Source organism: Zeugodacus cucurbitae, chromosome 2 (genome assembly GCF_028554725.1).
Source record: "Zeugodacus cucurbitae isolate PBARC_wt_2022May chromosome 2, idZeuCucr1.2, whole genome shotgun sequence".
Classification (NCBI taxonomy): Eukaryota; Metazoa; Arthropoda; class Insecta; order Diptera; family Tephritidae; genus Zeugodacus; species Zeugodacus cucurbitae.
The window spans coordinates 18,121-134,694 of NC_071667.1; the positions used below are offsets into that span (position 1 = coordinate 18,121).

The 116,574-nt window shown below is 35.5% G+C and overlaps 6 protein-coding genes and 1 long non-coding RNA gene across 18 annotated transcripts; 6 read left to right on the top strand and 1 right to left on the bottom strand.

Moving 5' to 3' along the window:
• The first annotated feature begins 26,755 nt into the window (after positions 1-26,755).
• On the top strand, positions 26,756-30,823 carry LOC105208446 (uncharacterized). The gene is given in 9 exon segments (XM_054233463.1): positions 26,756-27,168; positions 27,241-27,413; positions 27,490-28,221; positions 28,325-28,466; positions 28,468-28,519; positions 28,521-28,869; positions 28,871-29,428; positions 29,488-29,965; positions 30,027-30,823. Coding segments are annotated over 9 exon segments (2,712 nt in total). The 5' UTR covers positions 26,756-27,128; the 3' UTR covers positions 30,215-30,823.
• A 6,150-nt stretch (positions 30,824-36,973) lies between these two features.
• Positions 36,974-41,864, top strand: LOC105208445 (glycogen [starch] synthase). Its single transcript, XM_011178302.3, has 8 exons — positions 36,974-37,368; positions 39,002-39,428; positions 39,491-39,564; positions 39,838-40,310; positions 40,374-40,776; positions 40,838-41,302; positions 41,366-41,501; positions 41,564-41,864. Exons 2-8 carry the CDS (start codon positions 39,002-39,004, stop codon positions 41,653-41,655), a joined length of 2,070 nt encoding a protein of 689 aa, XP_011176604.1. The 5' UTR covers positions 36,974-37,368; the 3' UTR covers positions 41,656-41,864.
• Positions 41,865-43,551: 1,687 nt separating this feature from the next.
• Positions 43,552-60,169, top strand: LOC105208444 (uncharacterized). 9 transcript variants are annotated; one of them, XM_054225704.1, is made up of 14 exons: positions 43,552-43,834; positions 44,609-44,894; positions 53,256-53,477; positions 53,784-54,310; positions 54,853-54,969; positions 55,030-55,210; positions 55,266-55,517; positions 55,659-55,775; positions 55,853-55,984; positions 56,052-56,311; positions 56,375-56,519; positions 56,631-56,780; positions 57,036-57,213; positions 57,265-60,169. In XM_054225704.1, exons 4-14 carry the CDS (start codon positions 53,934-53,936, stop codon positions 60,150-60,152), a joined length of 4,797 nt encoding a protein of 1,598 aa, XP_054081679.1. In that variant the 5' UTR covers positions 43,552-43,834; positions 44,609-44,894; positions 53,256-53,477; positions 53,784-53,933; the 3' UTR covers positions 60,153-60,169. The 9 variants fall into 9 exon arrangements, with proteins under 9 accessions (XP_054081679.1, XP_054081676.1, XP_054081680.1 ...); XM_054225701.1 differs by lacking the exon at positions 53,256-53,477 and having other exon boundaries at positions 44,609-45,125; positions 53,918-54,310; XM_054225705.1 differs by lacking the exon at positions 53,256-53,477 and having other exon boundaries at positions 44,609-44,966; positions 53,918-54,310.
• A 1,254-nt stretch (positions 60,170-61,423) lies between these two features.
• On the bottom strand, positions 61,424-65,379 carry LOC128919928 (uncharacterized). The gene is made up of 2 exons (XR_008470047.1): positions 64,957-65,379; positions 61,424-64,600 (listed from the first exon to the last, which is right to left on the bottom strand). It is a non-coding gene; the product is annotated as an uncharacterized LOC128919928 (long non-coding RNA).
• A 1,529-nt stretch (positions 65,380-66,908) lies between these two features.
• On the top strand, positions 66,909-77,101 carry LOC105208442 (protein fem-1 homolog CG6966). Its single transcript, XM_011178293.3, has 6 exons — positions 66,909-67,775; positions 74,462-74,819; positions 74,883-75,483; positions 75,532-75,785; positions 75,851-76,299; positions 76,354-77,101. The coding sequence occupies exons 1-6, from the start codon at positions 67,716-67,718 to the stop codon at positions 76,537-76,539; spliced, it is 1,908 nt and encodes a 635-aa protein (XP_011176595.2). The 5' UTR covers positions 66,909-67,715; the 3' UTR covers positions 76,540-77,101.
• Positions 77,102-77,303: 202 nt separating this feature from the next.
• Positions 77,304-78,487, top strand: LOC105208441 (zinc metalloproteinase nas-13). The gene has a single exon (XM_011178292.3). It carries the CDS (start codon positions 77,366-77,368, stop codon positions 78,245-78,247), a length of 882 nt encoding a protein of 293 aa, XP_011176594.2. The 5' UTR covers positions 77,304-77,365; the 3' UTR covers positions 78,248-78,487.
• Positions 78,488-80,734: 2,247 nt separating this feature from the next.
• Ntm_0 (Neurotrimin) lies at positions 80,735-96,747 on the top strand. Of its 4 annotated transcripts, none has more exons than XM_011178288.3 (8): positions 80,735-81,215; positions 82,613-82,751; positions 84,853-85,638; positions 85,877-86,355; positions 86,786-87,008; positions 88,417-88,544; positions 92,176-92,344; positions 92,615-96,747. In XM_011178288.3, the coding sequence occupies exons 3-8, from the start codon at positions 85,272-85,274 to the stop codon at positions 93,094-93,096; spliced, it is 1,848 nt and encodes a 615-aa protein (XP_011176590.2). In that variant the 5' UTR covers positions 80,735-81,215; positions 82,613-82,751; positions 84,853-85,271; the 3' UTR covers positions 93,097-96,747. The 4 variants fall into 4 exon arrangements, with proteins under 4 accessions (XP_011176590.2, XP_011176592.2, XP_028893601.2 ...); XM_011178290.3 differs by having other exon boundaries at positions 82,646-82,751; XM_029037768.2 differs by having other exon boundaries at positions 80,748-81,215; positions 92,637-93,049.
• The last annotated feature ends 19,827 nt before the right edge of the window (positions 96,748-116,574 follow it).

The following is a 116,574-nucleotide window of genomic DNA, read 5'->3' on the forward strand; positions in this document are numbered from 1 at the left end:
TGGCTACCATTAGAGCCATTTGTGGCGAACCTAGCTTCACCAGGAGCGTGACAATCATATGAGTACCATAAAAACCAAATTTTTCACTTTGACACGCTCCTGAGGAGCGGGTGCGTCCGGGTGGTGGCTCAAACGCTTTGGGCCACCTAGTAGGTTCCATTGGCTACCATTAGAGCCATTTGTGGCGAACCTAGCTTCACCAGGAGCGTGACAATCATATGAGTACCATAAAACCGATCTTTTCACTTTGACACGCTTGGACACGCTCCTGAGGAGCGGGTGCGTCCGGGTGGTGGCTCAAACGCTTTGGGCCACCTAGTAGGTTCCATTGGCTACCATTAGAGCCATTTGTGGCGAACCTAGCTTCACCAGGAGCGTGACAATCATATGAGTACCATAAAAACCAAATTTTTCACTTTGACACGCTCCTGAGGAGCGGGTGCGTCCGGGTGGTGGCTCAAACGCTTTGGGCCACCTAGTAGGTTCCATTGGCTACCATTAGAGCCATTTGTGGCGAACCTAGCTTCACCAGGAGCGTGACAATCATATGAGTACCATAAAACCGATCTTTTCACTTTGACACGCTTGGACACGCTCCTGAGGAGCGGGTGCGTCCGGGTGGTGGCTCAAACGCTTTGGGCCACCTAGTAGGTTCCATTGGCTACCATTAGAGCCATTTGTGGCGAACCTAGCTTCACCAGGAGCGTGACAATCATATGAGTACCATAAAAACCAAATTTTTCACTTTGACACGCTCCTGAGGAGCGGGTGCGTCCGGGTGGTGGCTCAAACGCTTTGGGCCACCTAGTAGGTTCCATTGGCTACCATTAGAGCCATTTGTGGCGAACCTAGCTTCACCAGGAGCGTGACAATCATATGAGTACCATAAAACCGATCTTTTCACTTTGACACGCTTGGACACGCTCCTGAGGAGCGGGTGCGTCCGGGTGGTGGCTCAAACGCTTTGGGCCACCTAGTAGGTTCCATTGGCTACCATTAGAGCCATTTGTGGCGAACCTAGCTTCACCAGGAGCGTGACAATCATATGAGTACCATAAAAACCAAATTTTTCACTTTGACACGCTCCTGAGGAGCGGGTGCGTCCGGGTGGTGGCTCAAACGCTTTGGGCCACCTAGTAGGTTCCATTGGCTACCATTAGAGCCATTTGTGGCGAACCTAGCTTCACCAGGAGCGTGACAATCATATGAGTACCATAAAACCGATCTTTTCACTTTGACACGCTTGGACACGCTCCTGAGGAGCGGGTGCGTCCGGGTGGTGGCTCAAACGCTTTGGGCCACCTAGTAGGTTCCATTGGCTACCATTAGAGCCATTTGTGGCGAACCTAGCTTCACCAGGAGCGTGACAATCATATGAGTACCATAAAAACCAAATTTTTCACTTTGACACGCTCCTGAGGAGCGGGTGCGTCCGGGTGGTGGCTCAAACGCTTTGGGCCACCTAGTAGGTTCCATTGGCTACCATTAGAGCCATTTGTGGCGAACCTAGCTTCACCAGGAGCGTGACAATCATATGAGTACCATAAAACCGATCTTTTCACTTTGACACGCTTGGACACGCTCCTGAGGAGCGGGTGCGTCCGGGTGGTGGCTCAAACGCTTTGGGCCACCTAGTAGGTTCCATTGGCTACCATTAGAGCCATTTGTGGCGAACCTAGCTTCACCAGGAGCGTGACAATCATATGAGTACCATAAAAACCAAATTTTTCACTTTGACACGCTCCTGAGGAGCGGGTGCGTCCGGGTGGTGGCTCAAACGCTTTGGGCCACCTAGTAGGTTCCATTGGCTACCATTAGAGCCATTTGTGGCGAACCTAGCTTCACCAGGAGCGTGACAATCATATGAGTACCATAAAACCGATCTTTTCACTTTGACACGCTTGGACACGCTCCTGAGGAGCGGGTGCGTCCGGGTGGTGGCTCAAACGCTTTGGGCCACCTAGTAGGTTCCATTGGCTACCATTAGAGCCATTTGTGGCGAACCTAGCTTCACCAGGAGCGTGACAATCATATGAGTACCATAAAAACCAAATTTTTCACTTTGACACGCTCCTGAGGAGCGGGTGCGTCCGGGTGGTGGCTCAAACGCTTTGGGCCACCTAGTAGGTTCCATTGGCTACCATTAGAGCCATTTGTGGCGAACCTAGCTTCACCAGGAGCGTGACAATCATATGAGTACCATAAAACCGATCTTTTCACTTTGACACGCTTGGACACGCTCCTGAGGAGCGGGTGCGTCCGGGTGGTGGCTCAAACGCTTTGGGCCACCTAGTAGGTTCCATTGGCTACCATTAGAGCCATTTGTGGCGAACCTAGCTTCACCAGGAGCGTGACAATCATATGAGTACCATAAAAACCAAATTTTTCACTTTGACACGCTCCTGAGGAGCGGGTGCGTCCGGGTGGTGGCTCAAACGCTTTGGGCCACCTAGTAGGTTCCATTGGCTACCATTAGAGCCATTTGTGGCGAACCTAGCTTCACCAGGAGCGTGACAATCATATGAGTACCATAAAACCGATCTTTTCACTTTGACACGCTTGGACACGCTCCTGAGGAGCGGGTGCGTCCGGGTGGTGGCTCAAACGCTTTGGGCCACCTAGTAGGTTCCATTGGCTACCATTAGAGCCATTTGTGGCGAACCTAGCTTCACCAGGAGCGTGACAATCATATGAGTACCATAAAAACCAAATTTTTCACTTTGACACGCTCCTGAGGAGCGGGTGCGTCCGGGTGGTGGCTCAAACGCTTTGGGCCACCTAGTAGGTTCCATTGGCTACCATTAGAGCCATTTGTGGCGAACCTAGCTTCACCAGGAGCGTGACAATCATATGAGTACCATAAAACCGATCTTTTCACTTTGACACGCTTGGACACGCTCCTGAGGAGCGGGTGCGTCCGGGTGGTGGCTCAAACGCTTTGGGCCACCTAGTAGGTTCCATTGGCTACCATTAGAGCCATTTGTGGCGAACCTAGCTTCACCAGGAGCGTGACAATCATATGAGTACCATAAAAACCAAATTTTTCACTTTGACACGCTCCTGAGGAGCGGGTGCGTCCGGGTGGTGGCTCAAACGCTTTGGGCCACCTAGTAGGTTCCATTGGCTACCATTAGAGCCATTTGTGGCGAACCTAGCTTCACCAGGAGCGTGACAATCATATGAGTACCATAAAACCGATCTTTTCACTTTGACACGCTTGGACACGCTCCTGAGGAGCGGGTGCGTCCGGGTGGTGGCTCAAACGCTTTGGGCCACCTAGTAGGTTCCATTGGCTACCATTAGAGCCATTTGTGGCGAACCTAGCTTCACCAGGAGCGTGACAATCATATGAGTACCATAAAAACCAAATTTTTCACTTTGACACGCTCCTGAGGAGCGGGTGCGTCCGGGTGGTGGCTCAAACGCTTTGGGCCACCTAGTAGGTTCCATTGGCTACCATTAGAGCCATTTGTGGCGAACCTAGCTTCACCAGGAGCGTGACAATCATATGAGTACCATAAAACCGATCTTTTCACTTTGACACGCTTGGACACGCTCCTGAGGAGCGGGTGCGTCCGGGTGGTGGCTCAAACGCTTTGGGCCACCTAGTAGGTTCCATTGGCTACCATTAGAGCCATTTGTGGCGAACCTAGCTTCACCAGGAGCGTGACAATCATATGAGTACCATAAAAACCAAATTTTTCACTTTGACACGCTCCTGAGGAGCGGGTGCGTCCGGGTGGTGGCTCAAACGCTTTGGGCCACCTAGTAGGTTCCATTGGCTACCATTAGAGCCATTTGTGGCGAACCTAGCTTCACCAGGAGCGTGACAATCATATGAGTACCATAAAACCGATCTTTTCACTTTGACACGCTTGGACACGCTCCTGAGGAGCGGGTGCGTCCGGGTGGTGGCTCAAACGCTTTGGGCCACCTAGTAGGTTCCATTGGCTACCATTAGAGCCATTTGTGGCGAACCTAGCTTCACCAGGAGCGTGACAATCATATGAGTACCATAAAAACCAAATTTTTCACTTTGACACGCTCCTGAGGAGCGGGTGCGTCCGGGTGGTGGCTCAAACGCTTTGGGCCACCTAGTAGGTTCCATTGGCTACCATTAGAGCCATTTGTGGCGAACCTAGCTTCACCAGGAGCGTGACAATCATATGAGTACCATAAAACCGATCTTTTCACTTTGACACGCTTGGACACGCTCCTGAGGAGCGGGTGCGTCCGGGTGGTGGCTCAAACGCTTTGGGCCACCTAGTAGGTTCCATTGGCTACCATTAGAGCCATTTGTGGCGAACCTAGCTTCACCAGGAGCGTGACAATCATATGAGTACCATAAAAACCAAATTTTTCACTTTGACACGCTCCTGAGGAGCGGGTGCGTCCGGGTGGTGGCTCAAACGCTTTGGGCCACCTAGTAGGTTCCATTGGCTACCATTAGAGCCATTTGTGGCGAACCTAGCTTCACCAGGAGCGTGACAATCATATGAGTACCATAAAACCGATCTTTTCACTTTGACACGCTTGGACACGCTCCTGAGGAGCGGGTGCGTCCGGGTGGTGGCTCAAACGCTTTGGGCCACCTAGTAGGTTCCATTGGCTACCATTAGAGCCATTTGTGGCGAACCTAGCTTCACCAGGAGCGTGACAATCATATGAGTACCATAAAAACCAAATTTTTCACTTTGACACGCTCCTGAGGAGCGGGTGCGTCCGGGTGGTGGCTCAAACGCTTTGGGCCACCTAGTAGGTTCCATTGGCTACCATTAGAGCCATTTGTGGCGAACCTAGCTTCACCAGGAGCGTGACAATCATATGAGTACCATAAAACCGATCTTTTCACTTTGACACGCTTGGACACGCTCCTGAGGAGCGGGTGCGTCCGGGTGGTGGCTCAAACGCTTTGGGCCACCTAGTAGGTTCCATTGGCTACCATTAGAGCCATTTGTGGCGAACCTAGCTTCACCAGGAGCGTGACAATCATATGAGTACCATAAAAACCAAATTTTTCACTTTGACACGCTCCTGAGGAGCGGGTGCGTCCGGGTGGTGGCTCAAACGCTTTGGGCCACCTAGTAGGTTCCATTGGCTACCATTAGAGCCATTTGTGGCGAACCTAGCTTCACCAGGAGCGTGACAATCATATGAGTACCATAAAACCGATCTTTTCACTTTGACACGCTTGGACACGCTCCTGAGGAGCGGGTGCGTCCGGGTGGTGGCTCAAACGCTTTGGGCCACCTAGTAGGTTCCATTGGCTACCATTAGAGCCATTTGTGGCGAACCTAGCTTCACCAGGAGCGTGACAATCATATGAGTACCATAAAAACCAAATTTTTCACTTTGACACGCTCCTGAGGAGCGGGTGCGTCCGGGTGGTGGCTCAAACGCTTTGGGCCACCTAGTAGGTTCCATTGGCTACCATTAGAGCCATTTGTGGCGAACCTAGCTTCACCAGGAGCGTGACAATCATATGAGTACCATAAAACCGATCTTTTCACTTTGACACGCTTGGACACGCTCCTGAGGAGCGGGTGCGTCCGGGTGGTGGCTCAAACGCTTTGGGCCACCTAGTAGGTTCCATTGGCTACCATTAGAGCCATTTGTGGCGAACCTAGCTTCACCAGGAGCGTGACAATCATATGAGTACCATAAAAACCAAATTTTTCACTTTGACACGCTCCTGAGGAGCGGGTGCGTCCGGGTGGTGGCTCAAACGCTTTGGGCCACCTAGTAGGTTCCATTGGCTACCATTAGAGCCATTTGTGGCGAACCTAGCTTCACCAGGAGCGTGACAATCATATGAGTACCATAAAACCGATCTTTTCACTTTGACACGCTTGGACACGCTCCTGAGGAGCGGGTGCGTCCGGGTGGTGGCTCAAACGCTTTGGGCCACCTAGTAGGTTCCATTGGCTACCATTAGAGCCATTTGTGGCGAACCTAGCTTCACCAGGAGCGTGACAATCATATGAGTACCATAAAAACCAAATTTTTCACTTTGACACGCTCCTGAGGAGCGGGTGCGTCCGGGTGGTGGCTCAAACGCTTTGGGCCACCTAGTAGGTTCCATTGGCTACCATTAGAGCCATTTGTGGCGAACCTAGCTTCACCAGGAGCGTGACAATCATATGAGTACCATAAAACCGATCTTTTCACTTTGACACGCTTGGACACGCTCCTGAGGAGCGGGTGCGTCCGGGTGGTGGCTCAAACGCTTTGGGCCACCTAGTAGGTTCCATTGGCTACCATTAGAGCCATTTGTGGCGAACCTAGCTTCACCAGGAGCGTGACAATCATATGAGTACCATAAAAACCAAATTTTTCACTTTGACACGCTCCTGAGGAGCGGGTGCGTCCGGGTGGTGGCTCAAACGCTTTGGGCCACCTAGTAGGTTCCATTGGCTACCATTAGAGCCATTTGTGGCGAACCTAGCTTCACCAGGAGCGTGACAATCATATGAGTACCATAAAACCGATCTTTTCACTTTGACACGCTTGGACACGCTCCTGAGGAGCGGGTGCGTCCGGGTGGTGGCTCAAACGCTTTGGGCCACCTAGTAGGTTCCATTGGCTACCATTAGAGCCATTTGTGGCGAACCTAGCTTCACCAGGAGCGTGACAATCATATGAGTACCATAAAAACCAAATTTTTCACTTTGACACGCTCCTGAGGAGCGGGTGCGTCCGGGTGGTGGCTCAAACGCTTTGGGCCACCTAGTAGGTTCCATTGGCTACCATTAGAGCCATTTGTGGCGAACCTAGCTTCACCAGGAGCGTGACAATCATATGAGTACCATAAAACCGATCTTTTCACTTTGACACGCTTGGACACGCTCCTGAGGAGCGGGTGCGTCCGGGTGGTGGCTCAAACGCTTTGGGCCACCTAGTAGGTTCCATTGGCTACCATTAGAGCCATTTGTGGCGAACCTAGCTTCACCAGGAGCGTGACAATCATATGAGTACCATAAAAACCAAATTTTTCACTTTGACACGCTCCTGAGGAGCGGGTGCGTCCGGGTGGTGGCTCAAACGCTTTGGGCCACCTAGTAGGTTCCATTGGCTACCATTAGAGCCATTTGTGGCGAACCTAGCTTCACCAGGAGCGTGACAATCATATGAGTACCATAAAACCGATCTTTTCACTTTGACACGCTTGGACACGCTCCTGAGGAGCGGGTGCGTCCGGGTGGTGGCTCAAACGCTTTGGGCCACCTAGTAGGTTCCATTGGCTACCATTAGAGCCATTTGTGGCGAACCTAGCTTCACCAGGAGCGTGACAATCATATGAGTACCATAAAAACCAAATTTTTCACTTTGACACGCTCCTGAGGAGCGGGTGCGTCCGGGTGGTGGCTCAAACGCTTTGGGCCACCTAGTAGGTTCCATTGGCTACCATTAGAGCCATTTGTGGCGAACCTAGCTTCACCAGGAGCGTGACAATCATATGAGTACCATAAAACCGATCTTTTCACTTTGACACGCTTGGACACGCTCCTGAGGAGCGGGTGCGTCCGGGTGGTGGCTCAAACGCTTTGGGCCACCTAGTAGGTTCCATTGGCTACCATTAGAGCCATTTGTGGCGAACCTAGCTTCACCAGGAGCGTGACAATCATATGAGTACCATAAAAACCAAATTTTTCACTTTGACACGCTCCTGAGGAGCGGGTGCGTCCGGGTGGTGGCTCAAACGCTTTGGGCCACCTAGTAGGTTCCATTGGCTACCATTAGAGCCATTTGTGGCGAACCTAGCTTCACCAGGAGCGTGACAATCATATGAGTACCATAAAACCGATCTTTTCACTTTGACACGCTTGGACACGCTCCTGAGGAGCGGGTGCGTCCGGGTGGTGGCTCAAACGCTTTGGGCCACCTAGTAGGTTCCATTGGCTACCATTAGAGCCATTTGTGGCGAACCTAGCTTCACCAGGAGCGTGACAATCATATGAGTACCATAAAAACCAAATTTTTCACTTTGACACGCTCCTGAGGAGCGGGTGCGTCCGGGTGGTGGCTCAAACGCTTTGGGCCACCTAGTAGGTTCCATTGGCTACCATTAGAGCCATTTGTGGCGAACCTAGCTTCACCAGGAGCGTGACAATCATATGAGTACCATAAAACCGATCTTTTCACTTTGACACGCTTGGACACGCTCCTGAGGAGCGGGTGCGTCCGGGTGGTGGCTCAAACGCTTTGGGCCACCTAGTAGGTTCCATTGGCTACCATTAGAGCCATTTGTGGCGAACCTAGCTTCACCAGGAGCGTGACAATCATATGAGTACCATAAAAACCAAATTTTTCACTTTGACACGCTCCTGAGGAGCGGGTGCGTCCGGGTGGTGGCTCAAACGCTTTGGGCCACCTAGTAGGTTCCATTGGCTACCATTAGAGCCATTTGTGGCGAACCTAGCTTCACCAGGAGCGTGACAATCATATGAGTACCATAAAACCGATCTTTTCACTTTGACACGCTTGGACACGCTCCTGAGGAGCGGGTGCGTCCGGGTGGTGGCTCAAACGCTTTGGGCCACCTAGTAGGTTCCATTGGCTACCATTAGAGCCATTTGTGGCGAACCTAGCTTCACCAGGAGCGTGACAATCATATGAGTACCATAAAAACCAAATTTTTCACTTTGACACGCTCCTGAGGAGCGGGTGCGTCCGGGTGGTGGCTCAAACGCTTTGGGCCACCTAGTAGGTTCCATTGGCTACCATTAGAGCCATTTGTGGCGAACCTAGCTTCACCAGGAGCGTGACAATCATATGAGTACCATAAAACCGATCTTTTCACTTTGACACGCTTGGACACGCTCCTGAGGAGCGGGTGCGTCCGGGTGGTGGCTCAAACGCTTTGGGCCACCTAGTAGGTTCCATTGGCTACCATTAGAGCCATTTGTGGCGAACCTAGCTTCACCAGGAGCGTGACAATCATATGAGTACCATAAAAACCAAATTTTTCACTTTGACACGCTCCTGAGGAGCGGGTGCGTCCGGGTGGTGGCTCAAACGCTTTGGGCCACCTAGTAGGTTCCATTGGCTACCATTAGAGCCATTTGTGGCGAACCTAGCTTCACCAGGAGCGTGACAATCATATGAGTACCATAAAACCGATCTTTTCACTTTGACACGCTTGGACACGCTCCTGAGGAGCGGGTGCGTCCGGGTGGTGGCTCAAACGCTTTGGGCCACCTAGTAGGTTCCATTGGCTACCATTAGAGCCATTTGTGGCGAACCTAGCTTCACCAGGAGCGTGACAATCATATGAGTACCATAAAAACCAAATTTTTCACTTTGACACGCTCCTGAGGAGCGGGTGCGTCCGGGTGGTGGCTCAAACGCTTTGGGCCACCTAGTAGGTTCCATTGGCTACCATTAGAGCCATTTGTGGCGAACCTAGCTTCACCAGGAGCGTGACAATCATATGAGTACCATAAAACCGATCTTTTCACTTTGACACGCTTGGACACGCTCCTGAGGAGCGGGTGCGTCCGGGTGGTGGCTCAAACGCTTTGGGCCACCTAGTAGGTTCCATTGGCTACCATTAGAGCCATTTGTGGCGAACCTAGCTTCACCAGGAGCGTGACAATCATATGAGTACCATAAAAACCAAATTTTTCACTTTGACACGCTCCTGAGGAGCGGGTGCGTCCGGGTGGTGGCTCAAACGCTTTGGGCCACCTAGTAGGTTCCATTGGCTACCATTAGAGCCATTTGTGGCGAACCTAGCTTCACCAGGAGCGTGACAATCATATGAGTACCATAAAACCGATCTTTTCACTTTGACACGCTTGGACACGCTCCTGAGGAGCGGGTGCGTCCGGGTGGTGGCTCAAACGCTTTGGGCCACCTAGTAGGTTCCATTGGCTACCATTAGAGCCATTTGTGGCGAACCTAGCTTCACCAGGAGCGTGACAATCATATGAGTACCATAAAAACCAAATTTTTCACTTTGACACGCTCCTGAGGAGCGGGTGCGTCCGGGTGGTGGCTCAAACGCTTTGGGCCACCTAGTAGGTTCCATTGGCTACCATTAGAGCCATTTGTGGCGAACCTAGCTTCACCAGGAGCGTGACAATCATATGAGTACCATAAAACCGATCTTTTCACTTTGACACGCTTGGACACGCTCCTGAGGAGCGGGTGCGTCCGGGTGGTGGCTCAAACGCTTTGGGCCACCTAGTAGGTTCCATTGGCTACCATTAGAGCCATTTGTGGCGAACCTAGCTTCACCAGGAGCGTGACAATCATATGAGTACCATAAAAACCAAATTTTTCACTTTGACACGCTCCTGAGGAGCGGGTGCGTCCGGGTGGTGGCTCAAACGCTTTGGGCCACCTAGTAGGTTCCATTGGCTACCATTAGAGCCATTTGTGGCGAACCTAGCTTCACCAGGAGCGTGACAATCATATGAGTACCATAAAACCGATCTTTTCACTTTGACACGCTTGGACACGCTCCTGAGGAGCGGGTGCGTCCGGGTGGTGGCTCAAACGCTTTGGGCCACCTAGTAGGTTCCATTGGCTACCATTAGAGCCATTTGTGGCGAACCTAGCTTCACCAGGAGCGTGACAATCATATGAGTACCATAAAAACCAAATTTTTCACTTTGACACGCTCCTGAGGAGCGGGTGCGTCCGGGTGGTGGCTCAAACGCTTTGGGCCACCTAGTAGGTTCCATTGGCTACCATTAGAGCCATTTGTGGCGAACCTAGCTTCACCAGGAGCGTGACAATCATATGAGTACCATAAAACCGATCTTTTCACTTTGACACGCTTGGACACGCTCCTGAGGAGCGGGTGCGTCCGGGTGGTGGCTCAAACGCTTTGGGCCACCTAGTAGGTTCCATTGGCTACCATTAGAGCCATTTGTGGCGAACCTAGCTTCACCAGGAGCGTGACAATCATATGAGTACCATAAAAACCAAATTTTTCACTTTGACACGCTCCTGAGGAGCGGGTGCGTCCGGGTGGTGGCTCAAACGCTTTGGGCCACCTAGTAGGTTCCATTGGCTACCATTAGAGCCATTTGTGGCGAACCTAGCTTCACCAGGAGCGTGACAATCATATGAGTACCATAAAACCGATCTTTTCACTTTGACACGCTTGGACACGCTCCTGAGGAGCGGGTGCGTCCGGGTGGTGGCTCAAACGCTTTGGGCCACCTAGTAGGTTCCATTGGCTACCATTAGAGCCATTTGTGGCGAACCTAGCTTCACCAGGAGCGTGACAATCATATGAGTACCATAAAAACCAAATTTTTCACTTTGACACGCTCCTGAGGAGCGGGTGCGTCCGGGTGGTGGCTCAAACGCTTTGGGCCACCTAGTAGGTTCCATTGGCTACCATTAGAGCCATTTGTGGCGAACCTAGCTTCACCAGGAGCGTGACAATCATATGAGTACCATAAAACCGATCTTTTCACTTTGACACGCTTGGACACGCTCCTGAGGAGCGGGTGCGTCCGGGTGGTGGCTCAAACGCTTTGGGCCACCTAGTAGGTTCCATTGGCTACCATTAGAGCCATTTGTGGCGAACCTAGCTTCACCAGGAGCGTGACAATCATATGAGTACCATAAAAACCAAATTTTTCACTTTGACACGCTCCTGAGGAGCGGGTGCGTCCGGGTGGTGGCTCAAACGCTTTGGGCCACCTAGTAGGTTCCATTGGCTACCATTAGAGCCATTTGTGGCGAACCTAGCTTCACCAGGAGCGTGACAATCATATGAGTACCATAAAACCGATCTTTTCACTTTGACACGCTTGGACACGCTCCTGAGGAGCGGGTGCGTCCGGGTGGTGGCTCAAACGCTTTGGGCCACCTAGTAGGTTCCATTGGCTACCATTAGAGCCATTTGTGGCGAACCTAGCTTCACCAGGAGCGTGACAATCATATGAGTACCATAAAAACCAAATTTTTCACTTTGACACGCTCCTGAGGAGCGGGTGCGTCCGGGTGGTGGCTCAAACGCTTTGGGCCACCTAGTAGGTTCCATTGGCTACCATTAGAGCCATTTGTGGCGAACCTAGCTTCACCAGGAGCGTGACAATCATATGAGTACCATAAAACCGATCTTTTCACTTTGACACGCTTGGACACGCTCCTGAGGAGCGGGTGCGTCCGGGTGGTGGCTCAAACGCTTTGGGCCACCTAGTAGGTTCCATTGGCTACCATTAGAGCCATTTGTGGCGAACCTAGCTTCACCAGGAGCGTGACAATCATATGAGTACCATAAAAACCAAATTTTTCACTTTGACACGCTCCTGAGGAGCGGGTGCGTCCGGGTGGTGGCTCAAACGCTTTGGGCCACCTAGTAGGTTCCATTGGCTACCATTAGAGCCATTTGTGGCGAACCTAGCTTCACCAGGAGCGTGACAATCATATGAGTACCATAAAACCGATCTTTTCACTTTGACACGCTTGGACACGCTCCTGAGGAGCGGGTGCGTCCGGGTGGTGGCTCAAACGCTTTGGGCCACCTAGTAGGTTCCATTGGCTACCATTAGAGCCATTTGTGGCGAACCTAGCTTCACCAGGAGCGTGACAATCATATGAGTACCATAAAAACCAAATTTTTCACTTTGACACGCTCCTGAGGAGCGGGTGCGTCCGGGTGGTGGCTCAAACGCTTTGGGCCACCTAGTAGGTTCCATTGGCTACCATTAGAGCCATTTGTGGCGAACCTAGCTTCACCAGGAGCGTGACAATCATATGAGTACCATAAAACCGATCTTTTCACTTTGACACGCTTGGACACGCTCCTGAGGAGCAGGTGCGTCCGGGTGGTGGCTCAAACGCTTTGGGCCACCTAGTAGGTTCCATTGGCTACCATTAGAGCCATTTGTGGCGAACCTAGCTTCACCAGGAGCGTGACAATCATATGAGTACCATAAAAACCAAATTTTTCACTTTGACACGCTCCTGAGGAGCGGGTGCGTCCGGGTGGTGGCTCAAACGCTTTGGGCCACCTAGTAGGTTCCATTGGCTACCATTAGAGCCATTTGTGGCGAACCTAGCTTCACCAGGAGCGTGACAATCATATGAGTACCATAAAACCGATCTTTTCACTTTGACACGCTTGGACACGCTCCTGAGGAGCGGGTGCGTCCGGGTGGTGGCTCAAACGCTTTGGGCCACCTAGTAGGTTCCATTGGCTACCATTAGAGCCATTTGTGGCGAACCTAGCTTCACCAGGAGCGTGACAATCATATGAGTACCATAAAAACCAAATTTTTCACTTTGACACGCTCCTGAGGAGCGGGTGCGTCCGGGTGGTGGCTCAAACGCTTTGGGCCACCTAGTAGGTTCCATTGGCTACCATTAGAGCCATTTGTGGCGAACCTAGCTTCACCAGGAGCGTGACAATCATATGAGTACCATAAAACCGATCTTTTCACTTTGACACGCTTGGACACGCTCCTGAGGAGCGGGTGCGTCCGGGTGGTGGCTCAAACGCTTTGGGCCACCTAGTAGGTTCCATTGGCTACCATTAGAGCCATTTGTGGCGAACCTAGCTTCACCAGGAGCGTGACAATCATATGAGTACCATAAAAACCAAATTTTTCACTTTGACACGCTCCTGAGGAGCGGGTGCGTCCGGGTGGTGGCTCAAACGCTTTGGGCCACCTAGTAGGTTCCATTGGCTACCATTAGAGCCATTTGTGGCGAACCTAGCTTCACCAGGAGCGTGACAATCATATGAGTACCATAAAACCGATCTTTTCACTTTGACACGCTTGGACACGCTCCTGAGGAGCGGGTGCGTCCGGGTGGTGGCTCAAACGCTTTGGGCCACCTAGTAGGTTCCATTGGCTACCATTAGAGCCATTTGTGGCGAACCTAGCTTCACCAGGAGCGTGACAATCATATGAGTACCATAAAAACCAAATTTTTCACTTTGACACGCTCCTGAGGAGCGGGTGCGTCCGGGTGGTGGCTCAAACGCTTTGGGCCACCTAGTAGGTTCCATTGGCTACCATTAGAGCCATTTGTGGCGAACCTAGCTTCACCAGGAGCGTGACAATCATATGAGTACCATAAAACCGATCTTTTCACTTTGACACGCTTGGACACGCTCCTGAGGAGCGGGTGCGTCCGGGTGGTGGCTCAAACGCTTTGGGCCACCTAGTAGGTTCCATTGGCTACCATTAGAGCCATTTGTGGCGAACCTAGCTTCACCAGGAGCGTGACAATCATATGAGTACCATAAAAACCAAATTTTTCACTTTGACACGCTCCTGAGGAGCGGGTGCGTCCGGGTGGTGGCTCAAACGCTTTGGGCCACCTAGTAGGTTCCATTGGCTACCATTAGAGCCATTTGTGGCGAACCTAGCTTCACCAGGAGCGTGACAATCATATGAGTACCATAAAACCGATCTTTTCACTTTGACACGCTTGGACACGCTCCTGAGGAGCGGGTGCGTCCGGGTGGTGGCTCAAACGCTTTGGGCCACCTAGTAGGTTCCATTGGCTACCATTAGAGCCATTTGTGGCGAACCTAGCTTCACCAGGAGCGTGACAATCATATGAGTACCATAAAAACCAAATTTTTCACTTTGACACGCTCCTGAGGAGCGGGTGCGTCCGGGTGGTGGCTCAAACGCTTTGGGCCACCTAGTAGGTTCCATTGGCTACCATTAGAGCCATTTGTGGCGAACCTAGCTTCACCAGGAGCGTGACAATCATATGAGTACCATAAAACCGATCTTTTCACTTTGACACGCTTGGACACGCTCCTGAGGAGCGGGTGCGTCCGGGTGGTGGCTCAAACGCTTTGGGCCACCTAGTAGGTTCCATTGGCTACCATTAGAGCCATTTGTGGCGAACCTAGCTTCACCAGGAGCGTGACAATCATATGAGTACCATAAAAACCAAATTTTTCACTTTGACACGCTCCTGAGGAGCGGGTGCGTCCGGGTGGTGGCTCAAACGCTTTGGGCCACCTAGTAGGTTCCATTGGCTACCATTAGAGCCATTTGTGGCGAACCTAGCTTCACCAGGAGCGTGACAATCATATGAGTACCATAAAACCGATCTTTTCACTTTGACACGCTTGGACACGCTCCTGAGGAGCGGGTGCGTCCGGGTGGTGGCTCAAACGCTTTGGGCCACCTAGTAGGTTCCATTGGCTACCATTAGAGCCATTTGTGGCGAACCTAGCTTCACCAGGAGCGTGACAATCATATGAGTACCATAAAAACCAAATTTTTCACTTTGACACGCTCCTGAGGAGCGGGTGCGTCCGGGTGGTGGCTCAAACGCTTTGGGCCACCTAGTAGGTTCCATTGGCTACCATTAGAGCCATTTGTGGCGAACCTAGCTTCACCAGGAGCGTGACAATCATATGAGTACCATAAAACCGATCTTTTCACTTTGACACGCTTGGACACGCTCCTGAGGAGCGGGTGCGTCCGGGTGGTGGCTCAAACGCTTTGGGCCACCTAGTAGGTTCCATTGGCTACCATTAGAGCCATTTGTGGCGAACCTAGCTTCACCAGGAGCGTGACAATCATATGAGTACCATAAAAACCAAATTTTTCACTTTGACACGCTCCTGAGGAGCGGGTGCGTCCGGGTGGTGGCTCAAACGCTTTGGGCCACCTAGTAGGTTCCATTGGCTACCATTAGAGCCATTTGTGGCGAACCTAGCTTCACCAGGAGCGTGACAATCATATGAGTACCATAAAACCGATCTTTTCACTTTGACACGCTTGGACACGCTCCTGAGGAGCGGGTGCGTCCGGGTGGTGGCTCAAACGCTTTGGGCCACCTAGTAGGTTCCATTGGCTACCATTAGAGCCATTTGTGGCGAACCTAGCTTCACCAGGAGCGTGACAATCATATGAGTACCATAAAAACCAAATTTTTCACTTTGACACGCTCCTGAGGAGCGGGTGCGTCCGGGTGGTGGCTCAAACGCTTTGGGCCACCTAGTAGGTTCCATTGGCTACCATTAGAGCCATTTGTGGCGAACCTAGCTTCACCAGGAGCGTGACAATCATATGAGTACCATAAAACCGATCTTTTCACTTTGACACGCTTGGACACGCTCCTGAGGAGCGGGTGCGTCCGGGTGGTGGCTCAAACGCTTTGGGCCACCTAGTAGGTTCCATTGGCTACCATTAGAGCCATTTGTGGCGAACCTAGCTTCACCAGGAGCGTGACAATCATATGAGTACCATAAAAACCAAATTTTTCACTTTGACACGCTCCTGAGGAGCGGGTGCGTCCGGGTGGTGGCTCAAACGCTTTGGGCCACCTAGTAGGTTCCATTGGCTACCATTAGAGCCATTTGTGGCGAACCTAGCTTCACCAGGAGCGTGACAATCATATGAGTACCATAAAACCGATCTTTTCACTTTGACACGCTTGGACACGCTCCTGAGGAGCGGGTGCGTCCGGGTGGTGGCTCAAACGCTTTGGGCCACCTAGTAGGTTCCATTGGCTACCATTAGAGCCATTTGTGGCGAACCTAGCTTCACCAGGAGCGTGACAATCATATGAGTACCATAAAAACCAAATTTTTCACTTTGACACGCTCCTGAGGAGCGGGTGCGTCCGGGTGGTGGCTCAAACGCTTTGGGCCACCTAGTAGGTTCCATTGGCTACCATTAGAGCCATTTGTGGCGAACCTAGCTTCACCAGGAGCGTGACAATCATATGAGTACCATAAAACCGATCTTTTCACTTTGACACGCTTGGACACGCTCCTGAGGAGCGGGTGCGTCCGGGTGGTGGCTCAAACGCTTTGGGCCACCTAGTAGGTTCCATTGGCTACCATTAGAGCCATTTGTGGCGAACCTAGCTTCACCAGGAGCGTGACAATCATATGAGTACCATAAAAACCAAATTTTTCACTTTGACACGCTCCTGAGGAGCGGGTGCGTCCGGGTGGTGGCTCAAACGCTTTGGGCCACCTAGTAGGTTCCATTGGCTACCATTAGAGCCATTTGTGGCGAACCTAGCTTCACCAGGAGCGTGACAATCATATGAGTACCATAAAACCGATCTTTTCACTTTGACACGCTTGGACACGCTCCTGAGGAGCGGGTGCGTCCGGGTGGTGGCTCAAACGCTTTGGGCCACCTAGTAGGTTCCATTGGCTACCATTAGAGCCATTTGTGGCGAACCTAGCTTCACCAGGAGCGTGACAATCATATGAGTACCATAAAAACCAAATTTTTCACTTTGACACGCTCCTGAGGAGCGGGTGCGTCCGGGTGGTGGCTCAAACGCTTTGGGCCACCTAGTAGGTTCCATTGGCTACCATTAGAGCCATTTGTGGCGAACCTAGCTTCACCAGGAGCGTGACAATCATATGAGTACCATAAAACCGATCTTTTCACTTTGACACGCTTGGACACGCTCCTGAGGAGCGGGTGCGTCCGGGTGGTGGCTCAAACGCTTTGGGCCACCTAGTAGGTTCCATTGGCTACCATTAGAGCCATTTGTGGCGAACCTAGCTTCACCAGGAGCGTGACAATCATATGAGTACCATAAAAACCAAATTTTTCACTTTGACACGCTCCTGAGGAGCGGGTGCGTCCGGGTGGTGGCTCAAACGCTTTGGGCCACCTAGTAGGTTCCATTGGCTACCATTAGAGCCATTTGTGGCGAACCTAGCTTCACCAGGAGCGTGACAATCATATGAGTACCATAAAACCGATCTTTTCACTTTGACACGCTTGGACACGCTCCTGAGGAGCGGGTGCGTCCGGGTGGTGGCTCAAACGCTTTGGGCCACCTAGTAGGTTCCATTGGCTACCATTAGAGCCATTTGTGGCGAACCTAGCTTCACCAGGAGCGTGACAATCATATGAGTACCATAAAAACCAAATTTTTCACTTTGACACGCTCCTGAGGAGCGGGTGCGTCCGGGTGGTGGCTCAAACGCTTTGGGCCACCTAGTAGGTTCCATTGGCTACCATTAGAGCCATTTGTGGCGAACCTAGCTTCACCAGGAGCGTGACAATCATATGAGTACCATAAAACCGATCTTTTCACTTTGACACGCTTGGACACGCTCCTGAGGAGCGGGTGCGTCCGGGTGGTGGCTCAAACGCTTTGGGCCACCTAGTAGGTTCCATTGGCTACCATTAGAGCCATTTGTGGCGAACCTAGCTTCACCAGGAGCGTGACAATCATATGAGTACCATAAAAACCAAATTTTTCACTTTGACACGCTCCTGAGGAGCGGGTGCGTCCGGGTGGTGGCTCAAACGCTTTGGGCCACCTAGTAGGTTCCATTGGCTACCATTAGAGCCATTTGTGGCGAACCTAGCTTCACCAGGAGCGTGACAATCATATGAGTACCATAAAACCGATCTTTTCACTTTGACACGCTTGGACACGCTCCTGAGGAGCGGGTGCGTCCGGGTGGTGGCTCAAACGCTTTGGGCCACCTAGTAGGTTCCATTGGCTACCATTAGAGCCATTTGTGGCGAACCTAGCTTCACCAGGAGCGTGACAATCATATGAGTACCATAAAAACCAAATTTTTCACTTTGACACGCTCCTGAGGAGCGGGTGCGTCCGGGTGGTGGCTCAAACGCTTTGGGCCACCTAGTAGGTTCCATTGGCTACCATTAGAGCCATTTGTGGCGAACCTAGCTTCACCAGGAGCGTGACAATCATATGAGTACCATAAAACCGATCTTTTCACTTTGACACGCTTGGACACGCTCCTGAGGAGCGGGTGCGTCCGGGTGGTGGCTCAAACGCTTTGGGCCACCTAGTAGGTTCCATTGGCTACCATTAGAGCCATTTGTGGCGAACCTAGCTTCACCAGGAGCGTGACAATCATATGAGTACCATAAAAACCAAATTTTTCACTTTGACACGCTCCTGAGGAGCGGGTGCGTCCGGGTGGTGGCTCAAACGCTTTGGGCCACCTAGTAGGTTCCATTGGCTACCATTAGAGCCATTTGTGGCGAACCTAGCTTCACCAGGAGCGTGACAATCATATGAGTACCATAAAACCGATCTTTTCACTTTGACACGCTTGGACACGCTCCTGAGGAGCGGGTGCGTCCGGGTGGTGGCTCAAACGCTTTGGGCCACCTAGTAGGTTCCATTGGCTACCATTAGAGCCATTTGTGGCGAACCTAGCTTCACCAGGAGCGTGACAATCATATGAGTACCATAAAAACCAAATTTTTCACTTTGACACGCTCCTGAGGAGCGGGTGCGTCCGGGTGGTGGCTCAAACGCTTTGGGCCACCTAGTAGGTTCCATTGGCTACCATTAGAGCCATTTGTGGCGAACCTAGCTTCACCAGGAGCGTGACAATCATATGAGTACCATAAAACCGATCTTTTCACTTTGACACGCTTGGACACGCTCCTGAGGAGCGGGTGCGTCCGGGTGGTGGCTCAAACGCTTTGGGCCACCTAGTAGGTTCCATTGGCTACCATTAGAGCCATTTGTGGCGAACCTAGCTTCACCAGGAGCGTGACAATCATATGAGTACCATAAAAACCAAATTTTTCACTTTGACACGCTCCTGAGGAGCGGGTGCGTCCGGGTGGTGGCTCAAACGCTTTGGGCCACCTAGTAGGTTCCATTGGCTACCATTAGAGCCATTTGTGGCGAACCTAGCTTCACCAGGAGCGTGACAATCATATGAGTACCATAAAACCGATCTTTTCACTTTGACACGCTTGGACACGCTCCTGAGGAGCGGGTGCGTCCGGGTGGTGGCTCAAACGCTTTGGGCCACCTAGTAGGTTCCATTGGCTACCATTAGAGCCATTTGTGGCGAACCTAGCTTCACCAGGAGCGTGACAATCATATGAGTACCATAAAAACCAAATTTTTCACTTTGACACGCTCCTGAGGAGCGGGTGCGTCCGGGTGGTGGCTCAAACGCTTTGGGCCACCTAGTAGGTTCCATTGGCTACCATTAGAGCCATTTGTGGCGAACCTAGCTTCACCAGGAGCGTGACAATCATATGAGTACCATAAAACCGATCTTTTCACTTTGACACGCTTGGACACGCTCCTGAGGAGCAGGTGCGTCCGGGTGGTGGCTCAAACGCTTTGGGCCACCTAGTAGGTTCCATTGGCTACCATTAGAGCCATTTGTGGCGAACCTAGCTTCACCAGGAGCGTGACAATCATATGAGTACCATAAAAACCAAATTTTTCACTTTGACACGCTCCTGAGGAGCGGGTGCGTCCGGGTGGTGGCTCAAACGCTTTGGGCCACCTAGTAGGTTCCATTGGCTACCATTAGAGCCATTTGTGGCGAACCTAGCTTCACCAGGAGCGTGACAATCATATGAGTACCATAAAACCGATCTTTTCACTTTGACACGCTTGGACACGCTCCTGAGGAGCGGGTGCGTCCGGGTGGTGGCTCAAACGCTTTGGGCCACCTAGTAGGTTCCATTGGCTACCATTAGAGCCATTTGTGGCGAACCTAGCTTCACCAGGAGCGTGACAATCATATGAGTACCATAAAAACCAAATTTTTCACTTTGACACGCTCCTGAGGAGCGGGTGCGTCCGGGTGGTGGCTCAAACGCTTTGGGCCACCTAGTAGGTTCCATTGGCTACCATTAGAGCCATTTGTGGCGAACCTAGCTTCACCAGGAGCGTGACAATCATATGAGTACCATAAAACCGATCTTTTCACTTTGACACGCTTGGACACGCTCCTGAGGAGCGGGTGCGTCCGGGTGGTGGCTCAAACGCTTTGGGCCACCTAGTAGGTTCCATTGGCTACCATTAGAGCCATTTGTGGCGAACCTAGCTTCACCAGGAGCGTGACAATCATATGAGTACCATAAAAACCAAATTTTTCACTTTGACACGCTCCTGAGGAGCGGGTGCGTCCGGGTGGTGGCTCAAACGCTTTGGGCCACCTAGTAGGTTCCATTGGCTACCATTAGAGCCATTTGTGGCGAACCTAGCTTCACCAGGAGCGTGACAATCATATGAGTACCATAAAACCGATCTTTTCACTTTGACACGCTTGGACACGCTCCTGAGGAGCGGGTGCGTCCGGGTGGTGGCTCAAACGCTTTGGGCCACCTAGTAGGTTCCATTGGCTACCATTAGAGCCATTTGTGGCGAACCTAGCTTCACCAGGAGCGTGACAATCATATGAGTACCATAAAAACCAAATTTTTCACTTTGACACGCTCCTGAGGAGCGGGTGCGTCCGGGTGGTGGCTCAAACGCTTTGGGCCACCTAGTAGGTTCCATTGGCTACCATTAGAGCCATTTGTGGCGAACCTAGCTTCACCAGGAGCGTGACAATCATATGAGTACCATAAAACCGATCTTTTCACTTTGACACGCTTGGACACGCTCCTGAGGAGCGGGTGCGTCCGGGTGGTGGCTCAAACGCTTTGGGCCACCTAGTAGGTTCCATTGGCTACCCAAAGCGTTTGACCCACCACCTAACCTAGGCTGTCTACTGCAGTTCTTCATTACTACTACTTTTCTGCAGTCCTTCTATAAAAACCTCCCCTTTACCCCCACCCACCTACTGTAGAGTTATTTTTATTATTAATGTTTATTTTTGTTTGTTAGTGTTATAGGTGTTTACTTACCTGTTCGTCCGTGCCTTAAAACTAATTTTTTAAGACTGCCTAATCCTGGATTCGAACTCGCTACCTTTAACCTATCAGTACTATGTCCTATCGTCTGAGCTAATCCAGGTAATGGTGGCGGCTGTTTGGAAACTCTTTAATATGTTACACTTCATATATTTTCTTTTACTTGTGGATGATTTGGTTTAAACCCTTGCTAAAGTGGGATGCGTTACAATTTTGACATATAGGGGGAAACGCAGATAGCAAAGACACAGTCTTGGGAGATATTTAAATGTTCTGGCAGTCAATGGTAAAGAACCTAGGAAAGATTTTGGAGTGGTGAGATCGACGGTTCGATCCCAAAGTGATAAGAATTTGAATCATTTTATTAAATGAAATAGACCATTTGTTTTTATTTTAATAAAAATATATTAATTTATTTTGTAGGGTGTTCAATATTTTTGTTATTTCCTATTTCATATATTTTCTGTTACTTGTAGATGATTTGGCTTAAAAGCCTGTGGAAGTGGGATAGAATTCGTGACAATGTTGACATATGGGGGAAACGCAGATAGCAAAGACACAGACATGGCAGATATTTAAATGTGCTGGCAGTCAATGGTAAAGAACCTAGGAAAGATTTTGGTGTGGTGAGATCGACGGTTCGTTTCTCACTGTGATAAAACTTTGATTCATTATGAATGTGAATTAGACAATTGGTTTTTATTTTTACACAAAGCGTTTGAGAGAACTTAGAACAATAGACACAAAGGGGAAAAGGGTGTTCTCACCTCAATTCTCCATGTGCTTACTTATTAAGATCTACATTTGCAATTTATGTTACATGATAAGATAGATAGTTTATACAAATTTATAAATTAACATAATTACTAATTAAAAATATATTTTGACCCAATTTTTATTAAAATTAATAAAAATATATGTTTATGATGAGCGTCGAACCTAGGAATTCGATAGATATGCAAAGTAGGAAAATATGTATGTGTGAATGTACACATGTATGATAATTCACTGAATAGATTTTGCGATAATTCGCCTATTAATGGTACGCAATTCTGAATGTCATATTATTACATGTATATATAGATAAGTAGTACATACTTACATACATATTCATAAATATTTTAAATTGATTTAATTTTCTTTCTTTTTTTCATTTAATCTTTTAATTATTTTTTGCTAATTTTTAATTAATATTAATATAATAAACCATTATTTTCATTACAAGCTTTTTAAGTTAACTTTTATACATATCTGATTAAAAAAGTTAGTCTTATTCTCTAATTATTTATATAAAATAAGTATATATATATGATACCATTATTGATTAATTGATTTGCCGTCGGCAAATGTTAAAACAACGAATAAACAATATTACTGAGCGTTTTTAGATCGATTTGATTAATATTCGGTTCACTTCAAGGGGAGATTTTAAGCAATAACATTACTCAGTCAAGTTAGTGTAAGTTGTTGTTGTAGTGGCACAAAATAATTCTCAAATAATGCTTCCAAGTTGACAGCCCGATATTAAATCCGGGAATATTCCGAAATTTTTCAAATGGCTGCACTATAACTCAAATAATTTAAAAACAGAATCAATACACACACGCAAAACTGAGACTTCCTGTTAAGAATATTTCAATCAAAGTGGACTAAATTCTTATTTGAATTTAGAAACGTAAGCAAATATTTTTAATCAACATTCGTACATTAGTACATTTACACACAGATAAATATTTAAACAAAAATGAATATGCAATCCGAGGCAATAAATTATTTTCCATAAAAACGATTAAGAACGGTCTCGACGATTCAAACCAAATGTCTAGGCTTTGTTCGGACTATTTAGTAGATGGTTTGTGCGAAGTTTGAACAAAATCGGTTGAGCGGTTCTTCATTTATCTATATTCATATTGCTGTTCGTTAGTATCGCTAAAACTCGACAACGGCTGAACCGATTTGTATAATTTTAGTCTTGAAATGTTCGTGGAGATCAAGAGAAGGTTTAAAGTCAGTGAGAAAAGTTAGAATAATTGCCGGGAAAATCCTAAGGACAACCCTTTCCTTTTTCCCATACAAACGCTTTCTAAATAGTATGTACATACATATATGTAAAAGATAATACGGCCTCAAAATGGCATTGCGTTGGCTCTCACTTCTACAGGAAAGAATTGGTAAACTTCTGCTAAGAATTGGAAATGGGCAAATTCCAGTTGATGCTTCCAAAGGTTTGATATCAATTCCACCTGCCATTTGTCAATTCACTTCATCGAAAGATGAACTCATCGCGAATGTTTATCCGAACATTGGCCAAAATTATCGTAACTACGATAGGTTGAGTGCACGCGCAATTTTAGCTATATTTTTACTACCGGAAAAGAAAACAAAAATTGAAAAAAATTTAGAAAAATCGCAAATATATATTTTCCACACAATATAAACTCCACTTTGTTTTCTTTTCAAAACAAATAACTTCGCGCAGAGCAACGTCTGCGGGGTCAGCTAGTTATTTATAAAGCGAAATGTCCGCTCAGGAGGTACGCAATGAAATCATACGCGTGAATATACCAATACATACTTATTAAAGAACTCACTGTTTTCGCTGATGATGATGCAAATTTGCGCAGCTACGAACAAATGGCTTGGTCCATCTTATATACGTAACCATCGCAATTTAAGCACCAACAGTCATGAGGTGCGGAGGCGCGTAGAAGGATTACAGGAAAAATTCGCTGTCGATAATAATTTGGAGTATGCTGAACATCTGGGCAGACTGCGATGAGATCATACAACATCCGCTCTATAAGGACCATTACGAAGGTGATATAGAATGGCCATTTTTGGATTTTCTAATATCACTTGCAAAAAATCCAACTGTTGCGTTATGTAGAAAGAAAGAAAAAAATTATAACCTCTTAATGGAGCATGTTGAACTTTTGCGTGAGAAAAGTGATGAAAATGATACCGAGTATTGGAAGAAGGTTCTAGAGGAAGATTTTATACTATTGGAACGCTCTTATAGGAGTTCTTCAGAATTGAGTGTTAATACATTGATTTAATATAAAATTCTTAGTATTTGTTTTGAGAATTATTTCTGATTTTTACTATTTCGCCTAAAGTACTGGTCGGATGCAACCATAGACGTGCTTATGGGGTTTTATGAGGATTCCGAAATTGGTTCGTTATCCCTACCTTCTCGTTCACACACACCAACACCACCCCCTGGAATGGAAAGTATGAAACCACATCAAAAAATAAATCCCTACACTCAGTTCGATAACACTTTGGTAGAGGAACGACTGCTAAATAGTGAAAAAACTCTTAGTGGGAGAAGGGTGTCAGAATAGTGCAGTCGACCATAGAAAGCATAAATATAAAAGCAAATTTTGCATTAGAATACCATAATTAGCATAAAGCTCTAGCAAGTTAACGGAAATGCGACCCACCCGAACCAGCTACTGAATATAGTATATTGCGTGAAATATTCTGGATGTTCCAAGTGCCGCAGACATGTAAATCATTTCAAGTGATTGACAAAAGCAGTTAAATTAGTAATTATATTTTTTTATTAGTAATTATATTAATTTATAAATTTGTATAAAATAACTTAAAATATAAAATAAATTGCAAATATAAATCAAAATAAACAAGCACATTGAGAATTGTCGTGAGAACACCCTTTTCTCCTTTGTGTCTACTGTCCTCAGTTCTATCACGCTGTGATGTATTTTTTTCAAAGTGACTAGTTTTCGATGTTCCCTTATAATTTAGCACACAAAAAGTTGCGAATTAACATTTGCTTCTTCTTATTATTATACGTTCCTTGTTGCTAGTAAAATAAATTGCGTGCATACATACATATATATATGAAAATATAAAAAAAACGAACAAAACGTTATCAATTTACACGTAACGAAAATAAAATGTTCATGCAATCATTGATTCCGTCGATAAACTGTTTTACCGCAAAGTGAGAACCTAAAATTGTTTTCTCGACCTTTATCGACAAATGCGACAAATTTGATAAAGTCTCTGTGCTTTTTGCTTTGTTCAAAAAAATTAAAACTGGCCTTTAACTATTGTGAAAAATATTTAATTCGCCTGAGGCTCTTTAAGAAAATTGCTATCTCGAGGGAGCAACTTTATATCGCTTATAATAAAACCTCCAAATGGTTTATTTTTTACAGGCCCATGATTCAATTTACAATTTTGACCCACTTAGCGGCATATATCAAATATATAACATGTATACGAATAATAATATATAGGTGATATACAAAAGCTGAAGAATTCAAAACATTTCCCTATCATAATACATATATTATTAATTTAAATGAATTCTGTTAAAAGGGAAGGGAAAGGGTATCTTCAGTCGGAATAAAATTGCATTAAACATCTGTTGAGAAAAAAAAATATTATTTATTCTAAATACAAATAATACAATAAACTTTGTTCTTCGATCCAAATTATTTTGTGATGAGTGCAATAAAAAAAATATTTTTTTATAATCAACATAACATCCCCTCAAGTTTATGCATGGTTTACAAATTATTTTGAATTGGATTTCTAATCTCATATAACTAGTAATGAGACCCCCGTATTTTTATGTACATACATATACAGTGGAACTTCTCTAACTCAAATCACCATAATCCATAAAAAACTTCGAGTTAGAGAGACTTCGAGCTACAGAAATTTTCATTAAAACATAAATTTTTCAAAAAGCTGTAAAATATAAATTTACCCACAGGTTTAGTTATTTACTTCGCAAAAAGTTTTATTTAAATACATTAAAACATGTATTCTGTAATTTTGTTTGTTGACTGGCTATCGACGTCTGTATCCCAGATTTTGTTGCATGATTTATGAAATCCATTAGAGTAATTCGATTTATGGAAACAAATTTGTATGAAATTTGATTTCTAAACGCTATTGCCAATTCAAAAGTACGAGTTATGGAGATCTTCGACTTATAGAAGTTCGAGTTATGGAAGTTCCACTGTATATACAGTGTCGGACAAAACTCATTGGACTAACTCGAGTCTCAGACATATTCCGTCATAACTTTTTACATGGATGCATTAGAAGAATATTTTTTTTTTAAGAAAGATCGCATATTCTATATTAAGAAACAATTCAATTTTATTTTTCAACTTTTATGTACAATTTTTAACTTATAAGTTATAAGACTCATGTCAACATTAATTTTTAGTATTTTCGTTTGGAATTAAAAAAATAATCAAATTTTCAAAATATCATACATATATTGAAATCATTTAAATATTTTAAATTATTTGTAGTATCATATACATTAGTTATCCGACAGGGTAGCTAAATACTTAGGCAAATACACCCAAATATCTACTTATGTAATGTATGTATATATGAACATACATATTTATGCACACTCAACAAAAGTAATATTTAATAGTTAATAAATAGATAGACTCACAGTATATTTTCAATATACTTTATGCAGTCATGTATAACTGACGTGTCTGTTGGAGCAAGTTGAAAATAAATTAGCATTTAAACGCATATAAAAATAAAAGTATCAAAATGTCAACTAATTTTTCAATTAATGGCAAAATTTACAATAGTAAGTACAATTAATGTAATAATGTCGAACACAATTTCAATTGTCAATTTATTTAATCATAAATTTACGCAGTTACCCTATCCAGTCTACCAGCGGATATAACTTTAAATACTTTTATTCGTGAACATGCGGGACTCACAGGTACAAAATATATGTGCCAAGAGGGCGGTTGCGGTGTATGTATTTGCGTTGTTACGGGAAAACATCCGATTACTGGAAATATACGAACATGGACTGTCAACTCTGTAAGTTGAAGTTAAATTATTATAATATTCATATCAACTATTTAGCGAATTAAAAGGTTCCTTATTACATTTAAAGTGTTTGACATTGCTGAATACGTGCAGAGATTGGGACATAACAACTACGGAAGGCATTGGTAATAAGAATGTTGGCTACCATCCGATTCAGACACGTTTGGCCAAAATGAATGGCACTCAATGTGGTTTCTGTTCGCCTGGATTCGTAATGAATATGTATGGTTTATTGAAATCTAAGGGTGGCAATGTTACTATGAAAGAGGTGGAAAACTCTTTCGGAGGCAACATTTGTCGCTGTACTGGATACCGACCTATATTAGACTCTATGAAGTCTTTTGCAGTCGATAGCACAATTGCAGTTCCTACAGAGTGTCAGGATATTGAAGACATCAATAATATAGTATGTACTAAGTCTTCAAACCTGTGCCAAGGTTCTTGTACCCGATCGTCAATAAAATATAAGGACGGTTGTCATTGGTCTTGGCCCAAGTCAATCGCTGAAGTCTTCTCATCTATCGAAAAATTACAAAATAACAAATATATATTGGTTGCTGGTAATACTGCTACTGGTGTTTTCCGACGTGATCCCTCTATTAACACATTTATCGATGTCAATGGTGTAGCTAAACTTAGACAACACAGTATTACTCCAAAAGCCATTACATTAGGCGGTAACTTAAGTTTAACAGATACAATGTCAATATTTGAGGAGGCAGCTAACATGAAAGGATATGAATATTGTGAGCAACTGTGGAAGCACTTTGATTTGATTGCAAATATACCAGTACGAAATGTGAGTACATCATTTTAACATTAAATATATTTATGACTGAAATTCTAATACACAATTATCGTTATGTTTATAAAATAATTAAAATATCAATATTTTTTTTCAGATGGGTACCTTAGCAGGTAATCTTATCATGAAGTACTATCATAAAGATTTTCCATCCGATGTATACATCGTATTTGAAGCACTAAATGCTCAAGTGGTACTTCAAGAAAATGCTGTGGAAGAAAAAACACTTATTAACATGCAAAGATATTCCAGGAAAAAACACAATTACTGGTGATGAACCAGTAATTGGAAAACGAAGAATTATTTGTAAGTGGTACAATTAAATATCACAATCAACCAATCGGATTAATAGTAGCAGAGTCAAATGCCACTGCTAACGTTTCAGCTGTTAGTTAGTTAGTAAAAATCACTTATGATTGCAAAGAAGTTGAAGTTTTACCCACTCTTCATGATGTTATCAACAGTGGCTGCTCTGATAGAATCAATCATACGGTTAAGTCACTTATAGAAAATCTAAATGTTGAAGAAAAATATGATGTACGTGGCTCGGGAAAATTGGATTTGGGCCTGCAATACCATTTTTTCTTGGAACCACATACCGCCGTAGTTATTCCTTTTGAAGGTGGATTGGAGGAAAAATTGCTATGAATTTACTGATAATTACAAATTAGATGGATTTATGATTATAACTGATTCACCCAGTAACACACCCTGCCGAGGGCCTGGTTCCGTCGAAGGAATTGCAATGATTGAAAACGTTATCGAACATATTTCTTTTGAAACAGGACTAGACCCAGTCGACGTACGTAAAGCTAATTTAATTCCTGGTCATAAAATGGATCAAATGATAGAACACTTTATACAATCAACTCATTACAAAATGCGAAAGCAGAAAGTTAAAACCTTTAATGAGAATAATCGCTGGCGAAAGAAAGGTCTGGGAATCACCATCATGGAGTACCACATTGGCTACTTTGGACAATTCCCTGCTACTTTAGCCATTTATCATCGTGATGGCACAGTAGTCATTTCACATGGTGGTATTGAAATGGGTCAAGGTATGAATACGAAAATTGAAGAATTAGCGTCTCTTCAATTAGGAATACCAGTGAATATGATTCGATTCGAAGGTAGTAATACTATTAATGGTGCTAATGGCATTGTGACGGGAGGATCTATTGGCAGCAAAACACTCTGCTATGTAAATACTTTCTGAGTAAAGCAATTGTATATTCTTAATCTCATATGTATATGTTTTTGGCGGTTCGCAAATGCTGCAATACAATTAATGAACGTTTAAAAAATGTACGGGAATCCCTTAAAAATCCGTCATGGTTAGAAATAATACAAACAGCTTACAATAAACACATTAGTTTGATTGTAAGCGAAGATTGTAAGGCCAACGACATGGATCCCTATACTGTTTGTGCTCTAGGTCTAGTTGAAGTGGAAGTCGACATACTTACCGGAAATTATCATCTTACTCGGGTGGATATTTTGGAAAATGCTGGTGAGAGTCTGAATCCAAATGTAGATATTGGACAAATTGAGGGAGCATTCATGATGGGTATCGGCTATTGGACTTCTGAAGAAATAGTTGTTGATAAAAATACTGGGGAACTGCAGACCAACTGTACATGGAACTATAAACCCCCCGGAGCTAAAGACATGCCAATAGATTTTCGCATTGAGATGTTAGCCGGCAGCCCAAACGTAGCTGGCTTTATGCGATCTAAGGGTATATTAATTGTTTATTTATACGTTGGCATATACTTTTAAAGATATATTTATAATTTTAGCAACTGGTGAGCCAGCAATTTGTTTGGGAATAGCTGTAGGTTTTGCTTTACAGGAGGCCTTACAGTCTTCCCGTTCGGATGCTGGTTTATCGAAAAAGTGGATACCGTTAACTGCGCCTATGACGCCAGAGCGAGTTTTGTTACATTCAGGTACCGATTACAGCATGTTGCATCTGAATTATACTTAATTGCACAAATTAATAAGAAATTCGATTGAATCATCACAACTCGTTGAACCTCAAAGAGGTTTACAAAATGTATCATATTAAAATAAAATTACCTACGGATATATAAGAACAAACTATTGAACAAATGTTTTTTAATATATTATAATGTTTATAGGCACATACATACATATGTAATTTAATGTAAATGTATTATCTATAATATAAAAATGAATCGCAAAATGTGGGAAAATTAGAAAAATTGCCTGAAAAAGTCTTAAATCCACAATTTTCTAATCACCCATACAAACAATCTGTGTCGTTAGTTTCGAAAAAAGTCGAGAAGGGCCAAACCGATCTGGCTAATTTTTGTTTTGAAATATTTATGGAGGGACAGGAAAGGATTAGAAAATAAGTATATATCGAAAAATTGTGAGGAAGATAACAAGAAGATGATTTTATTTGAATTGATAACAAAATTATAAAAAATAACACAAAACAAAAAATAATAATATTTTGAAAGTTGTCATTGTTGCTTTGTTAAAATATTTTTATCATTGTTCAATTGTACATTTTATACTCTCGCAATTTATTGATGTAATTTTATTACACACAATTTGAAATAAAGTCCAATAGAATAACGAAAATCAGCAAATATAGTACATGAGGGTTGAGGTAATTCCTGAACCGATTTCACTCATTTTCAACGCTCAGTTATAATGGGAATAGGGGCAACTTGGCACCTGTTAGTAGGCAGACAAACGGCACATTCGGCCTTGAAATTACTCCTAAATTGCAAATGAACGAAACACCAGACAAAAAGAAGATTTTCCAGATATTCAAGTCGCAGGAGGTACTGCACAGGACTTTAAAAGATTTACGCGGCAACGAAAATATTTTTCTTGAAGCAATGATTCTGTTGGCAGGTGATTTTCGCCAGACTATTCCTGGATCAACTGTTGCTGACGAACTAATCACATTCCTAAAATCATCTAATTTGTGGCGACACATAAAGAATCGCCAATCAACAAATAACATACGAGTGTTTTTCCAACAATATCATACTGCGATTGTAGAAGCAGTTGGAAATGGTAGGGTCGCAGTTGACACCTCGATGGATTAAAAACATTTCCAACAGATTTCTGTCACTTCATTGACTCGAAAGAGAAGTTTTCCTGACATGAAACCTCAATATGAGAACTATAAATGACTGATTGAATGACCTATATTGGTGGTAAAAAAAAAGAAATCGATGATCTTAATGCGACAATTTAGAATTTCGGTCCAAGAGAGTTGACACAACTACAAACCAGGATGACGTATTCAATTATCCCACAGACTATTTTAAATTGCTGGACTATCCCCACTCACTTGCAATTAAAAGTAGTGTGAGTTGACATCATGCTGCGTAACATAAATCAACATCAAACTTTGCAAAAGAACAAGACTGGCTGTGAAGAAGGTAATCAATATCGTCACCAAAGCCAAGATAAAGCCAACTATGAAATTTGGTCATTTGTTACTTTCTCCAATATACGATTAAAAAATCAAAGTTTTACTAATTATGATGATTTACTCTTAACACAGATCTACAATAATGTCTATCAATCATTTTAAAATTTATCGGCTATAAAGTTTTCGTCTTTATGCGTAAGAATTTTTTCTCTGCATTGAAAGATTTACTAATTTAATGTATACCTTAGCCACAAAAACGTGTGGCCGGGTCTGCGAGTATTAAAATAAAAATACCTATTGAACAAACGTTTTTTTAGATATTATAATATTTATAGGCACATGTATACATATGTTCTGAGGACCATAATTGCGTAAAATTGTCCTCTCGAAAACTCCTAGTGTCGTTTTATCTGATATTGACATCGTCCAAGCTTCTATACCATAAAGCAGGACGGGAATGATAAGCGACTTGTAGAGTTTGATTTTGGTTCGTCGAGAGAGGACTTTACTTTTCAATTGCCTACTCAGTCCAACGTAGCACCTGTTGGCAAGAGTGATTCTGCGCTGGATTTCGAGGCTGGTGTTGTTGATGCTGGTTCTCAGGTATACGAAATTATCTACGACTTCGAAGTTATGAAAAGTCAACAGTGACGTGGGAGCCAAGATGCGAATGCGCTGACTGTTTGTTTGATGACAGGAGATATTTCGTCTTGTCTTCATTTACCTAAAGACCCATTCTCTTCGCTTCCTTATCCAGGCGGGAAAAAACAGAACTAACGTCGCGCGATTTTTGATATTGATATCATCGTCGTACACTGATGCCACGCCCATTTTCCATTCTTTCTGCTCTTTCGTCTGTAAAATTTAGTGTTTCTGATGTTTTTCGTTAGTGAGCTAACGCACTTTTAGTAATTTTCAACCTAACCTTTGTATGGAAGGTGGGCGTTGTTATTATACGATTATATCAATTTTATAACTTCTTATCAATTTTCCCAAGAAACATGTGTAGCAAGTTTCGTCAAGATATCTCTATTTTCACTCGTCTCATCATTTTGATCTATATAATCCTATATCTAACTCGTTAAGTTTTATGACATACAAACAACCGTTATGTGAACAAAACTATAATAGTCTCTTAGAAACTTTTGTTGCGAGAGTATAAAAATAAAGAAAAACAAGTAAGGAAGGGCTAAGTTCGGTTCTGGCCGAACCTTTTATACTCTCGCAATTTATTTATTTAATATTATATAATACACAATTTGACCCACATATTCATCATATATATCGTATATAGTCCATTGAATGTTGGAAACCCTAATACTATGTTAGAAGCACCGAGGCCCCCATGTTCGATATATGGAGCCTTGAAAACCTCTGGTCCGATTTCGGCGATTGTTAGAAATGGGCTACACACTATAAATGCAAAGTTCTGTTCCGATATCTTCACTAGTGCTTATTATAAACCCAAACCCTCCTCCCGCCCAACCGACGCGTGGGGCGTAGTCCGCATACAAGCGGAATTTACCGAGTCTAGAAAGGCAAGAGATTTTTAAGCGTCCAGTTCTCAAACTGCTCGACTACAGAAAGAAACATTTCAACAGCTGAGATTTAAAAATTTATAAAAACAAAAAGTTAAAAATTTCTGAAGATTACTTATTAAGAGAAGACAAAATAGTTTTTTTGATGCTAAATATTGAGTCAGATGGATCAAATGTGCTGGAATGGGAATTAAAATCCTGACATATTCGGCGGAATGGTTCGTTTAACTCAAAATTTGTTCTAGAAATTTTTAGAAGTAATGGTCTAAACTGCCTAGCTGAACGCAATGGGACATTAAACTTAATATCAGACAAAAATAATGAACTGCAAACTAAAACATTCAGAAGTTTTACTATATTACGAATATTATACCTAGCATTTCTCTGCGACTAGTGAGTGTAGGAAGATTTATAAGTTTTAAACGACAAGTATACGGGGGAAGATTCAATCTTGAATCCCAATGTAAGTGGCCTAAAGCAAAAAGTAAAAATTGTTTTTGAACGGATTCTAGCTTATCAGAATGGGATTGGTAATTAGGATTCCATACCACAGAACCATACACCAATATAGGCCTTACCAATGTTGTAAAAAGAATTTTAGTAATATACGGATCACTAAATTCTTTAGACCAACGTTTAACAAAGCTAAGAGCACCTTTAGCTTTTAAGACTATTGAATTTACATGAGAATTAAAATTTAGTTTAGGGTCCATAGTAACTCCTAAATCAACAAAGCTAAAAACTTGCTCTAAACTGAAGTTATTTATTACATAGGGAGAAGGATCAATAGTTCTACGGGAAAAGCACACCGTTTAACATTTTTTAAGATTCAGTGGCATATCATTTTAGTGACACCAATTAACTAAATTATTTAAATCCGATTGTAACTCAGTCCTTTCGTTTTAGCTATCCCCCTATAGTTCTCAACAGATGATCTAACTCCACTTTTATGCAAAGGTATTATAAAAGAGTTTTTCCACATTGACGGAAAAATACCTTTTTTAAGAGTTAAGGGAAGATAGATATATTTGGCACAATTTTTAAGGAAGCTTGAGGGAATCAAATCATGGCCATATTTAAACGAATTTTTTAACGTAACTAAATAATTTAAGATATCTGTTTCAGAAATAATTGGTGTATTAATTACAGTACTCGGACATAACACTTGATGATATGGCACATTCATAGGGGAGCTTGAACAACAATTGGATTTGAAGAATTCTGCAAACATATTAGACATATTATAATTGTCACATGACATGGTTGATTTATATTTCATCGCGGACGGAAAATTAAATATCATACGTTTGGATTTAACGAAATCATAAAAAAAATTTCGGATTACGAATAATATTATTTTTTACTTTGATTATATAGTTTTTATAAAATTTTTTGTTAATTTCCGCAAACTGTCGACGCATTTATTTAAAATATTTTAAATAGTCAACAAGAGCTCCAGTTTTTTTATAAAGTTTAAAAGCTCGAGCTTTTTTATTTTTTTTAATTTACGTAGCTCATTCGCATACCACAAATTAGAGCTTTTTCTTTGGGTAATAAAACATTTCGGAACAAATCTTTCAAAAAGATTAAAAATTGTTTTATTAAAATGTGATACATTTAATTTAATATTACCACTGTAATCAGGCCAAGTCAATTTAGAAGTTCACAATTAATATTTTTGAAGTTAGCTTTCGCAAAGTTGAACCGAGACAAAAGTCCTGTTTATTGTAAACAAGTAAACAAGGCAGGGTGATAAGAGTCCTCTGGCAAAACTAAAGGATCATACCGGACCACAGAAAATGTTGAAGTATTATCTACATAAACCAAATCTAAGAATTTACCAAACTTGTTCGGAATTAAGTTAATTTGGTTAAGACCCATCTCAGACAATTCTTCCAAAAACTCATTAAAGCTTAAACGAGTGCAAAGAGGGGTAATGCAATCGTCAACAGATTTCCAAGATACACACGGTAAATTGAAATCGCCTAAAACAATTATGTAATCAGTATTCTTCGAATTCACGCACGAAAGCACCGGGTGGTATATAGGAAGTAGGCGTGGTTGTGAACCGATTTGGATGTTATGAACCGAATTTCATTGAAATTGGTCGAGAAATTTCGGAAATATGTTTTTGACCCATAAGTGGGCGGAACCACACCCATTTAAAATTTTGTATACCATTTGGAGTGCAGTTCTTCTGTACCTTCTTTATACTGAAATTTAAGATTTCTGGTGATTTTTTTACTGAATTAAAGCATTTTCAGAAGTTTTCAACATAACCTTTGTATGGAAGGTGGGCGTTGTTATCATCCGATTTATTGATGTATAAGGCAGTATCTAATAGAAACGACTCTAGAAAGTCTCCTTGATATGGCTTTGGTAGTTTACCAGACAAAAAACTTAGTAATGGGTGAGGGCACGCCCACTTCCCCAAAAAAATTGCATCCACACATGCCCCTTCATGGTACCAAATTTTCACCATTTTGTGGGCGTGGCAGTGGTCCGATTTTGCCCATCTTCGAAAGCAACCTTCCTATGGTGCCAAGAAACACGTTTGCCATCAATATATCTTAAATTTTTTTCCCAAGTTACAGCTCTCTTAGCAACTTTGTTGCGAGAGTATAAAAATTACTTGTTACCATGCAACACCACGTAAACTCCATTTTGAGAAGTTGAAGTGAAAATATAAAATTTAACAACCTGCCACCAAAGATTCTACCATACCCTTCATAAAATCGAATTTCTAACGTTGACTTCAAAAGTTAAAAACAACATCATATGCCTTTCCAAATTCACAATATTTCTCAGTGAAGTTATGTATGTATACATGTCCATATACTATGTACATGTGTATGTATGCGTATCATTAATATTGACTCTTGTGCGTCATAAAGAGAAATAAAGTACATATGTATGTTTATTAATTGGTATGTATTTCTTTGGTGAGATCTTACGAGATTATATGATTCTAATAATATGAATTTCGAAATTCGAAGTCTTGAAACCTAACTTCGAAAAGCGGAGAAATTGTTTCTTTTCATGTCTCACTCTTCCCCATTCATTTTCAATGAAAATTCTAGTAATTACGAAAATTAATCCTATAAAATTGAAGACATCTCAATGAAATTGGAACGGTCTAATGTTTTGAATTTAATACCCGAAGCAGAAAATAGTAATTCATTTGTAACATGCAACTCCAATCCAAAATAAATATTTTGTGAGCATTCAAATACAAAGATACATATAATGAGAACGTAAAACATTGTGTGCAGAGAACGTACGGTCTATCATTTCATGTTCTCTGATAAAAGAACTGCATACATACATATGTGGTCGACGTACACACTATATTTTCGAACATAGTAGGGTGCCTCTATTCGGACACTTCAAACAATACCCTGTTAATCATAATATTTACTTTTATTTCGACGTTTTGTCAAATAACGTTATATTTGTGTGCTCTGATTTTTATTTCTTCATAGAAAATGTTTCAGATTAAACGCTTACTCACAGCTATGTCCAAATAAGCTGTATGTCAAGTTGCTAATTCAGTTAATTTTAGTCAAAACGTTAATTCATTTAAGTTAAGTCGAATTATATCGCAAATATATGAATATAGTCAAAATATTAATGATGATAATCAATTCGAAGATTTTGGTCAAAAAATATAAATGACTGTGGCAACGCTATATCTGGCTCTCAACATGATATAGAGGTATCGTAATTATTTACAGCTCTTTGCAGATAATTGAAATAAAGAAATACCAAAGCAGCAAGTATTCAGGGTACCTTCGAATTCAGTTCTCTCAGTTTGTTTCTGCAAACTATTTAGAATACATGATAAGAATTGAAAAAGAAAAAAATTGTGTATCGTGATTCTAGTATACTAATGGAAAACTTTTTTTAATTTAGTCCCTTACTTATAACTCTTCTAATAAGAAATTGTATTGGAAGAGTGTAATTCTAAACAATTATTATTTGAAGCCAGTTTGACAGAACGTCCAGGCAGACGAATTTTTGAGTGAAGCAAGTTCTTGTTATTGACCTTTATTTGACATTTATAAATAAGAGCGGTAGCAGAACGTTTTGCAGAAAAGCTAGTTTGTCAGCCGTCTGCAGCCGACCATTTATTCATATTGGTGCGTACGCGAAGTTTAAGGCAGTCACTTTCCAACTATCAGCAAGGTAAGATTTTACTTTGGAAATATATTAACTATAAAATTAACGAGTGATATAAAAAGAAATAATTGTGTACATATATACTTAATTAAAATGTGTACTTGTGGTTTACACAATTATATTATTTTATATAAAATTCATATAGACGTATTTTCATTCCTAAATGTGATATATTTTAGTATTTTGTAACTAATGCAAGATATTTTCATAAAATATGATGTTTAATATTATGAAATACTAGTGAGATATCTTAAAGAAAATGTGTTTAATGAAACGTGCTTTGCAGAGCTTTGCTACTAAATATGGATGACAAGAAAAATAACTTCGTTCCAATTTGAAAGTTTACCTGAAGTAAAATTTAAGAATTTACAACACCTTACCTCATATGCAAACATATATAATCACTCAATTATCACTTCGAAGATTTTCTAATTTCTAAACTTTTATATAGGTAATCTAATTTTCCGGTCCGCACGAACTTACTATTAAATATTTCCGATATTCGAAGAGTGCACTGTTTTCAATAAATGGTATTAATATTCAGTTTGTTTTGGATATGTGGATATGTCTTTAAAGTGGTACAAGCGCTCCTTTTTTATGTTTATGCAATTCCAAGATTTGATGAATGGAGGGATATTTGACATATGTATGTATATCTCGTTAAGTTGTAGGAATTGCAAAAATAATTTAGTCGAAAAAAAACTCTTATAAACAAAGGAGATAAAGCAAAATAAAGATACGTAATTGGTTTTATATTAGGTACGTCTCACAAGGTGCCACATGCATTTTTAAATTAATGAAAATAGATGAAATAAATTTATTGATTATCAGTATTATAATGAGCGAACGCATTTAGTTCGTAATACATTATTTTGTGACGCGCTAAATCTAGACAGCAGCCCTACAACTATTCTAGCAGTAGTTTACCTTGTTATCTCTAATTTCGTTTCCATCGATAACATAATGACCTGTGCACCTATCGCAGCATTACGGTGTTATTCTGATTTCTATGCTGAAGGGCGTCACCACATTTATTCAACTGTTTGCATCGTTTCATATCCACTATTATTTATTCTGTTAGTATATATTTCAATTTAATTTATTCATATGTTTAAAAATATTTACAACCAAAGATAATATCTAAAATAAAATACTATTTTTGTACCACATACAGCTTTAAAAAATTTGTTAGTACGAATCAATCAAACCAATACAAAATGGCTAATTTAAATACATTAAGAACATTAAATGTAATATTTAAATATTGGAATGACAAATTGTCATGAAGAAATTGCGGAAATACGGCAACATGTAGAAGTTTAGATTTTTTAGTCAGTGCAGTGTATTTAATATATATTTATGTACATACATAGGAAAAAATATGACATAACTTATGTTGATTACAACTCAATATTAAACACAAACACATCTTATTATGCGATAAGAAGATGGAGTACGTCGATCCGCATTATTATAGCTAGCGACAAGTTCTCATTACATGTCAAATCCATTCAATAGTCAGTAATATTGTAGATCGGAACAAAATGTTGCGAAGACAACTTTCCTTTCGAATGGAGGATCAGGAAAGTTTAGAGAGTTCTGAAAATTTTCATATGAATTTATCGTTTTCCAATTCCAGATGAATCGGCGATTTTCTCGAGTAGAGTCCGGTGCGGACTTAAAAGATTTCTTTGACCGTGGTGACATTGCATCCAGAGAAAATCGATGGAATTTTGAAATAGCATGGGAGGTGGCTAATAAAGTTGGAGGTATCTACACAGTCATACGCTCCAAAGCATATGTCTCTACAGAAGAAATGGGTGAGCAGCTATGTCTCATGGGTCCTTACAAAGAGCATTGTGCACGCACAGAAATGGAGGATATAGAATTTCCACGCGGTAATCCACTGCTAGATGCAGTAAATACTATGAGAACGCGGGGTTATAAAATACATACAGGTCGTTGGTTGGTCGACGGTAACCCGCAACTCATATTATTTGATATCGGGTCAGGTGCATGGAAATTAGATCAATTCAAATCAGAGTTATGGGAAAAGTGTCATGTTGGTAAGAAGTTTATACGAATTAATAAATATCAATATTTTCATACATTTTAAAATAAAACTTAGGTGTACCACATTTAGATGTTGAGACAAACGATGCGATTATATTAGGCTTTATGATTGCTGAATTTCTTGAAGAGGTTGGTATATACATTTTAACTTGTTGCCTTAGTATAACAAGGTTTTAACTCACATTTGTGTTTAAGGTTTTCCTATAGTGATTTTTTCAAAGCCTTGCTGTAATTGTTAACATAATATGTAGTTAATTATAATGCTATAATATATGAATTGAGTTGTGGAATATGTTGGGGAAATTTTGTTTTAAAATTAATGTTAGATTAGAATTTTATTTTTAAGGCAAACGTAAACATATATTAAATAAATAATCAATGATTTGATTGCTATGTTTTTAGTTTCGAAATCGTGCTTTAGAATATTCTAGTAACCATGAACTACAAACCCCTAGAATAGTAGCACATTTTCATGAATGGCAAGCGGGTGTTGGCTTGATCGCGTTACGGACTCGACATGTAGAAATTGCTACAGTTTTCACAACACACGCTACACTCTTAGGCCGTTACCTGTGTGCTGGTAATACAGATTTCTATAACAATTTGGATAAGTTTGCAGTAGATGAAGAAGCGGGAAAACGACAAATTTACCACCGATATTGTATTGAAAGAGCCGCAACTCACTTATCTCATGTGTTTACGACAGTATCTGAAATTACGGGATATGAAGCAGAGCATTTACTGAAGCGAAAACCGGATATCATAACTCCGAATGGTCTGAATGTTAAAAAATTTTCCGCCATACACGAATTTCAAAATTTGCATGCAGTTGCGAAAGAAAAAATAAATGAATTCGTTCGGGGACATTTTTATGGGTATGTACATTTATTTCAATTGTTTCTGTACATAAAAAGTTTTAATTATTTATAAATTTATAGACATATGGATTTTGATTTAGATAAGACGCTTTATTTTTTTATTGCTGGACGCTATGAATTCGGAAATAAAGGGGCTGATATATTTATAGAATCGTTGGCTCGGCTCAATGCCATGCTAAAACACGAAAAGCCTGATACGACTGTTGTCGCGTTCCTCATTTTTCCGACCAAAGTAAATAATTTTAATGTTGATTCCCTACGTGGGCACGCAGTTATTAAACAATTGCGCGATACCATCAACAACGTGCAAAATTCTATTGGGAAACGTATGTTTGATTCTTGCGTAAAAGGCCATATTCCTAGCCCAGATGAACTTCTTACTAAGGATGATTTAGTTAAAATTAAGCGATGTATGTTCGCGATGCAGAGAGATTCAATGCCACCTGTAACAACGCACAATATAGTAAGATAGATATATCGTAAAAACATTACACTATACATTAATTTTATTCATTGCTATTTAGGTTGATGACTGGAATGATCCTGTTTTGAGCGCTATTCGCCGCTGTAATTTATTTAACTCGGTACATGATAGGGTGAAAATGGTTTTCCATCCAGAGTTTTTAACTTCTACAAACCCTCTTTTTGGCATTGATTATGAAGAATTTGTACGTGGCTGCCATTTAGGAGTATTTCCTTCGTACTATGAACCTTGGGGATACACTCCAGCAGAGTGTACAGTGATGGGTATCCCAAGTATAACTACAAACTTGTCTGGCTTTGGTTGTTTTATGAACGAGCATATTTGTGACCCGAAGTCATACGGTATATATATTGTTGATCGTCGATACATTGGATTAGAGAACAGTGTTCAACAACTTTCGGGATTTATGATGGAGTTTTCAAGATTAAATCGACGACAACGCATAATACAGAGAAATCGTACAGAACGTCTGAGTGATCTTTTAGATTGGAGAACCTTAGGAATTGTAAGTAAAAATAGTATTTAAGTAAAAAAATCCAATACAAAATTTTCTCTACTTTTTTGAAAGTATTACCGCCAAGCTAGAGTTAAGGCACTACAAGCAGTATACCCTGATTATGTGGATGAAGGATCACTGTACAGTTCACGCAGTACACTGAATTTTTCGCGGCCTTTTAGTGAACCACCAAGCCCTACTTCTTCCAGTAATTAGATAATATAATATGAAGAAATATTTAAAAACTTAATTGATTGACATTTTTCTCAGGACACACAACACCTGCTCCATCAGTACATGGCTCTGACGATGAAGATTCCGTAGATGATGAAAAAGAATTGAAGGAATTGGGAATTAAGTAAAAGCAATTTCAATTGTAGACTAACTTACATATATGGCAAATTCATATTAACAAATTTAGAAAGTTTTTAAATGCAGTTGATATTAATTTTTATGTATACAATAGAGACTTAAATTATGTTATAGTTTTAAGTAATTTCAATGGAAGCATACTCAACAATCCGTAAAACCTCATTAGCCACAATAAACATAAGCTGTGTTTGGAAATTAATGACGATCAAATTGTATTTGCTGCCTATTCTGAGCATTCATAAATCCGAATAGAGTTGGAAAGAAAATACAAATGTATATAGTTCTAAAATGCATTTTCCTATTAGGCATCACTTTTGATAGTGATAATTTTTTTAAGTCTATATATTTTTCTTCTTAAATTAGAAAACAAACTATGTATATCTTCATTTGACATGTATGTTGCCATTGATTTAACCCTTACTAAAGTGTATTCAACAAAGTGAACTAAGTATATGACATTTCATTTTTTTTTACCCGAATTTGACATGTTTGTTGCCATTGATTTAACCCTTACATTTATTCAAAAATTCAAATTTAAATTAATAAAAGAAAATGCCGAATACTTTCTGCTTATGCAAAACAACTCATGTAAGCAATTTACTAATGTTTTGTGCTCCAACTGACAAATTGCAAACAATTTTATCAATATATATTATATTGTTCAAGATAAAAAAGACGGGTTAATGTAAACAAATACATGAATTGTTTACTATTTTATTGTCAAAAACGGGTATGTCAAATACTTAGTTCACTTTGTTGAATACACTTTGGCCCTTACATTTATTCAAAAATTCAAATTTAGAAATTCAAAAGTAAACAAAATGCAAACCAAAATAATTAAATGAATAAAAGAAAATGCCGAATACTTTCTGCTTGTGCAAAACAACTCATAGAAGCAATTTACCAATGTTTTTTGCTCCAACTGACAAATTGCAACAAATTTTATCAATATACATATATTATATGGTTCAAGATAAAAAGACGGGTTAATGTATACAAATACATGAATTGTTTTCTATTTTATTGTCAAACAAGTTATGTCAAATACTTAGTTCACTTTGTTGAATACACTTTGGTGCAGACATACAAATTCAATTTTCGAACTGATTTTAATTTCATCCATTAATTTGTTAGGTTAAATTAGAGCCAATAATAATAGAAAACAGTATATGGCTTTTCGCTGGTATTTTATTTGCAGTTATATTTTTGACAGCCATTTCTTTGAGTCGACTTTGTCATTAAATAGTTTTAAAATAACTTTAAAAACAAGCGGTGTGTTTTTATTGTATGTTACACCTTTACGTGATATTTATCAACAACCGAACACTGTATACTACTGTGAAAATAATATAAATTAAAAATTCGAAAGGCAACTCGTAATAGAGTCTGTATTATTTGTATTTGTGTGATTTAAGTTTTAGTTTTATTATTTGTCACGAAAAAATCAAATTAATGTGGCAGATGTGTGTAAAAACATGTTGTTGTGTATATACATATATGAATGACAATAACGTGTGTCACGTGGTTATTTCATGTGTTTTTATGGGCTACGTCCATGGTCTGATTTACGAATGTTAAGTAGTAATACCAATTTTAGATGTTGGTTTTGTTAAGCCCGAGAGTCTCTCAATTGCTTCACTTTGATATGTTTCGTTTTTCTAGTCGTGACACTTGACACTACTTGAGCCTAGTATAACATCAACTCAGATTTCGTAAAGTTCACAGCACCATCATAACGCTTAGTGTCCTAAACACTCAGAAATGGAAATTCGAAAAAGGAAACATGGCATAGCTGATGCGCAAATCTTGCAGAAAAGAAGAAATTCCATTTAGTGAAGCTACTTTGTGATTAAATTAAATTTATTATTCTTATTTTATACAAATTGAGTTTTTGACAAATTTAAAATACGATTTTTATTTTCATTCATCTTTAAGTTCATAAATTCAAGTTTTTCGTTGAGCAGTTCCGAATAGGTGCCATGCAACAGCATCAGCGGCTTGCTTAATACAACCTGTTCGAAAAAGTAAAACTAGCATCCGCATCAGAAATGGAAATTCGAAAAAGGAAACATGGCATAGCTGATGCGCAAATCTGAAGCGAAGAAATAGTTGCAGAAAAGAAGAAATTCCATTTAGTGGAGCTACTTTACTGATTAAATTAAAAATTTGGTAATTTTTTTATTCTTATTTTATACAAATTGAGTTTAAAACACGATTTTTATTTTCACTCATCTTTAAGTTCATAAATTCAAGTTTTTCGACGAGCAGTTTCGAATAGGAGTCATGCAACAGCATCACAAACTGACGCAAACTGCCCAAAGTTGTCAGAATTTTTTGCATTACCGAAAAAGCGCAAAGCCATTTCAACCAAACTCACTGGAGTCGTTTCTTTTGGCCCCTTACTTATACAGTCCACCTCCCATACAAAGGTTATGTTGAAAACTACTAAAAATGCCTTAATTGAGTAAGGTCAAACACAAGAAACCTTAAATTTCATGGTAAATATCATGGTAAATATCATCGAAATCGGACCATAAGTCTTTAAGGCCCCATATCTTAAAGATTTATGGTCCGAATGCGAACCTCAGTGCTTCTAATAAATTTTTTACCGAAAATATAGATAAGTTTCTCAGAATATTTTTCTTCTAATAATATGTCTCCGTGCCAAAAATGAGAGAATTAGGGTTTTCAGACTTTCAATGGACTTTATGCCGAATATGTGTGTCAAATGGTGCGTTATTTTAACAAATTGAAAAAAATAAATTGAGAGAGTATAAAACGTTCGGTTACACCCGAACCTAGCCCTTCCTTGTCTTGTCATTACTAGGTTTGGAAACACCGATAATACCATAATTAAGACACAGAACCTTATTAATACAAAACGCTCATTTGATTAATGCTACATTTATTTATAAATAAAGTTTGATATGAAATCGTTTGCAGCGTTAGAAGAGATCACAACCTTAAAAGTATTCAATCCACCTAAAAGCTTAGATTGCGGAGCTTTCTTGTATAACCGGAGAAGTTAATGAATAAAAAGCTCATGCGTACATATACATTTTATTATATGTAATACATAGGAACCCATTCATTCTTTGGAGCATGTCCACAAAACCAAACACACCGCTAAATGCTTCAAAACGTTTGGAACCGTAAACAGTTTACACGCGAGAGTGGATTCGTGCGGACATAAGTCTCGGCAAACAACAGATAATATAGAGAAAATTAAGTAAATACACAATATTAAAAAAAATAAAAGAAATCATAAAGTATTTTCAGTTGTGTGTGTGTCTGCGTATGCGTATGTGTTTTTGAAATCGTTCGTACAGTACATACATAGACCAGTCTACTAAATATGGAAACTTGAAGTGCTTTGCCTCCCTCAATTCATCGTAGACCAAAAAATCGGTTTAATATTGCAAAAAATAAAACTAAACACATGTCTTCGCATACGGTACAAGTGTGTATAAATGAACGCAACAAACACACGTAGATACATGTGCATATACATATGTTTGTATATAGTATGTATCTATGTCGGTAGGGGTAGTCTTTAAATGATGTATACTAGTGGAAGTAAACGAGAAAATCTTTATTAATTGTTCGCACATAACATTTGTTTATGCAATTTCGTTAAACGTAATTCAAATAAAAAAAGTGTAACATCGACTAAACCTCTCTCATATTTACATACATACACAGACACACATGCATATGTGATATGAGATAGTGGGACGACAGCGTCGTCTTATAAATATCGTATTTGGATTTAGTTTACTGGTATCGCATTTGCTTAATAAATGATCTGTGAACATAAATATGTACATATGTATGTACTTGATCATACATATCTTAAGTGCAATTGTGTATACGATAATATAAAAATTCGAGTGTTTTTGAACGTAACCTGTTGTAATATCAATATTACTTATAGATTTATTTTTTACGGAAAACGCCCAAGTTATTTATACACATACTTCTTAAATACTGTAGACAACAATTAATGGAACAGCATAATCTCCTACAATTATTATTATGAATTTGTACATATGAACTTGAATATGATTGAAATCGTATGTATGTATACACAATACTCACTATTGCTTAAGCGAAATAGGACTTTAAGGATCAGAATGAAACTGAAAATTGATTTTCAATTAATGTCGTAAAGTTTCAATTAATGTGAATTCATGTTAATTCAATTTAGTTATGAGTACGCGAATTCTTTTATGAATGTACATATACAGTAATCCCCGCTTAAGTTCCCCTTCTTAACATGCAAGACTTTTGAGTCAGTTAATCGGGAAAGCCACTTAAATGAATCCCGCTTATGTGCCTCGAGGTACTTACCAAGCTTTTTATCAAATGCTTCGATCTAATATTTTACTTAAGCGGGGAACACTGTACATACATGTATTAAAAGTATTTATTTTTATCTCAATATTTGAAAAAATTACTTATTATTTTATACTTAACATATACAAACATATATGTATGTATATATTTATATGTATATATTCAACGTTTCTTTTGGCTGTTTACACACTCTTCTTTATTGCCTCATTTTATGCGTAGGTGTAAATCGTCTCAGCCCTGTATTTGTATATATGTATATACACATATACGTATATGCATCTATGTATATGACTAAGTATAATCCACAATTATATTTACATATGCGTATACAAGATATACTTTTCACAGCCCATACATATGTATGTATGTATGTATGTATGTTTTGTATTTACGAATTAAAGTAAAACAGATGTGGCAATGAACGCGTTGTAAACCAAAAGAAATACTACAGAAATCATCAAGTAAGAATAATTAAATTAAAGGGTGAGGCACTGCCTGTTAATATTTTAAATCTTTTTTTTTGTATGTATGTGTGCATTCAAATACAAAATTATTAGGAAAATTATTTTTTAAAGCAACGTGTTGCACAGGTGTTCATTGTTGCATATGCAATATACATACACAAACTGCATAGGTACATACATATACTATGCATGTATGTATGTACAATAATTTGGTTCAGGTTTGCTATTAATTGTTTAAATACCCCTATTTGCAACTGATAGATTTTAATATAATTAGCTGAAAGGTGACAGATTTTGAATAGAACCATCTATATATTATACATGTATGTACATATATTATCATTGTGTAATGTGAAGCTATAATATACACAAAGAATGTGAAATTATTAATATATGTATGTCCAACCAAATGGTTTAACGGATATTCTATTCAGATAATTTCAAATATGCCACCTATTACTTTACTGAAAGCGTTCAATATTATTCGTACATACATGTATGTACATTATAAATTGTTCATTTGTTCTTATGTCTTTAATTAATATAAAGTTCAAAAAAGAGGGGCTTTTTTAAATGTTGAAATTAGTATATACATATATCTAAATATACTTACATTTTGAAATTAACTGAATAACAAATATTCATTTACATTAATTCCAATCATTTACAAAGTGTGTACAGTAGTTTTCCGAAATAACGAATATTCGTTTTAACGAAAACCGCTTATAACGACAAGAAAATTTGTTACATTAAGTACCTTAAATAACGAACATCGGGGATTTGTAAGTACTCGGTTTAACGAATAACACGAAGAAGACATATGTAGAAAGAGTTAAAAATCAAATAAAATCGTGGTAAAAGTAGAATTACAAATATAACTTGAAAAAATTTATTTGAAATGTGCAAATTGAAAAAATGCCTACAAGGAAAGTTAGTGAATTTGATAGAAAACCTCAAATTATTGATCAGCAGCAATTTAAGTGACACTAAATAAGAATAGAAGTGGCAAGGAAGAAGAATATTAGTGGTACTCATTAATGTTTTTCCCCCGAATGTGACCGCAGCTTTGCAGCCAATGGACCAAAATCCCATAAAGTTAACTAAGCTGATTTATAGAAATAAGTTACTTGTGCAGCTATTAGCTAAAGGAGGAGATTTAAACTGTCTTTTAAAACGGCATTCAGTCCGAGATGCCATATTTTTATTGAAACAAACATGGGATGAGTTGCCGCAAAATGTAATTAAAAAGGCTTGGTCAAAAGTACTGAACCTGGACTCTGGCGAGTTCGATAGCGAGGATGATTTGCCACTGGCACAATGGATATTGCAAAACCAGGATAACAAGCTCAAGCTCTATTAAAAGAACTTGACCCAAACAGTTCCATGTCTGTAGAAGACATTGAAGACTGGAATGGAGACTTCAACGAGGCAAAACTTGATGACGAAGACATTAACCAATAGGAAATAATCGAAATCGAACCATCCATATCTTATTCCCTTGAATTTCATTGAATCTTTTTACAAACTTTCTAGATACATCCTCATTCGATTCTTTATGAATTTCGATCATAATTTATCTTGCTAACTTAAAAGGATCGGCTTAAGGAGATTTTCCTTTTTTTCTCATGATGCATATAAGTGCCATTTTTTCCGAAATGCAATGTTTTCCCGTGTCATTTTTACAAAATTTCAACGAAATAAAAATTGATTTACAAAATATAATTAAAAAGATATTTCTGGTGTTTCGTTTTTTCTCATTATGCATATAAGTGCCCTATTTTCCGTCCCATTTTTACAAAATTTCCGATTTCGTTGATTTTAAGATGGGTAATGTCACAATAGAAACGCAATATGTGTGCAAAGTTTTGTTCCGATATTTTCACTGGTGCTTAATTTGTAGATTGCTAAGTGAGCAAATCAGATGCGCTTCAAAATTGTGGTATAAGCAAAATAGGCGTGGTTGTAAACCAATTTGTCCCATTTGCGTGTTATTGGGATGCCAAGGAAATGTTACGAACCAAATTTTGTTGAAATTAGTCGAGTAGTATCTGTGATATGTTTTTTGACCCATAAATGAGCGGAGCCACACCCATTTAAAATTTTGTATAGAAATTTGAGCACCATCTGTTCAATCTTTACCATGCAATTTAAGGTTTTTGGTGTTTTCCCTTACTGAATTAAAGGATTTTCAGTAGTTTTTAAAATAACTTTGTATGCGAGGTGGTTATAATGCGATTTCCTCCATTTTTAGACTGTATAAGGAGGTGTGTAAAAGAAACGACCCTAGAGAGTTTGGTTGATATAGCTTTAGTAGTTTACCAGTGGGTTACGCCCACTTTCCCAAAAAAAAAAAAAAAAATGCATCCAAATATGTCCTTTCTCAATACGATCGTTTGTACAAAATTTAACTTTAATAATGGCTTAGTTATGGCACTTCATGAGCTTCATAACTTGTAAGATTTTAATGTTCCGGTAATTCACGGCTTAAAAATCAGTTGTGCTATTTATATGTATTTTCTTGGCTGTATGTATACGTATTAGTTTCTAAAAGTCTTTTTGGTCGACACGTGCTGGCTGTAAAACATAGCCTAGTTATTTTACATCTGTAAAATATTCGATCAATTTTTGTATTCAACGAACCAATTGCTGAGAGCGAGAAATACATTTTTATACTCTCGCAACAAAGCTGCTACGAGAGTATTCTAGTTTTGTCCACATAACGGTTGGTTGTAAGTCCTAAAACTCAACGAGTTAGATATAGGGTTATATAAATCAAAATGATCAGGGTGTCGAGAAAAGTTCAAATCCGGATGTCTGTCTGTCCGTCCGTCCGTGCAAGCTGTAACTTGAGTAAAAATTGAGATATCTTGATGAAACTTGGAAGACGTATTTCTTGGCACCATAAGAAGGTTAAGTTCGAAAATGGGCGTAATCGAACCACTGCCACGCCCACAAAATGGTGAAATCCGAAAACACTTAAAGTGCCATAACTAAGCTATAAATAAAGCTATGGAAGTAAAATTTGGTATGAAGAATCGCACTATGAAGAAGCATATGTGGATGTAATGTGGATGGGGAAGTGGGCGTGGCCCCGCCCCCTACTAAGTTTTTTGTACATATCTCGCAAACTACTAAAGCTATATCAAGGAAACTTTCTAGAGTTATTTATTTTAGGTACTTCCTTATAGAGTCCAAAAATATAGGAAATCGGATTGTAACCACGCCCACCTCCCATACAAAGGTTATGTTGAAAACTACTAAAAGTGGGTTAACTCGCTAATGAAAAACGCCAGAAACAGTAAATTTCACATAAAAAATGGCATATGGAAGCTGCACTCAGATTTTTTTACAAAATGTAAAATGGGCGTGGCATCGCCCACTTATGGGTCAAAAACGATATCTCAGGAACTACTTGACCGATTTCAATGAAACTTGGTTTGTAGTAGTTTCCTTACATCCCAATGATATGTTGTGAAAATAGGACAAATCTCTTTACAACCACGCCTACTTCCTATATACCAGAACTTTGAAGACGATCTGAATCGTTTACTTTACAATATATAAAGTAAGCACTAGTGAAGATATCGATGCTGAACTTTGCACAAATACTACGTTTATAGTGTGGCAGCCCCATTCTAAAAATCGCCAAAATCGGACCATAGATTTTCAAGCCCCATATATCGAACATGACGACCTCGATGCTTCTAACCTAATATTAGGGTTTCCAAATTTCAATGGACTTTATACTAACTACTTTAATATTAATAAAGTTAAATAAATAAATTGCGAGAGTATAAAATGTTCGGTTACATCCGAACTTAGCCCTTCCTTACTTGTTAGTAGTTTAGAATAATAAAATTTGCTTATTTGAACAGGTTTTGGTAAAAGGATTCCAGAAGTGTATGATTTAATTTAATAGTATGTAAGGGAAATTAATAATCTAGTCACACTGAATGTAATATTTATATTTTTAATTTTTGCCTCACAGTTTGAATATACATATGTAGTTGATACTTTTGTAGCTGATTTGATTTTACAATGAGTATTTGCCATTTTAATTTGTTTAAACACAATGCTACAGTGCTATCAGCAATTAGCTTTTTATAGCTGTAGCGGAAACCAGAACTCCAAAATTGATAGCTGTAGTTCCAGGTATAGCAATGGTATTATGGTATGGTACAATTAATTGAAAAGTTTGTTGCCCATACTACTGGTTGGATTGACATTACATTATTATGGTTCTGACACCATTCAATTAATCTTTAAATGCAACCTTCGTCAATCATAGTGAAAATGTTTTTCTCATAAAAATCTGTCGTTCGTAAGCAACTTAAACCATGTAAGGTTATTCATTGTTCATTCAGTAAGTAAATTTCGCTTAAAATGTTAAATTTTAGATATTTTCCTTCTGGTGGGCTTTATACCTTATATGTACATATATTGTCGACTTAATAAACAAGAATATTTCTCTTGTATGTATGTTATTAGCGTTCAACCGTTTAGCTGGTTATAGCCGAATCGATGAGAGTGCATATTTCTCTTAGGATAATTTAATTCGGTTACAAAAATTATTAATTTCGTATATAGTTTTTTACAGCACTTCGACTATAAAGCAAAATATATGAATGAATTTAAGTGAGACCATTGTGTATAATACAAATTATTCTAATACTAAACATTAGATTAAAATCGTTTAACAATTTTGTCTAATATCTAAATTACATAAATATTTCAATACTTAGCTTTCCCTTTTTTGTTTTAAAATAAAAAAATTCAGACACCTAAAAAAATATTTCAGATGCCTTTAATTTTACTAAGTTGCGATTACCAAGTCCGTAACTGTGTTTGTGAAATATAAAAGTGTAGTTGCTTTTTTTAAAACAGCTGATTAGATTTCAAACAATATTGTATGTACATATAGTACATATAACGTATAAATAAATCTTTACATCTCTGCCCAATTAACTTAAAAGGAATTACCCAAGTACTTACCGTGATAATCGTGAATGGAGTATAAAATATCATAATCGTACCATGAGTACGTATGTATATATAAAATAGAAATTATAGCATATATATATATATATGAATATGTGTATATATAATATTATATATCCTATGAATACCTTATTCGGAGATAGTCAGTAATCCACATACGAAAAACGATTACCAAGTCTAAACACGTTGCTTCAGTATGCGCATGACACTCCAAAATTAACGTTACTCGTTCCAAAAAAATATGTATGCATATTTTACGCTTTCATTTTTTAGATATTCATAGTATAACAAATTGTACTCATAATATAAAAAACTTTTATTTTAACTTGTGATTTTCAAACACATCTGGTCTTACAAAAGGCAATTTTTAAAACTAATATTAATACAATATTATTGTACTTAATAAAGGAACGAAATAACATAATTAAAAACAAAACTCTTATACTTTAACTTTATTTATTTTACAATTAAACAATTGTTCATAAGTTCAAGCGCAGTTAGAAACATCACAATATATATGTACATATTTATATGAAATCATTATTCGTTATAATTCGTAGTTCGTAGTTGTAACGAATTTATTTAAGATACCTCGTTTAACATCCAAAATATCCACTTTACAGACAAGCCGACTAACTTGGTATATTACTTATATGTACATATGTATGTAATAAATGTTTTAATATTTTTTTTTAATATATGTACATATATGCGATGTAAGAGAAACATTATTGTATGTAAATAAAGTCGGCAAACTGCACTAATGTATGTATGTATAATGTATATTCCTAATGCATTAATGAACTTGATTTTATTATGTTAGATAAAGTTTAGTTTAGCTGAAAGGTATCATTTCATTGATTGATTGCTAACATTGGATACAAAGTGTGGAAAATAAAATAAAATAAAATATCTGGTACTCCATATTGATTTAAAAGATGTAATATGAATTGCTTCTGTAATTGTTTATTCGCACTAATTATTAAGAAAGAGTCAATAATAATAAATAAATTCTTTATAGAGCTTTGTTATCAATTCTTATTGTCGCTGTATTGTACATACATGCATATGTATGTATATTGTACTCAATGAATAATAGTTTTGTAAAGAATTAAGGCCAACTGCTGCAGTATTTTTGTATATATGTACATTTTTATAGTCAATTTAAGCTGTCATTCTATTATATCTTCAGTTTGCACTAACAAGATTGCTTTAAGTATGTTTGTACTTATACATACAAGAGAACATACGAGCATTTAAAAATAGCTAATAAATCTATAACTGGCAATATGTTGAAATGGTTTCAGTTAACTTATGTTAATTGTGGCAATTTGAGTTATACAGACCAACATTTTCGAGATTCCAAGATGTATTCTATGTTAAAGAATGCCTTAAATTCGGAACATAAAAGTTCTATCAAATATAAATGTATATGGAATATATAAATGCTCACCTTAGCTGAAGTCGACTTAGCTACTTTGATATATTGTCACTGTAAATATGTGCATATATTTATATATACATATATATTATGTTTATTGTTTTGGAAGGAAGTGATAGTAATAGCAGCCACTGTTTGTCGTATTGAAAAGCAGTAACCGATAAAACCATAAACAGTCATATGTACTTGCATATATGTTAGTATATGTATGTGTACATTTGCAGACATGTACAATACAACTTGTCACAATCATGGTTGGATATTGTTAGTATGAATAAGGTTTTTTGTAACGAAAATGACACCGATCTTTATTGACTCGCCTTTTATTCAGTGATACGAAGAACGCCAGTTTACATTAACTAGTTGGCTTTGGTGGAAAACAATCTTGAACTGTTCCGGTTTAGGAATATATGTGAACAGTATATGGATATTCATGCAAGCAAAGCAGTTTACCTATATTAGACTTGAACGAACTACTTATTCGCAGCCGATATTGAAGTTTATTGACTTCATTGGTAATTACTGGAAAACTTTAAGTTATACATATACATAGGTTAGTACATAGGTTTGAATTCACATTTCTTTAACTAAAGCACACACCCAATAAACCTTTCTATGAGTTAAATTTGCAATAAAATACTCTTACAAAAATTATTGGAATTGGTAGCTTATTTTAGTGTTATTGGATAAGATTTATTTTTATACGTGTAAAAAGTAAACTTTTTGGAGGCGTTGAAGGGCGTATTAATAGGTGTGGGGTGCACCAATTTTATTCAAGTTGTATTTGCTTCCTTTATGTTGTTCCTATTATTTTTTTTATAAATCGAAAATCAGTATTTAATTTAGATATATTTTCTAGAATCTTAGCCGATTATACTTCATATCTTATATAACTCGTTAAGAACCTTGGCAATTATTGGAATCTGTACCACTAGCAAACATACGTATGTACATATTATGAATTTTACATGTTAAATTATTACATACCGACAGCCACGAATGCTTTTCGATGATGTTACTGCCTTCGGGGCGTTCAAACAGTGATAGAATACCATCTCCCCAATTGGTAGTCACAGGCACTAATAATTTGAAAATTTTGCAAACAACGGCATCAATAACATCAAAAAATAATGGAGCCGTGCCAACAGTGGACACTAAATCTTTATTACCCGGTAATCAGAGTGAAATCGGAGTCTGTTGTAGCGCTCGTTTTAACTTTACCCCAAAATTGCCAGGTTCGATTGGTACTATGGCAGAAGACTATTCCATTTTGAGAAATGCCGAAAGTTGGGAAGAAATTGGTCAACAATTACAAGCATTACAGGAAAATCTGAAGGATGACTGGACTGTTCATATGGGTAAAGAGGGCCGGCTATATTATTGCAAGTAAGTAATAGGATGTGACTTACACTTTCTGAAAGTGAATTAATATTATATATATGTAGGTAGTATAATATTAAATAAAGAAACATATGTAAGTATTTACAAGTGATGAATTAGCTCATAGCGGGTATATTATGAAAAACAATTCACGAAGACTTACAACATCGGTAATGTTGATATTTTAAAATGCATTAATAAATTCATTTTATTAACAACCAAGTTATTTTCAAAATAAAATTAAGGAACAATATTTACCTGCAGGAAGTGAATGGTGAAGTTAGCCTAAGCTTGTTAATTAATTTGCAATTAATCACAAAGGCTATTCAGTGCCGTTAGTAGTAGATGCAAATTATTATTAGCTTTGCTAATCTGCATTAAACAATTTTGTGAATGGATGCACACGGATGATTTCATTCGGAGGCAAATGTATTGTAGATATGATCATGATATCCAGTTGTTCGCTTCATTAGCCTCGAAACATTTACAAAGCATTTACAATTGTTCACATAGTAGGAAAAACTAAAAAAATACGTTTTTCTTCCCAGCCACGTTGCAAAGATATCCAGTTGGTTACCATCTAGCGAAGACTGGAGCAAATATGAAAAATTGCCTTATGGTTGGGAAAGGGCCATTGATTCAAAAGGAAGGTCATATTACATAAAGTAAGTAGACAAAATTAAAAGGGCCCATTTATTAACACTATTTTTTCACATTTTATGAAGTCACATAAATAAAACATCAACATATGAGGCACCTGAAAATATAGAATGTGATGGCAATCCACCCGAACCAAGAATGGTGACTCTTCAGCGCAGCCCTACTCTAGGCTTTGGTTTTGTTGCTGGTAGTGAAAGGCCAGTCATAGTGCGTTTTGTTACAGATGGTGGACCAAGTATGAATAAGGTAACTAATTTGAGGATTATTGTCAATAATTATAATATAAACATGTCAAATTAAGCTTCAACCCGGGGATCAGATTCTCTCAGTAAACGGAGAAGATGTGAAAGAAGCTCCTCGTGATCACGTTATTCAATTGGTACGAGCTTGTGAGAGCGAAGTAGCAATATTGGTGTGCCAACCGACACATAACTTAGCACCTGGTCGTAAATCTACACTCCTCTCAGCGGGAAAACGAGCGAAATTACGGACGCGACCAAGTCGAGTACGCTTTGCTGAAAGTGTTTGCGTTAATGGATCACCCTTATTTCCGGTGAGAAAGCAAAAATACTAATGTATAATTTGGAGATAAATTTTTTCCAGCATCAATTTTTATTCACATCTTTTCTTTTCTTTTATTTCGATTTATGTTATTTGCATTATTAAACTTTTATGACTTTTTATTATTAAACAGGCATCTGCATTTTCATTGGGTGACATATGTGTACCGCCAATGGCAAATGTGCTAAAAGTATTCCTGGAAAATGGACAAACAAAGTCGTTCAAATACGATTGCTCCACCAGTGTGCAGGTATGTTTTTCAATTATATATACTTGTTTCTTATAACTTCATAGACTAATAAATTCATCGAAATCTTTTATAAAAAGGATGTAGTGCGTTCCCTTCTGGATAAGTTGTGCCTTTCCACAGGAGAAATCTTTAGTCTCGTATTGGAACATGTAAAAAGTTTAAAACGGAATAAGCTCACATTACTAGATCCTGAGGAATCTTTGGCGCAAGTAAATTTTTTTATTGTTAAATTTGATCTCTTTTAATATTGGTTAAATAAATCAATCAATATTGAAGATAGCTGCGCGGCCTGGTGCTCATAAGCTGCGATGTCTATTTCGAGTGACTTTTGTACCGAAATCCGCTGCCGATTTGGCTCAGAAAGATTTGAATGCATTAGATTATTTATATATGCAATGCTGTAATGATGTTACACAAGAACGCTTTGCACCCGAACTTCAGCCAGAGGTAGCATTAAGACTAGCAGCATTACATATGCATCAGCATGCATTAGCTAATAACATTGCACCAACAAAATTGACAGTTAAAGCTGTTGAGTAAGTTACAAATTAGAACATATATTTAATGCGCAAGAATTTAAATATTGTACTTACTTTTAGGCGAGAATTTGGTTTAGAAAGATTTGTGCCCATATCTTTATTTGAGGGAATGAAACGGAAGGAACTTAGACGTTTGATATCACACTTTCTAAAATTAAATGCAGAAATGACTGGCTCATCCACTAAAGTTTTAACACAGTTACAGGTAAAATATACTTGTTCAAGCATCGTATTATTATCGTAAAACTACAAATAAACGATTATTAATATTTCATATACTGTACAACACATGCATATATAATATATATATTTTTAGGCAAAATTACACTACTTAGATATTATCTCAAATTTACCCAGCTATGGCGCTAAATGTTTCAGTACAAACCAAAGAGAAGGTGTTGAACGTGTTTTACTTATTAGCCCGCGCTATGGCTTGAGTCAAATACCAAGTGTGCGAAATTCGGTGGTAGGTATTTCAATAGTAATTATGTAGATTAGATTTACTACAATATACCTTAAAAAATTAAATTCCTAATTTAAGGAAATTTTTGCAGGATGTCTTTTTATCTGTTTGAAAATATTATTTAGTAATAAATATGTGCATTGGCATTGAATTCTTTTAAAAAATAAATTGTACATACACATGTGTGCTTATTTACATGTATGTATCTACATGATGACTGCGACTTAATTCTTTCATTTAATATTGTATTTTACACAGCCTCAACCTATATCAGCTATTGAGGATTTTAGTCATGTTACTGTCAATCGTGAAGATGACGTGTCTTGCAGTGTCACAATTTATATGCAAGGAGGCAAGGCAGTTAAATTTTTGATGGAGGATCGTGACGCATGTGAATTTTCATTAGTTTTGGCCGGTTATCATCGTTTATTAACAGGTACGATTATTTTAATTACCCTTTTTTTTATAAAATATATTTCGATATTAGGAAAACTTCTCACTGTTGAACGAGAACGAGATCAACACCCTGAAGACAATGCACCATCGTATTTAACTCAACACACCGTCATACCAGCCGTTTGGAGTTATTTACTGCCTTTTCATAATCGAACTCACAGTATAACATTCCTATTGTTGCCCCCCTATCATCTAAAAAAAGACGCAACAATCTTGTTTGGAAGCCAAAATCAAAACAATTGTTCTGATTTAAATTCTTTAAATAAGGCAGATAGTAACCAAAATCCTAAGATAATACCATTTATTAGTAACGGTATTACAGACCTAGATATTCATAGTGTTATGGCCACGGAATTATTGGAGGAAGCAAAAGATTCCAGTATAAGCGACGGTAGCGGTGGTGGTAGCAATAATTGTGACCGATTGATCAATTTGGAAACAAATGCTTTTATAGAGGCTAAAAATGTAGAAGTACTACGCCGTGTTCACGAAATGCAAAAACTGGTAGAAAACTCCGAACAATATTTAAATGAGCAGGGTGAGATGGTTCCTGAGTCGGATGATATCAAATTTAATAGTAGTATACATTTGTGGCAAAATGAACCTATAAATAGGGAACCAAATATCAATAAAATAGGCAATTCCCTGGATTTCGATAGTGACTGCGATAGTATGAATAGTAGTAAAGTATCATCAACCGAGGATACTCCTCAACTGGGAGCTCTTAAGCATAGTGATTCATTAGTTTTACTGGCAGAATCGATAAACCAAGATTTAAATGGCATAACACAAAGTCTGAATTCGATCGGGAGAAAACAGTCAGACCTATCGATTACCATTTCTAATATTAGTACTTGTAGTCCGCAGCCAGATCGGAAATTTAATAATATCGGGCAAATACTGAGTGATCTGCAAACGAGTGCAGACTTTTCTCAAAGTGAAAGCGATTCGGAATCAGTTAATTCTCCAACAAGCTCCCCTATAGCTCGCCGACCAGTAATTCTATGTTCTAATGACAGAAGAAATAGCCATAAACAGAATTTGGCTTATCGAAGCAGCTTTGGACTGCACAGTCCCGATGGCAATAATTTTGGATCAGATAACAAAGACTATAATTTAAAAGAATACTTAAAACAACTTAAAGAAATAAGTAATGTTCATGACGGAAGTCAGGATACAGATGTTGCAGCAAAAAAACTGTCTGAAATTTATGGTTTTGAAGTTCATGGTGACACATTTATCGCAACTGATACTGATTTAATTGATTTGCGTTCTATACCACCTCCACGTACTCCAGATGAATTAGATGCAATATCCTTACTGAATGCTGCCCCGCAGGGTTTCGGTGATGGGTCAAAGAATATTTTAACGACCAATGACGAAAGTGATCTAGATGCATTCCTAGCAAACATTATTGTGGCGCCGCCGGCACAAAGAGCGACTCCAGCAAAAGAATTAACACCAGAGGAAATAATGTCATTTATTATTCCTCCACCACCCGACCAAGAAGACAATAAAAATAAGGCAAAAGCACCAACTGAAAATCTATATAGCAATTCCATTTCAGAAACACGAGAACACTTTAATGAATCTAAACCTTTAATTTCTGAAAACTTGCTCTCCAACCGAAATCAATTAAACAAGCTAAATAAGTGTGAAGAAGAACATGTGATCGTGTACTCAACAGTCGAACGCAAGGGAAAGTTTTCTTGTTGTCCAAAATGTGTAAAAGATAATACTGAAAATGTTTCAGAATCAATTAAAATTGATCTTGAGGTGCCACCACGTTTTCAATCCATAGACAAACCAACTCCTCCAGAGCGGCCGCCAAAAAGTGCAGAGTTGATTCAACGTTATTCCCCAAAAAGAGCCCAAGGCACAGTTGCTGAAATACAAAATCACGATGAAAAAATTAAAGAACAAGAACAAATATCCCACGAGGAGCGGCCACCATTATTACCACCAAGGGTTAAAATGTTCAACCGTTTGGATAAAAACTCTTCCACTCCATCGGTGAGTGAAGCTCCACAAAAACCTCCTTTGCCGCCAATAGCCAACCGTTCCACTCAGCGAAATATATCAGTAAATGTAAAAGATTTAAACAGTGAAAGCCTTTCACCTGTTCCGCCATTGATTCCTCAATGCGTTCTCCCGGTATCTTACCCTAACCTAAACTCTAATTATTCCTGCAACATGCAACATGAAATTCACCCGATTACTATTGCATCGAAAGATAATCTTCCAATAAAAAATTATTGTCCCTTGACTTATCTTCAGAAGTCAACATTCGATAAATCTCCTCCTTTATCTTTACTCAGTTCGCCTCAAATATCAAGAAAAATTGAAAGTTCTGGTTCGGTGTCCATTCCACTAAATTCTGTTATATCACAAAAATTTGGAGAGAAATATATTATAAAGAATGGCCATGTTATTGACAGCGAAGCACTGTTGAATAAAACCGATATAGCAATGTCAGGACTGTTGGTGAAACTTGATCAGGTAGCCGCACAATGTTCAGCAGCGCAACTCGCAGGTGGTGGTGCCAATATTGACGAAGATAAATTTCAGCGAGCCCGGAATGAACTGACAGAACAAACATTGATGCTAGTGACTGCGTCTAAATTTTTGGTAGTAGCAATGTCGGACATGACATTATCGACGTTGCCAGAACACCTCACTTCTTGTCTCACAGCGATTCGACGTATTACTGAACTAACACAAGATATGACACTCCATACCTCGTCACCCCTACAAACTCGAAACATTGTTCTTAAAGTTCATGACGTTGGATCTAGTTTCAGAGAATTAGTAGGAGTGCAAATCGGCCCATTGGGTGCTGGACAACTTGCGTTACAAGCTGAATGTTTGGCTAATGTGTTGGCAACTTTACTGCGAAGTTTACGGGTATTCTCACCATGAATATGTGCATTCGTAACCCGGAGGTGGTATATATCTTGTGCAACTACTGTACTAGTTTTTTTAGAAATTACTTATATACATATATGTATATGAATATATGAAACTTCGAAAATCCATGCAACCAAATACTATAATACATGTATGTATGTCAAAAATATACAGTAAAAATGCAGTTTATGGTAATATACATATTGGTAAATACAATTATGTATATAACATATCATTTCCTGAACAGAATCAAAATATATTTCACAAGATAGCTTTTCTGAAATATGTAATACATTACGGCTTAAAGAAATAGTTCTCATTTTTACGACAACACATATATTATATACATATGTACAAAATGTAAACATCAATTTAAAATTTTCTGGTACTAAAAATACCGAACAACTTATACATATCTATAATATTTACCAGCTTTAATAAATCCATACTTTATCTGCGTTCATGACCACTGTATTAAAACTGTACGTACACGTAGATTCTTATTTTTTACGTACAAAAAGGTATATGTTACGCGGACACAATAATACTTTTAATACATAACTTTTGGAATTGCTCATTTAATACTTTTTTACTGGTACAAATTTCGGCTGGTTTCGCTCAAACAATTGCTCTCAAATTTAAAAAAAATACGTACGTACATTTTACGTTAAAAGACAAAACAACTTTATATATAATATCGAGCAATGATTTTATTAATATTCAAAAAGTGAGCGCTAAAGAACTTTATGGGAGCTTAATATTAATAATTGCGAAAATCATGACTTATAAAGATGTCTTCCATCTAAAAGTTTATTTGTGTATGACCTACAAATATTATTGCTACCAAAATTTGTACCAAATCGAATCAGAACTGAAATAAATATAATGAAAGATTATATTGTTAGTGTCAAGAGTATATGTGTACCATGCATTTGTGTTATAACTTACCTAAATACCAGATTTAATTGTGCGAATATATGTAGATATTTCCAAAGCTTAAAAATGTATGTTTCCTTAATTCTTAGTATACCAAAGAATTTTTCGAAATATTTTTTTATGCATCGGTTCACTAGTAGTATGAACTTTAATGGGTTTATATAATAAGCGCACATTCCACAAATACTAGAAACAAATACCCTATAATGTATATGTATATGAGTTTATGTTGTAAATATATACACATCGATATTGATGTGCAATATCAGTGGTTCTACATTTATGTGTAAAAATCATAATAAATTATAATATGCATATTTCAGTGACATTAGGGTTTAACGCAGTAGCTTTTAACTTGAATATTTATGACCAAACAATAATCAAAAAATAAAATAACTTGTGATATCTAATTTGTGTGAATTTATTAGAATGTATGATCCAAATTCATTATAAATAATTGTTTAACTGGTTAAAAGAAAATCCTTCGAGCAGCATAATATTCGAATTTTCATTAAGTAAGAATATATTAAGTACATGTATACATACTTACAAACGTATTTACATAAATATGTATGTGGCATACTGATATATACATATATGGATTAAAATATATAAAATAAGATAGATTTTTTATATAAGTTTGTTGATTCGTTTTAAATAATACCTACAAAGATTAGTTTTAAATACATTATAATTGCATAATTAAACTATTAAAAACATTAGATATATATTGTTAATTATGTTTATTGTACACCCTATTATGATCAAACTAGTTCATGCGAGCTTATTAAGGATATTGTGAGTTGGCGTTAAACGCAATTTTACCCAGATTCACATAAATAACTTTATGTATCAACATATAATATGATGTTGTATTTACTATATATATTAATAAACTAAACAATATAACAATTGTAATAAATATACATACATATTTATTGTACATACATACAGCATGAGATATAAAAAAAATTACCTAGAAATAATTTTAAATAAAAAATAATAATATTCTAAAAAGATATCACTGTTACGTTCATCAAGAAAAAGCTTCAATTCCCATGATTTTAAAAGTCTTGAAAACAATAAAAAAATGTTACACGTTGCAGCTATCGGAGTTCAAGGAAGTTATAATAAATGGTAAGTGAATACGATTAATATACGCGGCCTTGCGCAGATGACGTTCGTATACAAAATTTTTAATGTTGTTATAACCAAAATATTGAGTTGGCCTAAAATATTGTCTCTATCACATTAGTTGGGAACCAGTTTTATTTACTTTGTTTTTATACTCTCGCAACAAAAGTTGCTAGAGAGAGTATTATAGTTTTGTCCACATAACGGTTGTTTGTAAGTCCTATAACTAAACGAGTTAGATATAAGGTTATATATACCAAAGAGATCAGGGTGACGAGTAAAGTTCAAATCCGGATGTCTGTCTGTCCGTCCGTGCAAGCTGTAACTTGAGTAAAAATTGAGATATCTTAATGAAACTTGAAACACGTGTTAATTGGCACTATAAGATGGTTAAGTTCGAAGATTGGCGAAATCGGACCATTGCCACGCTTACAAAATGGCGAAAACCAAAAACACATAAAGTGTCATTGCTAAGCCATAAATTAAGTTATAAAAGTAAAATTTAGAATAAGGGATCGCACTAGGAAGGGACATATTTGGATGTAATTTTTTTGGGGAAATGGGCATGGCCCCGCCCCATAATTGGTTATTTGTATATAACTCGCAAAACAATAAAGCTATATAAACCAAACTTTCTGCAGTCGGTTCTCTTACGTACTCCGCCACACACCATGAAATTAGTTGAAATCGGATAATAACCACGCCCACCTCCCATACAAAGGTTAGGTTGAAAATTACTAAAAGTGCGTTAACTCAGTAACGAAAAACGTCAGAAACACTAAATTTCACAGAATTAATAGCAGAAGGAAGCTGCACTCATAATTTTTTACAAAATAAAAAATGGGCGTGGCATCGCCTACTTATGAGTCAAAAACCATATCTCAGGAACTACTTCACAGATTTCAATGAAATTCGTTATATAATATTTTCTTGACACCCTGATAACACGGATAAAAAATGGGCGAAATCGGTTCACAACCCCGACTACTTTCCTTATAACTCAATTTTGAATTCCATCTGATTCCTTCACTTTATAATATATACATAAGGAACCAATGAAGATAGCGGAATAAAACTTTACACAAATAGTGCATATCAATTCTGGCTTCACTTGTGAAAAAATTGTCGAAAACGAACTATAACTTTTCAAGGCCCCAGATATCGAATATGTTGAACTCAGTGCCTGAGGGTAAATTTTAACCCAAAATATGGGTAAATCTCTCAGATAATTTAATGTAATTCAGAGGAAAGTTTTTTTTTCTGATAGTGTGTGTCTGTTTGTTAAAATCGGGTAATAACTTCCCCTAGCTCCCATATATCTAATTATAGGTTTTTCAAAAATACGATGGGCTTTATTCCGCATATATGTATTGGTTAATTTGTAAGATATCTTAGCAAAATTAAGTGAGTGTATAGTCTTGGATATAGTGTACCCTGCTGGTAAAAATGAATGAAATCGGTTCAGGAATTACCTCAGCCCTTATATACTATATGTAACGATTTTCGTTATTCTATTAAACTTTATTGCGAGAGTATAAAATGTTCGGTTGCACCGAGCTTAGCATTTCCTTACTTGTTTACATTTACATTATATATATACAGAGGTAGTCAAAATTATTTACACATCGGACGTTTTTTGTACAAGTTTCACAGAAAAAGCTTTTGCTTATTGTTGTTGTTGTCGCTGGGTAACAAAATGTTATGTTGTCATAAACCTTGATCTATTCCTGAGAGAATGAAGTCAGTTTGTGCAAGAATAATATGGCGGAGATATAAGCAAATAAACAAAAAGTATTTACACACAACTTGAAATGGATTATCCTGTTATTTTTTAATGATAATTTTAATGTTTAGTCTAAGTTACTATTCTAAATTCATAATTGGTTACATCGCCTTTGGCATCAATAACAGCCTGCTCTATGGTCCGAATTGAATCAACGCAATTGGGCGTAGAAAGAGTTAAAAATAAATAAAACCATGGTAGAACATAATTTAACAAAAATAACTTTATAAATTTCAAAATAAATGTGCAAATTTAAAAAATGAGTACAAGGAAAATATTTACTTTGATAGAAAATCTTAAAATTATTGATCGGCACAAAAAAAGTACATATAATTGTGTAAAAAAATTAATTAAAATACTATATTGTACTGCAACATTATACTGAAATTTTCGGATGTTTAATTAATTTTTATTGAAAAATATACCCTTTAGTGAGTACTCAAATTAACGAAAAAATCATTATAACGAACTGGGCTGACAATTAATGTGTTCGTTATTTCGGAATACTACTGTATATGTAGCTATACACATGTATTTAGATTGTTAAAAATCCTCACGCCCACACATATGGTATAAAATTTCCCACAAAAACGGACAAACCTGATGGCTAGGGTATTAAAAAAGAAAAGATACAGATGATAAAAATGTAAATTTATAATAAATAATTTTAAAGGTTAAATTAGAGGTGCTAAAACATAACGTCATATCCATAACAATATTTACTATACTCGATTATTGGTTTCATAACCATAACAGCATTTGTAGTTTTTGTTTTTAATTCGAAAATGGTAAATAAATCAAATAAAATTCAAAAAAAAAAACAACTAACAACTAACAACTTTTTATGGTCCCAGCGTAAAAACAAAATAATTCAATTGATAGTTATGGTTATGGTCTTGTTGTTATGGTAACGCACCTCTAATTGGAAACAATAAAAATATTTGTAAGATTTATTACATTTACCATTCGATTTTGTTATATTCCATGAAGAAAGATGCCATGAAACCAAAAAACAAAATACATATTAGCGAAATGTATGTGTGAATTTGTATATCATGACAGCAGACAGAGGGTTGCATTTATTTTGCTACGACTCTGCATGAAAGTAAACATGGGTGTTGGTGTAGCCAAGAATGATAGAATAAAAAATTACAATCATCGTTTACCGTTAGCTTTTGTGGGTTTTAATTTCCTGTCACATGACGTCATAAAACCCAATTGCTCGGTAGTACAGATTAATAAAACAAAGCCAAGAATGATAGAATACATGATTACGACATAGCGACGCGCTCACGACCCACGAATGGGAATAGGCAACAGCAGAATTGTCAAATGGAAAAGGAAATGTAAAACATAGTGAACCAAATTGAATAATGTGCAGATAAAATATCACAATGATCCAATATAATAATGCATATATACGATTTTTTTGTACTATTGTTAATAAATTCCGCTATTGTGCACTTCTTTTTCAAGTTAATAAATTTTTCACTTAGAATTTTAAATAATAATTAAACACTAGCCTTGACTTCAACTCTTTGTTTTGGTTTTATTGTTTTGTGCTACCGTGCAATTTGTCAGTTTTTCTTTCGTTTTCTGTTTAGGTCGAGTGTTTGGGGGTCGCGAGTGCGTCACTCATCAGGAAATTAAAACCCAAAAAAGCTAACTTTAAACGAATGGCGTAATCTTGTCTTCTATCATTCTTGAAACAAAGCCAAAAGGTGGAAGTGAGCGGTAGTGCTTCATAAGTATTTAAAGTTCTAAATTCTACTTCTAAAAAATATATTAACTTGAAAAAAGAAGTGCACAATGGCTGAATTTATTAACAATAGTACAAATCGTATATAACGATTATTTTTTTATTTTTCTCATCTAACAAAAAAGTTGGCAAAAATGGCGAACTTTTTGTAACAAAACAAATAATTTTAATTATAAATATGCATTATTATATTGTATCATTTTATAGAAGACGATTTTAGGAATTACGATCATTGTGATATTTTATCTGCACATTATTCAATTTGGTTCACTATGTTTTACATTTCCTTTTCCATTTGACAACTCTTCTTCATTCTGGGTCCTAATTACGTCACCATATCGTGTATATATAGAATTCTTGGGTGTAACATATTTTGCAGCCACCGCAAATTTGCTTTGTGTGTATTTTGTTGTGATTGGAAAACTTTGCAATGTGTGCAACATACAAGTGTTTTACAAGGGCAAGAGAATCCCCCTATTTATTCACTAAGTCCACTTTCACACGGGCAACTTTTGTTGCTAATTCTCGGGCGATTCTCTTTTGCTGTCGCCTCTTGCGTTCACACGAGCAATTCTTGTTCGACAACTCTGTTCGTGTTTTTCTGTCATTCTCTTTCATATAATTTTCTCAACTTCTTGTACGCATCGTTTCCAAGCAAATAAATATATTTCATTAAGTAATTTTTATCGTTATTCTCAATTTTCTAGCACATTTTAATTATATTATGCATATTTCTATATGTATTTGCAAATTACATACAAAATTAAATGATTAAATTCAAATTTTCAAATATATTGTAAACATTAATTTTAAAATGTGTGCAAATGCAACACTGTTACGTAGCAGCGAACTGTTACGAATAAGAACACAAAGCGTGTTGCCTGAACACAGCAGACTCGGCGCGATTCTCCTCTCCTCGTCGCCCCCTCTCCTATAAAACTAAGGATTGCCGCGACAAAAATTGCCCGTGTGAAAGGGGTCTAATAGAAAAATACTTATATCGGAATTCTTTGGAATTTTCAGAATGTCACAAAATATTCACAGTCATATTTGCTTAAAATGGCAGATTAGGCAGGGATGCATTCGTAGCCTTCAAGAAAGGCATCATGCGCTATTGGAGTTGCCATATTGTATATGTTAGGATTTTAAAACGGCAGCCCTGTCCGGAAGCAAAATGTAGTTGAATTTTGCTATACGTCGAGTTCGAACGTGTTCTTTGGAAATGTTGATGTTAAGTTAAGAAAAGCAGAAAAAATATAATTCTAGAATTATTTTTTGGCTTGCAGATGTCCAGTATAACAAAACCAACAAATATTTGATTTTATTTCGCTCCAATTTAGTCGAGAATTGTGGCCAAGTGTAATTTGTATTAACTTTAAATTTTAGGTGCCAATATGGTTGATTGTTGTTGATATTCGTTGTTTGTGATTAGTTCATCCGTGAAATATCTTTGCGTATTTCGCTTTGGTATTCATTCGTTAAAGCGTGCTGAAGAGAACCAATTTTATCAACCGAATATTTAGTATCACTTATTCTATTTCTGGCAAAATTTTTCATTCGAGAACAAAGAAGTAAATTTTAACGCGTAAAAGTGTAAAAAATTCGAACAAAAAATATAATCAAAAGTCGGTGAATAAGCAAAAATTAAAAGTGAAAAGAAATAAAAGTCTTCCTGTTTGTGTGACCTACGTATTGTGTTTCTATTTGGTTGTGGGCGATCTAAAAATTTTAGCGTTTCGCCAAGACCAAGAGCCACGAAAATTTGCAGATATTTACACGCTTAAAAGCAATTTAGAAGGAAAAACATAATTGCTGAGCAAGTTTAATTTTTAAAATTGCTTTGAAAGTTTAAAATATTCCACTAATAACATAAAAAACACAAGTAAAACCACAAAAATATAGTAAAATTGTGATTTTAATTTGGAAAACAAAAGAATTTTATGTCGTGAGTTCTACCTTGGCTATGGATTGTAAATTTGTTGTTTATAATGCGGCTCGAGACAACAACTTATCGCAATTGAAGGTAAGTGAAGCATGTTATACCAAGCAATGTTTATAATTGATTTAAATATAAATCATAATACACATTGGTATAGAAATTTGCAAATTTCCAACATTTATTTTGTACTTACCATTAAATTTATTCCTTCATTAATCGGAATACTTGTAAATATGTTTTGTTTTTCTAGAATAATACTTGATTCTTTTTTAAGCTTCTTTTAACTCTAATATTCTTCTAATATCTTCTTCCACCATAAATCATGTTCACTTCCCATATGTTTGAATATCTTACATATTATAATTCTTGCATTTAGAATGAGTAATGAGCATGTGACATTTCCCTCTGCGAGATATTATTGTGACGTTTCCAATCAATGGCTCTAAAACATGTTGTTGTCTGTTTTGTACATTTACCACTTTTACGCAGTCATAATTGTTCTAAGTTGAAAAACTCACACCACAATTAGGAAACATTACTACTTCTTTGCATTTCATTATCCGGTGTCATTATCGTACTATAATTGGCGTATGAGGTAACTGAAATTCCCCTGCTAGATTTGGGGTATATAGCCTTCTTGCTCTCATTTTCTACTTCTGCCGGTGAAAGTAAGAGGCGGAACAATGTTTAATTTATTTTCACTAATCATCCAAATTCCTAATTTGACAGGTTTCAAAAAAGTTTTTTAGATGTTAAAATATTAAATTGTTATTTGAATAATATTAGCCATGGTTTACTGTACAATACATAACAATGGTTTTGCATATTTTATTAGTTTTTCCGTAACTATATTTATTTGAGATATTTTGTATGTGTTTTTATTCGCAAAAGGTCAGTATAAGTTTTTGTATCTGGTTTGCTTTGACTCCAATTCTTCAGTAAATATACATACATATGTACATATACATGCATACATGAATAAATGTGAATTTCTGTGAAGTAGCAATAAGTACGTAAATGAGGAAGGACAAATGTCTGTTCAAAGAACAACAACTGCCATCAGCTTGAATATTGAACTAATCTACCATTGAAAGCAATGAACTCATGGTCAATAACTTTAGATGATCAGTTTTTTTTTTATTTTGGTTTTACATCTCTTTCGTTTCAACTTTACTTAAATTTATTTTAACAATATTCAAGGGTCGGGGCTTATCATGTACATAACTCTCAAAATACAAGTCAATATGCATATGTAACTGAGTCGATATGAATACTTAAGAGTTTCGAATAGTTGCCAATATCACTTTTTATTATAGCATACATACTATTATTACATTGCCCATTTGATAAATTTTAAATATTTTATTAAATTAAACCGATAAAAACTATTTTTCAATTTTAGTTTTTAGTATACATAAGTAATACAAAATACGTGCCAATTGAATAAAGCTCCAGGCGAAATATACTTGCCTTAGAACTTTAGTTGCTGCTAAGCCAAATTTCCTGTCTTTTAAAAGCAATAGTAAAACAAGATGTCGGAAAAAACAAGTGATTCGGAAACATTAACTCAGCGTGACTATATATTCGAATATGTCGAAATATGTTAATAAACATTATTTGTGCATATTATATAATTTGATTTTACCTTTTACATCATAAACTTATTATGATTAGAACTATTTTTATTAAAACATACCCCGTTTTTTTTAAATCTACACAGAAAATGAAAAAAAATGAAAACGGCAATTTTTAATTTTCTATTACAAAACTGTATTTTATTGTAAAGATTTAATTTACCATGGCAAAAACTGCTTTTATCCGCTTCCTTTATTTTAACAAATTTTGAGAGAAAGGAATAGAGCCAATTTTTGTACGATATTACAAAAGTATATAAGCAATTTAGTTTTGTTATTAAATAAATAGAAATAAATGCAATAGATAAATTAAATATCAATGAAGATATAGTATAAAAAGTAATTGTGACACCTAGCATCTAAAACTCTTCTTCTAATTCGAAGTTATAGTTCGATAACTTTTAAAGCATCAACTCTCATTTGTATTAACATTTTCTTGAATTCTATTATGAATGTAAACATTACGCAACAATACAATTGGTTACAATTATAAAAAAATATCCTGTATACAATCTTGCAAACAAGATATTAGACCAACTACATCACATAATTAACGCCACTAACTTTCCTTATTTACGAAATCTCTAACAGTGTACATTATATTTATTATCATTTCCGTGTATATAATATGGGAACTTTCTTTTGTTTCTACGAATAAGTTAATTTTATTTTGACATTGAATTCGCAATGTCAACGCATTACGAGTTCGATATCCATACAACACAAACACCAGTCCCACAAGTTGCTTTGTCAATCGAATGCATATAAATATAAATTTATGCATTTATAATATGCATATGTGTATGTCCATTAAGTGAGCTAAAACGAATTCGTCATAAATAAACAGTTTGTATGTATGTACCATTAATTTGAATACAGTGATGGTATCATGACGAGATAAACACAGTCAACGCCAAAAAAGTATATAACCACATTACATATAAGTAATGATTAGTGTCTTTTCAAAAGAGGATATTTACATTTTTATGTTTTTTAGACTAAGTATGCAGTCTTGTTCTTAGTGTCAATATACACAATTTCGATGAAATATGAGTCCGTTTAAAAATGGAATACTTTTGCCTATAAAAATATAGGTATGTTCGTTTTATAACATAAAGGGAGTATTATGAGCAATATGGTCAATTAAAAGAACTGGGGGAAGACTGGATAGAAACTGGTTCGTGGTACAACCACTGTCAAATTGAAGACATATGAAAACTATCGATTTTACTCTGAACAACCTATGACATTATTAAAAAGGGCAAACGACCTCTTTTGATTTAGATTAGATTAAATTTGAGTTCAGTACGAAGTCCACTGAATAATGCAAGAATAATGATATACAAATTTACTCAAGAAACATTTTGTAGAAGAATGGTATATTTTGATGAACTGAAGTGCTTTAAAAAATTAATAATTGACAATCCAAACTACAGCCCTGATGAGCAGAATACGGAATTGGAATATATTTTGCAAAATAGGGATATTATTACAGTTTCGTGACAAATTTCTGTTTTTTTAGAGTTATGTAGCTCTAATTCGCAAGGCCCAATTTTTGTCGAATTGTGTAGTTAGAACATTGTAATAAAAAAAAACCTAAACACAAATACTAGGGGTATTAAGGATCTGTTGTATTTTGTATTCTTGGTTTTTGTGTTTTATTTTGCAAATTTAAGGCTTTTTTTTTGTATAAAAACGGTTACAAAAATGTTATTCAAAATATTGGCCGTCGTTAGCTACTACTTTTGACCATCTTTTTGGCAGTATGCGTATTCCGTGCAAATGTCGAGAATTCGGCTCAAAAAGTGCCTTTTTTTCGGTTGAGAATAAGTTTGGGATGCAAACAGATCTCTACAAACATTTTGTTGGGTTAATGTTGGCACAAATATCCAAGATCTATATAAAACGATTTAATCGACCAGTGCTCGACCCTAGAGACATCTATTGGAAAAGGGGGAAGCAAAGTTGTAGACCTAATAGTAATTTTAGTAAAAATTCAACAATAAAATATACGTACAATTCAAGCACTGCAAGAAAATACAATAGTGCGACCCTATTGTAATTGTCGTTTTGTTTTGTACATTTATCGCAGTTGATCACAATTAAAAAAATGACTGAACTGTTGGATGCTGTAAGTTTTGTTTCTAAATATTTAAATAAAAAACTCTTTTACTTAAGTAAAGTAGCTTGTGGCACAAAAATCAGTTAGTCGGCAAATTTTACAATGACATTCAGAAAGTCATTACAATAGGGTGTGTTCGCTATTTTCTTGTGTATATCTGAGCTCATTGTAAAAATAGTATATATATAATTACTACGAATACAACAGATCCCGAACACCCCTAATGTTTTTCAGTAGGACTAAATATATTCCTTATAAGGTTTTCTTATACCCGACACACTTGTATATACTATACTATACTACGTATGAATTACCAGATGTGTGTCACCAAATACCAGCACTTTACCATGTGAGCAATGTAGTATTTTGCTGGTAACAATATCAGCAATTTTTTTGTGGTATTTCACTAAACACAGCAGAAAATAGGTTTGAAACCTAGGAGAGAGCTCATATACAAAAGCTTTTCAAAATATTTTGTCAAAATGACTTTTCAAAAATAAATAAAAAAAAGGAAAAAAGAAATTTTTCAGAATTTTTTTTTTTCAAAAACGCCAAAGCAATGCACCACTTTGTTTTGTACACGATTCTGAGATAAAATTTAACGACTTCTATGTTGTGTGGAGAAAATACGTGTTTTGCAATAATAAATCTTAATTTCTCCATTTTATAAATGTGAATGTTTATTGTTTACAATTTTTTGAAATATCGAATGTCTATGAAACAAATACTAGTATTTGGGTTTACTACAAATCGATGTGTGTCAATGTACGTAGTTAAAACAATACCATAATACTTTTATCATGGTATTTTTACCACATTTGTGTCTCGGGTATACTCGGGTATGTATACCCCTATTTCGTTTTATAACTGTATTGAAATTGAACCAACTAAAATCTTGTTAGGTACTTAGAATAAAAATTAATTACCATTGAAATTATATTGATTTTATCAAAATGATAGATTTTCAATGAAAAATTAAAATAAAAAAGTAGTTATTGTTAAGTCATAACAGTGGATAAATAAAAATGATGGATTCAAAATTGATGTGATATGCAAACGAAGAAGTCTTTATCTAAAATTCATTTGAACTTTCTTTATTTATTACCTGATTAAAAGGTGGATTATAATTATTAATAATAAAAAAAGTAAAATATATATTTATTCCATTTCATATTAGGAGTATTCAGACCGCACCCGTTAATTTGGTTATTCGTTAGATGATATTTCCTTAAATCACTTAACTGTGAACATACTTTTTGCTCTATCTCAATTGTGGTAAATTTTTAAATTTGGAAAAAAAAAATTAAATGAATTTTTGAGACAACGATGGAAAACAAATAGTAAATTTGATGCTTATTATACTCTCGCAACAAAAGTTGCTAAGAGAGTATTATAGTTTGTTGTTGTTTGTAAGTCATAAAACTAAACGAGTTAGATATAGTGTTATATATAGTGTTATATATATCAAAATGATCAGGGTGACGAGACGAGTCAAACTCCGAATGTCTGTCTGTCCGTCCGTGTAACGGATAACTTAAGTAAAAAATATTGCAATAAATTGCGAGAGTATAAAATGTTCGGTTGCACCCGAACCAGGCCTTTCCTTACTTGTTTTTATTTATTTACATCGCATAAAGTTTTATTTACATACATATGTAGATACGTTAAAACATGTTTTCTGTAATTTGCTTTGTAGTTACAGTTTGGCTCTTAATTTGGTTATTCTTAAGATGGTATTTCGTTAAATTTTGATTTCATGAAAAAAGCTTTATTTAAATTGCTTTTTTTATATGTACGAAGAGTTACAAAAGTTTAACGCATTATTATTTTAAATGTGAAAACTTAGTTTTTAATTTTGTTGCAGCAAAAAAGAACACCATACTTGAGGCATTTAGTCAATGGAGTCCCAGTTTTGTATAGTCTACTACGTCCTTTTTTACAAAACACAACCCAGTGTTCATTTTGATTGTAGGGATTCGCATTAGTAGATTTGAAGATAAACTTGTACACTGATCGTTTTGCTCCCAGGATAAAACTTTGTAGATTATATTGCTGTTGCAGATGAGAATGCTTCAGGTGCTCAAATGCTTGCGATAAAGTAGACAGGAATTAACTATAGATGTGACTAAAAAACAGTAAAATAGTCTTATATACCACTTCTTTTTGCGGTGGTTAACTGTATACATTTAAAATTGTGATAGATTTAACATTTATTCTCATAAGACCCCTCTACCACGTTTTTTTTTTAATTCTGCGGACAATTCTTAGCTTTTCAAACATATTTCTTGATAATAAATTTTAAAATTATAGTAAGGCTGAGTTCTGCGGACAAAGCCATTTTTAATTGGGTAAATTTTAGAAAATGTCGACTGGCGATCAGTAGCCTGTCATATTCGCCAGTAGCCTCTCCTAATGAATTTTGGACTCGGGCTATTATAGATACATAATATGGGTGTTAATGTAAATATCCCCTTTTGAGAAGTCACTCCTTAAATATTATTTTCAATTTTTTGAACAGAAATGTATTCTTATTTAAGAATAACGAAAGAAGAATAAGAATTTCGTTATAAGTTTTGATACCCAATCTTAATATATTAACCCATTAGTTGCAACTTAAATCAGGTAAAAATATGAAACACAATTTTTGATTTAAATCATCAAACTGCTGAAGCTGTTCACAGGCAACGTCGGTATCGAAAGGATTAAGATATCTAATTTTTTACACAGACGGACTGACAGACAGAGATCCTGATTTCAAATCTATTCATCATCCTGATCATTTTGGTTTATATAACCCTATTTCTAACTCGTTTAGTTTTAGATGTTACAAAGAACCATTATATGAAGAAAACTATTATAGTCTGTGCAACATGTTTAAAGTTTAATTTTTCATTAAATGTTATTGCATTGAAATCGTGCTATTCAGATTACAACAACTTTTGTTTTTAATGTATGTATTTGTACAAAATTACATATAAAAAGTATCAATAATTGAAATTTATATATATTTCCAGCATACCCTCTCCAACACATCAGAGTCCGAAACAAAAATGCTGATATCGGCGAGAGTTAACGGAGCAACGCCATTGGTAATTGCCTGTCGAAATGGTCACTACAACATTGTGGAATATTTGTTAAAGCGTCATGCCAATGTTGAGCAAGTAGGTTCTGTGAGTTTCGATGGTGAGCCAATTGAGGATGCGCCCCCACTATGGTGCGCCGCAGCCGCTGGTCATTATGGTATTGTAAAGCTTTTGGTTCATCATGGGGCTAATGTAAATAGTACAACTCGCACTAACTCTACACCTCTGCGGGCTGCTTGTTTTGATGGCCATTTTGATATTGTCAAGTTTCTCATCACTAATGGTGCAGGTGTGTTATATTGTAATGCATAATAGAAATAAATAATTTTAAAATATTTCAAATAAATTTTAGATTTTGAAGTGGCAAATCGTCATGGGCATACATGTTTAATGATTGCGTGCTATAAAGGTCATTATAAGATCGCTCAGTATCTACTATCACTAAACGCAGATGTGAATCGGTGTAGTATAAAAGGAAATACAGCTTTACATGACTGCGCAGAATCTGGTTCACTGGAGATTTTGCAATTGTTGTTAAAGCATGGCGCTGCAATGGACGTCGATTATTACGGTATGACACCTCTATTGGCCGCGAGCGTGACGGGGCATTTACCAATTGTGGAACATCTTATTTCCTTACCCTGCGTTAGTAGAAAAAGTCGCATTGATGCCTTAGAATTGCTAGGTGCAACCTACGTAGATAAAAAACGTGATATGATCAGTGCTTTGTCCTTGTGGCGAAGGGCAATGGAGGATCGAAATCAGGAACCCAAAATACCAAAAACTATCAGCGAGCCAATTGCAGCATACGAATATGTGTCGGAAGTGAAAACAATAGAAGGACTTGAAGAGTTAGTGTTGGATCCTGATGAAATGCGAATGCAAGCTTTAGTTATACGACAACGTATTTTAGGCCCAACACATCCTGATACAAGCTACTACATACGATTCAGGTAACTCCAAATTACCACTTAAAAGCAAGTTATTAAGCCTTTTTTTAGAGGAGCGCATTATGCAGATGCTGGACGTTTTGACCGTTGCATTGAGTTGTGGACGTATGCTTTGACGATGCAGCAGAAAATTTTACAACCTCTGAGCCCAATGACCCAATCATCTCTCTTATCATTTGCGGAACTTTTTAGTTTTATGCTTGTCGAAGCTGGACGTTTGTTGCCCCGCGGTCGCATTGTTCCTCCAATTGAAGCTAGAGATATGTTGTTGATATTTAATAAGGCTGTTCAGGAAGTAGAGCGAGGTAATAAAATCAAGTTGAATACATAAGTCTTGTTTTGGGTGAAACATTTAGTTTTGCATTTGTAGGTCTTAAATGGACTATAGAACAGGAAACAAATCCGGTTGCAGTAGCATCAATACATGATTGTAATCACGATCCGAACGCACTGAGTCGAGCCTTAGTAAGCGCTTTACATATTGGTTGTTTATTGGCTTCTCTTGAAGAAGATGAAAGCTTTTGTCCAAATATGCGCAAACAAATTTTATATTCTTTGTATAAGTTGAATCGACTAAAAGTGTCTGTTCGATCTGGCCGAACAGCTTTACACTACGCTTGTTACCGAGAAGGTACACTTGTGGGTCGTTATCCAGCTTGTCAGTTTCCTTCTCCAGCATTAGCAAAAGCTCTACTCGAAGTAGGGGCTGATCCAAATGCCAAAGATGACGAAGGAAACACTCCTTTGCATTTGGCTGCCACAGCGCAACAATGTCCGCGAACGCTTGCAAAAGTTCTCTTAAAACATGGCGCGCATCTGGTAAGATTAAAGTATTTAATTTAGAATCATTGCTAATAATGTTGTTTAATGTAGGATGCAAAAAATTACACCGGTGAAACCTTCGAATCACTGTTGAAATCAAAAAAAATACATGAAGTCGTTAATCCATTGAAATATACCACTCTAGCTTGTTTGGCGGCACGAACTATACAAAAACATCGAATCAAATATACGAACACTGTACCTCCATCACTGTATACATTTATTGAAATTCATTAATTGCTATAAAGTGAAAATCGCGATGAGTATCGTAGGTAGAACGCTTACAGTGTGGATGACTATTCACTATGATCGCGGATATGAATAATTTGTGATCGTTTTTCATATAATTTACGTATATATTTCTTCTCGAGTCACATATAAGGAGACATTTAAGTTAATTATACTAACGTTCATGCTTTTTCTTTTATATTTGCACTGATTAATGTAATGTAACAAAATATAATAGACTTGAGCGGGTTCAATGTTGAATTGTTTTTAAATCACTGACTCGGAATGAAAATAAAAATATTGTAGGATCATTTAATGACAAACAGAAAAAGTCTGTGCAAGTTACAAAGTAAGGGCATTGATAAACATATTAAGTTATATACGAAAGTGTTTGAGCAAAAATGTTGTCAAAAAGGCAAAATTGTAAAACCCTTATGGATTACTTAACGATTTTTGTGTCTAGGATTAAGTATATAATACATGCATATAAAAATAATCATAGAAAAAAAATAAATCAAACGACTAGGCAAATAAGTATAACAAAATAAACTTCATAATTTGCAAACATCAATTTGAAATCAATGTATATTTATATCGTTTATTATATATGTATATGTTTGGAATTATTCGAATACATTAAACTACAGCAAAGTTTAATACATACCAAAAGTGCGCCTTAAATTGTGTTCAACAATTTTTTTGCCTGAGTTTAAACCAATTTTTTATGTAGATTCAAAAATTTGACAAAACTGTATGCAACGTTGCCATCTATCACTTGCTATTAGCATATTAAATAGGTTTTGCGATATGTAAATTAATTGCTTATATTGAATATATGTATACGTTGACAATGGTATATATAAAAGAAAATCCAAATGTAAATAATGTGCACTACTGTATTCAATTCGCGATCATGAATCGAAATAGTTCTTGTTTTTTGTTTAGCTGGCATATTATGTTACTAGTTGTACAAATAACTTCTGCAAAACCAACCAGTTCTGGAAAATTCGGCATTGAAGATTTTGAGAATTATTTTAATGAAATCAATGTTGATGACGAAGCGGCCGACGATAAAACGCGGAATGCAGTAAATTCACCGTTACAGCGCTGGCCCAGCAATTTATTATACTACACAATCTCAACCGACTATAATAAGGAAGAGGTAGATAATGTCCATGCGGCATTATTGGTATTTAACGAAAGTACATGCTTGAGATTCAGACAGTATGATGTACGTCAGGGTGGAAATATAAGGTACATCAATTATAAGAAATCTTCGGACTTGTGTGGTACAAAAGTTGGCTTTAGTCCGCTAACTCCAACGGGACCACATGATGTGACTCTAAATCCTTATTGTTTAAGTGAACGTGGTGTTATACAACATGAAACTTTGCATGTTCTTGGCCTCTACCACGAACAGAGCCGTCCAGATCGCAATAAATACGTGAAAATTGATTATTCCAATATTCCTCAAAAATATTGGTCACAATTTATCGCCTATCCCGAAATATACACTACTACTTATAATATCATGTACGACTATGAAAGTCTAATGCATTATTCGGAGTTTGCTTTCTCAAAGGACCGTACAAAACCATCAATGCGTGCAAGAAGTGGTAATACGGTAATAGAACGTAAAATGGGGCAAATAGTTGGCCCATCGGAAGGCGACCTAAAGAAGATTAATATAATGTACAAATGTAAACCATCAAAATAAGAAAGTGGAGTATTCGCCAAGTGATGACTGAAAAAGTAAATATTTTTGTGTTTTTTGCCAGCTTTATGTATAGGTATAATGTAAATACATATGTATTTGAATGTTTTCCAGGAGCAGGAAATAACGTTTTATATAATGCACAAAGTATTAAATATTGTAAGTTTGCTTGTATTATATAAATATATATTTTGATTCATATAATATAAAAAAAAAGAAATAAAAATATTAAATATTGAAAAATATTTTGTATTACAAACTCAAAGGTTAAGAATCCTTTTTTAAACTCCAGCAACATGTTGCACAGATTATAATAGGTTTCTTCACCTTACGGTTGTGTTAGTGTTACAACATAAAACTAATCGAGATAGATACAATTTGCTATTATCACATTGAGACTTGGTATATGTGTTCTTTGACACTCTGGTCTTGGTATTTCAGTTTGCGAAATTGCACCATTACCACACTCATAAAAGAGTGGTAAGAGAAAAATTATAAAGTGCTATAAAGTTTGCAGTAAGGGCATATGCGGTAAAATTAATTTTTAGAGATTAGGGGAATAAGCTTCTGGAATACTGTAATTTTTGCAGATGAGAGTAATTTCAACCTGTTTCGATCGGATAGAAATATATATGTATGAACAAAAGCAATTGTTGAGCTACAACCGCAAAATCTACGTAGTATCGTAAAACATGTTGGAGGGCATGTAATTGTATGGGGATGAATGTCGTCTTCTGTTAAGTGGTATTTAAATTAATTAGTATATCTGCCGCTGTTAAGTGCTTTTTAAATTCTTTGGAAAATGTATTTAGTTTTCAAGAAATACTTTCTTAAGTATTTCTTGTACAGTTGCATCACTTTGGCTATGAGCCACTGTACTTAGTTCACTTTGTTGAATACACTTTTGTTTTTCCAATATATTTTTATTTGAAGTAATAAAAAGTGGCAGTTTCTTGAAGTTTCTGCCAAAGTAACATAATTTTTTAACACTCACAATAATAAATTATCAATATTCTTGCACACACAAAAAATAATTTAGTATCACAACAAACTTTAACTATGTATTTAGCAGATGTTTAAGGCAGTGCATTGGGGCATTCATAAACATCATATAAATGCATTGCATATTTTGGTACAGCATGGATGTAATGCATAAAAGCTTTGCATGGCATGGGTAACTGTTTTAAAAATATCTTGCTGTTGCGTTTACATAAGCCGTCATATATATACATATCTTTAGTACTTCATAATACGGAATAAAAATGGGTGTAATCGGATAAGAACCACACTCATCCCATAAAAAGTTTATGTTGAAAACTAGTAAAAGACCTTTTAGAGTCAAAGTTAATGACTCTTCTAATCTAGTTCCCTGAAGTCCCCAAGCCTACATCTAATATATTTAAGAAAACCTAATATTTGTTATTGGTTGTCAACGGCATTACTACAGCAGTAGTTAACATCGTGAAACGAAGTCATATTTCACATAGAGTTTCTGAAATCGCGTTGTCAGCTTAGATATTTTTATACCTAAAATCTAGTACAATCTTTATTTGAAATTTAATCTGTGTTTAAGTTAGATAATAGTTCGTTCCTTCTAATCTGACTAGTCTTAAATATATTGTATCCGATAAACATCTAATTAGGACCCAGATTTGAATCTGGTTGAATCTATGACACGCATTAAAGAATTATAGTGCAGGTTTGTTATTCTATTATAATAATAAAAGGGAAGGAATATTTGTCGATGTGTGAAAAGTGGAACAAAGTTCTGGATGATGTTTCCAAATTCTTGTTTTATTTAATTTGGTATTGGTAAAATATAATAATGGGAATATAATTGATATGGGGTAGGAAATTAGGTTTTTATTAAAAATAATATGGAAATATTTTAAAATTTATTAATACAAATATGACATATTTGAACATAATTTAAGGATAATGTTAGAAAAACTATAATTGGAAAATGCCGGATGTTCCAATAGGACAACGACCCCAAATATTCGGGTTTCGTAGTAAAGGAATAATTGCATCTCCGCAGTGCGCCGGAATTAAATACTCTACCACAAATTCCGCATTTGAATTTAATTGAATACACCTGGGGGCTTTTAGAGTGAGAGGAAAGATGTGGTGACTAGCGCGCCAACCCTTAAAAAAAGCTTTTCACAGTATTTTGATTTTCGTATATACTACATAAATATATATATATATATATATATTTTAATAAAGTTGTAACAAAGGTTAGGTTAGGTTAGTTTAATAGGCCAGAAGGCTAACCAGAATTTGTATTTTTTGCATTTTTTCAACCACTATAAACCTAGTGACTTTCACAAAAAAATGTACATATGTTGTATCATATCCATTTAGGATTGTACATTTTTATGTAAGAATTTGACGACAAATTTACTTAAAATATAAAAAAAAATTACTTCATAAAAGCTCTTTATAGTACTCCACACACTTATCGTTCCTATAAGACGTTCCTATAAGTCGAATTATATTGAGAAAACGCGCTGATGTTTTCCAAATATAAAAGCAGGTTCTTTCAGAGAGAAACGCGTCTTTAAAATAGGTGAGTAGCAATAAATAAAACTGGAATAGCGAATAGGTTTGTGAGACAATAAAAAAATGTAAAAGCTTTGATTAAGCTCTCTACTAACAATATCTATCAAGGATTACGAGACCATGGGAGTAGCTGTTGGAATATTTTAGTTGTGCCTGGAATGTGCACATTTGAGAGTGTTAAGCTCTCACAGTTCTCCACATCACGAAAATTGGTCGACAGCAGATATGAACGCATCGGTTTTACCAAATTCCCGTCTGTGAGCCTCAAAGTCGGCGCTTTTTTCATCCCTTTCGGCAGTGCTCTCTGTGCAATCGAGTTGTAAAGACGTTCAACCGAGGAAAACGACCAAAACGGTGCTTTCGGAATTAATATTTATGGAGTAATAGAACTGCTGTCATAAAGTTGAGTGTAAGTGTTTGCGTGTTCAGTGGTTGCTTCATTCACGCTATTATTCACTAAATAACAATCAAATAATCGGTACTATCTTCAACAAAATATAAAAATAGTAAATATATGTAGATATATTTGAACATAAGAGAGGATATGCTGTGATCGGTCATGAGTAATAATGAATAACTTTTGAAAGTGATGTATAGTGAAACATGTCGACTATTTGTAAGAAAGTGAAAAGAATGCGACCAATCTGAAAACTGTGCAATTAATAATATTAATAAATAATTCAGGATGCATATATGAAATTGTGCTTTATGCCTACACTTTCAGTTTGTACTAGTTAAAACTTCCGCCACACCTCGTATCCAGTCCTCTCCTCCACATGCCAAGGAGAATAAAATTGTGAAGTGGTTGTGCAAAGTGCTGAGATATTTACATGAGTCAAGGACGGACCATTCGTATTTCTGTCTCTCCGTCCTCAGTGATTCAGCTAGTATAGAAGAAAATTTTATTTGTTCGCACATACATACATACTATATAAAAAAATTTATTTGGATACCAAAATAAAAAAATACGCAGCAGCAATATTTAAAAGATACTTATAAATTTCGAATAAGTTGATAATGTATAGCGATTTTCTGTATGAAAGAGGTTAAAAAATCAAAATAGTATACGTAAAGAAATCAATATCAGTAATCAGTGAATTTTTTTCCATATTTACTAAATGCGAAGTCATCGCGTATTTCGTTAAAATTTGAAGTGAAAGACAAAAACTAATCGCGTTTTTAAGTTAGTCATTATTTAAATATTTAATACTCATATAAAGGCAAAAATGTGTACAATCGTATCGACTTCAACCATCGGCAAAACGAGTTAAGATGTACATATATATGTTTATGTGCGATTATGTTCATTTAATTCATTTTGATGAATATATATTTATGATTTAGTTGCTTTAGATAGTGATATATACAAATGGGTATGTGCTAATACCATGTCTGTTGTGTAAATATTTCAACGAATTAATTTTCAGTGCAGTGTTTGTGCATACCATTCACAAAATGAGGGTAGAAAATGGTTATGTTTTAATTTACATCAGACATCAGAAGTTATTAGACTTTCTGTATTAAAACTTTTAAGGTCCACTACGTTCCCTAAATAAACATCAAGGGATGTGCATTCAAACATATGTACATATGTATGTAAATGCTTTGATTCATATATTTTTACAGTAAATAAATATGTACATAAGTACTGTGTGGGTGATTAAAATACATGTTCAAAGTGTATTAAGTGCAAATAGAAGCATAGTTAGATTTAATTTTTTTGACAATATTGTTTACGCTTCCTAGTATATAGCTACATAAATGATTGGTGTGAATTCAGTTTTATAAATCAAAAAAATATTTTAGTTCTTTCAGTGATTTAAAAACCATTTTTTTAAGGTTGTTGACAACAAAATATATTGGAAACTATGTATATGTATGAACTTTAGTGATTCAGTGAATCAATAACTTCTTCGAGGGGTTAATGGATACCAGTGTAACCAAGGTATGTACAACAATAAAAGTAAGTAAGCATACATATGTAGGTGTGTGTTAAATATAAAGAAGTTTATATTGATCGTTGATTTTGAATTTAATTGTACATATAGATTTAGCTCGCGATTCGGAAACGACAAGTATCTTGAAATCTTGTTCTATAGAAAATTGGGTTGATATAATAACATAAAGGATTATTGTTATGATAGGGGTTGTGTCTAATGTACAGTGACTTACAGTGAAAATGGTTCACCTAAAATCAAACGATTTTAACTGTGAAAAAATATGTAAGAGTAACACAAAAAATTTAAATGAGGTTCATAAGTTCACTTCATTCACAATATAATTACAATAAAAAATGATGTTTTATTCAATTTGCATTTTTCTTTAAAATAAGCATTTTACAACATGGGCGAAAAATTCATGTCACAGTGAAAATGGTCCACTGGAAAAACTATTACATTAAGTAATATAAAACTTATTACTTATATTTTGGTTGATATTATTTTTTGGCAAATAACCTCGCTAAAACCATTTGGGATAGATTAACTTTTTTGTATTCTGGACTTATTTTATCTCATTCTTCCGAAGGGCCTGTCATCTTTGCTCGATATGCTGTGTTTTCTACAACAAATTTTTATGCAACAAATTTTCAATAATGTTATATTTGATTGTGATTGGAGTGGCGTTTTGGTCACCCTGGGGCAATCAGTTGTCCTTTTTGGACGGGTTGATAAATAATGAGCCTACTAAAGATATCACGCTTGACTTATCGATTACCCAACTTCTTTAACTCGGAAAAATGCGTTTCGTAAATGTCTGCCAAGATGCCTCCGTTACGATAATATCCTCTTCATTTCACTCAAATATCTGCCCGACGAGTGATCTTTTCAAGAATTTGGTGGATGGTGTAGTTTGTAGTCCATTATTCATCGACGGTTTTGCGTTTAAACAGCGTCACATTTGTGCAAGAAGTTTAAACTCGTCGTGTTCAGTATTTTTGAATTGATTTGAATTTAATTCTTTATTCGTAAATTACTAGCAAATATATCAACTATTAAAGCTAGTTAATATTATAAATTAAAAGTGATTTATTGTCTGTCAATAGATAAGAAATTACTAGCAAATATATCAACTATTAAAGCTAGTTAATATTATAAATTAAAAGTGATTTATTGTCTGTCAATAGATAAGAATGCATCGGCATGCACAGGCTCAATTATTACAATAATAAATATTAGTATGAAATTAATAAATCAAGAGACATTGTAAATGTTTAAAAAATTATTCACAAACAATGATTTATTTGAAAAAAAGTTTAAAATAAAGTAAAGACATATTGTTCATTTACATGAACAGTGTCATAACTCAAAAAACATGATTTTTAAACTGAGTATGCAGAAATGTGTGCAATGTCATTGTCTATATTGTATAAAAAGTGTATTATCTATGATGCGTAGAAAAATAAACAGTCGAGATAAAAATGTGGCGTTATTCAATTTGTTATGTTCTCACATATAACGAAAAAATTCAAAGTGGGTCAGGTTTATGCACAAGAAAAAGCTTTAGTATTCTCTATATAGTCAACTTATGCTCAGCATTTTATTGAATTTATTGCATCCCACTAGTTTATTCAATAAACTTATGGCGGTTTCCAATATTTGCCAAATAAGAGACAATTGAAAACTTTAAACCGCTCTCCTGAAAATTCGACTTTTTTGAGTTGTGACACTATTCATGTAAAAGATTGATATGTATGTATCTTTACTTGTATTAAAAGTTACGATTGAATCACTACCTACATTTTATTACATGAATAATGTGTATACATAAACAAATATATTTTACTCAAAATTGTTATCCAGCACTAGAAGTTACGCAGTTATAGGGATATATTTTTAGTTCTATATTGGTATATTACAAAATACGAATTAAAAACTAATAAGTTAGTTCAAGATTTGAATATATTTAAATTTATAATATTTATTACATACGTCGATAATCTTACAATAAACAGCATAAATTAAATTAAATAAATTAATCTCAATTAATCAATGTTGCAAAGTTATTTAATTAATATTTATCTTGTTTCTAATTTTCTTTTACGTCAGTTAAGACAATCAATCTTTCACTACGAATAATAATGACACAAGATAACAACATACCAAATATTATGAGTGTTTGAAGAATATCTTATGGTCATTAATCCTATTTTAGTGTGAGCAAAATAAAAACACTCACAGGTTAAATAGAAAGGGGTTGTGAACTACCGCTTTACATGAAATACCAAGAAAAGGAAATTTAAGCCAACAAAACAATCAAAAAGTTTTACTTCTACATGCATACTTGTTCCACCCAAAATAGAAATGTACTTTATAACGTTAAGAAGCTGTTTTAACAGCAGTTCGACAAAAAAAAACTATACTGGTCACTCCCCACCAAAGTACACATTGCGATTCAATAAACTTAAAAATTAATTAAATCTGTAATCAAATCATATTCCATGAAGAGTATACCATATAAATAAATCATGAGCTCAACTGTCCCAAGGCTACATAAGTCTCAACATAATCAACAATTTCATCGACGAGTATTTGGCAAATTGTTAAATGATAAAGGTTATAGCAGGCAAAATCTAATGGAGTTGACCTTACATGAAAAATCGGGAACATGTACTATTTACAAGTATGGCCGGGGGTTACAAAAGTGGAATTGTGCTAGCAGGACATCAGGAGATAGGATTGTCAGCTCTCTTGATAAATCAATGCTGCTAAGACCGAAGCGTAGACTAATTTTCTGGAGGTTGGGCGTTAATTACAGCATAATGACAGATTCAATACATACGATAATATTATTGTTTGCTGTTATAATGACTGTTGTCATATCGGAAAACACTGGTGAGTTCAATTTTAATATAGTTTAATATAATATAAAATATATAAGCAGTATATGATGATAAATGTATGTAAGCCAAAGTGAAGAATACTTATTTTTAGGTAAGAAATATATTAAAATATGGGATAGAACTCATAAAAATAATATCTAACTTAGTCTTTAAGGCACTGCTTAATTTAAAGGAAAACATTGAAACATATTATACATTATTATTATTATATTATATAAATGAATTTGTAGTTTTAGCATCGCAACGAGATTCCGTTAAACAAAAAAATTCGAACAACCTGAGTAGTAATTTGCCTACGGGAAGCGTGACCGATACCAATAGTAACTTTGATAGCATTAACGAAGGCAACACCATTAGGTCTAAGGACAATGCGAGCAGCGGTAATCCTTCTATAAATGTTTCTTTAGCTGCGGCTGATATACGTAATAAGGCCAGTTATGCAACATTGTCACCGATCAGTTCTAGTACCACTCTCGTAACTGTAGGAATATCTACTACAGTAAGCAATTCGTTATATAATGGTAGTGTGCAGAAGAACACTACCACATACTATTCTGGGCCATCCATAGTCAATCGGAATGTGATTGAAGTAACAGAAGATACTCGTAATGGACCGTACTTTGACAAAGCTGCATCGAAAAATATTACGGCACTACTTGGGAAAACTGCATATTTAAATTGCAGAGTGAAAAACCTAGGAAACAAAACCGTGAGTTTTTTCTTTTTAATTTAGTTTATTTATACAAGTACATCTGTATGTACGTCAATAGAGCGCAAGTTAGTGCAGGTTTCACAATTTTTAATGTACAGTATTCCTTTTTACAATGTATGCCTTTTAATATCTAACATATATTATATATATATTATATCTTATATATATATATTAATATATTTATTCTTACTGGTATACAGTTTACTAGTAGACGCAACTCAAAAATAATATTAATGAGTGTTTGTTAGATATTTTCAGAGATTTGGAAATTTCATTTGCTTTAATGTCATATAATAAATATTATATACAAATTAAATGTTACGCTAATTACCATTGTACTTAACGAGTGTGTAGCGCTTGTTATCTATTTGAATCAAAACGCCAATGTTTATATATATAAACGTATGCAAATACATATTTATTTCAGATGCTTCTTCAAGTTTCTTGGGTGCGGCACCGAGACATCCATTTGCTGACTGTTGGGCGATATACGTACACATCAGATCAGCGCTTTCGTGCTATTCATCAGCCACAAACCGAAGACTGGATTTTGCAAATTAAATATCCTCAACATCGAGATTCTGGTATATATGAATGTCAAGTATCTACCACGCCACATATGAGCCATTATATTCACTTGAATGTTGTTGGTAAGTACAATGAATATTGTTTAAATATATTAAATGTATTAAAATATTTATAACATTAAATTTACTTGTTTAATTCAATTTTTATATTCTCGCAACAAAGTTGATAAAGAGAGTATTATAGTTTTGTTCACATAACGGTTGTTTGTGTCACCAAAAAATAAAAGAATTGGAAATGAGGTTATATATGTATATTTAAATGATCAGGATGACGAGTGGAGTTGAAATCTGGATGTCTGTCTGTCCGTCTGTCCGTGCATGCGATAACTTGAGTAAAAATTGAGATATCTTAATGAAACTTGGAACACATGTTCCTTGGGACCGTGAGAGACCATTTGCTTTTGAAAATGGCCAAAATCGGACCATTGCCACGCCCACAAATGGCGACAACCAAAAACACATAAAGTGTCATCACTAAGCCATAAATAAAGTTATAACAGTAAAATTTGGAATAAAGGATCGCACTAGGAAGGGGCATATTTGAATGTAATTTTTTGGGGAAGTGAGCGTGGCCCCGCCACGGAACACTAAACTTTACATAAGAAATAGCAGAAAGAAGCTGCACTCAGATTTTTTTACAAAAAGTAACATATATCTCAGGAACTACTTGACAGATTTCAATGAAATTCGGTATATAATATTTTCTTTACACCCTGATAACACGGTGAAATCGGTTCACAACCACGACTACTTTCCTTATAACTCAATTTTGAATTCCATCTGATTGCTTCACTTTATAATATATACATAAGGAACCAATGAAGATAGCGGTATGAAACTTTACACAAATAGTGTATATCATCTCTGGCTTCATTTGTGAAAAATTGTCGAAAACGGACTATAACTTTTCAAGGCCCCAGATATCGAATATGTTGAACTCAGCGCCTAAGGTTAAATTTTAACCGAAAATATGGGTAAATCTCTTAGATAATTTATTGTAATTCAGAGAAAATGGTTTTCTTGTAATGGTGTGTCTCTGTTCCAAAAATGATTAAAATCGGGTCATAACATCTCCTAGCTCACATACACCTAATTATAGGTTTTCAAAAATACGGTGGGCTTTATTTCGCATATATGTATTGGTTAATATGTGAGATATCTTAGCAAAATTAAGTGAGCGTATAGTCTTGGATAAAGTGCACCTTGCTGGTGAAAATGAATGAAATCGGTTCAGGAATTACCTCAGCCCTCATATACTATATATGACGATTTTCGTTATTCTATTAAACTTTATGCCGAATTTATGGGTAAAATGTAAATAAAATTTCTTCAATAAATTGCGAGAATATAAAATGTTCGGTTACATCCGAATTTAGCCCTTCCATACTTGTTATTTTTAAAATTTCAAAAAACTCAGTTTGTTCATTATGTTCCTCTTTGATGTTCACAAATTAAAAATTTTCATTTTTAGAACCTTCTACGGAGATAATTGGCGCTCCGGATCTTTATATTGAGAGTGGTTCTACAATAAATTTAACTTGTGTAATATTGAATTCTCCCGAGCCGCCTGCTTACATATTTTGGAATCATAACAACGCTGTAAGTAAACGTATACAATATACATACATATATTTTAATATATTGTACAAAGTAAACAGTTATAGTATTAAGGGGTTACGCCACTCTGATCGCATGAAAATCGCATGAAAATCGGATGTTTTTTAGGAATTTTTTTGACAAAACTATTTGAGCTAGGACTTCTTTACATTTAATGCTCATTTAATACATATCTTAAGCTTTATAAAATTAATAAAAATGTTTTTAATTAAAAATGGCAGAGATATACCTGGCCGTTTAGAAAAAAAAAACAAATTTTTACGCAAAGTGAAGCTCTTCAAAAATTCATTTTATAATTTGTACTAAAAATACTGTATAAAAAATTGAATAAACTTTTTTCAAATTATTCAGTCGAAAAAATCACACGTCACTCTGTGGAAAATCTATTTAGGAAGATGTATTTTAATTTTCAAGTCAATCGGTTCAATAGTTTTTGAGTTATCGTGTACACCATCTCGAAAAATTTGGTTCTGAGAAAAACGCAGAAGAAGAAATCGTGTACACCGTCTCGAAAAATTTGGTTCTGAGAAAAACGCAGAAGAAGAAAAATATGTACTCTCAGCGCGCTCTCACAGCGCTGACTTCTAATGATCATAATTTTCGTAATTATTGGGACATTGTTTTTGGAGACATCTCAAACAAATTTTGAAAATGTCAGGGAGCAATTTTAGTGGCTAAGAATAAAGATGTAGATAACTTAAACTACATAATTCAGCTTGAGATAATTCATTCAAATCTATTGACATTGTAATAAACGAAGATGAAGCCAACAACTATTCAATTGAATTTTTAAACTCCTTGGATGTGCTTGGGTTGCCACCACATAATTTTCTAGTAAAGATTGGCTCCGTAGTAAACATGCTCTAAAACTTAACCCAACTAAAACTGTGCAACGAAACACGTTTGGTGGTAAAAAGTCATGAACAATGTTTAAGGAAAGGCTAACTTCGGGTGCAAACGAATATTTTATACTCTAGCAATTCATTGATATTGTTTTTCAGATAACATACAATTTGACCCATATATTCGGCATAAAGACCAATGTATGTGTATGTGATTGGCGTTGCAACCGTTTAGCCGGTTATAGCCGAATCGAAAAATCGACCATTAGAATAACAAAATCATCATATATGTATATTAGGTCTACAAATTTAAATTTAAGGATTTATTGTATAAAAACGGTTACAAAAATGTTATTCAAAATATTGCCCGTCTCTAGCTACTACTTTTGCCCATCTTTCTGGCAGCATGCGTATTCCGTGTCGAAAGAACTCCTCATCTTTCGAGCCGATCCAAGTATCAATCCAATTTTTGACTTCTTCATAAGAACTGAAGTGCTCGTTAGCTAGACCGTGTGCCATCGATCGGAACAAGTGGTAAATAGTCAGATGGAGCAACGTCTGGAGAATACGGCCATTTCAGCGTCTCCAAATATTTTTTGACCACCTTTGCGACGTGAGGCCGAGTATTGTCAAGCTGGAGAATGACTTTATCGTGTCTTTCCTTGTACTGTGGCCGTTTTTCTTTTAGTGTTCGGCTCAAACTCATCAAATGCGTTCGGTATCGATCTCCTGTGATGGTTTCACTTGGCTTTAGCAGCTCATAATATATCACCCCCAGCTGGTCCCACCAAATGCAGAGCATGACCTTGGTGCCGTTAATGTTCGGTTTTGCCGTCGACGTGGAGGAATGTCCAGGCTTTCCCCATGACTTTCTTCGCTTAGGATTATCGTAGTGGACCCATTTTTCGTCGACAGTTACAATGCGATGTAAAAATCCCTTTCGGTTGTGCCTTTGAAGCAGCTGTTCACATGCAAAGAAGCGCCGTTCGACATCTCTTGGTTTCAAGTCGAAGGAACCCAGTTTCCTTGTTTCTGAATCATCCCCATGGCTTTGAGGCGGTTTGATTCGGCTTGCTGTGTCACTTGCAACGATTCGGCCAATTCCTCTTGGGTTTGAAACGCATCTTGGTCGAGTAATGCTTCCAAATTTCTTTTAAAACCATTCTTAAAACGATGAAACCATTCCCGACATGTTCTCCGAAAGCAACCGATGAGCCTCAGCCGCACTTTTCTTGGAATTAAAAAAGAAAAGCAAAATTTCCCGCAACTGTCGAGAATTCGGCTCAAAAAGTGACATTTTCAGTAGAGAATAAGTATGGGATGCAAACAGATCCCTACAAATATTTTGTTGGGTTAATGTTGACACAAATGTCCTAGATCGATATAAAAAAATCGATTTAATCGACCAGTGCTTGACCCTCGAGACATCTATTGGAAAACGGCGGAAGCAAAGTTGTAGACCTAATAGTATATGAGGAATGAGGAAAATCTTGAACTGATTGCACTCATTTTCACCATTAAGGTACACTACATCAGTTTGATAATCCGAATATGAGGTATATGAGAGCGAGGGGAAGTTTTGACCCGATTTTAACCATTTTTGTACAGAGACACATTATTAGAAGAAAAATCTTCCATCTGAATTAGATGAAAATATCTGAGAGATTTACCGATATTTTCGGTGAAAAATTACGCTTAGGCACTAAGTTCTTCATGTTCGATATCCGGGATCTTGAAAAGTTATAATCCGATTTCGAGAATTTTTTCACAATTGATGCCACACTTCAAATACAGTATTTGTGTAAATTTTTATTCCGCTATCTTCATTGGTTCCTAATAAGTGATGGAATCAGATGGAATACAAAATTGAGTTATATGGGAAGTAGGCGTGGTTGTGAACCGATTTCGCTAATTTTTCATCCATGTTATCAGGATGTCAAGAAAATATTATACACCGACTTTCATTGAAATCGCTCGAGATCAGAGATATGGTTTTTGACCCATAAGTGACGACGACACGACCATTTTCCTTTAAAAAAAAAAATATGAGTGCAGCTTCTTTCTGTCATTTCTTCTGTAAAATTTAGTGTTTCTGACGTTTTCCTTTAGTGATTTAACTCTCTTTTAGTAATTTTCAACCCAACCTTTATATGGAAGGTGCGCGTGGTTATAATCCGATTTCTTCCATTTTTGGACTGTATAAGTAGTAGCTAAAAGAATCGACGGATGGACGGACAGACATCCAGATTTTGACTCTTTTCGTCATCCTGATCATTTTGATATATGTATATAACCCTGTATCTAACTCGATTAGTTTTATGACTTACAGCAACCGTTATGTGAAGAAAACTATAATATACTCTTAACAACTTTGTTGCGAGAGTATAAACATGAACTCAATAATATAAAAAATCTCATAAAAAATCTCCTTAAAAAATAAGGAATAATTCGATAACCTAAATGTAATTAAATATTGGTGTTGGTGTAATATAGGGAAATAAATTGGGTTGCTTATACACTAAATAGGATCATTTTCTAAGTATACTAATATGATGGGTAATATGCTCAGTTCAATTGTTGCGAAATTCTGAAGATATTTATGAATTTATTTATGTTAACGCAGTATAGCTGTACATTTAGTATCGGTATCAGAGTGGAGCAGTCATATTTTGCATGGATAATATTGGATAAAATCATGATATATATTTTGAGCATTTGCTTCCGTTGATTTTCGATTATGTAATTCAATATGTAAAAATTATTGATTCCAGATTATCAACTACGACTCTCCTCGTGGTGGTGTCTCGGTAGTAACAAATAAAGGGGAAACTACAACTTCCTTTCTGCTAATAAAATCTGCACGGCCTTCAGATTCCGGACATTATCAGTGCAACCCATCAAATGCAAAACCAAAAAGTGTCACGGTTCATGTGCTGAATGGTAAGTATAAATATTGGCGTATGAATATTTTAATAATCTTTCTTAACTGAAAATTAAAAAAGGCAAATGTACATGTAAATGTTACCAAATGTTTGAATTATAGTTTGGTAGGTTTAGTTTAGTGGAAAGTGCATATACATATGTATATTATAGGACGACGTCGCGTTGAACATACCTACATTCAATGATTTTAGATAATAATATTGTTCTTGTATTACTTCAGTTTTGTGATGATGTTAAAGGACAGCAAAAAAGATTTAAATTAAATAGGTGTTTCTCATTCCGTTTCCAGGGGAGTTCCCAGCAGCAATGCAGCGCGCGGGACCAGTATATCTTCGAATGTCCCAAAGTCGTTATCTCCTAGTGTACATGTCAATGTACTTATGTACCTTAGTATATGTCAAGTGGTATATGCAAACATTGGCAGCAGTTGGGATCAAGATGGCAGGCATTTAAAGCAACTTGTGGTGTGGGTTCTAAACTTACTCGTGTTGCTGGCAACCGAGGTGCTCGGAAAACAAGTTAAAAGAAGAAAGTTTGGAATGATTCGTAACTGCGGCTGTTATTTCACTGATATACAACTTAAACGAAATGTACAGCTACAACAGTCAATCTCAGATAACAATAGCGATAACGGAGAGGTAACCTTACGAAATTTAGTTTATAAAACTACTATTTTTAATTCGATGAAACACTTCAACGATGTACAAATAATGTTCGATAGACTTATATTCGAACCGGACATTAGGTGAGTGCATTTCAAAGAAATGCCTTTTACTGGTTCTAGCCATGTTACGGAGCGAGTGGGCAGGGTAATGGTGAATCAAACTCAAACAATCCGCACTAAACTTAACTAAAGTGAGTTTTATAATGATAATAATATCCTTCGCATTTTTTGGTATTATGTGTATTGTATATTTTGAGAATTTACTTCCGTTGGGTTTCCAACTAAAAGCGAAACTGGACTTTTTTGTAATCGAGTAAAAGTATTAGGTAAACTTGAGTATTTGTAAAGTTAATTGTAAGAAATATTGTAAATAAAAATAAAATAATATCTTAAACAATAATGAAATAAAAAATAATAATTAAGCGAAAATAAATCGTTTCAAGGTAGATTACGGAAGAATAAAATTCTAAATTACTAAAAAACTATGAACTAATAAAGTTAGAGAAAATTATAAAGTAAAGAAAAGAAACATAATTATTATATGCTAAGTATACATTTAAAACTATCCATAGCAGAGAACTCAAATTTGCTTGGTACACAGCATTTTTATTTTCCTAATTAATGTGCTAGTTTGCTTTAAGTATACAAGTTAAATTTTTAATTTTTACATATTAATAAAGCCATTTTGCGATTTTATAACTGGTGCATGCTTATTTTTTCGATTATACAGTTGTTAAATCTTTGGAGTTGCGCATACTATCCATATGTTCTCTACTTGTTTAAACATATTCTACAGTTATATAATAGCCTAGAAGAGTATGAGATATTAAATTATTTATCAAAACGGTTAACTTGTTAAAGGGAATAAAACCGGTTGCTTACCGAAGGTTTTCCGAAACAGCAAAAGGTCATTCAGTAAATATTCCCATTCCAAATGTACCTAGCTTAAGCGCAATAGCCAACATTGCGACAGTACTTTTTTATTTTAAAATTAAAAATCGTAGTTTTAATGTTATTTATTACATTTAAGTTGATTCGAATTTCTTTGGAAGATGAAATATTACAAAGTTTAATACTAATGTTGTATATCGTTTCCGGAACCAGAAACCGTTGCGCAAATTTGTTTCAACAATTAGTGTACATTTTTGGACACTGTATTAAGGTACTTTCTCGCGAGGTTAATATGTGTTCTGAATTTGAGATTCCCTATTTACGGTTAATAGGCTCGAAAAAAAATTACTTTGCGGCGCTTTTTACTAACAGGTTAATAGCACACGCCCATGTATATGTTTTATGTGTATGTGTATATACCAATGTTTATGATGTTTCTTATTGGATTTTAAATCAAATCACGGGTCAAATTTCATTAGAAAATTTTATCTCTAGTTGGTTCCAGAAAGACATTTTTAGTTGGTCTGATATTCACATAAAATAAATAACCTTTAAATATCCAACTATAATTATGTTTAAAGAGGTTTTGCTTACACATGGTAATGCGTTCATGTTGTGGTAAAGTACTCATTCATATTCGAACATGTTTTTGGGTTCGAGTTTAACAATCAAGTTACTATATTAATCAATTAAGTATTTTAAGAGACCACGCAGACACGTCGCATGCCTGGTTGAAAGGCCTTTTGTTTATGTATGTTTTCATATATTTACATTTTATTTTGTATCGAAAATTTGGTATTTTTTCGATAGCTTTACCTAAATTTCGACAATGAATTCAAAAACATTTAAAATTTCGGTTTATATGTAATCACAACAATTATCGCAAATATCAGAAGTACAGAGCAACGTCTGAGATTGTCGATTCTGCCGAGATTGCTTTTATACATATATACGTATGTATATAGTTGAATAAAGTACTGAATTAAACCCTTTGTACATTTGGAATAAGGTACCTTAAAAATATATAAAAATATATATGTAAATAAATATGTATGTATTAAATAATGTTACAGTTATAAATATACCAGTCAGTCACACCTATAAGTTAAATTTAATGCAACAAATTAGATTAAAGAAAAGTGTTCTCAAGGTACATCTGAAAGTGTAGCCTAGCGAGAAAACGAATAAGCTTAAGTTGATTTATCTGCACATGCTGTTGTACATATATGTAGGTATATGTATGTATGAAGTTGTTTGTTCAAATTTATCGGGTGGACTGCATAACAAAGAGAAAATTTAAAAGTAAACAAATTACACATAACATAAATTAATCACTGTTATTCCATTTATTTTTGAAATTTAACCATTACCCCATCAGAAAGACATTCCATAGGTGAGGCATTCTCTGGAAAAAAATCCACTTGAAAAAAAAAGTTCTTTATTTTCTTTTCAATGATATATCTTATAGTATATGAAAAACCTAAAATAAAACATATGCTGTTAGGTTTGTGTAACGCGGGGTTGCCATGCTGTAAGGGGCCAAAGTTTTTTGTAAAAAAGTTTTCGAACCGCCATAACTTTAAAACTAATGAACAGATTTTAAAACACCATGTGACTTTTTTGTACAGAATTTCTCAAAATTTAAAACTGTATATCGTAAAAATTTTTAAAATTAATATTTCATAGCAAAAAAAGAAATTTTTTTTTTTTGGATTTTTAACCCTTTATGCCCCCTTCGATTTTTTTCGAAAATATCTTAAAATGTTCCTTATTTCATCACCATTTTACCCCTAAAGAAAATTTTGGGACAGCAATATTTGTATGAGCTACAAATAAAAAACCAACTCAGAACATGGTGAAAAATCATTGATTTATGCACTATTATTATCTGCAATTAGCGTAACCCAGGATTAACGACGTGGACGTAGCAGACAATCTATTATTAGTCAAAAAATAAAAAAAAACAAAAAGGGATTAAATGTCTGCTACGTGCACGTCGTTAGTCCTGGGTTACGCTAATTGCAGATAATAATAGTGCATAAATCAATGATTTTTCACCATGTTCTGAGTTGGTTTTTTATTTGTAGCTCATACAAATATTGCTGTCCCAAAATTTCCTTTGGAGGGTAAAAAGGTGATGAAATAAGGAACATTTTAAGATAATTTCGAAAAAAATCGAAGGGGGCAAAAAGGGTTAAAAATTCAAAAAAAAAAAATTTTTTTAAAATTTTTTGCTATGAAATATTATTTTTACGATATACAGTTTTAAAGTTTGAGATATTCTGTACAAAAAAGTCACATGGTGTTTTAAAATCTGTTCATTAGTTTTAAAGTTATGGCGGTTCGAAAATTTTTTTACAAAAAACTTTGGCCCCTTACAGTGTGACAACCCCGCGTTACACAGACCTAACAGCATATGTTTTATTTTAGGTTTTACATATACTATAAGATATATCATTGCCAAAGAAAATAAAGAACTTTTTTTTCAAGTGGCTTTTTTTCCAGAGAATGCCTCAGGTGACAGAATAAATGAATCTACAAGTAATAACTGAATAATGAGCTAAAAATAAATAGAAAATGGAAAGATACAAAAAACAAAGTTGAATGTTAAAATTAAAAAAGAATCTAATAAATAAATAAAGTTATATAAAAAATCACATAAAATTCTCAAAATAAATAAAGTAACTACCCTTAGTTGAAGTGAGATAACACCGAAATCCGTAGTCATGTATGGTAAACAATGGGAAGTTATATGAATGCAATGATTAAAAATCATCACATTCATAATGAAATACTGTAAAAAACTACAAATACTATAGTATTAAATGAATTTTAAAGCAAAAATGTACGAATACTAGTATTTTATGTTTTGGCAAAATTTAACTTAAAATGAACTTTATTAGGTATCTTTAATATATTTTGTGATATTTATTATATGGAAACTATAAATTCCCGATATCGTTTGTGCCTCTTGCATTGTCTGATATTTTATTTTATTTCGAAATACCATAGTATTTTATCTTAAATATCCAGCAAATTTAATAAGAGTAATAAAATATGCATATGAGTGTGAATTTATGTATTAATTTAATTGAAATAAATACATAATTATTATGTACTAATTTAAAAATGTTAAATAAAAGAAAAAATATGAAATTATTATCAAAAAAAGAGAACCATTTGGTATAATTTTGCTGTTTTGGAACAAATATGTACATATGTATAGAAAAGACAACGATTCTTAAAGGTAAGGAGAGATTTTTCGTTCATAGATATTTCATACAAATTAATGTAAGCAACCCAATGTTAATTTCCATTTTCAGAAATTCAAATGAAATTAAAAGTTGCCACGAAGTTGTTTACATTATTTTATATTATACATATATGTATTATATTATATAAAAGTGATGAACACTTAACTGGTCAGTTCTGTTAAAGTGACTTTAGAAACATAATGTAAAAATTATTATTATTTTTATACTCTCGCAACAAAAGTTGCTAAGAGAGTATTATAGTTTTGTTCACATAACGGTTGTTTGTAAGTCATAAAACTAAACGAGTAAGATATAGGGTTATATATATCAAAATGATCAGGGTGACGAGACGAGTCAAATGTCTGTCTGTCTGTCTCTCCGTCCGTCCGTCCGTCCGTGCAACGGATAACTTATGAAAGTAAGTGGAAAGTGGGCGTGGTCCCGCCCCCAAATAGGTTTTTTGTATATACATATTAGGGTGGTCCTTATTTTTCGACTTTTTAAAACTTAACCGGGCACCCCGTAATATGATTCTCTACTCTAAAATAAGAAATAAGAATTTTTAAAATTTATTTTTTGAATAATTTTAGAGGTCGCTACCTTAAGTCGAACTTTGAAAAAAGCAGTTTTATAGACATTATAACTATGAAGTTATATAATTAGTTTCAGATTTTTTTGAAACGCATTTTAAATGTTTCGCCATTATTTTTACATGGTTGGCATTCCTGAAATTCCTAACCTAAAAATGCTTTGTTTACTTCCATAAGTACTGCAACATTGGCTTTTAGTAATATCGCGTATTCTCAAGTGTAATGTGTTTGTTTATTGCAACTAATATGATGAAATCATAATTGGCATTTTGAATTTCGTATTTTATGGGAATAGCACAAAAAATAATTATCTTGTGTTCATTTATGTTTACGAATATTAAGTTGAATCCTTTGATTCTTGTGTGTACTGAAGTTTGAGCCATATACGTGAGGTGATTTTTTCTTATATACTGATTACATAAATTCTTTTTGTCATGCAAAAATTCAAAAACAAATATACATTGCATTTCATTTGAAACTTTCAAACCTTTTAACCTTTCTTTTTCAGTACTCTCAGTTCGAATTTAGTAAATATACAGAACACACGTGCTTTTCCTTTTCCAAACCATACGTTCTGTTTCGTCAACAAGTAGTGGCGGTAGTTTATTAACTAGAAATAAAACCAACGTTTGGTTAATCGGTCAGTCAACACCAAATCTAAATCAATAGAAATTACCTTCTATTGGTGAGGTGTTACGTTTATTTTTTTACTACAAAAGTGAAGAAAAAAGAACCGATCGAGATTCTGCTACTGTGGCTGCTGGTAAAGTCATGAATTAGTGGGAAAAAGCTAGTATACCAACAAGATTGAAAAAACATGTTATCAGTAAAATAGAAAAATACTTCATAGAGTGGAAGAATCTAAAAAAAAATATCGAGAACAAGAAAAAACGTTCGAAAGGAATAGAGAAAAAAGAGCGAGATTGGCAACAAAAATTAGAAGATTTGTTTGATATTGCTCATTCTGAAGCTTTAAATATTTTGACTGTAGAAGAGGATAAGCAGTTTTTATTAGCACAACTACAGCTGTAAACACCGGTCTGATAAATGGAGCTTGTGTTCTTCTGGAACAGCAAATGAAGAAGATATGCTTTGGATGGCCTGTCGCCACCATGTAGGGGAAATTATGTTACAAGCTGCCTTTGATCAAGCTCTAGGTCCATCTAGTGGGCCTGATATTCTATTGTTTAAAAGGTTAAAAAAAATGGGGAAAAAATTGACCAAAATGATTATAAAACAGTAATTTATGACACCACGTCCTTCAAGATCATAGAAAATATTCCTGAAGACAGGATTTCTTTTGCACAAAACCAACTCCAAATATATCAACCTCGAGATGACTATAAAGAGTTGCTGAATCTTACGATCATTTACTTGGGAGGAGTTCCTGAAAAAGGAGTATCATTTAGGAGGTCTGCTGGCCTTCATCGCGCTAGGTGGATGGCTAAAGCCATGTACTGCTTGAAAATTATCCTTGTTCGACATCAGTTTAAGCTTTCAAAGAAAGAAGAAAAAGCAATCAAAGATATATGTATTTTTACAATCATGATATGTAAAATACTGGTTTCAAGCTGCTATCGGATATTCAGCACCAAGAAACGACTTACAATTATTAAAAGACCTTGACTCCTTTAAAAATATAAACCCAGTAATAGCCAAAATTACTATGAAAAAAATACTGGGCCATTTATGGTACTTATCAGAAGTTAGTGATTAATATAGTGATTTTATTGTTTTAAATTAAAATTAAAACATTGGTAGCGACCTCTAAATATTATTTTAAAAATTAAATAAAAATACTGAGAGTGTTTCTTAGCATAGAAAAGCAATTGAGATGGTGCACGGACAAAAATTCCAAAAAAAATTTTTTTGACACATATAAGGACCACCCTAATACATATCTTGCAAACCAATTAGGCTATATAAAACAAACTTACTGCAGTCATTTACCAATTGAATGCTGGAAAAAACAAGGAATAACTCAAATTGTTATTGATTTCAACAATAATTTATATAACGTAAGTGACCGCGATAACGGCCGTTTACTGTTGTTACATATATGCATTTCTGTATATGTATCTCATGTTCAGATATTAATGAAAGTAAAAATTTTTAAGTTCAGTTAAGTTTTGTTCTTTGCACTGGGTGTGTTGTGTTGTACTATGTATAACATCAAGCAAGTGTAAAGGAGAACGTAAATAATATTAATTTCAGTCCTGTTTTGACGTAAAACTTTTTTCAACACAAAATGTATATAAAGTTTTAAACCACCTCGGCGACCTTAATGACCGTTATGCCGAGACGCGGCAAATAATCGTTTATGTACATATGGATATGTGAGAATACTTATTTCGATTGAACTTCTACAACAATTTTGGGGCCTTGTGATGTTTCATAAAAATGTAATGTCTATTACTTACTTCTATATAAAATGTCAGATGTTCACATCAATATATTCCCGGATATAACGTCGAAAATTACTATATATGTATTAAACTAAAGTATGTTATTATAACATTAAAACTATAGTATATTCAAGATAAACGCTTATACATACATATGTATGTATGAATACGATATAAAGTAAACCGGTTCTTTGGAAGTCTTTAAAAATAAATATATAATGTTATGTTCTATACCAAATTTTATATTATGATTTATTTATAGCACTTTATATGTTTTCAATTAGCGGTATTTACATCCCAAGCATTACCAAGCTCCTCAAAGTAACAAGAGTCCTCCATCAAGGTTTCTCAATTTTTACTCTATTTGTTTGCTACACCGTCTTATGGAACCAACTCTGTGCAATATGTTACGTGCCAAAGAGTTTATATTAAAGAAAAACGCGTGTATGTGGACAAATAATTGTTCTGATTCGACTCTCATATAAGTAATACCCAGAATACAAATGTTCTGATATATTCAGTGATGTAATCTTGATCAATATTATGTGTATAGCTTTATATCCATAATATATGGACAGATTTAGTAGTTACAAACAGTTATTATTACTGTGCAACACATGGAGTGAGTATAAAAAGCTGTTGAATTTAAGTGTTTACATGACAGCCCTGAACACATTTGAAAATTTTTATTGTCTATCACTTTGTCATTATATTATTAATGTATCGATTATTGTTTTTCTTCGCTCGAAATATGTGGATGTTGATATTAATGCGGGGTTGTGTAGTATACTGGGCCCCTTTTCCATCTGACTGAATATTCGTCAATTGGTACTTATGAATTAGCGCTTTGATTTAAGTGTTTGAAAAATAAAATGGCTACTCGCACGCTACCGAAAAATTAAGAAATATCGAAACATTTTGACACATAACAGTTATAAATATTATCGATTTGATTATGAATGTTTTGGAATGGCGCGAAATACATACTACATAAAAATGTCTACAGGACAGTCTTTTTCTGGGTTAGAACTTGTACTTTTGCGCTCGCAGCTATGTATTCGGCAAACTTTATTTATAACTAATAAAGAATGATTAATGCGAATATTAAAGAAGTTGACGTTAGGAAAAAAAAATTAGGAACCCCTCCTTAATATTGCGTTAGCTTTAACAACGAACGAATGTAAGAATGTTCCCAAAAATGGAACAACAACACAACGGCTAAGGTCAAATTGAAATACATATAATTCATAATTATTTGTAAATTAGTACTCATTATAGAATATTCTGCAGTTGCTATTATTAACTTTTTTTCAAAAGGGACATTTATAAATTCTTACACATTTAATTTCGTGTACTCAGCTTATGTACTTTAGCTTTGCTAAAAAATTTTTACAGTTCTTCTTATTAAAACTAATGTAATTACATTTGTACATATTTCCCTTGGTGGGCATTTGTTTCATCAGGTTAATTATATGAATGAACTGTGCAACTTTTATAGTTCCTAAAGGAAAATCAAAAGAAATGCTGCCTTTTCATTTTATTTTTTGTCTGCCAAAGCAAGCATATGTTTGTCGATAATATGTTTCCACGCAATCATCATTCTAGGTTTCCATGCTTATTTTTAGTGTGAAAGGTCCTACAGGATAAGCGGATGTTCCACTGATACATAGCCACAATTACACACAGTGCCAAAACTTGGTATGCATATCTACGTAGTGTGTTAAAAAAATAACGGTAATTTTCGTTTCTGAAAAAAAAATATTTATTCATTCGACTACATTTATGTTGTCGTCTTTAAAATAGTCTCATTCGATACTATGCACTTACGCCAGCGCTTCTTCCAACCGTCGAAACAGTTCTCAAATTCGATTTTTGAGCTAGCCTATAGCTCTTTATTGGACTTTCCAAACATGTGGAATTTTAAATAAAACTCCCGTTATTTTGTGAACACACCACGTTTGTGTATAGCACCACATAAAGTTAATTTTTTATATCAGTCATATATCGATTACTCCCAACAATTACATAAATATGTGGCCGTGAAATTTCTTTATATACCACTTGGATGAATTATATGAAACTGTGTGAAACTTTAAGAAGCAATTGATATTTCTCAAGTTACATTTACGTAGTTGTGTCTGCATATATATAAATATATCCATAAAAATATAGACATGTATTTAATTAACACCCTGAAAAATATGCAAAATTAAGAGTACTTCCATACATAGGTACATATAAATATATCAATTTCGACCGCTCTTAGTGTCAAATGATACCATGTCTAGCGAAGATTTTTTCGATATGTTTATTTGTACATATATTCCTACATTTTATCGTGTATTAAGGAGCTCCCAATACTTGGTTAACTGTTTATTACCTTAGGTATGTTGTGTTTTAATCTTGTTAACATATTTGAAAATCGATTACCCGACCTGCAACTTTTACATGTACATATATAAAAAATGCAATTTTTTGCTCGTCAGCTGGCTTTTTAAGGTTATCTACCAGTTCCCAGAATTGTGGACATACTATTACAATATTAATTGGTGAAATAATAGAGCACGGTCAAGTGACTGTAGTTTGAGTGATTTTGAACATCGTTTTCATATATGGTGGATACATATATAACTGATCCATACAACTTTGGCGCGGTTGTGTTACTATTTTTGGAGGATTTTTCCTTTGGTTAATTTGTTAACAAAAAAAAATGTTCATCATTATAAGATTTATCCTTTAAACGGCCAATTAAATTGTTGGAGACATACTTATAAGTTATAATTGGAAAATGGGGAAAACCTCCATTTCGATAATTATTACTTATGGTGTTTACACACACCGTATTATAATCCTCCAAGCTATGCAATGTAAAGAAAAGGGGTGATCTTGGTTTACGTTTTTAATACTAATCGTATATTTATTATAATTACTTGTAAATTGGAATCTTGTGCTACGTTACTTTTACACTTTTACTCATATTTTTGGGTAGTTATAATTTTGCAACCATATTCCATTCAATACAATCCATAAAATTTTCGATTAATAGACTTCAACGATGTCAAAAAAAGTTTCTCTACATATTAAGCCCGTAAGGTTAGATACATATATTTACTGTGTATATATACATATATATATGAAGCTGGTCAGATAAGTTAGAAGCTTGGTTTGTTTGTTACAAACCCTTTTTACACAGATGGAGTGTCAGTTATTCATGTATATATACACACGTTTTATGAATTTACATACATATGTACATATGGTATGTGCTTCTCTATGCTTAGGGGTTTTTTATAGTGTATCAAAGCTGAAAGGTATAACACTCTTGAAGCAGTGAATTTCAGTACCCCAGCGTGTCATGAATAAGTGGGATAATGGATGGGTGTTACATAATAAAAAACATACTGTGCATCACATAGTCAGAATGCCTCTCATGTATCAAGCTTATTTTTCTTAATTGTGTCAAGTGCAACTGCGGGTTGAATTAAGTAAAAACAAAGTGAAATTTCGCGAAAGGTATACATAATTAAAACGTTCTTTCCACATTTTACTTTTATAAGTATATACATGAGTACATGCGAAAATGAATATAGCATGTTATAGTTGAACGGAGTTTTACTTTAAAGGGTCAGTTTGTAATTGGGTAAAGCTTATCTGTACAAGTATTTAAATGCATATATATAAATTTAAATATGCTGTCGGATCGAGAATTATTAATCATAATGGTATCTAGCGTAATATAAAATTTTCTATTATATTCCTAAGAAAATCTAAATTAATTGTACATGAAAGATAATCACGAGGGTGGAGACATTTAAGGTCAAAATGAAACACTAGGTAAGGTAGAGATATTCTTGAAATCAGAACTCCCAAAAATTATAATACAGTGGAACTTCCATAACTCCAACTTCTATAACTCGAAGATCTCCATAACTCGAACTTTTTGAGTGGCAATAGCGTTTAGAAGCCAAATTACATACCAATTTCCTTCCCTAACTCGAATTTCTATAACTCGAAGTTCTCCATAACTCGAAATCTTGTAGTGGCAATAGAAGGCAACTCTCATACAAATTTCGTTCCATAAATCGAACTTTTCGACCAGGGCATAATACAAAATTTTAAATTTTACTATCGAGGCAGAATTTTCAAAGAGACCCTCTATATAGTACGGAGGCGAACAAAAATATAATATTACACTTATGGATTGCATAAATCATCTAACACAAGGCATATCTTTGTTTATTTAAATTAAATATAAATATTAAATATAAATATTATATTTATATCTATAATATGTATAAATCTATATTTTACAGCTTTTTGAAAAAATGTATGTTTTAATGAAAATTCTAACTCGAAGTCTCTCTAACTCGAAGTTTTTTTGTGGATTATGGTGATTCGTGTTAGAAAAGTAGTTACTAAAAACGTATACAGATACATGTGAACACATTGGCATTTTACGTGATGTGTTAGCTTAAGTGTAAATATGATGTCATAGTTTGAAACTCTTATAAGTGAGCATAATAAAGACGATACCCGGAGTACAGAAGTGGCACTTCCAACTCATGAACATATTCAGAAAGTTGAAACAAGTCTCTTTGGAAAGCGAAGTCACTAGTAGATAAGAGTTCCTTAATTGGTTTATCATACTGAGGGACGGTTAAGCCCAATGTGTGTGTGCTTATTTGTAATTGCTATGTATAACGTAAGAATAAATCGTAGCTAAAGCGAAATAAGGTGTAAAGTATTGTTCATGCATTTGACTTAGTTGGTGTGTAAACCACAACAACTGAAAGTAGGAATGCAGAAATACTAGATATAATTATGATCTACTGCACATTTCGGTACCAGCAATATTAAGCAGCGAGTGTGGTTTCTAAGGGCGCTTGGAGTATATACTCGTATAGCGCCAACAACAATAAAGCTCAGTCATGCAAACTTAACTCAGCACTGCTTAGAAAAACATGACTTAGGTACCTTAGCTGAAGTTATACTTCACACAGCTTCAGCTAGAAAGCTTCAACTTTAACTGTTTATTATTATGGTTTCTGGGTAGTGTTGCCAGAAGTGCAGATATAGTTTAATAAATATATTAAGTTTTTTTAAATTAAAATATCACCAAAATTTAAGATTTTAAAAGTAGAAAAAGTTTCTCAATATTCCAAAAAAAATTTTTCACTGTCAAGAAAACTGACTGCACTTAAAGATTTTCTGTTTGAAAGAAAGCTCTTTAGTAAATATATGAATACAGTTTTATTCAGAAAGGCTCAAACAGAAATGCGTTATTTAAAAAAATCTAAAGTTTTTGCAACACACCCAAATCAGGTAGCTATTTTTTGATCCTGCAGTTTTTCGAGATTTAGAAATGTTAGAAGATATAAAAAATTGGAGCTAGCCAAGCGTATATATGAAAGGTGAATAAATCTTTTTTAAATTGTATTTGAAAATTTGTAATTAATTTTATATTACATAAATTTGATAAATATGTTTTTTCTGAGCAGATCACCACAAATTCTTGCAGAGGTTTGTAATAGTTATGTTTCTGTGGTAAAAATTGCTCTCATATCGTATTTTTTTTTTTGTATTTAAAGTTAGTGATGTTTTTACATTATAAATAAAATAAAACATTATTATAATGGAACTATTAAAAAATAATAATTGTTTTGTAAAAAATATTATTTTGCTGAACTACCGTATTCCATTTCCATTCATCCTTTTTTTAAATCTTAAAGATTAAAATCATTACATATTTAATAATTGATGCAATGAGAATAAAAAGAGAAACAATGAGAGAGCAATTCAAATGTCAACATAACTTAGAATTCTAAATTCAACAGACTTCCAAGTCAAGTTATGCGTTCGGTAATCAAGTGCATGCAAAGCCTATGACACAGATTTTTTATGTGAGAGTTCTCACATATGGCAATGCTAAGTCAAGTATGCATAATTAGTCCTTTATATTTAAAATAATGTCGCAACTCAACCAACTATGCTAGCAATGTTTTTTCAAATCTTTTTACTGTCGACAACTAATTATAAGCGAGCATAAATTAGCACAGACTTTATGCTTATGTCTATACACGGTATGTAAATAGGTATACATAAGTATCTGAGTGAATGTATGTTAATGCAACACGCGATCTAAAGTCAAATGTGAAAATGGTTGAAGTTATGTAATTTTTGCTTAATCTTAACTCAAACGCAATTTTTTTTTTCAATAACATATTTTTGCTATCTTATTTTTTCTTCTGCATTTCAAAAACATTACTTAAGAATTAGCGCATCATACATTTGAACATTCTCTGCAGCCAACATTTTACTAAGTGTATGAATACATGTGTCTTAGATCACTTCTAACCAAAACGTTTGATTGGATCTGTGAATCTTTGTACCCTGTTTCTAAAGTTAGAAGCTACACTAACTGTACATGATGGCGGTTAGATTTTTATAATCAATTAAACAATAAATGTTAAAGTGATTCAACTAGAGCATATCAAGAGAAGCTGCTTTGTAAAACAATCGTCAAGTAGTGTTGTTGTTTGCTTTAAAATATAAAGAAAAGTACTAGTATAGTATATAGAAAAGAAAAAAGAAACTAGTACTTATTTATCAAAAATTTGAATCGGTCATATAATCTAATTATAGTCTATATATGTATGTATATGCGTATAATCGCTCTGCATTTAATGAATTTACATATATTTTGTGTTTATACGTCTATATGTATATGTTGGCAATTGTCAGAGTGCACTTATCGTATCTTGCCGTTGGGCTACAAGAGAATTCCAAGTACGATTTGAATATAGAAAAAACACAAAGCGGTAATTAAAACTTTGTATCACCGTTGTTTTGTAAGTACTATATGAAAACATGTTTATAATGAGGGTACGTTATGTATGACAAAAAGTGACGGTTAACGGAAATCCCAAAGGCGAAGTAATAATTGGATTCTGTGTGAACTGGTTTTGATTACACCATATAAAGCCTTGCTTATTGGTACGGATTTAAGAATGTGTAGCAATCTTGAATGAAACTGTAGCTACATATCGCGAACTAAAATAGCTATTGTGATATATATATATATATTTGGCATGGGAACCGCTTTAAGCGATTATAGCCGAATTCACTAGAGTGCGCCACTCGTTTCTCCTTTTTGCTTTTTGGCGTCAATTGGTTATACCAAGTGAAGCCAGGTCACTTTCCACTTGATCCTTCCATCGGAGTGGAGGTCGTCCTCTTCCGCGACTTTCTCCAACGGGTACTGCATCGAACACTTTCAGATCTGGAGAATTTTCATCCATCCGTACAACATGACCTAGCCAGCGTAGCCGCTGTCTTTTTATTCGCTGAACTATGTCAATGTCGTCGTATAAATCATACAGCTCATCGTTCCATCGTTTGCGGTATTCGCCGTTGCCAATGTTTATAGGACCATAAATCTTGCGCAAAACCTTTCTCTCGAAAACCCCAAGAGTCGTCTCATCGGATGTTGTCATCGTCCGCGCTTCAGCGCCATACATCAGTACGGGAATAATGAGCGACTTGTAGAGTTTGATTTTGGTTCGTCGTTACTTTTCAATTGCCTTCTCAGTCCAAAGTAGCACCTGTTGGCAAGAGTGATTCTGCGTTGGATTTCGAGGCTGACATTGTTGGTGTAGTTAATGTTGGTTCCCAGATACAAGAAATTATCTACAACTTCAAAGTTATGACTGTCAACAGTGACGTGGGATTCAGATGTCTGTCTGTCCGTCCGTGCAAGCTGTAACTTGAGTAAAAATTGAGATATCTTGATGAAACTGGTAGACGTGTTTCTTGGCACCATAAGAAGGTTAAGTTCGAAGATGGGCAAAATCGGACCACTGACACCACGAGCCAAAAATAAAGCCATGAAAGTAAAATTTGGTATGAAGTATCGCACTATGAAGGGGCATATGTGGATGTAATTTTTTATGACCACGCCTACCTCCCATACAAAGGTTATGTTGATAACTACTAAAAATGCTTTAATTCAGTAAGGAAAACCACCAGAAACCTTAAATTTCATTATAAAGATGGTACAGAGGAACTGGCGCCTACAATGGACTTTATACCATATACATATGTGCCGAATATGTGAGTCAAATTGTGTGTTATATTAATAAAATTAATTAAATATATTGCGAGTATAAAATGTTCGGATACACCCGAACTTAGCCCTTCTTGTTAATTATTGTATGTAGTCTCTGGTTTTGTCATTATTGATTGTCACCGATGTTAAATCCATTCAATGTTGATCGATTAGTAGGAACTTGTTCGTTGTTAAATTGTAAAACAACAAGTAAGGAAGGGCTAAGTTCGGGTGTAACCGAACTTTTTATACTCTCGCAATTTATTTATTTAATTTTATTAATATAACACACAATTTGACCCACATATTCGTCATATGTATGGTATAAAGTCCATTGAAAGGTGGAAACCATAATATTAGGTATATGGAAGTTAGGTTTAGGTTTCTTCAAAATATCTGAGAGACTTGCCTATATTTTCGGTACAAAAAAAAATAATTAGAAGCCCTGAGGTCCTCAAGTTCGATACATGGGGCTTGAAAATTTATGGTCCGATTTTGACGATTTTTCGAAGGGCGATGCCACATTATAAATGTAGTATTCGTGCAAAGTTCTGTTCCGATATCTTCACTAGTGCTTACTTTATATATTGTAAAGTAAACGGTTCAGATCGACTTCAAAGTTCTGGTATATGGGAAGTAGGCGTGGTTGTGAACCGATTTGGCCTATTTTCACAACATATCATTGGGATGTAAGGAAACTATTACAAACCAAGTTTCATTAAAATCGGTCAAGTAGTTCCTGAGATATGGTTTTTGACCCATAAGTGGGCGGAACCACGCCCATTTAAAATTTTGTATACCATTTTGAGTGCAGCTATTCTGTATCTTCTTTATAATAAAATTTAAGGTTTCTAAAAAAATTACATCAAAATATGCCCCTCCCTAGAACAATCGTTTGTTCCAAATTTTACTTTCATAGCTTTTTTTATGGCTTAGTTATAGCTCTTTATGTGTTTTCGGTTATCGCCATTTTGTGGGCGTGGCATCTTCGAACTTAACCTTCTTATGGTGCCAAGTTTCATTAAGATATCTAAATTTTTACTCAAGTTACAGCTTGCACGGACGGACAGACAGACATCCGGATTTGAACTTTACTCGTCATCCTGATCACTTTGGTATATATAACCATATATCTAACTCGTTTAGTTTTAGGACTTACACACAACCGTTATGTGGACAAAACTTGTGCTTTCATTAAATACAGTTACATGTTCCCCATTTTAAAATTTTAAAATCTTAGGTAATTGTTCGGAATATATTTCCGCCTCGTGGAATTCTCTCTTTTAACGATAATTATAAAGACTAATGGTTGCCAACATTTTCCATAAATTTTAATATATCATAAAAAGGATACAAAGATTATCAGTTGAAAAACTGCTAAAATACTGGCATATATATACATATTTTGAAATTAAAACAATCCGATCATTTTGTGATGAATGGGACACATTTTTATACTTATTTATAATATCTCATTTAAACTATTGTCTTTGGGGTTTTGCTGGTCAAAACGCATTTCGTAACACAGCATAATTTATTATTAGTCTAATAACTTTTAATTAACTCTAGGCTGGAGGCTGTACTGTGCAAGCAAGGCATTCTAGTTATGCAGAATGAATTCCTCTAATTAAAACTCAAAAATAGTTATGAGCAAATACACTTCAAGATGTTGACAAATTAGCTCAGGGCGAATAATTTTTTCTTTGTTTTTTTCTATTGTGTGTACTCGCATATCAGATTCCAACTCACCGCGTAATGCAGTGGGGAGCTAAAATCTGTTTGTACATGTATGCACATCATGCACTTGGTTTAAAGCTAAATTAAGGTAATGTGATTAGGTACCGAAATTTACTGATATAGTGGATTCAGGTTTTCTTTTAGAGTAAATATTTTTTATGCACAAATAATATACGTTAGATAAACTAGAACAAACATAGGCTATAGCAACAGCTCATGAGAAGCCAAAAAGGAAGTTTCCAATTGCACTGATTTTAAATTGGAATGTTTATTATCAGCTTATTATAACTTTAAATCTTCAGATGACATACATATGAAAATGTAAAAGAATATTTATAAGACTTCATAGTCTCTATTTAAGCATTAATTTTCAATGTGAATGAATTATGGCTTTAAACAAAAAACTAATTTTTTGTATTTTTTTCGCTGTATTAGTTGTAATAAAAAAATAAAACTTCGTCATTCAATAACTAGATAATGTTATTTCAAAGATGTGGATAAATTTAAACAAAATCGCTTCATAACGCTTCGAAAAATCATGTCCTTACAAACTTTATAAAATTTGGTTTAGAGATAAGCTCGTTAAAAGTTTTAAATTGAAACGGACGTGGCCTGATGGGCGGTATCCCAAAGGGTCTATCTCATAGAATTTGACTCGATTTGCACTATACGGATAGTCGTAAATTGTCGACTATTCGATTAACCGCTCAATTTGGACTATCCGGTTAACCGTTCGTTGTCGACAATTCGAATAGTGCAAGATCATTAAATTTATATTTTTATTGAAAAAAGTGAAACTCACGAAAAATTAGCACAATTGACATTTTCACAAATAAAGACAAACAAAAATCAAAGGCTGCTTGGATTTCAAACAATTTTCATTCATGTAAACAAAATAATTCGAATAGTATTAATCGAATATTCGAATAATCGGTTTTCAAGTTATTCGAATAATTTTAAGAGCCCTACTATGTATATTTATAGAACAAATGCACGTAAATTTGTAAGTGTGCAGTATTTGCACTAATAACGCTAGCGTACTAATGCTCAAAGTTGTTATCTAGATCTGTGACATTTACGGCCACCATATGCACATTAGAATACATACATACATACACGGACTTTATCCATATATAGTATAATAATGTTTTCGTGAATTTAAGTAATCATATATAAATATACATATGCTTATGAAACTAGAAGATAACATTGCGGAAAAGAACTCAAGTTAACATATTAAGAAAAGGTCAACGAATATAAATTAAAGTAAAACAAGGAAGGGCTAAGTTCGGGTGCTACCGAACATTTTATACTCTCGCAATTTATAGATGATATTTTATTAAGATAACACAACTTGACCCATGTTATCATCACAAATAGTATATGAGGGCTGAGGTAATTCCGGAAATTCAATATTGAGTTATATGCGAAGTAGGCGTGGTTGATTTCACCCATTTTCCACACGTGTCATCAGGGTGAATAAGATAACTGTGTCAAATATCTCTTAATGTATTCTTATGTAAATGTATTTTTAGAACTAATAGGTTATCTTGTGCATACATATAAATATGTTGTATTAGGAATAGTTGAGTGCATGCGTGTTGCATTATGTATATGCATTCGTGCCTCATATAAATGTATATATATAGAGGTAGTCTAAATTATTTACACATCGGACGTTTTTTACAAGTCTTCCAATTTCTTGTTTCAGTGTCCCAGTTATCCATTTTTGTTAAATGTAAAAGTCAATCTGCAAAATAAAAAAAAATTAACCAGATTCATTAAATAGAAAAAAAGTTATTTAATTTTTTTTGGTAGCGGCTTTCATCAGCCACCCTGTACATACTCGCAATAGTCAATAGTCGCTGTGAAGTAAGGAAGGGCTAATATCAGGTGTAACCGAACATTTAATACTCTCGCAAGTTATTTATTTATTGTTATAGTATAATGGGGCTGGGATAATTCTCGGCCGATATCAACTATTTCTGCCACCAAGCTACATTATTTCTAAGATTATGTGTTCACTTAATTTTGCTAAGTTATCTCACATATATATAATTAGTATGTGTGGGTTACAGGAAGGACTGACCAGATTTTGTCCAACTTAGACGCACACACACACAACAGATCTCCTTTTTCTTTAGAATATCTGAAAAGTATATTTCAGTAATCTATCTCTGAGCCCTTAAAAATTATATTTAGCCCTTAAAAAGTTATAGTCCCATTTCGGTAATTTTTATACGGGCAAAGCCACATTAGAAATACAGTATTTCTGCATAGTTTTGTTTCAATATCTTCGCTGGTGCTTAACATATATGTACATATATTATAAAGTGAACGATTCAGGTAAACTTCAAAATTGAGGTATAGTATAGGCGTGGTTATGAATTATTTTTTCCCATTTTGAAACTATAGCATTGGCTATATAGTACCAAAATCGTTCGAACCGAATTTAAGTGGGCGGAGCCACACCCATTGTAAACAAATTTGAGTGTAGTCCTCGTATGCAATCTTTTCAATGGAATTTAAGGTTTTTGGTGTTTTTCCTTACTGAATCAAAGCATTTTTATAGTAGGGGCGGGACCACGCCCACTTTCCTAAACAAATTGCATTCAAATGTGTCCCCTTCTAGTGCGATCCTTTGTATTTTTTATTTCATTTCATAGCTACGAAAGCAACAAAGTAAATGCATATGAACGAAGCCAATATATAAGTGTTAAATATCAGTGACAGTAGACAATAGTTGAATATCAGTGAATTAATTAGTAGTTGACAATGTATGTAATCTGCGAAATTATCGTTTCCATGTCGTGTGTATTTGTGTATTTTTTATTTCTATCAATGTACATACATATTTACATTTTTTACAGTTAAAGTTTAAATAATGTGGCTATTATATAAATATTGCGAGAATTCTTCCGTTTCGTTTTAGTAATAAAAAACACTATATTGACAGTCGCGCTGGTAGTGTATATTATTGGTCATTATTTAGAGTAAAATGTATTTGGATTATAAATTTTTCGATTGCTTGCGAATAAAAGAGCTGTGATTATGGTATCCAAAAGTGGTCATTAATCGGCCGGTCAAGCGTTGCGTTTTCTAATTTTAAACAGTGAAAAGAACACAGTAAGGCAAAGAAAAACGTACCGTTTTCATTTTCCATATCGATATTTACAGAGTTCACTAGGCGTGACAGCTGGTGCATGCTGCTCATATCGCATGCCAGAGAATATTCCAAAATTTACCCAAATTTATATACATAAAACTGTGGTTCATTAAACATTGCAAAATCCTAGGGCGAGTTAATACACTTCAATGACATAGAAATAACATGCCTTAGAAAGTCAAATATATAATACATACATGTATTCAATTTAAGAAGAAACAAGGTCCAAACAAGTGATATGTATGCCCATTTTAAATCTGGTCCCCTATTAAGAATTTTAAATTTATTTAAAAGCATGAAAATGGATGAATTCGGATTATAACTACGCCTACCTCCCATACAAAGGTTATGTTGAAAACTACTAAAAGTGCTTTCAGTAAGGAAAATCATCAGAGACCGTAAATTTTAATTTTTTATATTTTTTATATTAAATACCATTAATATGCGAACTAAGATGTAAAATGTTCGCCACTTCTTCAGTTCTCATATATGATCTATGAAATATAATAGATGAGAAAGAAAATATTTATAATAATAATAACAGGAATGTATTTAAATATCTTTCTAAATGGAATGAACATGAATCACGTGAACAGAAATAATTTATTTGAATTAAAATATAAAAAAACTATGTTGAGTAGTTATGAATTATTTTTCATGAGTCGGGAGAAAAGCTAGAATGTCGCATTAATTCGACGGCTAATTAGAGATCGTTCCAATCTTTTGGATCTTCCAAATTTTGTTATGTTTACTATATTTTGTATATTTTCAAAAAGATTTAATAGATATTTCGGTATATCAAACAAAGCATTTTCATACTTGTGCGCTACGATCCTTTGCTGAAGGTAAATATCAGAAATGCCAAGGGAATGACTTCAGAATTTCACAACCAAAATACATTGTAAGTGATTCTTACAGAAGTGACCACATTGACTGTCCTTTGTCCTTGAAAAATTGTCCTTTATCCGCACTTAAGTTAAAATGATGATCATATCATGTCAAATAAAAACACGTAAAGTTTAGTGAGTGTAACGAATTTCACAAACCTTCTCATTTTACGAAAGGAAATTCAACATACTCAAATTTATTAAATTGAAAGTATGCGAGTTTGTATTCCTACCTTTGGAATTACCACTTTTAGAAAACTTATAGGGGGATATCACAAGAATAGGAAGGGGAAACACTTTAGTGTTTGAGTTCTCTTGCAATTACATAACCTCACATATTCACATAAGTTCACGTCGGTTTCAAAATCAATATTTACCGGTATGTACTTATGTAGTATATGTATGTACAAATGTTATAAAAAATCAGTTCGAAATTTTAATGTTCCATTCAGTTTTGGATTTGTCATAATCGGTATTTTTATAAAACTGATTTATACATTATATATTTGTGATTTAACCTTTGACATCAAACAATATTTGTATAAATTCCCTGAAAAGTCATATAATTGTTGTTTATTATCGGTTTCGCGTGTACACACGTGTACTTCTGTTTTTAATTTCTGCTCTTCTACGTGTTGTGAAAGTTATGAAACCGCGAGGACCATCGATGATTGATACCCTTGTGTTAATACCCTCATAGTACTCTTGAAGGTCAAAAAGTTTAAGTGGCGTATTTGAAAAAGCAATTATTGTTTTCATACAAAATTTGCCAACACTGTTTTCATATATGTATGTGTGTGGGTATATGGACAAAAATAATTTTACTATATCTTATGCTTTAATGCGAAATTGAAGAAATCAAAAAAAACTAAACTCCAAAAATAAAAACAAATGTTTGTTACTCTATGTGTGCGGTTATTCTGATTAGTTTTCAACAGACTAAATATAACGAATTACCACTTTATATTCTAATGCATGTGATATTTATGTCATATCGGCGGAATGTTTACAGGTAACTTAAATTAGGTACCACTTTGGTTTTTGTTTATATATGTTTCAGATTATTGTAAGGACAAACTATTTTTTGGAATACTTCGACTATTATTTAATTTTTTTTTATGAAATGTTTTCATGTCCTGTTAAGACGGACGTTCATAAGTTGGTGGCAGACAGTCCAATGGTTACAAAATTGCTTTGCAAATTATAAATTGATTCTCCATATTTAAAATGGTAATTAAGAGCACGCAAACTCAGTTGACGTGTGGTTGAAGAGACAGAGAACTTGAGCTTTCCAGAAAATAAGACCTCCTACTTCGTATTAAATGAATGTGAGTTGTGTATCATATATTCCAATGCTGGAATCATTATCACGTACGGTTTCCCATATTTACCCGTTTATTTTACTCTGGTTTGCCCTACATGGAGAATTTTCAAACAAATGTGAATATCGAAAGTTTACAATGTCGTAACAATCTGCGCAGTCGTAAAACAATTGAATTCTCTCAAGCTCTCTCGTTATTTCTCGTTCTACCGAAAGTATACTCAATAGCAAAGCATCCCCAGAGTGAGACTGATTGACCTAAAAGTTGGTCGTTTATATGATTAATTTGGAAAGTTGTAACTTAGTAAAGTGGTTTTTCATACGGAGTTTCCACCTTCTCAAAAGCTCTCCAAAAACAAAAGAAAAACGCACGTGGATTCGTAACAAAAACATTTTGAAAAGATTTTACATTAGATAATTGTCAATAAATTAAAGCGTTTATTTGGAGGACTCTGCATGGAAATTATGTTATTAAACATGAGTCCGAAATTAAACTTATCAACAACGCTTTTGGCATTATATCTAGCCTAAAGATGTGTTGTCAACCATTTCTTCTGAAGTATTTTGCAATGAAATATCCGCACTTTCTTCAGTTACCAGAGTTACCAATATTTTCAAAAAATGTTCAGCTCTAACTTTGATTCCACGTATAGAGATATCAACAGTACTTCAAATGAAAAACTCTCCATTTAATTACTTCAAAATGGTTGTTAAGTTCAGGGAACAGCTAATTATGCTGGAGTTTGAAAATATTGATTTCAAAAATCATCCGTAGAATCAAATAAGATCCGATAAACTTTTATGAAAGTATTGTTACACACGAAATGCACGAGAGCGTTTATAATTAAAAATACCAAAACTGTTACATACCTACAAATGTAAAATTATATTTAATAACTGCCCAGTTTGTTCTATTTTTATACTCTCGCAACAAAGTTGCTAAGAGCGTATTATAGTTTTGTTCACATAACGATTGTTTGTAAGTCATAAAACTAAACAAGTTAGATATAGTGTTATATATATCAAATGATCAGGATGAGGACACGAGTAAAAATCCGTATGTCTGCCTGTCCCTCCGTCCGCGCAACGGATAACTTGAGAAAAATTAAGAAATCTTGACGAAACGTGGTACACATGTTCCAGCAGAAAGCTGCACTTAAATTCAATGAAATTCGGTAGATACTATTTTCTTGAGACCCTGATGACAT

Bases quoted from the DNA above. Each gene is read 5' to 3' on its own strand.
- LOC105208441 (XM_011178292.3), top strand. From the start codon at position 77,366: ATGTATACGTTGACAATGGTATATATAAAAGAAAATCCAAATGTAAAT.
- LOC105208444 (XM_054225701.1), top strand. From the start codon at position 53,934: ATGATGTTACTGCCTTCGGGGCGTTCAAACAGTGATAGAATACCATCT. The intron at 54,970-55,029 runs GTAAGTAGACAA...CATTTTATGAAG, and splicing joins GGAAGGTCATATTACATAAA to TCACATAAATAAAACATCAA. The intron at 57,214-57,264 runs GTACGATTATTT...TTTCGATATTAG, and splicing joins TTATCATCGTTTATTAACAG to GAAAACTTCTCACTGTTGAA.
- LOC105208442 (XM_011178293.3), top strand. From the start codon at position 67,716: ATGGATTGTAAATTTGTTGTTTATAATGCGGCTCGAGACAACAACTTA. The intron at 67,776-74,461 runs GTAAGTGAAGCA...ATATATTTCCAG, and splicing joins ACAACTTATCGCAATTGAAG to CATACCCTCTCCAACACATC. The intron at 75,786-75,850 runs GTAATAAAATCA...TTGCATTTGTAG, and splicing joins TGTTCAGGAAGTAGAGCGAG to GTCTTAAATGGACTATAGAA.
- LOC105208445 (XM_011178302.3), top strand. From the start codon at position 39,002: ATGAATCGGCGATTTTCTCGAGTAGAGTCCGGTGCGGACTTAAAAGAT. The intron at 40,311-40,373 runs GTATGTACATTT...ATAAATTTATAG, and splicing joins GTTCGGGGACATTTTTATGG to ACATATGGATTTTGATTTAG. The intron at 41,303-41,365 runs GTAAGTAAAAAT...CTTTTTTGAAAG, and splicing joins ATTGGAGAACCTTAGGAATT to TATTACCGCCAAGCTAGAGT.
- Ntm_0 (XM_011178288.3), top strand. From the start codon at position 85,272: ATGAGCTCAACTGTCCCAAGGCTACATAAGTCTCAACATAATCAACAA. The intron at 88,545-92,175 runs GTAAGTAAACGT...TATTGATTCCAG, and splicing joins TTTGGAATCATAACAACGCT to ATTATCAACTACGACTCTCC. The intron at 92,345-92,614 runs GTAAGTATAAAT...TAAATTAAATAG, and splicing joins CACGGTTCATGTGCTGAATG to GTGTTTCTCATTCCGTTTCC.